The sequence below is a fragment of the Xenopus laevis genome, chromosome 2S (assembly GCF_017654675.1).
Source record: "Xenopus laevis strain J_2021 chromosome 2S, Xenopus_laevis_v10.1, whole genome shotgun sequence".
Lineage (NCBI taxonomy): Eukaryota > Metazoa > Chordata > Amphibia > Anura > Pipidae > Xenopus > Xenopus laevis.
The window spans coordinates 85,522,796-85,666,974 of NC_054374.1; the positions used below are offsets into that span (position 1 = coordinate 85,522,796).

General features: G+C 38.5%; 4 protein-coding genes and 1 long non-coding RNA gene across 10 annotated transcripts in view; 1 reads left to right on the forward strand and 4 right to left on the reverse strand.

Annotated features, from left to right (window-relative positions):
* Positions 1-34,318: 34,318 nt before the first annotated feature.
* Positions 34,319-76,666, forward strand: rasl10b.S (RAS like family 10 member B S homeolog). Of its 2 annotated transcripts, XM_018249629.2 has the most exons (6): positions 34,319-34,461; positions 62,668-63,026; positions 64,287-64,373; positions 67,601-67,947; positions 71,969-72,093; positions 74,856-76,666. In XM_018249629.2, the coding sequence occupies exons 4-6, from the start codon at positions 67,732-67,734 to the stop codon at positions 75,124-75,126; spliced, it is 612 nt and encodes a 203-aa protein (XP_018105118.1). In that variant the 5' UTR covers positions 34,319-34,461; positions 62,668-63,026; positions 64,287-64,373; positions 67,601-67,731; the 3' UTR covers positions 75,127-76,666. The 2 variants fall into 2 exon arrangements, with proteins under 2 accessions (XP_018105118.1, XP_018105117.1); XM_018249628.2 differs by lacking the exon at positions 64,287-64,373.
* LOC121400628 lies at positions 67,901-71,543 on the reverse strand. Its single transcript, XR_005965862.1, has 3 exons — positions 71,465-71,543; positions 68,792-68,955; positions 67,901-67,987 (listed from the first exon to the last, which is right to left on the reverse strand). It is a non-coding gene; the product is annotated as an uncharacterized LOC121400628 (long non-coding RNA).
* An 8,192-nt stretch (positions 76,667-84,858) lies between the features above and the next one.
* On the reverse strand, positions 84,859-100,706 carry gas2l2.S (growth arrest specific 2 like 2 S homeolog). The gene is made up of 7 exons (XM_018249630.2): positions 100,446-100,706; positions 98,503-99,003; positions 97,073-97,311; positions 94,437-94,544; positions 93,248-93,344; positions 90,141-90,423; positions 84,859-88,084 (listed from the first exon to the last, which is right to left on the reverse strand). Exons 2-7 carry the CDS (start codon positions 98,858-98,860, stop codon positions 86,299-86,301), a joined length of 2,871 nt encoding a protein of 956 aa, XP_018105119.1. The 5' UTR covers positions 98,861-99,003; positions 100,446-100,706; the 3' UTR covers positions 84,859-86,298.
* Positions 100,707-105,699: 4,993 nt separating this feature from the next.
* On the reverse strand, positions 105,700-134,426 carry mmp28.S (matrix metallopeptidase 28 S homeolog). 4 transcript variants are annotated; one of them, XM_041583036.1, is made up of 10 exons: positions 123,649-124,057; positions 122,784-122,860; positions 122,431-122,489; positions 117,611-117,677; positions 116,852-117,015; positions 110,325-110,546; positions 109,651-109,893; positions 108,397-108,537; positions 107,365-107,532; positions 105,700-106,190 (listed from the first exon to the last, which is right to left on the reverse strand). In XM_041583036.1, exons 5-10 carry the CDS (start codon positions 116,949-116,951, stop codon positions 105,811-105,813), a joined length of 1,254 nt encoding a protein of 417 aa, XP_041438970.1. In that variant the 5' UTR covers positions 116,952-117,015; positions 117,611-117,677; positions 122,431-122,489; positions 122,784-122,860; positions 123,649-124,057; the 3' UTR covers positions 105,700-105,810.
* Positions 134,427-139,423: 4,997 nt separating this feature from the next.
* taf15.S (TATA-box binding protein associated factor 15 S homeolog) overlaps positions 139,424-144,179 on the reverse strand; it is a 21,978-nt gene continuing 17,222 nt past the window's right edge. For both annotated transcript variants that reach the window (XM_018248346.2, NM_001093575.1), the window contains 8 exon segments: positions 143,994-144,026; positions 143,644-143,750; positions 142,667-142,796; positions 142,405-142,521; positions 141,029-141,116; positions 140,834-140,919; positions 140,012-140,099; positions 139,424-139,698 (listed from right to left, as the gene is read on the reverse strand). In XM_018248346.2, the coding sequence (XP_018103835.1) occupies positions 139,659-139,698; positions 140,012-140,099; positions 140,834-140,919; positions 141,029-141,116; positions 142,405-142,521; positions 142,667-142,796; positions 143,644-143,750; positions 143,994-144,026 (689 nt within the window). In that variant the 3' untranslated portion in view covers positions 139,424-139,658.

Below are 144,179 nucleotides of genomic sequence, written 5' to 3' on the forward strand. Positions count from 1 at the left end.
CTTGTAAATTATGCCTTTATTTATATTAATGTACAGGTTTCTACTTGACTCTTGCTTTAGAGTTAAAAAAAAAAAAAGGCCAGTGGCCCCTGCTTCCCCGACAGGCTGTATGGCAGCTCCCAACTCAGTGCAATCATGAATATAAATAGAGCTCTTTATGTAGACAGGTCTATGCCTGTATGAACCTAAACTGAAAAACGAACCTGCTTATTGAAAGGGTTATTATATTTCCCATAAAGATAACCAGTATTTTAACAAAATGGTAGATTTTAGTAAATGGGAGAAAGCCCTCTTTAACTTTTCCAGCCAATGTTTTGGTACTATAAATACTCTGGGTTCCAAGGCCCTGAGCTGTATTTAGAAGGCTTTAGCATTAAATATTAATTAGAATGCTGAAAGTTTGCGACAGTGCTGGAGCTCTACAGACATTGTTCAATTACAATCTCCACCACTTCCTCCCATAGCCTTTTTCTTTTTTACATTTCCTTAATTCCAAATGGATCATGAATTTATGCTACACTTATTCCCCCTGCATTTCTAGGAATCTCAAACACCTACTTTGTGTGACAAATGAATGAAACAGAGATAAGGAGAAATGCATTATATAGAGATTACCTTGAAGGGAATATCTGACTAAATATCTACTTTTTATCCTACAACTGCTCTGAGGCGAGGAAGCTGATATGTGATCTGCAGCCCATTCAGTAACTGCAGTAGAACACAATAAAATACTGATTATTATAACAAAAGAGATGCACTTTCAAACAATGGACCAAGATAGAAAAAGATTCTTTAATTAGCACACCATATTCTATATTTATTGTGGTTTGTGTAAAAGGTTGCAACTAAAATAATTTAAAATGTTGTTCTTCAATATTCTGATCTAGTTGTTGTCACAGTTACATGTTCTTTAAGTAATTTAGAACAGAAGTAAACAAAATATTAGTTTATTATCTCTCCAAAATTTCTATAGACCTGAGATGGCTATATTCAATAGGAGCTTATAAATAATCATACAAATATACAATCTGTGTCTTTCCTTCATTCCAAAGGCAGCTCTTTAGAGGGAAGTTTCTTAGATAATTGCAAAGCTGACAAAACCAATCATTGTGGCAGACGACAGCTTTGGTTAGTTGCACTCTGATAGCTGATCTGTCTTCCTCCATTGCCTCTCTTAAAGGAGAAGGGAAGGCTAAAATTAAGTAAGCTTTATCAGAAAGGTCTATATAAATACACCAGTAAACCCTCAAAGTAATGTTGCTCTGAGTCCTCTGTCAAAAGAAACACAGCATTTCTTTCCTTCTATTGTGTACTCATGGACTTCTGTATCAGACTTCCTGTTTTCAGCATAAACCTCCAGGGCTAGGGCTTGAGCATGCTCAGTTTGCTCCTCTCCCCCTCCCTCCTCCCATCCCCGCTGTAATCTGAGCTCAGAGCTGTAAGTGAGCAGGGAGAGACTCAGGCAGGAAGTGATGTCACATCAAGCATATATGGCAGCTTCTATCCTAAACAAACAGAGACAATGTCTAGAGCTGTTTACTCAGGTACGGTAAAGCATTCTACAGAATAAATATAGCGTTCTAGCTTGCACTATTGTGGCTAATCTGTTGTCAATAAACTGTTTTGGAGCTTTCCTTCTCCTTTAAAGTGGACCTGTCACCCAGTCACAAAAAGCTGTATAATAAAAGTCCTTTTCAAATAAAACATGAAATCCAATTTCTATATCTATAATTTCTATTTTTTATTTGAGCATTCATAGCTGTCGTAAGCGCGTTTAAAGAATCTCAGCTGTCAATGAAATATTGTCTGCCCGCCTCTATGTCTTAGGCATAGAGACGGGGCAGGCAATTACTTTCAATTTCCATTCAGCACTTACTAGATGTCACTGCTCTCCTCACATTCCCCCAGTTCTCTTAACCATTTAATTGTATAACCAGGGCATGGGAATGGACATCAGGTCCCCCCATTCTGGTGCACAAACAAGATTTTGAGATGATACAAGGCTTGCCTTAATAACAGTGTCCACAAAATGTGGCTCCTGCTTGCAATAATTATAAATTCCCAGACTTAAGGAAACAAGGTTCAAATAATTTACATAGTATAATCAAAGTTCATTTTGCTTGACTAATGTGAATAATTTTTTTTTGGGGTGACAGGTCCCCTTTAAATAAGACTTTGTCATGCTCCATATCGCTGTATCCAAATTGTAAGATATCGGTGCTATTTCCATCTTTTTTTATTCTCTATGTTGTCCCCTATTCCACAGGTATCCTTGTTATCTTTGTTACAGTATATCTATGTCATCACTATATATGTATATTGCAAAATGCCTGTACTTTTCCAGCATTCCATATAGTCTATCTAGACTATCTAGTCATCTAGCACATGTACCAGCCCAAGGCAACCACAGCCCTTTTACAGGGAAGATCTGTCTCAGTAGCTCCCCATCTTTGCTGCTGTCACATCACATGACTGTCACGTGACATTACAATGCTGCTCTGAAAAACTGTGTTCTGCATCCAGATTTAAATTAAGGGGCAGTGTCGGACTATGATTCAGATAGGTCTGTATAAGTATGTGTACAGTGTATATAGTTTATGAGCTCCTGAGTTCATTGGATTGGTTAACCTGATGGACTTTGCATATTTTTTTCAACCCAATGTAATTCTGTACCATCTCTCATTAATATACAGTCCATATTATTGCTCTTACAGATCCCTGCGTGGATTTGTTCTATGCCCCAACACAATGTGAATTATGGTGTATTCCTACTGTTCCATCTGTTGGTTCATCAGCTCTTAGGTCTTTACTGCATTTCTAATCATCATTTGTATTTGTGAATTGAGTTTTATTCTGCATATTTTATATGAGACATGGGTATCGCACATATAGCTTTAGGGTTATGTTTCTTAGTAAACTGTATTGAGATTAGGGATGTAGCGAACGTCGGAAAAAAAGTTCGCGAACATATTCGCGAACTTGCGCAAAAACGCGAGCGGTTCGCGAACGGTTCGCGAACCCCATAGACTTCAATGGGAAGGCGAACTTTAACATCTAGAAAAGACATTTCTGGCCAGAAAAATGATTTTAAAGTTGTTTAAAGGGTGCAACGACCTGGACAGTGGCATGCCAGAGGGGGATCAAGGGCAAAAATGTATCTGAAAAATCTGCCTGTGTGTGCTTGGAAGAGATAGTGTAGGGGGAGAGCTGTTAGTGATTTCAGGGACAGATGATAGTAAGTTTGCTGGCTAGTAATCTGCTTGATACTGCTCTGTATTGGAGGGACAGAAGTCTGCAGGGATTTGAGGGACATTTTAGCTTAGGTAGCTTTGCTGGCTAGTAATCTACTGTTCTCTTTAAACAACTGCCATACGTTGACCTTGTAGGCATTGTTTGCCCAGTTTTTTTGGTTGCAGCCACTGAAGCACAGTTGCCAGAAAAAATATGCCATATAAATGCTGAAAATAGTCATTTTTTGCCATACGTTGACCTTGTAGGCATTGTTTGCCCAGTTTTTTTGGTCGCAGCCACTGAAGCACAGTTGCCAGAAAAAATATGCCATATAAATGCTGAAAATAGTCATTTTTTGCCATATACGTTGAGTCAACGTATGGCAAAAAATTACTATTTTCAGCATTTATATGGCATATTTTTTCTGGCCTCTGTGCTTCAGTGGCTGCGGCCAAAAAAACTGGGCAAACAATGCCTACAAGGTCAACGTATACACTACTACAGCGGTGGATACGGATTACGTAAAATATATTATGGCTGCTTGAAAAAAGTCACTCCGGTGTTTTTTCTGGAGACGGTAATATTATGGATATTTAGACAGAATGTGAACAAGGTCACACAGCTAGATGGCGGGTTGAAGAAAACAGTGTGCAAATAATGCCTACAGGGCAAATAATGCCTAAAAGGTCAACTTATACACTACTACAGCGGTAGTAAAATAAAAAAAAGTAAAATAAAAAAAAAATGAATATTAAAAAAAAAAATTAAAGTTGGTGCTGCTGAACTACTAGGAGCAGCAGATTAGCACACCAGTCCCACTCCCCAACACTGCTAGACTAATAGCACTGGGCTCTTATAGTAGTAGTAGTAGTAGTAGTAGTAAAACAACAAAAAAATAAATAAAAGCAGTCCTTACAAGGACTACTGTTATTGCAGCAGTCAGCAGATGAGATCAGAAGCAGGACAGCTGCCCACTGCAGCTACATACAGAGCACTGCAGTAGAAGGTAGATTACTAGCCAGCAAAGCTACCTAAGCTTAAATGTCCCTCAAACCCCTGCAGACTTCTGTCCCTCCAATAACAGAGCAGTATCAAAACGATTACTAGCCAGCAAACTTTCAACTGTCCCTGAAATCACTAACAGGCAGCAGCTCTCTCCCTACACTATCTCTTCAGCACACACAGGCAGAGTGAAAAAACGCTGCAGGGCTTCGGTTTTTATAGGGAAGGGGAGTGGTCCAGGGGAGAGCTTCCTGATTGGCTGCCATGTACCTGCTGGTCTGGGGTGAGAGGGCAAAAAAAAGCGCCAACAATGGCGAACCCAAAATGGCGAACGTCGCGCGACGTTCGCGAACTTCCGGCGAGCGCGAACACCCGATGTTCGCGCGAACAAGTTCGCCGGCGAACAGTTCGCGACATCTCTAATTGAGATGCCTTGCTGAACATGATCTTATTGTACATTTGGCCGATACCTGTCAACAATTGTGTGTATCTGTCAATACTTGTCTGCATCATCTTGTCCGTACCTCCCATTTCGTGTCCAAATGTTCAACTAATAAATTCTAAGTGTTTTTTAATGCAACTGCTAAGTAAGCATGACACTACAGTCCATTGATTAGGTGACAATACAGGTATTATGAAGTAGGGATATAGTGATAACATGCTAATATGATGATTATGAAGAAGTGAAAAGTATGAGGAAGATAGCTTAGAGTATATATATCTGCAATGCCAGGCATTGAAGGAATTGTTCAGTAAAAAAATAAAAAACTGGGTAAATAGGCTGTGCAAAATAAAAAATGTTTCCAATATAGTTAATTAGCCGAAAATGTAATGTATAAAGGCTGGAGTGACTGGATGTCTAACATAATAGCCAGAACACTACTTCCTACTTTGCAGCTCTCTTGGTTTCGGTCGGTTACCAGACAGTAAAGAATCAGTGACTTGAGGAGGGAGCACATGGGTCATATCTGTTGCTTTTGAATCTGAGCTGAATGCTAAGGATCAATTGCAAACTCACTGAACAGTTATGTCCCATGTGGTCCCCCTTCAAGTCGCTGACTAACTCAGAGTTAGAGAGCTGAAAAGCAAGAAGTAGTGTTCTGGCTATTAGGATAGACTTCCAGTCACTCTAGCCTTTACAGATTACATTTTTGCCTACCTAACTATATTAGAAACATTTTTTATTTTGCACAACCTATCTATTTTTTATTTTTACACTGAGCTGCTCCTTTAAGAAATTCATTTTTGTGAGCTTACAAATTAAGCAAGACACTCCCATTTGAAGAGTTCTATGTGAAATGAAGGAAATGCATATATTAGCTTTTTGTATGATTATGCAATGAGGCCAATCTTAATTTCCCATTGGGATTTCAACAATCTTAATGTGGTTTGGCAAAGCAAACGCATAAGATGCATCAGTGTTTCTAATTGTATTCTTTTTCTCATTAGTTTGTAACCCTGCTGCTGTAATGAGCTACAGAGAATGGAGGATGGAAAGCCCAACAGGGACTATCCATGATAATTATTTAGCCCTATATCCTAAGGTTATAAGCATTCATTACATCAGAATCTCTGATTCCCCTAAAAATCACTACCAGAAAATATACGTGCATGTGATAAATAGGTTGGAGGTTGAGGCACAACATTTCAAAGCAATAGTAACTATTTATACATAGTACACACATTGGCACACATTAGGAATTATATTATAATGGGAATTACTGTAATACACAAATTGGCACACAATGGGAACATTTCTACTGTAGGAAAAGTTATTTTACCTGTAGACTTTTCCCCAGTGTTTGCCAATTAAAAGTTCTTCTCTGTAAAGTTAAGTTGATCATTGCAATGTTTTTTCCTTATGTATGTAACTATTCTTACACAGGAGCACCTTTAGCCCTAGTGGTAGGAGTTGTGCAGTTTTCCCTGCACAACAATTCATATTTCTAAACAAACCCTATTTATTTCTACTTGTGTTGAATACAAATACAGTATGTAGCCCCTGGTGATACTGCCATACACCTTGAATGAAGGCAATATAAGCTGTTAACGTTCATGTTTCCTTAATCTCTCCCAACTTTTTCTTACCAGTGAGAAGAACCAAGGAAAGAATTGCAGTTCTGCAAATAACATTTCTGTTTCCAAGAAACATTTGCAAAGTGTTTCTTTTATGACAAGTCCCTTCTCCTGTTTAATACTAGTTGGCTATCTGTGCCATTCAAAGATTAGAGAAAGTAGAGGTTGCACCCTCTCTGCCTGTTTCACAGGATGAGCAACGAGCGCACTCAACATTCATAAACACCTTCTATTTATATCTGTGCTGTGAACGGTTACATCCTAACAAGCTGTCTCTGACATGTGCCCTATACTATGGTTTCCCATGGGCACATCCGGCTTGGTAGAAGCTGCAGTGCTCTACTCTGATTTAAGCCACAGATCTCAGATCACAGATATCAGAAGGGAGGCTTAAAATAGATGTGGTCCAAGTGTTGAAAAATCTCTCAGTATTTGTCATTTTTTAAAGAATAAATATTTTTTTCTTTTCAATAGTTTTTTATTGATTTTCCAAGAAAAGAAAAAGGTTATACAATCAAGCAGTGTCGTCAGGTATTTTCAAACAGAGGAAAACAGAGAAGAGAGAAAGATAATGAAACGAGCTCATCCTCCCCCCCTCCAGACACTCTGTCAGAAGTGGGAAAGAGACGAGCTACAACAATGATAGTACTAACTTTAGATGACATGGTACAGTTGACGTATGCTTAACTGTATATGTGAAGCAGAGATGTTGGCGACTTCAGCGGGGTCCCTTGACTATGTAGAATATCTTGATGAGATGGATTCATTTTCGTTGGCTCACGGCTCAGGAAAAAACCAATGCTTATCCAAACAATAGTATCAAGTGCCCATTACCTCAGGTCACGTCAGGTACTGTCTAATGATTATAAACACTTTACATTCAGAGGGGATTACCAGAGAATAGAAGGGGTTTCTGCCAATGGAAAGGAATATCTGTACCATGGTTCCCAGATTTCCTTGAATTTTTGATATTTGTCCACAAGTATGCTAGTTAACCTTTCATTGACCATGATCCAATTTAGTTTCTCTTTAAAATGCAGTATTGGGATCTGAGACGATTTCCAATGTTTGGCTATTGTAATTTTCGCAGCAAGGAACATAAAAGTAATTAGGGACTTTGTATTACTATGAACATTGGAGATCTTCTGGTTCAATAAAGCCTGAATCGGATCTTTCTTAAGATTAACCCGTGTCACTGAATATATAATAGTATAGATCCGAATCCAGAATCTATGAACATGAGGGCAGGTCCACCAAATATGCATGACGGTCCCACTCTGACCACAGCCCCTAAAACAATCCTGGCTAAGTTGAGGATTAATTTTATGTAAACGAGTCGGGACCATGTACCATCGAGTAAGGACTTTATAGGCAGTTTCTAGTAACGAGACATTTCTGGAACAGTGGGCTGTAGTTTCCCAAATCTTGTCCCAGGTTTCCTTGTCAATGGTAACATTGAGATCTTTATCCCAAGCTGTCGTATATGACAAGGGGACCTGGGAGTCCATATCTAGCAGGAGACGATATAGATAGGAAATCAATCCTCGTGAGTATGGATATTTAATACAGGCATTTTCAAAGTAGGTAGTAGTCAAGGATATTTTTTCTTTGTTGTGCGAATGGAGAAAATGGCATATCTGCCGGTATCTGAACTGTTCAGACAATGGGAAATGGAAAGATTCCTGTATAGAGGACCAACTTTTGAGTCCCGAGATGGAATAGAAATGATATATATATCGGAAGCCGTTGGATGACCACCTGTGGAATGGTTTAGCCGATAAGCCAGGGGGGAAGGATGGATTCCCCAATATAGGGGCTGCTGGGAGTGTAGATGAAATAAGTTTAGCTGGATGTTTATATCTGTCCCAAACTTTGAGGGAGTGGGCCAAGGAAGGGTCAATGGCGTCAGGACGTAATACAGGGGGACACCATACCAACGCCTGTGGGGTGACCGGGTATAATTGATGTTTCAACATTGTAGCCCATTTGGGTGGTATGGTAGCATGCATATGGATAAGTGGCACCAGTTGAGCTGCTGCATAATAATAGCGCAGATTGGGGACATTTAGGCCTCCTTGAGTTTTGGGGCTGTACATGGTTCGTCGAGGAATCCTGGGGTGTTTGTCTGCCCAGATAAATTGGAAAACCTTCCTTTGTATAGTTCGAAGGACATTTTCTGGTACGGGAACGGGTAGTGCCCTAAAGTAGTAGAGAATTTTAGGTAAAAGTGTCATTTTAAATGCCTGGATCCGACCGAACCATGAGAGGTCCATTTTCGACCATCTTTGTAAGGTTTCCTCTGTCATTGTCCATAATCTAGGGTAGTTCTGGCGATACAACCTGCTGGTGTCTCGAGGGATATCTACTCCTAGGTAATGGATGGCTACGTCTTGCCATTTGAAATCGAAGTTAAGCTGTAGTAACTTAACTGTATGATGGGGTAATGAGATATTAAGGGCCTCTGATTTAGTATGGTTTATTGTGAGTCCGGAAATCTTCCCAAATGTGTCTAATAAATGGATTAAGTTGGGTAAGGAAGTAAGAGGTCTTGTTATGGTCATTAGAATGTCGTCGGCATATAGACCCAATTTATGAGTATGATCTTGTTGAGAGATCCCTGAGATATTTTTGTCTTGACGGATGAGTTCCGCCAAGGGCTCTATGGCCAAAATGAATAGTATAGGGGATAGAGGGCACCCCTGTCTCGTCCCTCGCTCGATGTGAATGGGTTCAGCTGTGTACGACCCCCATTTGGGGATTGCCTTGGGGGAATGGTACAGAGTCTGTATAATCTTAATGAAGTAGGGTCCGATGCCCCATTTATTTAGTATAAAATACAAATAGTCCCACGAAATAGAGTCGAAGGCCTTATGTATGTCTATAGATAGTAGCATCCCCTGTTGGTTAGTTTTATGTAATATATCTATGAGCTGTAGGGTTTTCCTAATGTTGTCTGTGGCTTGTCTGTTAGGGGTAAATCCCGTTTGATCTGGTTCGATCAGATCAGGGAGGAGCCTGTTAAGCCTGTCTGCTAGAATTTTTGTAAGGAGTTTGATGTCGATATTCATAACCGAAATGGGTCGGTAATTTGAGCAATCTAAATGATCTTTTCTTGGTTTGGGGATAAATGAAAGCTGAGCTTTCAGCGACTCTTCGTTACAGGATTCCCCTGATCTGATCGAATTGAACATTTCGGTGAGGTGTGGACTTAGTAAGGTTGTCAGTTTCTTATAGTATAGGCCAGTGAAGCCATCTGGTCCGGGGGATTTAGCTATCTTTAAATTTTTGATGGCTTTCGAAACCTCTTCATTCGTGATGGGTGAATCAATATGGTCAGATTGGGCTGTTGTTAATTTGGGAAGATTGAGAGAAGTAATGAGACTATTAGCTAATGCAGATGGGAAGGTTGCCGGTTTTGCATATATCTTAGAATAGCAGGCGGAGAATTCCTGCAATATTTTATGGGGATTACTAGTTAAAGTTCCAGTTTTAGTGCGTATCGTGGTGGGCGGCGATTTGTGGATAGTGGGTTGATTAAGTTTCCTGGCCAACATCGTCCCAATCTTATTACTATGGGCATAGAACCTTTGTCTGGTCCATTGTAGTTGTTTTTCTGTAATGTGGGATAAAAAAACATCTAGGTCAGTCCGAGCCTGACGTATAGAGGCTTTAAGGGTGAATGATGGAGAGGATTGGTCTTGTTGAACTAATTGATGTAATTTTAGTTCTAACTCCGTGATTTTCCGTTGGGTTTGCTTTTTCGTGACGGAAGCTAATTTAATTATCTCGCCCCTGATAACAGCCTTGTGGGCTTCCCATAAAGTGATAGGAGAGGAGACTGAGGTGAGGTTCTCCTTAAAATAATTTTCGACCGATAGCTTAATTGGCGTGAATGTTGTAGAATTTTTTAGTAGGGAGTCGTTAAGTCTCCAATTGAATTTGGATGGTCTCTGCCACAGACCCGTCAATGTAAGAGTGGTGGGTGAATGGTCAGACCAGGGGGTAGTCAGAATTCGAGCCTGACATGCGTTAGGAATTAATGTTTGAGAAACGAATATGTGGTCTATCCTAGAATATGTGCCGTGCGGGTTGGAATAGAAGGTGAAGTCCTTAGTGCGCGGGTGTAGTTCCCTCCAGGTATCAATTAAAGTCATACGGTTAAACAATGATTTTATCCGGGCTGGGGAATAGGATGGCGAGGGGTTGGTGTTAGGGTGCGATTTATCCCAGAGTGAGTCGAAGGGGACATTTGTGTCACCTGCCATGATGATGGGACCCGAGTAATGGTGCGAGATTTTACTGAGTAAGTGGTCTAGAAAGGCTTCCTGATGAGTGTTTGGGGTGTAGTAGGTGACCAGAGTTATTGGGCTGTCAAATATCTCCCCTGTTAAGATAATAAAACGGCCTTGGTCATCAAGTATTTGTTGGGTGATTGTCAGTGGTAAATTTTTCCGTACAGCTATTAGAACTCCCTTAGTCTTATCCGGGCCTGAGCTGCGGTAGAAGGTCGGGAAGTGACGTGAAAGATATTTAGGGGCGGAGGAGTTGGAAAAATGAGATTCCTGAATACAAACAATGTCAGCATGTGCAGATTTGTAAAATGTAAAGGCTTTAGATCGCTTGTGGGGCGAATTAAGGCCTTGTGCATTATGTGAGATGATTTTCAGATGAGTAGCCATGTGGAAACATTAAATAATCGATAGTATGTAATACTCACTGTCTGACCAACATTCCAAAAATCTCTGGTTTGCCTGAACCGTAGAGCCAACGAGGGAAAAGCTTCCCGCTGAAAGTCGCCTGAACATGTCATCATAAAAGAAAAGGCAGAACAATGGTAAACATCTAGAATACAAAGAAATAAACACAACATGGGTAATAATAACATTGTAAATAAAAGTGGGATCATAGTGGCCTCCTCCAGCAGGGCCGGAAACTCAAACAACCTGCCGGTCTGCTGTTACGGTGCTATCCCAAAAAGGGGTAGGAGGCCAAAGTGGGGGGTAGCTCAAGCGCAACCAGGCACCCGTGGTTGCTAAAGGTAAATATCAGTTAAGCTGAAAAAAACAAAAAACCAGGGAGTTCCATGTTCAGATCTCGACCGGTGAGGTACTGTCCAGGTATCAATCTGGTCTGGGTGGATAGTCCGGTCCGGACGGTGTATTTGGAGTCTTCTGTCTGTTCCACAGCGGAGTCAGAGTTGGTGAAGCCGACGCACTTTGTGAAGGAATAGGAGATGGCTGGTCCCTTGGTGCGAGTTGTAGCTTCCGAAGGATTTCTTGCGCCTCGTCGGTGGTGGATGGCGAATATTGTTTGCCTTTGTAGGTGAATAAGAGGCGGAAAGGGTAGCCCCATCTATATCGGATGTCTGCTTGTTGTAGTATGGTTAAAGCCGGTTTCATGGCTCGTCTTCTCTGGATTGTTTGAGGGGCTAGATCTGCAAAGATTTGTAATTTGTGACCCTGGTAGAGTAGTTGACCTGTCTCTCGGGAGGCTCTTAACAGAGCTTCCTTGGTTTGGTAGTAATGAAACTTTGCAATGATGTCCCTAGGGAAACCGGACTGCAGAGGCTTACCCAGGGAACGGTGTATTCGGTCCATCTCTAGTCTGGGGACCGGGACATCTGGTGCCAGTGAATGGAAAAAATCTGTAATCTCCTCTTCCAGATTTTTATAGGATTCCGGGAGGCCTCTAATCCTCAGGTTAGATCTCCTGGACCTATTCTCAAGGTCTTCCAGCTTGTCCTTAAGATCAAGTACTTGCCTGTTGAGGTTATTGATATCAGATTCGTGGCCATCCAGGACGGTGATAGTGTCGTCCATTTTATTTTCAAGGGCATCTGTGCGTTGACCAAGCTCCTTGATTTCTCTAGTGAGTGACTTCATTATTTTGTCTGTGGTAGCCTGTAGCTCCGAACGGAGCATAGTCTGAAATTTGTGTAGCAAGTCTTGATCTTTATGGACTCGTGTAGAGGGGGAGGACGGAGGGGAGGCCTCCCTTGGGTCCTGTACGGATTCGGCATCGGAGGCCATGTCCGGTGGGGCTGCCAGTTGTGAATTGTGTCTTGAAAGATATGAGTCCAACTGTGTTGGTTGTTTGGAGGGCTTTGTACGCTGGCTCCTTTGTGGTCTATTTTGCTTACCCATCTGGGTGATAGTCGAGTAGCCGGTGTCGCGGCTAGGAGGATCTGCCAGCAAGATCAGGGGCAGTATGTACTCTGGGTAAGGTATGAGCTCAGGGTACGGTGATATGGCGGTATGACGGTCCAAAAGAGAACCCCTCGTGATACAGGCCAAAGCTGTGGTTGCCCGCGTGATTTAGGCTAGAGTGGCAGAGTTTGGGAGTCCAGAACTTGTCTCAAACCGTTCCACCGGGACCCTGCAGTGCTGCCTGTATAGACATGTAGGTAGGCTGTATTGCCAATATGTGCAGGGTTGCGGCTAGTGGCGATAGAAAGGTTAAGTAGGGGGCCCAAAATCGAGGCAGCCTGGCACTGGGTCAATAGAATGTTGCCGGCTGGAGTGTCCGGCAACTATAGTGAGGCCCTGGTATCGGTCCCAAAGGGCCTGCTCCCCGGCTCTGGATGGACTTGGTGCAACAAAATACAACCAGGAAGTGTTACCTCAGCCCGGCGACCGGGCGGGTCTGTAGCCCCAGAGTCAGTCCTGATACTGTTGCCTATGGCTCTCCCCTGCTTATAGCAGGCGCTCCGGTACTTTAAATTAGCCCAGGGGTTCCAGACTGTCGGGTTGGAGTCTCCGTGTCCTATGCGCTCGTTGTCTGTGGTGCGCAAGATGGCCGCCGGGCCTGTGCTGACGCGTGGCGCACTTAACTGTTAGTGCCGAGAGAAAGCTGCCAGACCGCCAGGAAAGCGCGTCCTCTGATCCTGGGGTATTCGGGGAAAGGTTCTGCCTGGTGATGTGATTGTAGGCTGCGGAAAAAGAGAGTTTCCGTTAGTTCGGTGCCTGGCTGGTGCGGAGCTCGTCTATGGAGCGGCCATCTTAGATGCTGCGCACTAGCGCCCCCCGAATAAATATTTTTTTGACTGTGTATGCCAGTAGAATTGTCTCCCATAGACTCCATTTTAATTAACTAATTAAAATTCAGTTTTAATGATTTCCTTTTTCTCTGAAATGCTAAAACATTTCCTTGTTACCTTGATCCCAACTAAGATATAATCAACCTTTAAAGGAGTATGTTAGGCTTATTAAGGAGCTTATTTATGAAAGTCCAAATGGCAAATACTTGAAAAATTGGAGTATTATTTTACTATAAAATCTTAGTGGGAAAAAAAACCTTTCAATTGTTCTAGATTTATCATACACCAAGGCTGCAAAAAGTCTGAATTCAAAAAGCTGCCTTCTCAGACCTGCTGAGGTAACATATAAGTCAATCGGAGAGGTCCCTATCCTATTTGGAAGTTTCTGTGGTCTGTGCTGGAATTAGCCCGAAAATCTGACTATTTCAGACTTTTCAGGAAAAAACTCATACTAACCGGATTTTCGCTCGATTTTATCAAGTTTGTCCCCACTCCAATGAAATCATGCTTTTTTAATACTAAATAAGGTCCAATCATGGATTCTAGTTTGGTCTGCCTTTTTTTTTAAATGAAAATACTTAAGAAAAATTTGGATTTTGATAAATATGCCCCCAAATGTTGAACTGATTTTTTATTAGACTTAAGGTATGGAGATCCAAGTTACAGAAAGACTCCTTATCTAGAATAACCCAGGTAATGAAAATTCATAATAACAGGTCCCATACCTGTAATTTGTAATCCATACACTCATTTAATGTTTGTTTTTTTCACATAAGGAGTTTTACCAGATGCTCTATGGGGGTGATTTATCAACGGTTAAATTAGAATTTTCACAGTGATTGAATTTTTTTGTGCTAAAACTCGAATGTAAAACTTCTGCAAGTTGAAGTCAATGGGAGCGGTCTATTGCAAATTTAAAGTATTTTTTAATGTGACTTTTTTCAATTTGACAATGTGCCTTGTGCATTTATCACTGCAAAAAAGTGTCTGGTGCTTACTTACCTGCAAAAAATAAAAACATGGAGATTAAAACCGCATATTTAATATAACAACCTTATTTGAATATCCCCTGTCTTAGTGCTTACTGGGACAATCCTTATTATAATAACTATTAATGTATTGTAAATGGCAAACTGGCATATCTCTTTGATATCACCTATATACTCCAACCGGATAATGTGATCAAAGTTTGAACCAGGTCTGTTAACCCACAGCATCCAATCAGCAAGTAGCATTTATTCGTCACATGTATAAAAGCAATCATCAAATTACTTGCTATAAGTTACTTGAGTCTAGCTCTGAATGACAGGCAATCCCATTGAACACCACTATATAATATTATGGATGCAATTATAGTTCAAGTAAAATATATTTAGGGATTCTGTTAATTGACTATAGCTGTAGAGCCACTGTCCTGGGAGAAACATTTTATATATGAATTATAGCATCAGCATTCTAAAGCAATGACAAGTAGAAGACAAAATGTAGATAATAGATACAGTAGATAATATAAAATCTGGAATTAATCCTTTCCTAAGTGGTACTGGACATTTTATCCACAGATTTAGACCAAATTGCACATGTAACAAATATGTCTACTGTACTGCAGAGTTTATTATGGCGAAAGAAATTTGGTGTGTAGGGAAGTTTTATGTAAGTTATTCAGGAGAAAGCATTATCCTTACAAATACTAAGCAGGGAGTATGATAGGCGATCAGCTCTGAAAAAGCAGCAGACATACAAAGGAAAATCGAACAAAAAAATGGATCTTTGAAGTAGGTCGTTGCAGACATTTGTCTGTAACGTCTCAGTAGAATGACATGGATGAATGACAAAGTGGAACAGCAAGTAACATTTAAAGAAAATTCATTTCAACACAGGGAAGATGAGTTAAAAACAGACTAACAGTAAAGATTTCCAGCTGCTTTCTAAAAAGGAGCCTAAAATGGCATGTTATAAGGATTATCATTTTGGCTACCAGATCGATCTAAATAAAGTTCATATCTGTCAAATATTGTTACAGGGTCAACCATATTCAGGGTCCAGTTAAAAAATGACCGAGAATCAGGTTTTTGGTCAATGCCTGCAATTAACTATTTTATTTCCACGAGAATCATCCCAAAACAGGACAAAATCATGCAATTACTTATCTTGTTTAAATGAAAGAATAACACACACACACGTGATTTATTCCCCAGCAATTTTCTTAATAGTGATTTATTCCCCAGCAATTTCTGACATAATTGAAAAAATTCATAATTCCCCATATACATTGTTTCAGTTATACTCCTTATCCTTGCTACTTATCTCATCCCTAGCCAGAAATCAAATGTTATTAACACAGCAGGAATTATTGTACATGTATTCTTTTAAGCAGCATCATTATCATTATTATAACTTTTTAACCCAATTCCATAGCTGCCCTCATTTACGAGTAGAAGAAACAATGTTTTTTAAGTCAGTCAATCTGTACTTCAAAGATAAGGCCACAAAACCAAGTTTAAGGGGTTATTTATTAATGTCCGAATGCCAAAAAAAAAAACGAGTTTTTTTTTTTACTATAAAATCTGAATTTTTACTAATTTTTAAAGATTTATTATACCCGAGGAAGGAAAAAGTTAGAATCTGAAAATCTGGCATCTCAGACCTACCAAGATTATATATAAGTCAATGGGACAGGTCCCTATCCTATTTGGAAGTTTCTGTGGTCTGTGCTAGAATTAGCGTGAAAATCTGAAAACTTCTGGCTTTTCGGGAAAAAGCGCCAAAAAAATCGAGTAATTCTGGAAAAGACTCGGGAAAAAATCGTATGGTTCAGATTTTATCTCGATTTTTTTCATGTTTGTCCCTAATCCGATTAAATTATGTTTTTTTTTTTTTATTAATAAATAAGGTCCAATCGTGGATTCTAGTTTGTAATATACTTTTTTTTTGTTTTCTGCCAGGGTACTGTGTTAGTGTATTGTGACCAGTGTCGGACTGGCCCACTGGGATACCAGGAAAACTCCCGGTGGGCCCAAGTGTCAGTGGGCCCTCCTGCTTCTAACTATTTGGCCTGTTTCATGGTCAATACCTACTTCTGTATAGGAACAGAGAGGCTAAATAGATAAAGAATAATAAATAATAGAATAGAAAGAAAAGAGACTTGAAAAATAGAGGTTGAATAAGGTGAGGAAGAGGAGAAATAGGCCCCTGGACTAATGTTTTCTGGTGGGCCCCTGGCATCCCAGTCCGACACTGATTGAGGTGTATGTGATAGGTAATGTTCAGTAAAATCTGCAAGTAAGTGAATTAGCATAGTTACGTCCCTTCGCCAGATCGCAACTTCGCCTGCCGTTAGGGTGCGAAGTAGCGCTAGAGTATGTCTACTTTGCTAGTGAATTTACGCCAGCACCACGCCAGCGAAGTGGCAAAATTACGTCATGCTGGCGAATTTTTGCTAGCGTTAGCCACTTCGCCCTTTAGTTAATTTACCCCTATGTGTCAAACCACTTCCCTGCCTACGGCCCTATTTGGCCTTATTCTAGCTCTGCCAGTATAGAAGGTTCCAGTTTACAAACACAAACTAAAAGAAAAAAGAAACACTTGCAAAACCTGTTTCTCATGTTTTTTTTAATTTATGGCAATGTTGTTGCATTTAAGCTAAATTTTTTTGCATTAATGGTAGAACTACACGGGCCTTTTGACATCCAATACCTTCCGTTCTGACGAAGCGCAAGGAATCGCAGGCATCACGTCAGATGGGCCGAATTTAAAGTAAGTAATAGGAATGTCGAACATTGTCAAACTGTCCAATGAAGACGCAACATGCAGCGTTCGCATCCGACAGTCGTGTCGGATGCACGCTGCGAAAACGTACAACATTCCTATTTTTTATCTTAGATTCGACGCATCCGACGTGACGCCTGTGCTTCCTCACGTTGCGTCTGAACAGAAGGTATCGGATGTCAAAATGCCCGTGTAGTTCTACCCCAAGAAAACCATCTCATTCACATTCTGTGCTAATTGTTTTATTGGAAACTTAGTGATTTATTGCATTACTCCATACTATTTTTATACATTTTTTGCCTGTAAAATTGTGTTCAATATTTGATTTCTGAGGGCTCTGCATGCCACATAGTTTTGAAAATGAATCAGTGCTATGAGTCTAATCATCAGTGCTCTGGCATTCATATTTATGCACTGTAGCTTTTTACACAACATTTTCCATATTGTTGAGTCTGTCAAATATGCTTCCTGCAAGTGCTTTTGATCTCACAGGGCATTACAACACACTTTTTATGTGATGAGGTGGCCTGTTATTTAACGGGAAATAGAAAGAGTAATCTTTTGTCTAAACAGATTAGTGGATTGCAAAACAGAATTCCACAAGCAATAACAAAGATTGAAAAAAAGTTCATGTTTTTTAATTATAAGAAGCTTTTCATGTATACCAGACCAATGTTTATACCTAGACCATAATTATACTTGTTCAGTTTGAAGCCAATGTGATCATCATCTGCATGATCACAAATGATTAATGATTTTCTCTAGAGCACTAAAAACAGCTCCCGAATTTAACAGACATAAAACTACAAATTAAATATCCCTAGAATTGTATTATTTTATATGTGCCCATTAAAAGGACATTCATTTGTTTACAAATCCATAGGTATGAAGTCAATATTCTATTTGTATTACATAAAGCAAAGAAGGTCATATGCACTGCCTCATATTCATTCCCCTTGGCTTTTTACCTATTTTGTTACATTCCAACCTGTGATTTAAATGTTTCTTAATCTTGTTTAATGTGATGGATCTGCACAAAATAGTCTAAGTTGGTGAAGTGAAATGAGAAAAATCTATATAAAAAAGAATAAAGCCATGAAGCCCCTAAAAAATCCTGGTGCCACCAATTACCTTCAAAAGTCACATAATTAGTGAAATGAAGTCCACCTGTGTGCAATTTAAGTGTCACATGATCTGTCAGTATAAAGACACATTTTCTGACATGGTACCACAACAATGGTACCACAACAAACCTGCCAAGACAGGGCCGCCCAACAAAACTCACAGACCAGGCAAGGAGGGCATTAATCAGAGAGGCAGCACAGAGACCAAAGGTAACCCTGAAGGAGTTGCAGAGTTCCACAGCGAGACTGGACTATCTGTCCATAGGACCACAATAAGCCGTATACTCCATAGAGCTGGGCTTTATGCACGCTGAAGATTTCTGTTATTTTGTCCTATTTGTTGTTTGCTTCACAAAAAAGAAAAGAAAAAAGAAAATCTTCAAAGTTGTAGGCAGGTTCTGTAAATGAAATGGTGCAACAATCCAGTTTAATTCCAGGTTGTGAGGCAACAAAACATGAAAAATGCCAAGGGGGTTGAAGACTTTTGCCAGTCACAGTGCATATCCTTTATTATTATGAAGCGTCTTTTCTTTAACAGAGTAAAGTAGTAAAAGTGCAGCATAGAAGTTCCTCTGTCAATGAATTTTCACCACTTGCTTGAAACTGTGATATGAGTGGGGTTTTTTTAAGAAATGCCTGTAAAATGACATAATTGCAGCAGACTTATTGGTCAGGATTAAAGCATCTTTAGTTTATCACTGCACATAGAAACACTCAGCAGAACTGACCCTCATAAAAGTGCTTGTGCTCCACTGGAGCAGGTGGAAACTTATTTTCAGTGTCGGACTGGGACACCAGGGGCCCACCAAAAAACCTTAGACCAGGGGCCCACAGTACTATTTTTCTTCCTCTTTCACTCAACCTCTATTCTCCTTGTCTCTTTTCTTTACTTACTATAATCTATTATTCCATCTATATGATCTCTCTTTTTAATTTAGCCTAGAAATAGGGAAAGGCCATGAAAAAGGCCAAATGTTTAGAAATAGGGGGGCCCACTGACATCTGGGCCCACCGGGATACCAGGAAAACTCCCGGTCCAACACTGCTTATTTTGGAAAATGAAACAATCTTTGTTGGATGTGATTTGCAATGTGTGCATCAGGGAATTATCATACAAGGCATGGATGTTAGGCACCAAGTAAAGAAGAGAGATCACTCAGAAATAAAGGAAGCTCCAGAAAAAGTCCACCAAGCATAGGCACTTTGGCCCGCCACTCTTTATGTAATTTAGAGAAAGTATCATGTCAACAATTCTATACACAGAATAATATTGCTGTTTTTATATCTTGTCTTTTGGTAGATTTATCTACTGTAGAAAAGCAGTTTTTTTACTGGAGAGACTTTAAATTTAGGAGACATTTAAAAACCTAGGTTTGGTGCACCTCGCATCATTCATACGCTAGGCAGGGCTGGATTTACATAGAGGGCACCCCTAGGCCCACTGTCATTCATCTCCCCCATTACCTTCCTTTTATCCACTCAAATTTGCATCACCGGGACTGGAGCAATGGCGATTGGTGCACAGGATATTTAAAAAACAATCGTATCTCCTGCTCATCTCCAGTGTTTCTGAACCAATGTGGTGTGTGGTTGGGCAGAATGCCCTAAAATCCTGCCGCCCTAGGCCCGGGCCTTGGTGGCCTCTCCACAAATCCGGGCCTGATGCTAGGTGCAAAGTACAGACATGGCCTGGATGCAAGTGCTTTTTGTATGATTACCAAGGGGTGCGAGCACCACTACACCTTGGGTTTAAACAAGAAACAAATCACAAATATGGCCAAATCAAAAACCACAAGGGATGCAGGAATATAGGAAGGAGAGAGAAGCAAAGGTATCTGGTACAGACCAAGAATTAGGATTTCAGCAGGTATAGAAAACAGGATAAAAACATACTCAGGAACTTAATGAGACCTATCACACACAAAATATAAGACTAGGCGTTTTAAAAGCAGGCACAGTGTGAAGTGTCAGACAAATAACTGCATCTGCTGCTTGCCTGGGACAAAATCACAAGGCAATGGTGCTAAAACGTAAGCCTTATGTAGAGGTAAAGCCAATCTGCTGCATTACAATGCCCTAAGTATAAACCAGGCTGTATGTAACAATGTGACACGGCAGAACCACCAGACATGTTAGAATCCAAAGATGGGAAGTATATGGAGCATCCTCTATATACTTGCAGGGCTAGCAGTGTTGTAGCAGACGGCAGCTTCATTATACCCCAGCAACAGAGACTGACTTTCCTCAAGTGCAGTATGTGCTTGAGGAAATGGACTTCTGGAGAATGTAGTCTGCCTTCCATCTAGTTGCACCTTGCCTGGGGCAGAGCTCTGAGATCAATAATACAGCTGCTGAAATAAATTGCATCTGTTGTTCTTGTTTTCCCTTAGGCCAGCAATTGGTTTATACAGCAGGGCCTATGTATACCCATTGGACAAGGATTGCTTCAAGGAACTAATGCCGTTCTTACCCAAAGGGATATACATACCTACCCAATAGACATCTTGCGCTGGTATTGAGTAGCCAAGTCAGCAGTTTTTATACATGATGTCTGATAAAACACACCATTACTGAGGTTGGTGGAGCCTACGAATGAAAGGGCACCAAGAAACAAGAATTAGAGAAACTCTGCAATGTTATAAGTATTGTAGCTGAGAGTAAGCAATGTCTGTAATCCTTTAGTTTTTTTTAAACATTAAGACCTGGAGCCTATGCCCCTTGTTTGGTATTACACCATATATCAAACACTGTAAAGACATATAAAAGATCACAATTGCAGGTATTATTTACTTTTAAAAATTCATTGCAGTGAGATGAATATCTATTTTGGTTTTGGTTTTTGTGACTAGTTAAACCTCAAATGGCCTACTTTATTGATTCTGATGTGATTCTTATTTAAATTCTTTGTTAATATTCTTTTACCAAGAGATTTTTGTTCTTTTGTATTTAGATTTTTCCTTATGACAAACTATTCAGAACAGTGTTGGTACAGCACATGGCAAAGCCTATTCATCTTTTTCCAACAAATGCAGCAGAAGTAAGATAATTAACTAGAGGAGAAATGAATGGCTGCAGGGAGTTTGATCTAGGCATACATTTTATTAAGCCCTGTCCCCAGAAGAGGATATAAAATGTAATTCGTGCACTACAAGAGATACAATAAATTCATAGGAAAAAATACTCCCAGGTAAAGAATCTAAATTAATACATGGTAACAAAGCAATGGTGGGACTTCTCACCCCAAGAAATAATTTCAGATTCTTCTCTATCATGTTCATTGAGCAAAATAAATTTTACTTATACTATATTTATTATTTAAATTGTGTTTCCTTCAGTCTTGGAATTACGCAATCACAGCACACAGATAGGAGCCGTTTTTTGAACGCTGTTATTAAGACAAATTGTGTATCAGCAGAATGGGGTACCTAAGGCCCATGTGCAATGCCCTACACAAGTATAGAGCCTGAGGAGGGAAGGGGAAATGTGAGGATTGCAGTGACATGTAGGAATTGCTGAATGGAAAGGGAAAGTAATTGACTGCCCCACCTCTATGACTCAGGCATAGAGGCGAGGCAGGCAATATATGACTGACAGCTCAGATATTTGAACACCTTTATAACAGGTATGGATGCTTGCATGAAAAAATGAAAAATGTGGGTTCCATGTTTAATTTGCAAAGGACTTTCATTATGCAGCTTTTTATATGTCTGGTTTCATGAGAATTATGTTTCTACTTCAATACTGGGCTGAAGCTATGTGTAGCTAGCACTGCAGTAAATGTATGGAATCTCTTTTCTGGAAGCTCAATATCCAGAAAGCTCCCAATTATGTAAATCCCCCATAGAATCAATTTTAAGCAAATAATTACACTTGATTTTTGAATGATTGATTTTCTCTCTGTAATAAAATATGCTAGCAAAAAACACTGGTGGCAAACCAAAAAAAAAACTGGGTGGCGCACCTGGTTAGGGTCGGGTGTGTGTTAAGTTTTTGCCGACCCGCACATCAATTCTGCACAGATCTAAATTTTGAAACCCGGATAGAATTTGGACCAGCAGACTGCATATTTTCCATCATGGACCTGTTACCTGACCCGCAACTGCCTTATCTGCAACCCAATGACCACCATTAAACAGGAAGTTACATCACCTGAAGTGGGTGGGAGGGGCAGAAAAAAGACATTTCAAAAACTTTGTAAAGGATTAAAACTTGCCACAGATAAGAGATTACAACCCGCAGATCCACCAACCTACATCTGTACCTGCATCTGAAATTCCTACATGCAACCTGCAGGATTCTAGTTCCACAACATTGAAGTTCTTTACTACTAACTTTACTACTAACTTTACTACTAACTTTAACAGCAGAAAATGTAAAAGTGACATAAGCCATGAACCTTGTGTGGTGCTACTGATGCAACCCTGCAGCTCTCTGTACCCAACCCATTTTTCAGTAAGGAGTAATGGTAAAGTGCCAAAACTGTGCAGTCAAACTGGCACATGATTTTGTAAGCTTTAATAAATAGCCCCTCACATTGTAAGGCAACCTCTTCACTAACACTGGCTCAGTGGTCCCTTTAAGGCCCTGAAGGCTCCTATAAAGGCTTGTGAATAAAGTAATCCAATGTGTGTGTTCAGGCATATACTAATTTGTTGGAAAGCAGTAGCAGGTTTGCTATGAAGTATAACATAAGAACGATTGCTCAAATACACAGACATATAATTCATGAGAAATCTGCACTCACTGCAGTATACAGGCAACAGCAAAGATACCATGCCATGTAAGCTTGTGCCAGCCTGTCTGCTGAACCTCCCATAAGATTGATGCAAATCAAAGAAAACTCGTGTGAAGTAATCTATTAGCAGTTGTAGAGACACGCCACGAAAATAATGAAAAAGTGCAGTGTGGTGATACAAAATGTAATTTTAAGCAACTTTTCTATATATAGTACATTAATAAAACATTTTCAATGGTTTTAACATTAGTTGTAAATGCAATTACTATTGAAAGCAATATCTTTCTGTCTCCTATGTCGGCACTGCTGGCCTTGACTCTTGAAACAAGTATTCCTATAATCGCCATGCCAAAGCTGCCAAGAGAAAATCAATGGGCAAAGTTGAGAAATGTTTTAATAGGAGAAAACTCAAGTTAAGAAAGTTTCTAAACAGCAGCAACAATGCATTAAAAAGATGATTATTTAATTTTGAATGTGAAAACATCTTGGCCTGCACAAGGAAAGGAAAAAGCTCATGAATATTGGGACATTATAACACAAACGAGCTGCCCTTACACTAGTTCCTACAGCACTTTGTTTAGTGATTTACAGGTTTATTAATTAGCTGCCTTCGGCTACATTGTCATTTTACAAAAAATATTGCAGTAAAGAGTTTCTTTACATAATGTCAAATAATTTATATACAGTATCTTTCCCAATTTATTTGTTAAAATGTTTATAGATTCAATGATAAGATGTCTGCAGTTGAAGTTGCTTTATTGAAATGTATTTATTTAAAATACATAAATGTTGGGGGAGTGGGGTTGATTTTATTCGGTCAGTTGTCATTTTTCTTTTAAATAAGCTGTTTCTGACAAGTCTAAAGTCTAAATTAAAGATGTTTTTTTGTCGCTGGAACTTTTGCCACAGACTTGTCGTTTCACCTATGATACCTTGGTATTGCACTCATATTAATAACACATCCTAATGGGGTAATGTAATAAAAGATGCAGTTTTCCCATGCCTGGTAAACCAAAGAATCAGAGTGTGATTGCTGTAACTTTATGTGCTTTGACCACTTTACCTGTACTGTGTAATGTGAGTTCCATTTGTGACTATTATTAAATTGGTATTTTGGTTAAAGGGATGGTTCACCTTTAAGTTAACTTTAAAGGGGTTATTTATTAAAATCCAATTATTTCTGGTTGGACTTTGGGTTTTGTTCAATAATCTGAAGATTTAGTGGTTTTGGGCATCAAATCCAAAAAAGTCACAGGTTTCGGGCGTCATATCTGAAAAAAACATATGATACAGATTTTTTTATGATTTTCTCAAGTTTTTCCGGCACAAGAAATGTTCATGAAAATGTATTGATAAATAGGGGAGAAAGTCTGCGCGGATTCAGTTGGAGTGGCTTTCATAAAATACTGAGAAAAATTTCGGATTTTGATAAATAACCCGAAATGGTCAGTTCTAAGCAACTTCATTAGGTTTTCATTATTTATTATAGGTTTTTATTTATTTTTCTGACTAGCTTTCAAATGGGGGTCGCTGATCCTATCTATAAAAAACAGATGCTCTGTAAGGCTACAAATGTATTGTAATTGCTACTTTATATTACTCATCTTTCCATTTAGGCCCTCTCCTATTCATATTCCAGTCTCTAGAAGGGGTACAGGAAACCTGCTAAATAAAAAGCTAAATAACTCAATAAGCACAAATAATGCAAACCAATTGCAAACTATTTCAGAATATCACTTTCTACATTATACTAAAAGTTAGCTCAAAGGCAAACAACTCCTAACTTCCAGAAACTCTGTTTCGAGTAGCTAAGAGGTATAATTCTGCATCACCTCTCCCTTGCTCCACACTGTATTCCAAGAGCCCAGCAGAGACTCAGTGTCTGTATCCAGTGCTCAATACCAGTTAAGTGGAAGCTAGTCCTGAGGGTTAAAAATTAAGGACTACACAAGCTTAAATACAACCGCAACAGAAGAATAAATTTGAATTTACATTTTAAATTAAAGTTAAAATTTAGATATTGTGCAAAACATTAAATGACATTGATGTATAGACAATGCAAAAGATTGCTGTAGCTGTAGCATACTGTTCCTGAGATCATAGATGAGGCTGCAGATTAAAGGCTTAATCGAAAGAAGACAGAGAAAATATCAGTACATTATGAAGGGATTAAAGGAGCGAGACATTTGTGTAAATGTTCTTATCTGTCTTAGACAGGAGAATCGATCCCACCATATCCATCTCAACACTTACAGAGTTCTATATACGGACACATTTATTGTTAATCAATATATTGCCTGGGATGAAAGAATTAAAAACATAACATTTGCTTGCCTGTTAAATACTGTTACTACATTTTCCATAGTGATTGCCAGTTCTGTTCTGCCTGTGTACTCACCTTCTAATATTCAAAGGAACATAAGGCCTGTGATGGTATTGGCTGAAGGAATTATATGGGAATAATGCTACAATGAGTGAAAGTAAAGAGGAGACAGAGCTCAATGGCTCTTCATTATTTCCTGCTGTCCTGTTTGCACTGATGGTCAGACACAATGTACATGTATTGGTCTATGTATGGCCACCTTTATCTGTAACTTTAATCTCCTCAAAGTGCTAAAGTGTTAGCGACTTTCTCTTTTTCACCACCTGTTGGTTGTGTTCAGATTAGTCAGTTAATAGATTGCACCCCCCTGTGCCAAAGTTGACCCCGCTGACTCCAGAAGCCCTTTGTAAAACCAAGATTGGATGGAATGCAAGTGTCTCAAACACTGTTTATAAAAATCAATAAAAAATCTACAGATGGAGCAAACTTTATCTACAGATTCAGCTCAGATGGCTGACCACATCATCCTTTTAATACATAATTTAAAAAGAACAATATCACACCTTTTTTCTTTACAATGAATGCTTATCCTGTGGTGATGGAATCCTATCCTACCATTTTCTTATGTTTTTACCACTTTTCAGCTGGTCTTCATTTATTTATTTGGTATCAAATGTTTTATTTACTGCCTCTTTCCTGTTGTCAAATGGGGGTCACTGGCCCCAGTAACCAAAACACTATTGCTGTGAGGTTACAGTTATGTTGTGTTCATTTGTATTAATTCTCTTTCTATTCGGGCCCGTTCCTATTCATATTGTAGTCTCTAAATCAGACTACTGCACGTCTGCTAGGGTAAATTGTACCATTTATTATGGCCACACTCATTCCATTTAAATGAAATGCTATCAGTGCAGCCCAGTATTTATAACACATATCCCTGATTTCACAAATGATCTTGAAGCATGAAGAGAAGGACTGATCTGTGAACATTAACAAGGTGGATGGTAATAAAAACATTAATGTTATTTAAATGCCACTTTTGCTTTTATATGTATGTCATAATAATCTGGATTGTAGTTGTATTACTCCGGATTGTAGTCTGCTTGTAAATTTCAAAGTGGGTAATATAAACAAATGTAACTACTGTAGTTAGTGATTTGCATATCTGTTTGTTTTGTGGCAGAACATAGAAACCAATAACAAAATAGATAGTTACATAGTTACATAGTAGTTACATAGTTAAACCAGGGTTAAAAAAGTCCATCAAGTTCAACCCCTCCAAATGAAAACCCAGCATCCATACACACACCCCTCCCTACTTTCACATAAATTATATCTACCCATATCTATATTAACTATAGAGTTTAGTATCACAATAGCCTTTGATATTATTATGTCTGTCCAAGAAATCATCCAAGCCATTCTTAAAGGTATTAACTGAATCAGCCATCACAACATCACCCGGCAGTGCATTCCACAACCTCACTGTCCTGACTGTGAAGAACCACTTACGTTGCTTCAAATGAAAGTTCTTTTCTTCTAGTCTAAAGGGGTGGCCTCTGGTGCGGTGATCCACTTTATGGGTAAAAAGGTCCCCTGCTATTTGTCTATAATGTTCTCTAATGTACTTGTAAAGTGTAATCATGTCCCCTCGCAAGTGCCTTTTTTCCAGAGAAAACAACCCCAACCTTGTTAGTCTACCCTCATAATTTAAGTCTTCCATCCCTCTAACCAATTTAGTTGCACGTCTCTGCACTCTCTCCAGCTCATTTATATCCCTCTTAAGGACTGGAGTCCAAAACTGCACTGCATACTCCAGATGAGGCCTTACCAGGGACCTATAAAGAGGCATAATTATGTTTTCATCCCTTGAGTTAATGGCCTTTTTTATGCAAGACAGAACTTTATTTGCTTTAGTAGCCACAGAATGACACTGCCCAGAATTAGACAACTTGTTATCTACAAAGACCCCTAGATCCTTCTCATTTAAGGAAACTCCCAATACATTGCCATTTAGTGTATAACTTGCATTTATATTATTTTTGCCAAAGTACATAACCTTGCATTTATCAACATTGAACCTCATTTTCCAGTTTGCTGCCCAGTTTCCCAACTTAGACAAATCACTCTGCAAAGTGTCAGCATCCTGCATGGAACCTATAGTTCTGCACAATTTAGTATCATCTGCAAAGATAGAAACAGTACTTTCAATGCCCACCTCCGGGTCATTAATACAAAAATGGATGTGCTATTTACAAGTGAACAATATTCATTTAATACATGGTTGGTTACACAGGATTTTCATAGTGCCTAATGTTTCTCAGTGAGCGGTTGCTCTACTGAGCTGAGAATTACATTCTAGTGCCTCAGGCAGAGTGGGGTAGAATCCTCACACACATCACTATTCTGTCTAATATGCAGAATGCACATTAATATAGTTCTTTTTATTGTTTTGTTAACTTCTGCTTCTGTTCATTGTTGTTGTTCTCTAGAGCAGTTTGTAGAGAATGCTCTGTAGAGAGGAAAAAAGTATCACATAATTGTAGTCACCAATTAATGTGGCAGTCAGATTCCATTAAATAAAAAAATCTTCTCATTTAAAAAAGGGATTATCAGATGAAAATGTATTTTAAGGAAAGCATATGGAGTCGGATCTTCAAATGCAGTTTTACATGGCCTGGTAATGCTATGAGCTGTAGTAAAATATCATCCTACCATATGCATATCAGGAATCCCTTTTGTCATAAATAGATATTATAACCACAGCTGTGGTTTTCAATCTCAAATTGGGACAAAACATGAGAGGAAATAGAACCAACCAAGTCACATCTTATGAGGCCTACCAACATACAGAAAAGATTTTAAATACATGTACATTTGTTGAATATTGCAAGTATTGTTAATTCCATTCAGCATAGTAAAACAATTCCTTAGTCTTCATTTCCCCCAGTGAAAAAAAACATATTGGGGCTCATTTATCAACACTGGGCAAATTTGCCCATACCTAGAGCAACCAATCAGCGGTTAGATTTTTGAAACCAGCTGCAAGTAGAACAATGAATGCAGCAATCTGATTGGTTGCCATGGGTTACTGCCCATGGGCATATTTGCCCAGTGTTGATAAACAACCCATGTTTCCATGTAATTGACTGTATTTTGAACAAAAGTCCATTATAGGTAAGATTAAATCTTACCTATAATGGACTTTAATTATTAAAGTAGATGCACCAACCTTTTCTCTCATTTGCACTTTGGGATTGCAAGATTGCAGATGTATTCTCCTCTTCTGTTAAAGGGGTTGTTCACCTTCCAACACTTTTCAGTTCAATTGTCTTCAGATTGTTCTCTAGAAATAATGACTTTTTTGCTGTGTGTGTTTTATTTTTTACAGTTTTTCCCAAAATTAAAGTTCAAAGTTTACATTTTTTTTTTCATTTTATAGTATTTCAAGCCTATACAAAAAAGGTCTGCCATTTCTGGGGGATGCTTTGTTCATATATATCCACATATATCCACATAACAATTTTTCTGTGGTGCAAAATGTTTTCCTTGGTGCTACTACGCCCATTTCCACCTTTCCACCATATGGTGTAAGCCATTTAAAAACCCCAACTTCACTAATAACCTAAATAAACAAAGCCTGTATCATTGATACATTTTTCACTTATTAACTCTATCTAATCTGGCAGTAATCCTAATAGAGACAAATTTAAAAACGTCATCTACAAAATTTGCTACACTGTTATATGATTAAAATAAGTCACACTAACAAAAGCACTTCACTTGCTGAAAATGTATTTAATTGGTCCAGAAATAATTATAATATGCCAAAAATATTTAGCATACATTGTAAAAAAAAAAAGGCATCCAGTTACAAAACTAAAGACAAAATGCATTACAGTCTACAAGGAGTTTATTCATGTGGATTTTATACTTATTCACAATGGCAGAATATTGTATTAACATACAATAAACTACAAATTCAGTTTATCAACTATCGTTACCTTTTTATGAGCAGTCCCAATGTGTACTGCTTGTAAAAAAGATAACAATGGGTTTGGATTTACTTTTTGTCCCAGACCATATCATATAAAAGTATCCCAACTGTCTGGCTGCTAGACAAACCAGGTGCGATTATAATGATTAGGTCTTGGATTCAAGACCAACTAAGGCAACTTTTGTGTGAAGTGTGTATGTTTTCCCTCTGTTTGTATTGATTTGTGCCAGATGATATATATAAATATCTTCATATATAAAATATTAGATCATTTGTTTTGGTGATAATCCTTTATCTAGACAAAAAAAAGCAGAGTATCACACCAACACATCAAAATGTTAAGGTACCCTATGTATGTGTATATACAGTATGTAACAGTATTACCTGTATTTTAGTGAGAAGATATCCTTTGATCTTCTGCCATAAGATAGAAGTGACTTGACTACTGATTGAATGTACAGAGATTTCCATTCAGAGAACACAGGGGGAAAAAACATAAAAAGTTAGAAAGGTATTCCCCTGAGAGGAAGCAAGAAAAGCAAGATGTTCTGAAACCAAAACAATGCAGAGAGACAATACTCTAGGGCAATGATCCCCAACCAGTAGCTCGTGAGCAACATGTTGCTCTCCAACCCGTTGGATGTTGCTCTCAGGGTCCTCAAAGCAGGTGATTAATTTTGAATTCCAGGCTTGGAGGCAAGTTTTGGTTGTATAAAAAACAGGTGCACTGCCAAACAGAGCCTCAATGTAGGTTGACAATCCACATAAGGGCTACCAAATGGCCAATCACAGCCCTTATTTGGCACCCCAAGAACATTTTTCATGCTTGTGTTGCTCCCCAACTCCTTTTTCTTCTGAATGTTGCTCACGGGTTCAAAAGGTTGGGGATCCCTGCTCTAGGGGAAGGCTTATTCAGTTATGGGTTCCCCAGGGTGCAGGTAGGGCTTTTAAAACACATAAAGGTCTAGGTATATTTCCCAGCTGGGAATGTGCTGCTGTTAGCCAGAGTACAAATTATTAGCCCCAGTAAAGTGGAACTTTGGTGTCATATAAGAAGGAGCCATATCTTATTTTAACTTATTTTAAAGATTTAACAGAAGTATACGTTTTATATTTATTGCTTAAAATACTGTATTCGATCTCTGGGTAACTTGTATTTGAGATGGAATTTAAAAATATATATACACACACAAACTCACATATATATATATGAATCTCAGTGATCCGAAGTGAGACATATACCTCATATACAGTTCCAGATAAAGGTTTTGTAGCAGTTGAGTAGCAGGCTCAATATAGAGACAGACAAGTGGATTAGCAGGCCAAAAGATAGCAGCCTTGCTATGTCTGAGAGGGTCAAGGACATAGAGATCAGTGTTTTGTTTTCAGAATGGTATTTTTAATTCTTTCAGCTGCATTCCTTTATCCAGCCTTTGCAAAACTGTTCAGTCTTGTAGCAAATTGTCTAAAGGCAGGCTTGTTTTGTTGGCTGGAGTTGTGGACTTGACAAAAATGAATATCATTTATTTGAAATATTCTATATTGCCTTTGTGATGTTTTTAACTGGGCATACATGCTTTTTATAGGATGTAAGTATATTATCTTGCATTTCTTCTGTTGGTAAAACATTAGACAATCCTCAGCAAAATATCCTGCCTGGTACTGATTTACTAACATGAGTGCTAAACCACACATTTGGTTTCCTATGACAACCAGTCAGGTCTTTTCTAGCTTGCATTAGACAGCTCAAGAGCTGCTGATTGGTTGCTATGGACAAGCACCAATGCTGGTAAATTAGAATTCCCTTTCTAGTGTATTCATGTTATTCTGATCCAATGTCTGAAGTGCGTAAAAGGGGAAAATGTCATGGGCAACTTAGAAACACAACTTAATTTTAAACCTAATAGAAAATAATACAAACAAGTGCAGTTAACGTTTTAATGCTGAAACAAATATACAAAATAAATGAAAAGGACAGATACATGGTCCTGCTTTAGTTTTAAATACATCTTAATAAGCACATAAATGTTCACTACACTGAGTCTGACCCTAATAGAATGGGCATTTATCATGCTTTTGGGCCCCTGCTCCAGCCCACAACTAGAAAGTCTGTCATATATTGAAATGCACAGGATTTTCTTCTTTATTTAGTTGCTGTAGTTTTTTTTTAATAAAACAAAGATGCAAACTTACTGGATATAATTGCAATTTGGCCCATTAAATAGCATCAGCATATGCCAAGAACAAATGACAGCTCAAGCATGCCGGTTAAGACAATAGTAATATAATCTGGCAAGCTTGTGACAGCTCCTGCTTGCAGTGTTACCATAAGAGTGAAATTGTACCACCCCATAGCTGTGAAATGCTTGATTAAAATTATAGATTATATGTACACAGTGTCATAATTTTGGCATTTGGAAATTTGAGTTTAAAGCAGCTATAGACAGCAGTTGTGTGTTGATACAGATAATGTGTCTGCTACAGTGATGCTGTGCCCAAATGCGGCCTTATTAATTACATTTCTGCAAGATAATATACGCTTTTTCACTTCATTAGTCCATTTAGTTCTATTTAGCATTACTTAAAAAGACGTGCATATCAAGAACAATCATAGGAATATCCTAGTGAGAATATAATATAATACAGTGAGAATATATGCCCTGTACTGCCTTTAATGTAATGGTAGGGGGTTATTTATCAAAATCCAAATTTTTCTCATGTTTTAAATAAAAAAGTCCAACCGAACTAGAATCCATGATTTACTCTTATTTATCATTAAAAAAACCATGAAAAACAGCAACTTTCTCGGATTGTTGCATGAAAACGAATTTTTCAAATTTGATGCCAGAAATTTCAGAATTTTTAGAATTTTTCAACATTTTGAAGATGGAGTATTTTCAGATTCAGACTTTTTCAAGTTTTCTTTCCACTAAAAATTCTGATTTTATAGTTATAGCTAGGGTTGCCACCTAGCCGGTATTTTACCGGCCTGGCCGCTAAATATGATGGTTGATCCCAATGTTATTAATAGGGAAAAAAGATAAATATATAGGAAGGCCAGTATTTTTTTTCCAGGAAAAGGTGGCAACCCTAGTTATAGCATTCATATATATTTAACCCCGTTAGTGTCAGTGAAAGAGTGATGCAAGAAAAGTTCAAGCACTGGGGGTCGAAAGGGGTGGCATCAGCTTGGTCACCTCTGGGCAGCATAGGGGCCTGAAACGGCCCTGGGGCAATTAATAAAGACAAAATTCAAAAGAAGATGAAAAATGTGGAATCAGAAGAGCAGGTCTCTTGGCTCTGCTGCTCTCAGCCTGCATATTTTTGCAGGCTGAGAGAAAGCAGATCAGTTCCCTATCCAATCTCCATTGATCTGAATTAGATCCGCTTGCATGCAGTCATGTAGCAGAGAGGAGGTGGGCCCAAATACAAGAAAGCAGGCATTTTCAGGCCATATGGAAAAGTTCAATACAGACGCACTACCTAGTCCTCCAAATGCGAAGCCCCAGTGCACGGTGAGATAGGTCTCGGCCACCTGTACAATGTATACGGCAAAGGATTCACTGGCACACGGGTAATGCTGGCAGGGTGATACCCTTGCTTTAAATTTATTTAATGCAGCATGCTGCATTAAATAAATTTAAAGCAAGGGTATCACCCTGCCAGCATTACCCGTGTGCCAGTGAATGCTTTGCCGTAGGCATTTTCAGGCCAACCTCAGAGCAGATCTGCTTCTCTCAGCCTGAAAAAAATATGCAGGATGAGAGCAAAGGACCCCGAGCTCTTCTTGGTCTGCCCCTGGCCCAAAGCTTCTCTTGGTCAGTAAGTGTCCTGAGCATGTAAAACTGGTTGGCATATGCCTGTAATACCTGATTAGACCCACTCAGGTCTCTTTTCTGAATACCTCAAATTAAGATACTGTAAGAAGAATTCCAGGGTTGTTAATCCTATACAAACAAGAGAGTGCCATTCAAATATCTGCCCATCTTCATTTCCTATGTACGCTTTTCAAATTCTTATAAGAATATAGCATCTTTTTTCTCTTCCCCTTATGCATTACTTTTTTTCTCTGCACCGAACATTTCTTTTTTGGGAGGGAAAGGGCAGAAACTGTTTACACTGTGCCAAACACACAGGTGCCACTTTCTTCACAAAACAATGCGCCTACTATTAGAATATCCTGGTAGTGCAGTAAGAAACCCTTGTGCAAAATCAGATCTGGACTGGGAGTCAAAATAGGCAAGGCATTCAATACAGAGAGGCCCAATCAGCTCCTCACCAGCCCACTAAATAGTGACTTAGTATGGCATCTGCCAGAACCCAAAGATTGCCAGTCCGGGCCTGGTGGCAATAGAGGGAGAATGTACAAAGTTCACAGAACAATGCCCAGGGGCAAATGGAAGCCCAAGACCCCAGTGCCAGGAGACAAGAATGACAACACCATGCAATGGAGATAAACACAGCGATCTCCCACACAAGGACATTTCCACGCCAATGTATTCAACCTACTGCTCTGAAGCTTAATCCGCGGAGAGTCTGTGCATTGTGCCTGTGTGTTACTGTAGCAGACTCATTCCTATATATCGCTCCTCCGGTTTCATTGTACACGTCGTGCGCTCACCAGTATAAGGATCAAGCACAATCCTATGGAACGGGTTCAGTGCGGTTTTGCCCATTTGCTCCAACCTACCAGCGATACCAGTGTCGGACTGGCCCACCGGGAAACCGGGAAAACTCCCGGTGGGCCCAGGTTTCAGTGGGCCCTCATGTTGCTAAACATTTGGCCCGCCTATTTCTATGTCATTCCCTATTTCTATGAGAACAAAGAGGCTAAATAGATGGAATAATAGATTATAGTATGTAAAGAAAACAAACTAGGAGAATAGAGGTTGATTGAGGAGATGAAGAATATTGGTACTGAGAGTGGGCCCCTGGTCTAAGGTTTCTGGTGGGCCCCTGGTGTCCCAGTCCGACACTGAGCGATACACAGGGGCATTAGGATCCCGCAGAACTGCGGCGCAGATTTGGAGGCCCCGCCCCTTTGCCTCCACTCGTGCTCCGGAGGGGGGATGTGGATAGATGGCGCGGAGACAGTGAGTGGAGAAGATCGCGGTCAATGAGAGGCTGAAGACCAGTTAAAGGCAGAAGACAAGGCTGGCAGCAGTTAAGGTAGGGTTAGAGATCCCCCTGCGCTGGCTATATTGTCTTTTCGAGGCTGCAGCGTTCCTCCAGGGAAGTGTTATGCCGTGCGTCTGTGCATTTAGCCTGTAGCGCATTGCGTGCAATTTATTCTCCTGAAAGTCTGGCAGAGAGCGTGTGCCATTTGTTAGGGCTTAGCGCAGTACCTGTGCTGTGTGTGTACGTATTTCTGTGTGTGTGTGTGTGTATACGCGTGTAGGGATGTGTGTGTATTTGTGTGCCGGAGTGTAAGAGGTTTCTGGAGAGCGTTAACCCATACAATGCTGGGGAGAACAAGAGTGCGAGTGGCAGCACATGGCTGGATGGAGCTGTCCGGACTTAAGTGGTGCTGATTAGATTGCGCTGCTGTGGATCTGCCTCTCTCCCGTACAGCGCTAATCTGATCTGCCACTTGATGTGCTCAATGTCACTCTACTGACAGCTGGGACCAGGGCTGTGTGCGCCAGAGTTAGCGCTGCGTATGTTGCTTATTTACAACTAGTACAATGTGTAACAATGCTCTTGGAGGCTGTTCCAAAATTGTTTTTAACACAGCCTTGCCATGATTAATATTCTTAGCAATGAAATCGCTGTAGCCATAAAAATCAATCACACAGCCCTTCTGCTTTTAGAAAACATAAATTGCTTTGAGTGTTGGTAGCTTCTGGCATCTTTTTATTTGCGGCATATACAGAGCAGACCCGGTGCCGCACTCTTCTCTGGCTCCTTTAACAAAGTGTTCTACTTTATTGGGCTTTCATTTGATGCAAGTTCCATTTATTGGTTCCATTTTCTGACACAATTTTGCTGATCAGATCACACACACCATTATCTGTTGCTACCTAAGGGGTGCATCCATTATAGCAGTGATCCCCAACCAGTGGCTCTTGAGCAACATGTTGCTCCCCAGTCCCCAACCATTTATGGTAAGGCCACACTGGGCGTTTTTGGGAGATTTGGTCATCTTTGCAGCGACCAGTCTCCCCAAACGCCTTCCCTGGCGACTTCGGAAAACGAATCGCCGCGTGTGATTAGCATTTTCGCACGCGCAGAGTCAGGGAAGATGCTTGGGGAGATTGGTCGCCACAAAGACAAGACGATTAGTCGCCAGGCGACCAAATCTCCCCAAAACACCCAGTGTGACCTTACCCTATGTTGCTCCCAGTGGCCTCAAAGCAGGTCATTATTTTTGAATTGCTGCCTTGGAAGCAAGTTTTGGTTGTATAAAAAACAGGTATACGGCCAAACAGAGCCTCATTAAGACTGCCAGTTTACATAGAGGCTGCCAAATAGTCAATCACAGCTAGGGTTGCCACCTTTCCTGGAAAAAAATACCGGCCTTCATATATATTTATCTTTTTTCCCTATTAATAACATTGGGATCAACCATAATTTGTATAGTATAGGGTGGTAATGTAGAAGAAATGCACAAAACTTACATGCAGGTTATTATGCAGCATATAAAGTTCTACTTCAGAGAAAACCTGGGGATCTCTAGGTATTTGTCACATTTTCTTCTAATTCACATCTAAATGGGGGGAGGGGCACATTTTCTAACTATGGACACTATTGAAAGATTTGTAGTTTGGCCAAACAGGTGCTCCTGTATAAACTGTTTGTGGCCTTATAAGTTTTTACAGAGTGGGCACAACGTATTCCAGACTAACACTCTCTGTGTAATACTGTGTACAAAAATAACCCACAGATACAAATAATACATTGTTGCTAGCACTTTCCTGTGTAAATATTACAGCAGATTGCTACCTTTAAATCATGAATTCTGCTTTGGCTGTAAACACTCTAGTCCTACAAAATTATATGGCTACACATAGCACAGCCTCACATACTGAGTGCAGAAGTGGAAGATTAGACACACAGTATATATATATATATTTATATATATATATATATATATATATATATATATATATATATATATATATATATATATATATATATATATATATATATTATATATAAAAGAAAACACATATATAATATAAGAAAAACACAAAGCAACTTTAACCTGGTGTGTATTTGTGTGTTTTGGAGGTGAGTCCTAATGGAAAAAAATATACAAATGCAGAAAAAATATAATAATAACATAACGGAGTTGCTTCATGGGGATACAACCAAACATTACACCCTTTAGTGCTCAACTACAAAGCATTCACAGCTGGGGATTTGTGCACAGCTGTTTCCTTACATCTTTTGCTGAATTCAGAACACAGTGCAAGGTGCAATGCTGCAGGGATACAGTGCACCAAATGCCTGCTGGCTCTAATTTGCATGTCTGAATGAATCACAAGTTAGGGGGTGGGTTAGGGGGTGCCTATGTACCTCCCTCAGCCTGTTCCTCATGAATACAGTGCTTTCAAAAACAGACAGGTACATGTAGAAGACCTACACCTGTAGGCATTCACTATGGAACAGGGTGCAAAATGTGAAAACATGACAGTTTACCCCTGTTTTTGGCACTTTGCATCATTTCCTGTGTTTTTTAAATAACCCTTTTGCCGGTTTGCATTTGTTTTCTGTACTTTTCACCTTCCATATAGTTTGTACATGTCATCAGATCTCTAAGATATTTGTGCAATGTTGGCCATTAATGTATGTGATCATATTGCACCCAAACAGATTTCCCTAAAGCTGGCCATATACTATAAGATCCTCTTGTTTGTTTCGAACGCTCGGATTACAGCGAGGAGCAATGGGCTCTGACAGGTTGATCGCCTGAAAAAATTAAACCTTCCCGGTCGACATCGTGGCCAGCTATCGATCGGGAAGACCAGAATTGGTCTAAAAGACCAATATCGCAGCTTTAATCTGCCCATGTATGGCCACTATTACAACATGTGTGGACCAACTACTGACTAGATTTGTGGGATGCACCAGTGTATACCCATATGGCTCTAGGTGTACTGGGCAATGCGCTGTTCAATTTAAGAAAAAAAGGAAAACAAGTAATCCTATTAATATTTTAACTGGCTTCTCAACAACACTTGCTTTTACATAGAATTTAGTAAAATGTGGATTTTTAAGGTATGGTTTAAAATTCCTTCCCTTTTAAGGCTAGTGTCACACAGTGCATCTTCTTCACCAGCATATATACACTGGAGCCTTCATCTTCAAAAAATATGTATTTTGCACCAAAACCAATTGCCTGTGGGCTATATGCGACACTGGCCTAAGGAATTTGTAGGCACAGATTAAAGTTTTAGTACCTATTCCTTTCCATTAAAACAATGTGCAATTTATATATAACTAGAATCAAATGCCAGCTTTTTATATGATTAGCTATGGTGACCCGTTTGCCCTTTGGGAATTGCAGTTTTGACTGAAGGAGAGCTGATTGTTGCAACATTATTTTATAGGTGAAAACCAACAGTGGTGAGCAGTTACGTAATTCGTTCTTACTGTGCCCCACAGCAAATTCATTTTAGGCCCCTCAACATATTCAGAGGTTGTCCTTTTTTTCCAATATATGTTTAGGTTGCTCATTAATGAGGGTCTCATGGGGCCCCCTATACCTTCTTCGGGCCCCTCTGCAGCGGTAGGATCTGCTTATTTTGTAGTTACGCCCCTGATGGTGAGGATCATAAAGGACAGACAGATAATGTGTCTAATAGCAATTTTCTTTTTCCAACTAATATTTGAATATTTTGAATTTTCCAATATATTATTTATTTAATATTTCATTTTCCAAGAATGTAATTTAAAGTTCATATAAGATGTAATTTATAGCTCATATTAGTAGAATATATACTTATAGAATATTATCTCATCCTGAAATGCATCTTGAATGCTGGCAGAAGAAGGTCCTTTAGAATTATTTTTGATGCTGAGAATCAAATATTTGCTAGCTCTATGGATTGTTTGTCTGTTATGATTGCAGGTACTTATGTCACACATAATTAGGGCATGCAGCGCTTGTATAAGGTTGTGTATAAGGTTGTGTATAAGGTTGTGTATAAGGTTGTGTATAAGGTTGTGTATAAGGCAGAATGTGCCTGGCATGGTAGAAGTCTGCTCTGGGTTAAATGAGTTCTTTGCTGCTGCCATAGCTGCTATGCTACAAAGCGGGGGTTAAAATTAATATGCTTAAAATAGCTGCTTTTGGGGAAATAAAGTGTCCCCGTTTGAAATGTTTTGTCTGGCAGAGTGAGCCAGATTCTAAGTGACAGTATGGGCTTTCTCTTTGCTTTTTTTATAACATGACCTCATCTGCAGTGACAGACAAGAAATTTGGCTGTCCCATGCCTTTAGTCTTTGAAGGAAGAAGTGGAGGTCACTGTGATAAGTGGTATGCACAGAGTCTGCTTCCTTCATAAGCTCCTAATGCTCTCACACAGGCAAAGCAATTTGGCAGCTGTAGTGCACTGTTGTCTTTTGGGGGACATTACATGGCTCTAATTGCAGCTCCATGGTAATCGCTAGCTCACTTTGAAGCATTGCATTGATTTTGATTCAGTGGTTTTCTAAAGTTTCCAGGTCAATAAAGCACAGCATACAAAGTCTCTTTATAGTTACACATTCTTAAAAACATGGCTAGATTTGATTATGCAACCTATACACAGGGCTGGATTTTGGCCTTGGGCGCCCCAAGGCTTCATGCGCTGGAGCACTTGGGATTATGCTTCCAGGACTACGTGTCCCCAGTGCTCCTTAGAATGCCTCCCTAGGCCCAGGCCTTTGTGGCTTTGCATGACTTCCGGCCTGACTATACAGCATGTCAGCTAAAGCCATTTTCGTGCTTCAGTTTCTTAGCAGCTGAATTGGTAGAATACATGGAATTGAAAAAAGGTTTTTTTTCTTGAAGTAACTGCAAGTTGACTATACTAACAGGTGGCAAGCACAATACATGTTTCCAACAATATTCCCTGCACCTTAGTGAAACATGGACTGCTTTACCAAATCTCTTAGAAGAAAACATAACATTTCAAAACACACTTTTACAATAAAAATTATTGATTTAAAGGGATTCTGTTGTGATTTTTATTATGTAGTTTTTATTTCTAAATTACACTGTTTACACTGCAAATAATTCACTCTACAATATAAAATGTAATTCCTGAACCAGCAAGTGTATTTTTTTAGTTGTAATATTGGTGTGCAGGCGCCATCTCAGGTCATTTTGCCTGGTCACGTGCTTTCAGAAAGAGCCAGCACTTTAAGATGGAACTGCTTTCTGGCAGGCTGTTGTTTCTCCTACTCAATGTAACTGAATGTGTCGCAGTGGGACCTGGATTTTACTATTGAGTGCTGTTCTTAGATCTACCAGGCAGCTGTTATCTTGTGTTAGGGAGCTGCTATCTGGTTACCTTCCCATTGTTCTGCTGGGGGGAAGGGAGGAGGATGATATCACTCCAGTTTGCAGTACAGCAGTAAAGAGTGATTGAAGTTTATCAGAGCACAAGTTACATGACAGGGGCAGCTGGGAAACTGACAATATGTCTAGTCCCATGTCAGATTTCAAAATTAAATATAAAGAAATCTGTTTGCTCTTTTGAGAAATGGATGTCAGTGCAGAATTCTGCTGGATCAGCACTTTTAACTGATGTGTTTGGAACCTTTAACTAACCATAAAAATGCAAATGATTTATATGTTTAATATAATGTTTTGCTAGCTTGTGGTATCTTATCAATTTTTAACAACACCATTATGCAGAGGCCCCTTCTATGGGTGTGTAGACAGCTATGAATGAGATTAAACTTTTTCTTACACAAACGTCACAAAATAATTATAACCTGAATAACTTAGCAGTTATTTAGGTACTAAAACAAAACCCAGAAAACGTGTGAATGTATGCATACATACAGATTGTTTTTAATTTACTGTACCTGAGCAAGGCCCAATTAAGTTATGATTCTTGTGTGTGTGTGTGTGTGTATATATATATCAACTTCAGTTGCACATAAGTCATATGTGTAGTTAGTTGTGTTAGCTCAGTACTGGAAGACCCCATGTGTTGTCTTTTTCATTTCAGATTGAGCTCAGTTTTATGACTTTGGCTTGTATACTGAATCTGGTTATATGTATACTGGGAAGTTGTTTGCTCTTGAGAAATATGAAACTGCATTGTACTGGTCTAAGTTAGTTTAGCCTATTTATACAATTCCCAGAGTTCTGCATGCACATAGCAAAGGTAAAACCACAAATAAACAAACATATTCACTTAACAAAGTGGTCAGAGTGTCCTGCTCCTGAAGAAATCAATTGGGAGCCTCACATAGCCTCATATAGCCTCATATAACCTCATTCACCTAAGTAACATCCAAACACTCATTATTCATTTTCTCTGGTTTCATTTTTGTATAGGGTAGAAAACTGAAAAACATTGTGTATTCTTATTCTCGTTCACAGCATTGATTTCATGAATAAATTAGCAAATGGACTACTATAAAAGCAGCATGTGTAACAAGACCAACACTTCTAACATTTACAGTTGAAAAAAGAGATGTTTTTAAGCCTATTTACAATAAATTAGTCTTTCCACACAAATTTATATATTTTTTCATAACCTTGGCCGGATTTATGGAAAAGCCACCAAGGCCCGTCCCTAAGGAGGCAGGATTTTAGGGGCGGCATGAAACAAAACCACACCCCCATCGGTTCGGAAGCTCTTGGGCTGATAGTGAGATACAATAGTTTTTTTAAATTTCCCATGTGCCAATCCAATGTGCTCCCAACCTGATGATGAAAATGAAGGGGAGAGGACAGGGGTGACAAACAGCAGCAGGCCTAGGGGTGCCCGCTATGTAAATCTGGCCCTGATTATAACCACAGGGGGTAATCTAGTTAAAGACAGTAACATTTATACTGTTGCATCGGGTCTCTTAGCTCTGTATATGAATTTGTATATGTAAATCTAGATGACACACTTGTAAGTACATTTTTCAGAATATCAGATTATTGTTTTCACCTTTGATTTGTCATCCCAAAGGATGTTTTAGTGAATTGGGACTTGCATTCACCTTCAATATTATAATGTTAATGGGTACAATTCCACTCCCATTAGGCTAAAATTAGGTGCCCTCTCGGGAGATGTGCAACAATATTCCCCTTTTAGTTTACACCTGTAACTATAAAGCTGTTGGAACTTTTTTTTCTCATCCCACAACTAGAAGCCCCAAGCACAGCACAGTGTACTCCAATATATAACCATTGCAACTTCTTGCAAAAAAGATCCTTACTTTATTCTTTGTTCTATACATTACTACTAGCTTTTACATTCTGGTTTTCAGCAGACTGTCAAATCTAGATGAGCATATCACAGCTTTCCATGCACATCTGCCGATAGAACTAACAGTGCAGTCAAAACATTATTAAATCACTTCCTTCTCTCTGATTTATAAAAGGTATTTTTTACACCTGTTATCAAAATGACTTAAATTACAGGGTCTTCCACAAGATGAGCCTGTATCATGGTGATTGTGCTGAGTGGATAAATAAATCCATGTGTGCTGTGTCTGTTATTGTCCAATATGTGTATGTTGGTTATTGGATTCAGTTACCATCTCTAGATTTAACTCTTAACAAGCCCTTTTGGTTTATATCTTCAATTCACAAATTCACAGTGTACTGAGCTCCTGTAAGGGCATGTTTCACTGTGGCAAAAATTTGGCATACATTTAGTTTCTCGTGTCAAAAAAATCCCGTAAAAAAAGACGAGAATCTTTTATATGTGATTTTTTTTGATGTGCGACACTAAAGTAATGGCAATTTTTTTTTGCAGCAGCAGTTTCCCAAAAACAAGGAAATTTGACCATGGCAGGTTTTACCTGGGAAATTCTGCTATTGCGCTCAATGCTATCGTGATGCTGCCCCCCTTTGACCAGCTCCGATGCTGCTTTTTAAGCATGGAGCGTGAGGGGGGGGTGGCATTTGGGCTAATGCCCCAAAATCACCCCTGTGCCCCCATGGCTACACAGCAGCTTGTTTATACAAACTATAGTTGTGTCTCTGAAGCAAACACCAGTTTACCAGTGCAGGGCAACAAAACATTATATTATCATTACTTTACATTTTTTATATTTTTTGGTGTTACTGTTCCTTTAATAAGGATTGTCTCAGTAATGTAAAGTCTTTATTTAATTTTTTGCTTTGACTGACATACAGTCATTGTTGAAACTCGCATACTAATTACTACTTACTAGCTGGATGGCTGTGTGTCTGCTGTATGGTTCCTGTTCCCCCCACTACCAGCATTGCAAAAGTGAGTGAGGGGGAGTTGATGTTACTCTGCAACCGAGTGCAGGCTAATGCAACCAAGTGCAACTAATATCGGGGGCTGGAAATTTTTTTTGCTGGGGGCCTAGCCCCCTAATATTATGCCAGTTTGTCGCTAAGAACCTGTTAAATGATTAGCATATAAATCCCACCTAAAATGTATTCAGTCATAGGATGTCATGTATGGGCTCACTGCACACTTGAAGGGATGATTATAGAATTAATTGGTCACAGTCTTCATCAGTCACTGCACGTTTCCACTTTCTCTCCCAGGATCTCTGCCAGCATAATACAGATGATAGGTGTACACAATGAGAGAGCTCTAGACTTTACATACAGGTATGGGATCTGTTATCTGGAAACCCGTTCTTACAGAAAGGCCGTCTCCCATAGACTCCATTTTATCCAAATAATCCAAATTTTTAAAAATGATTTCCTTTTCCTCTGTACTAATAAAACAGTATCAACGACTTGATCCAGCTAAGATATAGTTAATCCTTATCGGAAGATAAAAACAGAATATTGGGTTCATTTAATGTTTACATGATTTTCAAGTGGACTTAAGGTATGAAGATCCAAATTACTGAAAGATCTGTTATCTGGAAAACCCCTGGCTCCATGCATTCTGCATAACAGGTCCCATACCTGTATAAATAACCTCTTCACAAATGGCATAGTGCAATTATGTTCCCATTTTAATGCCTAGAGGTTGTAAAGGAGCCTAGAGAAAAGCCAAAACCATTCAGATCAGTGGAAAAGGGAATGTGTACTTTTGACAAGAAGCAGCTGTGATGATGATAAACATAAATAAAAGGGGGGTTTCATAACCTTAATAATCAGTAAGTGCAGACTCAGCAAGAGAAGAACAGAGCAGTGCATCTGGTGAATTGGAGAGAGGGAATGCAATCAGCAACACAAAGGCCCATATGATCAAGAAAATAGCCAGCATCCTTTGTAAAAGAAATACAGTTCTGCAGGCTGCAATTGGATAACGCCATGGGAATAAAAGGAGCATTTACTGAGGCAAAAGCTCAGGGGAAAATATGGATGAATCCGCTTTTTGTGTACTACATGGAGGAAATGGTTGTTGAATATGAGATAAATGCAATGAAGACATTTCATAAACACATGGGTTGCATTCTCAGAATTCTCACTAAAGCACATGGGGGATAATTAATGAGGCATGAACACAGTATCTTGCCACGTTTTTTTATTTCAAAGCCTCAATTACGACTTTATAAAGAACTTGGCAGTCAACCATAATAATAAAGAAATAACTAGGGCAAACTAAAAATAAAACCTCTCAGATAATCCTGTTATATTTCTCACACTGTGTGGATTCAGGCTTGCACCCACAGAGAAATGATGAATTTAAATATCATTCTGTGTTATGAATCTGTTCAGACATTGTTGAGCCTATTTCTGTGTGCCTGCCAATGGCAAAGTATGGGATTTCTCAGAATTTTATTTTTAGGCCCAAGTGTTCTAAAAAGGTTTCGTGGTTTTGGACTATAATAGGGTTATGTGCTAAAAGACTCTACATTTGCTTAGCAGCAGTTACCCATAGCATCCAATCAGCTGGTAGAATTTACTGGTCACCTGTTTTAAAACAAGTATCTTATTTGTTGTAGGTTACTGCTCCTAAGCAGACATAGGGGCAGATTCACTAAAGGGTAAATTGTTGCCAGCACACCTCACACCACTTTGCCAGGTGCAAATTCTCTACCACTATGCTAATTTACTTATATGCGAAGTTGTGTCCTGGGCAACTAACGCTGGTAACTTTTCGCTAGCGTTACTTCGGCAGTGCGAGTATTTTATAGCAAAGATTCGCTACCGTTCATTTTTGCCTATCGAAAATTCGCTAGTGATCTTACGCTTAGGTCAATTTGAATATGGCGGGTACATTAAAGTTGTATGGACGTCTTTATTAGAGATGTTGATGCAAATGCTTGAAGTTACCACTTTTTATTAAAAATGTCCAAGGAATCTTATTAAAGACAAAAGAATTAATATTATGCTCTACACATGAGCCCACTGTAAAATGAATGTTCCATATGTTCTCAAATGTCTGGGGGAAAATGTTAAGCCAAAAAAAGTTCAAGACAGGACTTTTGCTGGCAATCCCGCTTAAAAAAAGGAAAAGTCGCCAGCGTTTTTTAAACTTTAATGCATTTTCGGCAGACAGGATATGATGTAATGGACATAAGACTGAGGAAGATCTACCTTCATTTTAGCAGTTCGCCTGGTCTGAGGTGGTGAAGTCAACTCTGGCGAAAGAGGTAACATTCAGTAAAATCTTAAAAACCACACTTACACTTACTGAATTTGCAGATCATAGATCATTCGCCTGAGCGAAAAGTCGCCTGCGGATAGAGTGGGAATGAATGCTAGCGATGGTCCCGTTCACTAGCGAACTGTCATCTGTGCCTGTTAGTGAATTGGCGATGTCCCTGCAGATTGGATTTCTGGCAAAAAGTCACTAGCGTTAGCAACTTTGCCCTTTAGTGAATCTGCCCCATAGTGTTTTTTTTATTACATATGAGGGTAAATTGAATTCTCAGTTAGCCACACACTGATTTATAAATTCCAAGTTTCATGGAAATGGCAAAGAACTCAACAGTTCATATATAATATGTTTCTAAAGGTTACTGTCAAACTTTTGTCAAAACTCTAGTCTTCATCAAAGAGAAGAATTATTTATGTGCACCAGTGGTATATTATAGACTATTGGATATGTGGACCAGCCAGTCTGAATAATAGAAATGAATAAATCTATTCACGCAGAACGAATGGTGGAACTACCGGTGGTGCGATCGCACCAAGGCCTGCACATGCTGGCAATTCACGTGAATGCAGTTACGGGCCCTGTAGTTACGTTCCTGCACAGAACTTATTATTATTTACAGCAGAAATATCATCCTACACAATGTCCATGTAAACAATTACTAATGTGGTGCATGCCAATAGCATCCTACAGCCTTAAAGGAATTGTTCAGTGTAAAAATAAAAACTGGGTAAATAGATAGGTTGTGCAAACTAAAACATGTTTCTAATATAGTTAGTTAGGCAAAAATGTAATGTATAAAGGCAGGAGTGACTGGATGTCTAAAATAATACCCCTTAAGAATTAAGGTCTCATCCAGAGCACAGTATTGGGGATGAAGCTCATAGTAGAAAGGTGTGCTCAATTTACTATAGTGCTACACTTGCATTTATAATTGGTAGTGTCTGCCCAATTGTTTTGCTTCAGATTCTATAAACTGCTATCAATGTAGCTACCTATGTACTGTGCCATAGAAAAGCAATGTCAGGGAACTGGGAGTTCCCTCTGGGGAGGTTGTCTGGATCTAGGAGGAAGCCCCTCAGGAGGGATCAGGAACGTGGTATCCAGGGATTAAGCAGAAGGGGTAGTCAAGTTCGGGCAACTGGTCAAAAGGCAGGCAGAATACAAACAGAGTCCAAAGTCCAGGCAGGTAGTCAACAACAAGAGATCAATCAAGAATATCCTCAGGGATAACAGGAATAGCAACAGGGAACCCAGGAATCAGATCCTATTTTCGGGCGCCATCTTGGCGCCTCAGGCGTCCTTTTAAAGGGGTTTTTTGGCACCCTTGCGTCGGCGTCAGCACGTCTGCGACCGACGCGCTGCGCCTGCGTCCGTCGCGCCGTTGTGACGTCTTCGCGCCTGCGCACTTGCGCGCAGGCGTCTCTGCGCCGGCGCCGCTACCCACGTGGCGGCCATGGGCGCCGCCATTTTGGGAGCGGCGTCGGAAGAGATAGTTGCGCCGCCCGGAGCTCCTGGTCCTGCTCCGGGCGGCGATCGTGACAAGCAAGCAATATAGCAACAATCTCTCCTATATAATAATTATTCTATGTGCACAGTAAGTTATGCCCTCATCTCTTACACTCTACACTCTAGGAAAAATAAATCAAAGTGATGCCCTACATTACAGGGGAATGTTGGAGGGCATGTTCTTTCAGTCGTACTCCACACTCAATCACTGCAGTTGCTGTCTCACAGATGCTGCTCTGAGTGATTAGTCTGAGTGCTATCCACTAATTATGGTGAAGAACAAAAATGGGAAGTCTTTAAAATGCTGCTTAATAAATATACTTGTCAGTATATTCCACTTGTAAGCAAGGAACGTCGTTGCAAAGCAAAACCTTTTTGGTTCAATAGAAGCGTTGGTGTTGAGGTGGGTAAGAAAAGACGTGCTTTTAAGGCTTTCAAGTTAGCTGGTACAGCCGAAACATTTATAAGGTACAAGGAGGCCAATAAATCATGCAAAGAAGCTATAAGGCAAGCTAAAATTGCTATAGAAAAGGATATTGCAGCAAGCAGTAAAAAAAATCCCAAATTATTTTTAAATATGTCAATAGTAAAAAAATGAAGCAGGAAGGGGTGGGACCCTTACTATCAGAGGGGGATCAGCTGGTTGATGAAAACAAAATAAAAGCGCAGATTCTGAACTCGTATTTTTCATCTGTTTACACAAATGAAGAACCAGTAAGCGAAGGTTTCCTTCTTAACACTCCCAATTCTAGTAATACAACTAATGATGCATGGTTCACACAAGAAGAAATTCAAAAGAGACTTGAACAGGTTAAGATTAACAAAGGTCCAGGGCCAGATGGTATTCATCCCAGGGTAATTAGCGAGCTTAGCTCTGTGATTGCCAAACCTCTTTACTTAATTTTTCAGGATTCATTGAGATCTGGTATTGTGCCAAGAGACTGGCGAATTGCTAATGTGGTGCCTCTATTCAAAAAAGGATCCCGTTCTCAGCCTCAAAACTATAGGCCAGTTAGTCTGACGTCAGTATTAGGAAAGCTTTTCGAAGGGTTAATAAAGGATAAGATACTGGACTTCATAGCAAATCATAATACTATGAGTTTGTGCCAGCATGGTTTTATGCGTAATAGATCTTGCCAGACTAACTTAATTTCTTTTTACGAGAATGTAAGTAGAGACCTCGATTCTGGGATGGCAGTGGATGTGATTTACTTAGACTTTGCTAAAGCATTTGATACAGTGCCACACAAAAGGTTACTGGTTAAATTAAGGAATGTTGGCCTGGAACATAGTATTTGTACCTGGATAGCGAACTGGCTAAAAGATAGACTACAAAGAGTGGTGGTAAATGGAACATTTTCTAATTGGACCAGTGTTGTTAGTGGAGTACCGCAGGGCTCTGTACTAGGTCCCTTGCTTTTCAACTTGTTTATTAATGACCTGGAGGTGGGCATTGAAAGTACTGTTTCTATTTTTGCAGATGATACTAAATTGTGCAGAACTATAGGTTCCATGCAGGATGCTGCCACTTTGCAAAGTGATCTGTCTAAACTGGAAAACTGGGCAGCAAACTGGAAAATGAGGTTCAATGTTGATAAATGCAAGGTTATGCACTTTGGCAAAAATAATATAAATGCAAGTTATACACTAAATGGCAATGTGTTGGGAGTTTCCTTAAATGAAAAGGATCTAGGGGTCTTTGTAGATAACACGTTGTCTAATTCTGGGCAGTGTCATTCTGTGGCTACTAAAGCAAATAAAGTTCTGTCTTGCATAAAAAAGGGCATTAACTCAAGGGATGAAAACATAATTATGCCTCTTTATAGGTCCCTGGTAAGGCCTCATCTGGAGTATGCAGTTCAGTTTTGGACTCCAGTCCTTAAGAGGGATATAAATGAGCTGGAGAGAGTGCAGAGACGTGCAACTAAATTGGTTAGAGGGACAGAAGACTTAAATTATGAGGGTAGACTGTCAAGGTTGGGGTTGTTTTCTCTGGAAAAAAGGCGCTTGCGAGGGGACATGATTACACTTTACAAGTACATTAGAGGACATTATAGACAAATGGCAGGGGACCTTTTTACCCATAAAGTGGATCACCGTACCAGAGGCCACCACTTTAGACTAGAAGAAAAGAACTTTCATTTGAAGCAACGTAGAGGGTTCTTCACAGTCAGGACAGTGAGGTTGTGGAATGCACTGCCGGGTGATGTTGTGATGGCTGATTCAGTTAATGCCTTTAAGAATGGCTTGGATGATTTTTTGGACAGACATAATATTAAAGGCTATTGTGATACTAAACTCTATAGTTAATATAGGTATGGGTATATAGAATTTTAATTAAAAGTAGGGAGGGGTGTGTGTATGGATGCTGGGTTTTCATTTGGAGGGGTTGAACTTGATGGACTTTGTCTTTTTTCAACCCAATTTAACTATGTAACTATGTAACTATGTAACTATGTAATACTGTAACTGACTGTTTTATAAATGCTCAGTGTCTGTATACTTAATATAGATCATGGCTTAATAATTAATGGCTACTGTCTTTACAATGTATTTGCTTTCTGCAAGCACAGTCCTCCTTAAAAGAAGAATTTGCAGAGATTTTTTGTAAAGACAGACTGGGCAGAGAGTAGAAGGAGTTGGCCCAAATTTAGACTTAAGGTAGAGTAAAATGTTCTTCTATGTCTACGCCATAACAAAAGCTAACACCAAATTCACATTGTCTTAACCCATAGTTTCATCCAATGTTATCAACAATTTAGCTCCATGTTTCTGACTCTGATGTTATTTATTTTAAAAAAAATTACACCAACTTGAGAACTGTTGTTTTTCTAACAGATTTGTATGAGTATTAAAGGATACTCTAAATTGAAAAATGTGGAGCCTAGCATGACAATTTCATTTCAAAGTATAATTTTTCGTACTAAAATTTGAATGACCCCGGTGAGTCCAAATTACCTCTGTATTTGATTTTATATATATATATATATATATATATATATATATATATATATATATAACAAACAGGGGAAAGTTGTGCTCACCACTATTTTTTAAAATCATTAGGCGGGGGTGCAATGAGGGTGTGACCACAAAAAACATAGATAAATACAAGATTCCTCTGCACTCAACCCATTATCAATATATTTAAGACAGCGACATTTTGTGCATACTGCTACTGAAAAATGCCTTACCCTTTAAACAAAACAGGGATTGTTTGTCCATATATTGCAATATATTTAAGCTGGCCAACTACGTCAAAGTCATCCCATATCTGGCCAGTCCTATGCTCAATTTTCATCTGATTCATTAAGAATTCTATGGTTTAATTATACATTTTATAAAAGGGACGAAAACGTTTTACCTGCAACTTACTAGCCGCTTTCAAAGTAAAACTCCCAAACTTGGCTGCCCTTTTATTAGACACCAGTGGGATCACCTGACTGTAGTTGGAGGGGGTGGGAGCTACAACATGGAGCTGGTCACTGCTCCTGTATAACTATAACAAACAGGGGAAAGTTGTGCTCACCACTATTTTTAAAATCATTAGGCGGGGGTGCAATGAGGGTGTGACCACAAAAAACATAGATAAATACAAGATTCCTCTGCACTCAACCCATTATCAATATATTTAAGACAGCGACATTTTGTGCATACTGCTACTGAAAAATGCCTTACCCTTTAAACAAAACAGGGATTGTTTGTCCATATATTGCAATATATTTAAGCTGGCCAACTACGTCAAAGTCATCCCATATCTGGCCAGTCCTATGCTCAATTTTCATCTGATTCATTAAGAATTCTATGGTTTAATTATACATTTTATAAAAGGGACGAAAACGTTTTACCTGCAACTTACTAGCCGCTTTCAAAGTAAAACTCCCAAACTTGGCTGCCCTTTTATTAGACACCAGTGGGATCACCTGACTGTAGTTGGAGGGGGTGGGAGCTACAACATGGAGCTGGTCACTGCTCCTGTATAACTATAACAAACAGGGGAAAGTTGTGCTCACCACTATTTTTTAAAATCATTAGGCGGGGGTGCAATGAGGGTGTGACCACAAAAAACATAGATAAATACAAGATTCCTCTGCACTCAACCCATTATCAATATATTTAAGACAGCGACATTTTGTGCATACTGCTACTGAAAAATGCCTTACCCTTTAAACAAAACAGGGATTGTTTGTCCATATATTGCAATATATTTAAGCTGGCCAACTACGTCAAAGTCATCCCATATCTGGCCAGTCCTATGCTCAATTTTCATCTGATTCATTAAGAATTCTATGGTTTAATTATACATTTTATAAAAGGGACGAAAACGTTTTACCTGCAACTTACTAGCCGCTTTCAAAGTAAAACTCCCAAACTTGGCTGCCCTTTTATTAGACACCAGTGGGATCACCTGACTGTAGTTGGAGGGGGTGGGAGCTACAACATGGAGCTGGTCACTGCTCCTGTATAACTATAACAAACAGGGGAAAGTTGTGCTCACCACTATTTTTTAAAATCATTAGGCGGGGGTGCAATGAGGGTGTGACCACAAAAAACATAGATAAATACAAGATTCCTCTGCACTCAACCCATTATCAATATATTTAAGACAGCGACTTTGACGTAGTTGGCCAGCTTAAATATATTGCAATATATGGACAAACAATCCCTGTATATATATATATATATATATATATATATATATATATATATATATATATATATATATATATATATATATATATATATATACAATATCAAAACAGGGGGGGTTGTGGGAGCACTCTAAAGGCTTTAAAGTATATATATAAGTATAATAAATGCTATTGCATATGTACCCAAAACAGGGGTTATTTTGTTACAAAGTTATGATCATAAAATTGATAAGCCACCATACCACGTCAAGGTAAACCCCGAATGGCGGTCCCTAACTTGTTTTATATTTTATGTGCATTTTAGCATTACCTGTAATCAATGTCCGTTGAACGCTGTTTTTTCACTGAGGGCTAAATCCTCCCCAGCCAGCAATCAGGCTTTTAAAGGAGAGATATTCCCAAAACAAACGCCCAATTTTAAAAGCATAGGATCACCACTAGTTTAAAGGGGGGGTATGGGGTGCTACAACCACTGAAGCTATGCCACAGCTCCTGGCTTTTTTATAAAATATAAAACAAGTTAGGGACCGCCATTCGGGGTTTACCTTGACGTGGTATGGTGGCTTATCAATTTTATGATCATAACTTTGTAACAAAATAACCCCTGTTTTGGGTACATATGCAATAGCATTTATTATACTTATATATATATACTTTAAAGCCTTTAGAGTGCTCCCACAACCCCCCTGTTTTGATATTATATATATATATATATATATATATATATATATATATATATATATATATATATAATATATATATATATATATATACATGTAGAACAGGACAGCTCCCACCTTCAGTTAAAGCTACTTTGTAGCTGCCCCCTGTGCCCGGAGTAGAATATTAATACAAAAAGAACAAAAAACCAGCACCAGGGGTCTTTGCAGTGAAGAAAACTTGTATTGTCACATTAGTTATGTACAACCGACGTTTCGGTCCCTCTTGGGACCTTGATAAAGGTCCCAAGAGGGACCGAAACGTCGGTTGTACATACTAATGTGACAATACAAGTTTTCTTCACTGCAAAGACCCCTGGTGCTGGTTTTTTGTTCTTTTATTTATATATATATATATATATATATAATATTATATATATATATATAGTATATATATATATATATATATATATATATATATATATATATATATATATATATATATATATATATATATATATATATATATATATATATATATATAAACTAGTACCTAGATTCAGTTTACAACTACTTAATCAATTTCGTTCATTTAGTTATTTTATTGCAGGAATTTGAAACCATTGATAACAGTATACTGTTAAGGGAAATTAAAGCCTTTTCACAGATGAATTGGCAGTTATGTTGAATGCCATGTAATTAGCAGAATCCGTGATCCATGCACTGTGCCTGAAAGAATAAAAAAAAACAACCTGCAAAGTATTGGTATTATATTATATGGGAGAATTCAAAGTTGAGTAGGAATAAATAAATATATATATATATATCAATAACAAGTTATGGGATGTTGTGCATAGCTTTTTTATTCAGTATCTTACAAAGGGTGTGTAAAATGTAAAATGTTTGAAAAGTGTGTGCTTCTCTTCCATTATCTAACAGTCTGCATAAAAATTCTTGTGTACAGCACACAAATAAAAAGGTTTTACAAACCCATAGGGGCATATTTATCAAAGAGTTACAGTCCACTAGAATGAAATTCTACCATTCTCCATTCATTTTTATGGGATTTCTAAAAGAGTATTTATCAATGGGTTAAAGTGAAAGTTCTCCCTTTTGATAAATAAACCTTTCAAAATCCCATAGAAATGAATAGATAGTGGCAGAATTTCACTCTAGAGGACTGTGGTTATCTCAGACGTCACTCTTTGACAAATATACCCCATAGTGTTTCATCACCAGCAGAATTTTAGATTTCGTATTTTACACATTACACACTTCAGAGTTAGTACATTGAAAAAAAAAGCTGGAAAAGGATTTTGTTTAATAACAAATAATACACAGCCTTCAGCTCTTAAAAATGTGCTATGCTCAATGAACTCTGAAATGTGGAACTGTCTAGTGAAGAACATTATTTATTACATTTATAACATTTATTACATATTTTGTCAAATGCAAATGCTTGTTCATATTTGTGCAAACAAAAATACTTCTGTTTATAAATTTTTCTAACTACCTTTCCTCCTTATATTTTTCATGTGCATATCAAAAAATCATTGGGACCTCTCCCATTGACTTATATGCAACCTCGACAGGTCTGAGATGCCAGATTTTCTGATTCGGAGTTCTCATTCAGAGTTTAGTAAATAACCCCCTAAGTTTGCCCAGGAGCAGTACCCTATAGCAACCAATCAGCAAGAAGCTTTTTAATAGCAAACATCTTATTGGTTGCTATGGATTAGTGCTTCTGGGCAAACTTAGTGCCTTTTATTCTTTACTAGAGAGAGTTGCCTCATGTATTACTGAATCCGTCTTACCACTTTTAAACATTACTATTTGCCATTACCATTCGCATATAAAAAATGTATTTACCTTCAGAAGCGGAACTGGTCACCCACAAGCACAGGGTCAAAATTTGCAGCTAAGCCACCCTGCCTTCTATCCACACCCCATTTCTCCCCCTGGGTCACCTGCATTGTTTTCCTGTGACTTATGATTATTATTATTACTATTATTTATCTCGTTCTGACATTCTGCCACCTACCTTGAATTTTAATAATGTATTTTCTATTAACATTTTTTACATAAAGATATTTATGGCAATTAACAAAGGAAATGTGGGTCATTGGCCACAGTTCTGCATTGAAGGCAAATCACAGCAGTTTAAATGCCCTACATTCTTTTGCTCTTATGCAGTGATGTTCTGGGCAGGGAAATGCTAAAGAAGCAGGTTAATCAGTTTTCAGTCTGAGCAGCTGAGCCCCATGTGATACTTTTACATTAAGCTAATATCACAATGTCACTTTCCCATGGTGACTAAGCCTACAGATAAGTAACTCATTTCCTGCCATATGGCATGAAGCCCAGTGTCTTACCAGTCAAAAATTCATACAAACTAATTAGTAACTTGCCTACCTTAGCGAGGAACCAATAGAGAGCCAACCTGAAATTCATTGGTGATGCTGAGGTTCCATGAATCCTCCTGTTTTGACTGAAGATAAAGCACATACTTTCCAATAGAAGGAAATAATATAGACTGAGTCACACCGGGTGACTAAATTCGTCCATGTGAATTTAGAAAGTTAATCTTTTTATTTATAAAAAATGTTTAAAATGTCTTTTTTTGGTTCTGTTCTTTTCAAAGGAAAGAAAAAAATCAGGCCCTGTAATGTTTAATTTTTATACTACAGTTTAGCAGTCCGGGTGCTAAGGAGGGCCATATGCCAATGGGCTTATTTGCGGAAGGGAATTGCTAGAGGATATTTTGCCATATATTTAGGCCCCATTTTAAAACCACATCTGTTTGTTTTACAATACCCACTAAATAAATTTGTGGCGCCTACAAACATCCACGTGTACAGCAGATCGTAATACCTTAGTAGATACAGTGGAAATCTTACATTTTAACTAGGCCTACTTCACTCGTTTTACATCCTTTTTATTTTTGTACTTTTCTTTTTGAAGTTTTCTGTAAGGCTCTGCTGGGGCTCATGCCCATAACTTCTTGCTTGTTGGTTGCTCTCTTTAACCATTGGGCCAGGAGAGTAGCCAGTTGCACATTTACCTTCTACCTGTTTCCCTGGCTGTGATGCTTTACTCCAGAGGCCTTATTGGATGGCTGAGTTTAGCCAATTAAGACTGACACTGCCCTATATAAGCCCTCCTTACAGTTGGTGCCTGAGCATTAGCTACTGTTGGAGTACTGTGACCTATACTTTTTAGCACTATGGCCTAGTCCCTAGCTCCTGCTTGTGGCAAGTACGTGGCCCTTAGTTTCTTTGTTCGGACTCCTGTCTCCACCATGTCTTGTTCCTGACCTGTTCCCTGCACCTAGTCCTGTACTCACTGCTGCTCCTGTCTTGCTCTTGTCCTTTACTTGTTCTCAACACTAGCTTCTACACTTTTGCCCATCCTGCTGCTAGATTCCAGCCCTGTCTGGTTCTGCTCCTAGTTTCCAGTCCTCTCTGGTTCTGCTCCCCAGTCCTGATCTAGTCACTGCCTCTTTGCCTGCACCATCCCACTCCAGCCTGTCATTTACTCTTTCAATCCTGTCCCCGATCTTCAGCTTCTCCCTTCTTAGGACCTGTTGGCCGTTTGCACCTTCTTGACTGAAAGACTCATTCTTTTCCCTTAAGAATCCTTAGAAATCCCTTACATTTTCTTCTCATTCTCCAGTATAGAAGAGACACTGTTTCAGGGAAAAATACCAGCATTTGCATGTTTTTTACCTTTTAATAACATTGTTGTCAAGCATACTTTAAGTCAGGTCCCCTTCCACCCTCTAACATTAAAACTGTATTCCATGTGTCTCAACTTTTTTTGTCGACTCCATTTATTTTATTCCTGTCCTTGTTCTTGTCAGTGTATCAGTGTAATATAAAATACAGAGAAATTAGCTGACTAAACAGGCACCTATGTCTTTTTTTTAGCAATACAGTAAATAACATCTTTTTTCTAGGGATATGTAGCATTTTTCTGTCTAAGTTATTTATGGTCTACTGTGCACACTGTTAAGGGAAGAGACACACGATAAGATTCTGAGAGATTAGAAGCCCAATGACAAATCTCCTCTTCTTCGGGGAGACTAATCTCCCCGATTGGCAGGGTGGCAGTCGGTGCTCTTCGTTTTCCGAAGTTGCCTCACAAGGAAACTTCGGGCAACTTCGGAAAACAAATCGCTCCATCCCACCAGCGATTCACTTTTCATTCACTTTGAATCAAGTGCCATGTTGTGCAAATAAAGCCATAGCAGCAAAGTCCAGTGGATTTAATCAATCAGGGGTGCTGGATTTGGCTTTTTCTTCAGAAAGAAGTGTGGAGCCTCCCATGATCTTATATCCTTTTTTGTTAGGTTCGAAATGCATATTAAGATGGTGAGTTTACTTATAATAATAAATAAAAAAACACATCACTATATAATTGTGTATCTTGTGACTGAAAATTAGCTTCAACTGCTAACACCATGTACGTGAACCCCCTAAGTTATTGTATGGATTTATTTAATCTGAGCTTACTGATGGGGACCATGCTCCAGTGGTGCCCCTTGCTTGATTATTTTGACTAAGAGTGATCTTTAAACTCTGGCATGCAAGTGGTCCTTGACATTTTAAGATGGACATTTTCACCTAGTAAATACTTTAGGGATTCTAGCTTTTCTTTGCCTGTTAGATTAGAGACAATCATCCTAAAGCCATTCAACAATAAATGACTTGTCATAGGCTACTTTTGTGCAACAGTTATATAGGACAGCTCCCAGACTCCTGTTTTGAACTGAACATTCTTCTTCAGGAATAGCTGCTCAAAGTAAATGGTTCACCAAGGAATCTGCTTTCAAGTAAGTTGGTTTATATTGAAAGATTTGTTATAATTATTATTTATACTTTTTCTACTAATTTCGCTACCTTCCTCTCAGTACTGGCTACCTAATTTGCTCATAAAAACAAGGATCCTGTTTGTAGCTTCTTGACCCACAGTAACGCCCTTTTCTTTGCAGATGACTGTTCTTGTATAATTAAGTTGTACTGTATAGCAGCAGTTTGGTAAAACAATATCAGCATTATCAGACATTTTTCTAAATTTCCAAACGAATGTGTATACTTCCAGGGAAATATATACAAAGGGATCAGCGCCTGTGGCAACAGAAATTAGGAACCAACGTGTAAAAGAAACGGATCCGCACACACACCGATTACAGGATTGGTGAACTACAGGTGTGCGGTAGGAGAATTACATTGTAACAGAAATTAGGAACCAACATAGCGTAATACGTTCACTCAAAATGAGGGGTATCACCAAGTCCTTAAAACTGACTTATTTTGGAAGTGCTCCCCTTTCTCTAATATGCATCTGGTTAGAGAGAACAAACACTATAGGGGTGCAAAAAAAGAATGAAGATTGGTCTCCAGTGCGGCCGTTGGTTACGTGTTTCAAATCTGGAACACCTCCACCGTTTAGAAAAAATGCCTACTTACAAACCACTCTCGTGGTCAAGTGTGTCTATTATATCCTCCTGTGCGATCCTAGTTTGACCTCGCAACCTCGATGGACTCCAGAGCAAGGATAAAAGCCAGAAATAGTATAATACCGTTTTATTTAAAATGACTTCTTAAAAACAACAATAAATACACTCACATTTCTTTCCCTTAGTGTGATCGCATTCAGTCCAATTTCTGTAGTTACAAAGTCCCAGAGCATAGTGGTTACCAGCCGGATTCAGACCTCCTTGTGGTGCTTGTACTGGACCGATGTGCGTTCTCCTTTAACTAACGCGTTTCGCTGTTGTTCACAGTTTCATCAGAGGCTCTGTTGCCACAGGCGCTGATCCCTTTGTATATATTTCCCTGGAAGTATACACATTCGTTTGGATTCTTTTTTCTACAGCTGAGAGACTGTGAGGTGATCGGCAAGTAATAACCTAAAGGACTGACATTTTTAACTAATTGCATTTTTCTAAATTTGTATGCTAATGTTAACATTTATCTATTAATATTCCAACAAGCACTTCGATCTTAAGTAGCTTGTATTTGAAGCACTTGACTTGTGCTTTGTGCAGCCTTCTAAATAAATTATTACAGTGCAGGTGCCACCTAGGGGCAGATTCATTAAGGGTCGAATTTTGAAGTTAAAAATACTTCGAAATTCGACCCTCGAATTGAAATCCTTCGACTTCGAATATCGAAGTCGAAGGATTTAGCGCTAATCCTGCGATCGAAGGTCCCCATAGGCTTGCCTGTGATTTTTTGATCGAAGGATTTTTCGTTCGATCGAACGATTAAATCCTTCGAATCGAACGATTCGAAGGATTTTAATCCAACGATCGAAGGAAAATCCTTCGATCAAAAAATCACAGGCAAGCCTATGGGGACCTTCCCCATAGGCTAACATTGACTTCGGTAGGTTTTACCTGCTGAAGTAGGGGGTCGAAGTTTTTTTTAAAGGGAAAGTACTTCGACTATCGAATGGTCGAATAGTCGAACGATTTTTCGTTCGGTTCGTTCGATTTCGTTCGAATTTGAACGAATTTAACCAATTCGATGGTCGAAGTACCAAAAAAATACTTCGAAATTCAAATTTTTTTCATTCGAATCCTTCACTCGAGCTTAGTGAATCGGCCCCCTAATGTCCATATTGCTTGCAGCGTTTAATTCAACTGAAATCAGAACCACTCCAAAATGGAAAGCTGACACTTCTTAGATTTTAAAAACTTTTCCTAAAGGAACTCGGACTACATCTGAGAAGGAGGTTCATAATCTAAGAATTGATTCAGATTTCTCCTCATTATACTTTCTACTGCCTGTTGTAGGAAGAACTTTTCTGCTATTAAAGGGCAATTATGGAAACATGGGAATTCATGGGAATTCATTTAGTGTCCCAATGCATAGGTTGTAAACTAAAATTAGATTTTTGCCTTGTGAAATAAAAAGGCTGTAAAATCAATCAATACTTATTGAGATTACTTATTCCAAATGTCCATCAGGATCTTCCATCCCCTTAGAATAAACTACGGGGGTTGATTTTCCTCAACTGTCCAGAAACATGTAGAAAAACTATAATACATAACACAATGATCTTCTAGAGATATATTGGGCTTAGGAATAATTATCATAGGAAGGAAAATTTGACTACATATATAGCAGGAAGTTTGCCATCCATGAATACATAAGTAACATGAAGTTGGCAGTTGTTCTTAGGAAGGAGAAGCATAACAACATATATAACAGGAAGTTGGTAGTCTTTTTTTGGAAGGAGAAGCATGACTACACGTGTAACAGAAAGTGAGCAGCTGTTTTTGGGAAGGAAAACATTGACTACATATGTAATAGGAAGTTGGCAGTTAGGAAGGAAAAGCATTAGCACATATGTAAGATGAAGTTTCAATTGAAGCATGACTACATATGTAACATGAAGTTACAGTCTTAGGAGGAAGAAGCATGACAACATATGTAACAGGAAGTTGGAAGTTGTTCTTTGGAAGGAGAAGCATAACTACATGTGTATAAGGAAGTGGGCAGCTGTTCTTATAAAGGAAAACATTGACTACATATGTAACAGGAAGTTGGCAGTTAGGAAGAAAAAGCATTAGCACATATGTAAGATGAAGTTACAATTGTTCTTGGAAAGGAGAAGCATGACTACATATGTAACAGGAAGTGGGCAGTTCTAAGGAATGGAAATATTGACTACATATGCAACAGCAAGTTAGCAGTGGTTCTTTGGAAGGAGAAACACAACTACCTATGTAACAGGAAGTGGACAGTTGTTCTTGTTAAGGAGAAGCATGAATTCATACGGAAAAGGAGTTGCCATTTGTTTTAAGAAGGGAAAGCACGGATACATATGTAACAAGAAGTTTGCAGTTGTCCTTAGGAAGGAAAAGCATGACTACATATGTAACAGGAAGTTGACAGTTGTTATTAGGAAGGAGAAGCATGGATTCCTTCTTCTTAGGAAGGAAATGTACAGCTACATATATAACAGAAAGTTGATAGTTGCCCTTAGAAAAGAGAAGCTTGGTTACACATGTAGCAGGAAATTAGTAGGTATTTGTAGTAACATGTTATTGAGGAGAACTGTAATAAAATTTTAATGTGAGGTATCCATAATAGGCTGTTGTGGCGGTGGCAGTTGAGGCTGTCTCTGTATAGACATATGTTACAATGCTATACACTTGCTGCTTAGATGTGATTTCACTTTATAAATGTTAAAAGGCTGCAAATATTTACTTTTTTAACTAAACAGTATTCGGGATTCGTTTTATTTTATGTAAATGAAACTTCAGTGAAAGCATACTTCAAATATAATTCTCAAACATACCCTGTTGGTAATACAATGTGCTGAACACCAGCAGTTCTTTTGTCTGATTGAAGGTTTATGTGATACCTATAAAGGGAAGGCCAGCTTTGAATGAGTTATTGTGAGTATTCTGATTAGAATCTGTAATAGAGGGCACAAGGCAGTCATGACATGGAATGAGCTGAACAGAGAAGATGCCTAAAATGAGGTTCGATTGTGCTATTTAATCTGCAGGCAGTAACGTCATCTTGCGTGTAAGCCATAAATTATTCTGCAGCTAACGTCACAAGCTGGTTTTGATACATTTGACTTATTTTCCTTGATGAACAGGATTTGCTCCAGCTCAGAGACCTTGTCTTATTCAGCAGCTCAGACATTGATAACACAACCTCAGTGTCAACCGATTGATGCAACTGTAATACTTGTACCATCAATTCTGTTTCCTGTTGGTCTCTAGTAGTGAATGAATAAGGCAAACATATCCAAGAAATTGCAGGGTTGCTTCAGACTTTATTTAAATTTAAGCTCAGTTCTTTTCAGATATCCAGTGCTTACTCTTCCACCTTAAAGGAGAATTCTATTCACACACTTATGAGCAGGATTTTCCTTTAATAAGGGTGCAGATGAAGAACATAGACTATAAAAACAATGTGGTAAATGCCTGGGTGCAGGTAAAAAAAAGCATACCATACTGCCTTCAAAATTAAACCACACTCACAGGACTTTTTGTTAAAGGGGACCCGTCACCAAAAAAAATTATTCAAAATCCTATTTTATCAGATTAGTCAAGGAAAATGAACTTTAATTACACTATATAAATTATTTGAATCTTGTTTCCTTCAGTCTGAGATTTCAAAATTATAGCAAGCAGGCAGCAGCCATTTTGTGGACAGTGTTATTAAGACAAGCCTTGCATCATCTCAGAATTTTTTTAGTGCACCAGAATGGGGGACCTGATGTCCATCCCCATGCCCTGGCTACACAATTATATGGTAAAGAGAAGTGGGGGAATGTGTGGGGAGCAGTGACATCTAAGAAGTGCTGAATTGAAAGTGAAAGTAATTGTCTGCCCCGCCTCTATGCCACGGGCATAGAGGAGGGGCAGACAATATTTGATTGATAGCTGAGATGTTTAAATGAGCTTACAACAGCTATGAATGCTTAAATAAAAAATAGAAATTGGATTTCATGTTTAATTTGAAAATAACTTTTATTATACAGATTTTTGTGTCTGGGTGACAGGTCCACTTTAAATATGAACTCATATAAATGAACTGTGGTTAAATCAGCCAGTGTTACCTTTCCCAAATACAGTACGTAGTTCATAGGGAAGGAATAGCAGACTTTGTCCACCAATTACCTTTGAATGCAAAAGGCTGTTCAAAACATTTAAAAAAAGGGAGGAATTTTAATATCACATCTACTGCATTAGTAGCAAAATGATAACATGCCGGGCTAACTGTGCCACCCAAATCCAATTAACAAAAGCAACTGTTGTGTATTTCCTGTTTGTGTTCTGAGTTGGCTGTTCCTCAGTATGTAATGAAATCATCATGTTCCTAAGTTTACGTGGGCTCAGAAATGTGACTGTTTAAAGCTGTTATGCCTCATTTTCTGTGACCTGGCATCAGCTCAGAGTGACCTTCTCAGTTCCTTGCCAGCAGCACAGGGCCCAGATTTTCATGTTTGCTGGAATAGGCCTATATTTAGCTATGGTTTAATCAGCAATATGGCCAGCATTTCTAAGAAATGATGCATTAGTAGGCAGTTGTCAAGCATAACTGATACTAAACCGAGAAAGGAAACATTCAAAAGGCATTCATGAATCGTTATAGGTAGTGAAAAGTTACAAAAATTGCTACTGGTTTGCATCTAATAATGCATAGAAGCCAATCAGATGATGTTTGCTTTCAGACAGGTTAGCACCGAATGCTATTGCTGATTGGTTGCCATGGGTTTCTAGACCTGGTAGAAACTTTGCAAATTGAGTTACTCTAAGGGGCATATTTATTATGCTGTGTAAAAAACAGCACGATAATACACCATACATCACCAGACTCCACCATGTAAAAAACACTTTTTTATGTATTATTTCTTAGAGTGACTTCTGCTGGATGTCAAATCTGACATTCGCATTGTGTAAAATTTCACACACCTTGATAAATTCACCATTTATATTACACAGCTTTTTACACCATAAACAGGAAGGTATAAATAGCATAGGTTTAAAATATATAACTTTACAAAATATGAATTCTATTTGAAGAAAGGATGGATTTTGTAATATACATTTTTATTTGTTGCACTCAACAGTGGATTTCAGTAAAATTTTATGGGGGTAGTTCATCTTTATGTTAAATTTTAGTATATTATAGAAAGCCCTGTTCTTTGCAACTTTTGATTTGGCTTTCCATTTTATTTTTTATGTTTTTCAAACTATTTGCCTTCCTTTTCTACCTCTTTCCAAGTTTCAGATGGGCGCCACTGAATTGAGTATTGCTTAAACAAATAAAAGTATTGACATTTTTGCTGTCAAATATTTTTTAAATTCTTGATTTGCTTTCTTTACAGGCTGATTAAATCTTTCCATAAAGGATGTATTAGAACACTGAATGACACAGATCAACAAGAGGGATTAATACCTGTATTGGATGTACACATGCATTCTGATGAACTTCTGTGGGCATGCATGAGGATCTTATTATTATGGTGTTTGCACAAGCATTGATGGTGTCACCTAAGTGTTTTCCAGCAGTTTTACCACTAACAACTTATGCATCCTTGTGTTGTTGACTCAGACAACGCTTTACATCAGTGGGACAATTGGCCTGTTTGATTGCAAAACACCAGAAACCATTTGGAAATATTGTTCTCAAGTGTGCAGGACGGTTGGGATTAGATTCTGTCTTCGATCTTCTGTTCTTGCTATGGTAAGGTATTTCTATAAATCACTTCTTCATTGTTGCTGTTTTTCAAAAAAATGTCACAGACTACTGTTTGCATGTGCGAATGGCTTAAAAAGAATTGCAAATGCACCTGTGTTACAGTATGTGATTTTTGCTGTTCTATATAGAGCTCACATATATTGACAATGCAAGTCATTTGACTGTAGACGATAAGGAAGAACAGATTTGCCACATATTGAATCCTCATCCTTCATGGGTAATAAGCAATTCATTTCAATGCCTCCTGCAGACAGAACTGATTTATGTGCAGCCATGCAGCATGCATCTAAATCAGTGTTGGACTGGGGCACCTGGGGCCCACCAGAGAACATGATCTGAAGGGCCCCCCAATTTACACACAAAAGCCCACAAGGGAAAATTTTCAATTTTTTCACAGGATTTAGATTGTAAGCTCACTGGCCAGGGTTTGATTGAAATGAGATAGGGACCTTAGATTGTAAGATCACTAGGGCAGGAACTGATGGTACTGTGCTAGGGACCTTAGATTGTAAGCTCACTGGGCAAGGACTGATGGGAATGTGATTGCAATCTTAGATTGTAAACTCACTCGGGGCAGGGACTGATGGGATTGTGATAAGGACCTTAGATTGTAAGCTCCACTGGGGCAGGGACTGATGGGAATGTGATAGGGACCTTAGATTGTAAGATCAGTATGGCAGCAACTGATGGAAATGTGAAAGGGACCTTAGACTGTAATATCACTGAGGCAGGGACTGATCAAAATGTGATAGCAACTGAAGCTTGAAAGGCAGTCCACAGTACCAAAGTACCAAGGTAAACAATATTATAGCTATATTTCTAAAAATGTGGGGCAGCAAACTTAAAGGGGCAAACAAATGGTTAAATGTAAAATGAAATTAAAGAAGTTGGTGGTGGCCACTCAGGGTCATACAGTCTATGTGGATTATAGGGGTAATTAAGCCCAACATTTACTGGCAACTTGCTTCCTCCTCCACACCCCAGACAGGAAAATTTCACCACTGACTGTCTGACTCTGCTGCACCAGAACCCCCCATACCCCCCCCCGAGCCTTTGCTTACCAGCAAAGTATTGTATCCATTCTGGTCTCTGGTGGAGAAGCCAAGAAAGTAGCAATAGGCTGCAGCTGAGAGGGAACGGTGCCAGCAGGGCGCAGGCTGCAGATCGATCAGTACCAGGAACCACACTAGTACTCCCTCCCTGATGCGCTCTCTCTCTGGTTCCCCCAACATGTGATGGCGCCAGTGAGAATGACATCATCAACGCACGCAGTTGAAAACAGGCGCACGCCAACGAAGAGCAGCCAGCAGGGACAGCCGCATTTCCAAACAGGTACCAGTTGGGGTAAAGGCAGCAGGGCCCACTAGGTTCAGGAGGCGGCCCATAGCTGCGGGATACAAGTGCTCAATCCGAGCACCAGCAATATACATGTAATGTACATGTAAGGTAACGATCGGTCTAGTGGCTGCAGGCAGGCCCGGACTGGCAATCTGAATCTGGGTTCTGGCAAATGCCAGATGGGCTGCTGTAAGGTCCCATAGACAGTCACTATTTAGTGGGCTGGTGGAGGACTATTTGGGCCTCTGTGTACATGGAATGCCAGTGCCTATTTTGACTCCCAGTCCGGACCTGGCCGCAGGGGCCCACAAGGACTGGGGCCCACCGGGATTTTTCCCGGTGTCCCGGTGGGCCAGTCCAACCCTAATCTACCGGTAAATTAGTTCCTAACTAATCATGCAGGATTTGGATTCAACATATGGCTGCCATTAAAGGGGTGAGGTGGCTACCCTATTTGGAAATAACACAGTCCAAGCAATAATTGCCTGACCCACAAGTGCTTTGGTAGGATGTAACCATAACAATTTAGGTGAATGGAGGGCCAATAGTGAGCGTTTAGCTGCCTGTCAAACTGGCAGTCACATGGGCAGCAAAATTTTAATCAACATTGCAATGGTATTATTTCAAGGCATTCTGTGCTATTGTGCTTCATGGTTCAAGGACATAAGTGAATGAAGAGGTACTCTGCTTTACATGTTTTCTTTTTTATGGGACAATTTATAAGTTGCTCACTCACTGCATTTTTAGGCTCATCAAGGCAGTTAATATGCAACTACAGACCCTTTTTACCCTTCTTTATCTTCTTTGCTTTGTTGGAGACCCATCAGTATGTTGCACAATTCTGCCCAGCATATCTGGAGCCAATGCATTTCACACAAGTTCATTTTAACATAAAACTCCATCCAGTTTAATGAATGCCCTTTAAGGTCCAACATTTAGTCAGGGACAACTTGTCTCATAACAAGAATACACAAAATCAGATATTCTTCTTTTAATTCTAAGAACACATAGGACAGCAAACAAATAGTCAACTAAAATCTAAAACTAATTGGGCTTCCAGAAGAGCAAATAGAAATTCTCCTTGAAACTCTCCCTATGGCTTTGTTATTACTGCTACAAGGCATTCCCTGAAAATGAATACGTTGTGTGAGTTCTTTCCCAGTGTAGATTGCTTCTTGTCCATACAAAGGATGTATTGATTAAGCCCTGTATGTGTTTGCTTGCTTATAAATTTGCTTTTATTGGAACTGTATTGGCTTTATAAATGCTAATTGCACTGATGGGCTTCAGCAATAATGAAATCAGATTACTATTGTGTTATGTTTTGGGTAGCGAAACTCAGTCCTGAAACTGGTCAGTTACTTAAAGGATCCCATCCTCGTCGCCATTTGTTATACTCTACTCCTCCTCGGCTACCCAAAACATAAACATAACATATTGCTTACCCTAAGTTTATTAGCAATTCCATGAGGATGGAAAGCTGTGAAGCAAAATGCGAACCTTTAGTCCAGCATGTCACTGAGCTTTTCCATCTTATCTTATAAGGCAGGTCTTTCTCCCAATTTTTGAGGCACTGGACATGTGCAGAACAGGATATTTTAGTGCAGGTGGTGCTCTTTTGCATATTTAATGAAAACATGATGTTTCCCAGGCCCAAATTAACCCAAATGGTTATATTTTATATTATTTTTACTACTCTAAAGATAGATTAACGGCTGTCAGGTTTACATTGCTTTATATTGGTATGTCTTTTTAGCCTTCTGCTGTACAAGGAGATGCTGCTTACCATTGCTAATTTCCCCCAGAAATTATGTGTACAGACAGCCAGCTTGTCACACAAAAATGAAAAAGTCATGGAGCAATAGGATAAGTGTTGTAAAATTTCAGCTTTAATAGTCCATTTTAAAATGTATCCGGTATATCAGCATATGGATATGGATATTTTGGATCATATGCTTTGAGTGTTTTTGTGGCATCTCGCCACTTCCTCAGAAGCAATCACATCGGCAGCTTGCCACAGTCTGCAGCACTCCACCTTGTCTGTTTTCTGGCTGCACGGTGGCAAACCCTCCCCAAGGGTGAACCACATACAAAACAAGAACCAGAACTCCATGTCAATTCAGTTAACTTGTACTAAGAGAGGATATGGAGATGAGCAGTCAACGAGAAGCTATTTGAACATGGAACAGGGTATCAGGTCAAGTACTTTTAGAGAAATCATGGAACTCTTTGGTCCTTCATCAGGTTAAGGTAATTGAACCATACCACCAAAATGGTTGGGTTTCATGCAGAAAGACACAGATTCCCGGAACATAAGTGTTCCATGGGTACCCTGTCTGTGTACTTGGGCTGATTGCAGGACCCCCACCTCACAAAGTTAAAAATAATTTCCCCCCATGACATGGATGATCTGCCTTCAGAGTAACATAAATTTTGCACACTGGTGAATACTCTTTCAGTTTGTGCAGATCCCTGGGTCAGGCTAAAGGTTCTAATAGTGTGGGTTGTGTCAGGTAGCTGGGCTAGAGCGTTTGACAGCAGGACAGCAGGTCTGGGTTGGGAGCTAGCGGGTCCAGGTTGGGCACAAGTCTGTCCATCAGCAGCACTCAACTCGATCATCATTTCCTTATATCTTAAATTAAGTACACAGGTCTGAATAAGTTGTAGGTAACTGATAACACTAAGTACCAATTATAACCAATTATACACCATTTCTAAGGGAATGAACTACACATACCCCCTATTGTAAAATATAAGAATATTATTGGTCACTGAGGAGTTTCATGAAGATATAAAGATACACTAAAGGCCTCTGAGAGGACTTCTAACATCCTTCTATTTTACAACAGGGGGTACATTGTTTTTTTTACTACTTTTTTACAGGATGAAATCACTAAGCACTATTTATGATATAAGTTACAGGATATTCTTGGGTATTATAAGGACATATTGAGCAGGTAATTTATTGATTGTGTGTATTGTTGTTGCTGACAGTTTACACCTGAAAGAATAAAACAGAAGTTTGATTTATGCAAGTTAAATATTTGAAGGTATTTATTTATTATAACATGATGCTCTTTTGCATGTTTAATGCACCATGATTTTCCCAGGCATAGTTGCAAACTAACCCAAATGGTTATATTTTATATTATTCTTACTACAATAAAGATAGTTTAATGGCTGTCAGGTGTACAATGCTTAATGTTGGTATGTCTTTTTAGCCTTCTGCTGTACGAGGAGATGCTTCCTGAATGTGGCTGAGCCTGCAGCTACCGGAATATGCCTCAGGGGGGCTGTCTTGCCAACGCCACGGACCGCGTGAGGGAGCCACCCACCACCGGCCCAGGGAGGCATGGTTACAACCTTCAAGATCGCTGTGCTCGGAGCCCAGGGGGTGGGAAAGACAGCCATTGTGCGGCAGTTCATGTACAACGAATTCAACGAGGCCTGTGTCCCTACCAAGGCTCGCCATATCTTCCTGCCCGCTGTTGTCATGAATGGCCATGTCCACGAATTGCAGATTATGGACTTTCCTCCTGTAACCACTTTCCCAGTCAACACCCTACAGGTGAGCATAGTGACTGACTATGCAGTGGAGACACTCTGATCTGTATTAATAAAAAATTTTTTTAACCCTTTATTAATTTAGTACAGGTGATATCTGTTAGAGGTTGCTAAGTATTACTATGCCTACGGTGCCCGGTACATTTTGAATCCAAAACTTTAGGATGATTTGTACATTTTTGCACATGACAAAGCCATGCACATATGGGCATATTTGTTTACCAGTGTACAAAGTGTGTGCAAAGATTTGTGTTCATTCACCATATTTTATGTGACTTTGACTTGTCAATGTTCTATTCACCTTTTGTCCTTTGAGCATACAAATCTAAATATATAGTTTAGATAAAACTTTTAGAAAGAGGGTTTATAAAGTGTGTTTATGCCGCCTCCTCTCCACTGAGTTCTAAAGTCACTCCAGGGGCTGCACAAAGACCTTTGAGGGAACTGTTTGACCATCTTTGCTGGATAGTGGATGGAGGTGAGGTAGAAAAGTGCTCTTTTTCCAGCGTGGGAGGGGTTAATTCTGTTTTTTTATTAATGTTTTGTAATAATTATGCATACTAGCATAGTCTGCCATTTTTTTTGACAACCTTCAATGATAGATTTCCCAGCAGATGATATTCAGTCCAGAGGCATACTGGAATAACCTGCTCAAGGTCCTCAAGATAAAGCGCTAGCAATGTGGCCTAAGGATGCTGGGAGTTATGTTTCCATTTATTCACTATTCAGATCTTCAGAACCTTTCTAGCAATATTTTTCCTTTATCTTGTTGTACTTTCTATGTCCCCACACCCCATACAATTTATTCTGTTGCTCACATAGCTCAGATTTGGTTACATAAGACTTACATATTCAGGCAAGGGGAATCCTGCCACAGGCATGTCACTCAGCAACCTTTGAAGATGCCTCCCCCGTTATTGTATCTCTCAGCATCTTCCCACTCTATGTTTCTTATGCAGCATCCCCTGGAGGGAGAAGGGATGACCCTCTTCTTTCCAGCCTTATTAAGGAGCTGTGCGTGGGATAGAATGACAGGAGAAGTGAGGGGGAAAAAAGAAGGAGGGGGGTCGATTTAAAAGCACTTTGTCATTCCTAGCACTGTTTAACACTGATCAGGCATGGAAAGATTTATTATCTTACTACTGAGCAGCACTGTACATATGGGTAAAATGTGTTAGCTGAATGCTCTAGCAGTGGAAGTAATAGCAAGCTCCTTAGATGGTAAATAAGCACCTGGGAGTATAATAAAGGCAAAAGGGTTTTGTTGAACTTTTGCCTCTATTATGCCCCATATCCATAAAGATGGCATTCTATGGAGTTATGTTAAAATCCTAACCATTTTTTAACCATTTTTGAACATTTAGCTTGCTTGATTCTAATTTGGTATCTTTTCCTTCCTCTCCTTCTAACAAATTCTGGGTGTATGTCTAAAGTTTCAAATTAATATATGAATCAGGATCCTCCTGCAGAATGATTTATCTAGAAATTATTATTGTGTATGGCTAAACATATGACCGACCTGAAAGTTCATTTTTAAAAATTTGAATTATTTGATTGCAATGGAGTCTATGGGAGACGGGCTACTGTATTGATGAGGGGCAGATGGGGGAAGCACATAGGCCTTTTTGATCCAGCACTCGCTGCAGACAGCAGCAGATCACAGGGTGCAAGTGCCTCTTAGATGAGCACTAAAGGACAAACTCTATTTCATAAGATGTGGACAAGCCCAGATTTGTGGCAAAGCCACAAAGGCTGGGCCTAGTGCGGCACATTTGTAGGGGGGGCATGCCGCCCAGCCACATCTATATTTCCGAATTCAAACAGGACACCCCTAGCAGAGTTACAGTGCTCCCACAGTGCTCACTATGGGACCAAGCGGGGTAGGGGGCACATGCATGTGCACTGGTGGTGTGCATCGGAGGTAGTGCATGTGCCTGCGCATCGGGGGTAGCGTGTGCGTCGGCGGTAGGGGGCACAAGAGGCACCTGGCCTAGGGGCGCCTTTTTTACAAATCCGGTGCTGGATGTGGAACAGAGGGAGTAACATACAAAAAATGGAGCACTTATTTGCATATTTCATCTACCTCTTACACATATTTTATACATAAAACAATTTTTTCTGTCCAGTGACACCAGCTAATATATTCCTTCTATTAAATAAAAACAATGACGTTGTCATGCCCAGCAGGTCCAAATATTAAAGCTGCAAGGATATTGGTAATTATCATCTTTACAGGAACAGACAACGCACTGTGAATAATATAAAAATTAGTGTTTCAGTGCAAAGAATATGCAAGTTCATGCTGCAAATAAAAAGTACTCAAACAATGTACACAGTGATGATACAGCAGCAGATGATTTGAATTCACTCTCTCAACCAATACTTGATTGGATTCATTTAACCTCATTAAACACACAAACCTAATTTAGTAGCACAATTGCAAAGGATCAAGTATTCAGAAAATCACTTCCAGATTATAGGGTGAATGGACACAAGAGAACCCAAACATTAAAACCTTTTTGGCACTTCCACGGTTTTCCAGAAGTGATGCCATTATCTAAAAAACTTGTGTTGCCACCTGTGTGCAGTTTTTCAAAGCAGGGGGTAATTATCTCCATCTTTGGTAAAATATGCAGAAGCTAGGGCTATCGCTATTCTTCAGCCACCTGTTCTTACAGTTGAATTCAGGGGGAGAAAGACTGCATTGTGAGCAAAAAAATGGTTATTTGCCTCATAAACCTAATACAACTTGTAGTTAGTCATAATATTGATAGGTAGTTGTTACATGTCAGGAACAGACCAAAGTTCAACAGGGATCTAACAGTGGAAAGCAATCAGGTGCAAAGTAACATAGGCCTACCATCAGGCAAGTACAGTGACTATGTAAATTAATTATTTCATTCTTGATTAACAGGTAAAGGGAGAGTACTCTCTAAAAACCCGCAAAATCCACACGTAAACATACATTTCCTCAAGAAAGAGTATTTTAATCCTTTAGGCGTCAATGCTATACAACAAGTAGACTACAATTGTTAATTAGGCACGTAAATAGGATATTTTATGTTTCCTGACCTATTATCTTATGTGACCCTGATGTTGAAGGGCCTTGATATTCGTTCTGGTCTTCTCTAGTGGGAGTCTCTTCTCTCCCACCCAATCTCCTTCTCTATTTAATCTAGGCTTGTTATCATACAGTTTTAGTATAGATCATATTCCACTTAAAAACATCCATTTGCCAGTTATACTGTAGGTATAATATTCTTAGGAATTCTTACTGCACACGTAGACTTCTTGAAGAACTATCACATATAACAACAACTGCCAACAAAAATACTGATATCTCCTTATTTATTTCTGTTATAGCAGGCAAATTGCTATGACAAGCAAATGTATAGAACTAAAAGACCCAATCCTAGGTTTTATTTAAAATCACATAAACAACTATATTTATCACAGACATACATATAAAATACATATAAAACAGAGTGCTACAATTAGACATATATATGTAACGTTTATACCTAAATCCATGAAAAGGTTTATTCCAGACTCAGTCCTGCAAAATCATCAGTCTTCCCCAAATGCCACCTGTCACTCCACATTCACCAAGTGTTCTATTTAAACCTTAACCTTGCTGTTAGTAGCTAGAGGTTAATCATGTTAATCTATTAACCTTGTTTAATTGTCATATATCTAACAGACTAGAACTGAGGTTTTTAAAGGCAAGTCACAGCAATTAACTACATTTGCTGGATAATGCATTCCAGTAGACCCCAAATTACTCGGAACACAGATTTCATTGAAAAATGGGAAAGCCCAGCACATACAAATGTCTTTGTAGTGCATTGGTTAGATCAGGGAAAGAGAGTATCAATCTCTGTTATTAGCTCACGCTGAATACAGCTATATATGTAGGATATACAGTATATCTTTATAAATATATGTTGCAGGAGTTGACAGATAACAAGCTTTGTGAAAGTGGGAAGCATAATCTCTTGTGGTTTGATGTGGTTGGTGTGTTGCAGGAGTGGGCAGATTCCTGTTGCCGGGGGCTCAGAAGTGCACATGCCTACATACTGGTTTATGACATCTGCTGCTTTGACAGCTTTGAATATATTAAGACCCTGAGGCAGCAGATCTTGGAAACAAGGTAAGTGGCTATCCCTAACTTCCCTGGCATTCCCTGACACAGTCTATATAAAAAATGCATGAGAAACCTTAAAATGACTGGTTGCTAGCCAATTTTATTCTCTACAAAAAAAATCAACGTGGGAAAACTTTACACGGTAATTTTTCTGTATTTAAAAAAAAATATGCCAGGAATTGTTTTTAATCTTTCACATTTAGTGCTACTAGATCAAAGCATATGAAGTTCTTGTGAAGTATGTCTTGTTAAATTTTGCCTTTTTTGTCTTAAATTACTTCATTTATAAACATTTTGATTTTTGTGGTGTCATTTTTTCAATAGTTTTTATTGAAATCTTTATATTTAACAACAATAATAAGGAAGGAGTAGAAGGAAAGAGTAAGAGAGAAGAAAAGGCTTTAGCGAGCCAGGCTAATTCACAAGAGTTGTGCACTCAACCATGTGTCCCATATAGCATCAAACTTAGCTGGACAACCTCTAGACATGCAAACCAACGTCTGTATGGGTAACACGTCATTGACTTGTTTTTGCCAATGTTGGGAAAGGACCACAATTGCGCACAAGCACACGAAGATATAGTTATAGTTACAGCTATAGTCGCTGCTTGCAGTGGGGGAGCACAAGCGCGTATGTGTGAAAGATCGCAGGCACACGTCGAAGAGGAGGAGCTGCCAGTGAAGGATGCACGGGTCTGAGCTAGTGGAAGGCGGCAGAAGAGGTATGTGCTTGTCGCCTCTCCACCTTTGTGCCCTAGGCATGCGGCTCTTCTGCCTACCCCTATTTCCGACCTTGTGGCCAGACTGTAGAGGGTCAAATAAGCATAGTTAAAGGGATACTGTCATGGGGAAAAAAAATGTTCAAAATTAATCAGTTAATAGTGCTGCTCCAGCAGAATTCTGCACTGAAATCCATTTCTCAAAAGAGCAAACAGATTTTTTTATATTCAATTTTGAAATCTGACATGGGGCTAGACATATTGTCAATTTCCCAGCTGCCCCAAGTCATGTGACATGACTGATAAACTTCAATCACTCTTTACTGCTGTACTGCAAGTTGGAGTGATATCACCCCCTCCCTTTTCCCCCCCCCAGCAGCCAAACAAAAGAACAACGGGAAGGTAACCAGATAGCAGCTCCCTAACACAAGATAACAGCTGCCTGGCAGATATAAGAACAACACTCAATAGTAAAAACCCATGTCCCACTGAGACACATTCAGTTACATTGAGAAAGAAAAACAGCAGCCTGCCAGAAAGCATTTCTCTCCTAAAGTGCAGGCACAAGTCACATGACCAGGGGCAGCTTGGAAATTGACAAAATGTCTAGCCCCATGTCAGATTTCAAAATTGAATATAAAAAAATCTGTTTGCTCTTTTGAGAAATGGATTTCAGTCTGCTGGAGTAGCACTATTAACTGAAGCGTTTTGAAAAAAACATGTTTTCCGATAACATGGTCCCTTTAATACATTTATTTTGCATAAGCCTCTCTGATTGACATTGTTATTTCATCATTTCATCATCCAGGTCTGGCATGTCTCTCTGACATTTTTCTTTAATCTTAGCTAATGGGTTAGGGGTAGATTCCCATAATAAAATATAGAATATAGAACCATGACAGGGTCTTTTAGAAGTCCGGTCTATGTAGGTATTTTTCTATGGAGGACTATTTCAGTTCTAAAGACCTATTGGGAAACTAGGTGTAAAAGGCATACCTAAGTTGCAAATAGCAAAAGTACATGGCAGGGAGTAGCTACAATTCTTATTTTAGAGTCGCAAAGAGTCCTCATCCATCACTATTTCCTGCAATGTTTTTATGCAACGGTCTGACTAATCTCTGCTACTGAGGAGAAGTGGATGAGTGAGGGGTTACCCCATAGAGGAGTTTGGGGCAACCATATTGTTGGGGATCCTTGCGTCAATCGTAGAAATTTTTTGAAAGACAGTAGCCATTGTGAGTATTGGGGTAGTAGTGCAGTAGTGGGGTCTTCATTATGGTAGTCTAGCTAACGCTTCCAAGGAACACAGGGCAGTGAGCATGACAGGTGGGTTGTCATCAGCCTGTGTAAATCACCAGTGAGCGTAGACCAGCTGACTGCCCAAAAATATAGTTTAAAATTTGGTAACGCCAGCCCTCTCTTGGTGCTGGGTGCCTGTAGGATTTTCATGTTAAGGCAAGGTTGTGCACCTGCCCAGAGGAAGACGAAAACTATTTTGCTGAGGTAATTTGGTGGTGTAATTTTTAATACTATATTACAGTCTTGCATTTACTTTACCATGTGCTATTGTTAAACTACTTGAATGTTTCCAGTAATGGTGTGTAGGTAGCCATGATCATGTTCATGCAGAAACAGGAAAGAATCAGAATAGTACTTTTAGGCAGCTACTGTCTCAGCCACTAAGGCACCTTTGGGCAGCATAATGCCTGGGCCACATGTATACTAGGAATTTGACAGCTGTTTGAACCTCCTGCCTGCCCAGGTCCCAGTACTGCCGTGCTGGTTGGAAAAGTTATTAGGTTGGAAGATTTATTAGTCATTTTACTAATTTTTAGTAAAGAATGGAGCCTGTCATCTTACCAGCACGTTCACCATAAAAATAGTTCTTTCTTTCTATTAAAACTTCCAAATATTTGTTGGTTGGTAATATTAAAACTGAGAAAGGAAGAACCTATTTAAAGATAAACAGGTGTTGGTGAGATGAAGTAAACGTTTTTAAATATTTTTTTATGATCATTTGTCATTATGACCAGTTAATATTATTTTTCAGAGTAATTGGTACCACCGACACCCCCATCATCATAGTGGGTAACAAACGTGATCTTCAGAGAGGCCGTGTCATCCCTCGTTGGAATGTGTCTCATCTGGTAAAGAAAACCTGGAAATGTGGCTACATTGAATGCTCAGCCAAGTATAACTGGCATATACTGATGCTCTTCAGTGAACTACTCAAGAGTGTCGGCTGTGCTCGATGCAAGCACGTGCATGCTGCGATACGCTTCCAAGGAGCACTGCGCCGCAACCGATGTTCGATTATGTGAAGATACATTCTCTACATAGGGCTGTCTTATTTGTGAAGCTATCAAACATTATCGGGTGGGTAAGCTTAGGAGCCTCTTCCAGCCCTAAAAGAAGGACTGTTGGATATCAGAGAATGTGCCTCAGAACTGTATTCTAGCTGGTGAATTTGAATAACAATAAAAAGAATTTAAGTGGGGTATAAGTTTGAACTGACAGTTACCTGTTGATGCGTGTTGTTTCTGTGCAGAACTGAAACTTTCTCCTTGCAGCACAGAACCAGCCTAAATATGGAACATCAGAGCTGCTGATCCAGAAATTGAAATTCTCTGACATTTTTTCCTGTGCTTGAGAACTCTTTTGATAAAGAAGTAGCATTGTGTTACACAGGATACAGCTATACACAATGAACTTTATGTAGGTCAAGATAAATGCAGTATAATACTAAACCTCTCAGGCAGATGGACCCGCATTGTCACTTCCCATAACAATGGGATGCCATCTTGTTATTAGCTTTGGCTACATTCAGTTTCACTCTCCCTGTATTTGTGTTTTTCCAACAAATGCTAAAGTGGCCACAGCAATTTTCTTTTTTCCACTATACTTCAGACACATATAGAGCTAGTTATGGGCATTGCACCCTTTAGCTGCTGATGTAGCCAGAAATAAATTTAATCATAGATACCAAGTAGACTCTAATATCATAGATACCATGTAGACACTAATATATCCACTTCAGCAACAGAGGCCCACTTGGAATTTTGATAAGAAACCCATTTTTGAGTGTCTGTCTATATTTTATTTGGGATCCAGAGATAAAATTGCAATTGAAAGCTCAAATGCCAAGCAGTGCAGAGCCTAATATATGTGTATTTAACTGTGAAGTTTCTTTTTTTGTTTTGTATCTAAAGTCTCCCATTCAATGTCTTTTTATAGATCTATTTGTAACAGCAAAAACTCAATTGCTGGATGAAAAGCTAAAGGTAATTTGTGACGGTTTCAGAAACCATTGTCTGTATAAGTTCTGTTTTTTCCCCTGTTGTGTGGATTGTTACAGCTCATATTTGCTATTTTCTTCTTTATTGTTTCTTCTGTTAATACCGGGCATGACAAGCCTTTGGCAGTGCAGCTGTTACAGAACTATTCTTCCCAGAGGAGTAGTTTTACAACAGTTGGAGCACCCAAGGTCTAGCCTATACTTAATAATGACCATGCCAGTGAAGAATTTTTCTATAAAGTCACTGTGAACAAATGATTGATCTGGCATCATCTGTACCTTGACAATTCAATAAGGAGTTGTTATTAATGTTAACTAGTTATGTTGTTAATACTAAAATCAAAATAGATGATCAGTTCTATACTATAATATAAGGAGGGATCAACCTGCAATTTCTTTGATGTGGCCACAAAGGTAACATTGCTTTAAAATAATATGTAATACATTTTCCGTATGTTTGCCATAGACAATGTTATGTCTTTTTATTTGTGGAAAATTGTTTTCTTTTCTCACTGCTCTTTCAGCACCAAAGGGAACTTTTCTGCTTAATAAAAATGTAAAACGTCTTTTTGAGTGTGTGTGTTATTGTAATGTGTGTAATGAGTAGCAAGGTTTTTCAGTGATGGCCACATTTGTCAGGGGTGAAGATTGATACAGAGTCATTGCATACATGTCAGTGTTCTTCTAAGGCAGTGCTAGTTGGCGGTCAGTTGTGTGTGTGTGTGTGTGTATATATATATATATATATATATATATATATATATATATATATATAATATATCAAAACAGGGGGGTTGTGGGAGCACTCTAAAGGCTTTAAAGTATATATATATATATATATCATAAAATTGATAAGCCACCATACCACGTCAAGGTAAACCCCGAATGGCGGTCCCTAACTTGTTTTGTTTTTTATGTGCATTCTAGCATTACCTGTAATCAATGTCCATTGAACGCTGTTTTTTCACTGAGGGCTAAATCCTCCCCAGCCAGCAATCAGGCTTTTAAAGGAGAGATATTCCCAAAACAAACGCCCAATTTTAAAAGCATAGGAACACCACTAGTTTAGCCCTCAGTGAAAAAACAGCGTTCAATGGACATTGATTACAGGTAATGCTAGAATGCACATAAAAAATAAAACAAGTTAGGGACCGCCATTCGGGGTTTACCTTGACGTGGTATGGTGGCTTATCAATTTTATGATCATAACTTTGTAACAAAATAACCCCTGTTTTGGGTACATATGCAATAGCATTTATTATACTTATATATATACTTTAAAGCCTTTAGAGTGCTCCCACAACCCCCTGTTTTGATATTGTATATTTAGCCGGAAGCTGTGGCATAGCTTCAGTGGTTGTAGCACCCCATACTCCCCCCTTTAAACTAGTGGTGTTCCTATGCTTTTAAAATTGGGCGTTTGTTTTGGGAATATCTCTCCTTTAAAAGCCTGATTGCTGGCTGGGGAGGATTTAGCCCTCAGTGAAAAAACAGCGTTCAATGGACATTGATTACAGGTAATGCTAGAATGCACATAAAAAATAAAACAAGTTAGGGACCGCCATTCGGGGTTTACCTTGACGTGGTATGGTGGCTTATCAATTTTATGATCATAACTTTGTAACAAAATAACCCCTATTTGGGTACATATGCAATAGCATTTATTATACTTATATATATATACTTTAAAGCCTTTAGAGTGCTCCCACAACCCCCCTGTTTTGATATTGTATATATATATATATATATATATATCTATATAGGGAAAGGTGGGTACAAGCTGCACACCTTCAAATACATCAAAAAACCTGGGTGCTCTGGTTAAATAATAGATAGAAATTGCACGTGGTACCGGCACTCACAGGGTTTGCATGAAAAATCAATCGTTCAATATGGTTAAATAGGAAAAAAAGGTTTATTGAATCCAAAGGATTCAATAAACCTTTTTTTCCTATTTAACCATATTGAACGATTGATTTTTCATGCAAACCCTGTGAGTGCCAGTACCACGTGCAATTTATATAAATATATATATATATATATATATATATATATATATATATATATATATATATATATATATATATATATATATATATATATGTTACAACACATTCTCTGGTTATAATGGCAATCAATCAGCAGTAATTCAGACATGGAACTAGTATAAAGCTAGTTTGTGGCACACGGGGTGTTTTGATCACCACTACTTGCATAGTCAATCATAATTGTCACTGATATATTAATCACTGTTTTTGACACATATAATCTTGGGCAGGCAATAATCACCAGAAGGCACTGCAGGCAGCATTTTCTAAAATAATTGCCATGCATGGAGACCCAGGGTGGTTACATATAGTAACAATTGCTTAATCAGAATCTGTAAACTGATTTTCTTTAAACGGCTTCATATTTTTATATTACACAGACTTTTACCTTGATTTTTTTTTGTATATCCAGTTTGTAGGCATTTGAAGTATTGTGGTCTTGTTTGTTTAGGCTTATTTGAAAGTACATCTTTTGTCAAGTCCTTATTAAAAGGAAATGTTACCAGTCACAGGTCAATAGATGTGCATAAAGTTTGCATTTATAGCTACAGTATGTGGGTTTGATACAAATTTCCCTCGGAAGTCACATAATATAAGAGCACTAAGGATAATGACCTACAGAGAACTTTGTTGCAATAGCCAGGTGGGAAACAGGGACATTCCTAAGACATATAACAGTCAGAGCTCTGAAATAACTGCTTGAAATTGTTTGACTACCATTGTTCGCTGCCTGACCAGCAGTAAAATAACTCCAGTTTGATCTAATGTGAATTAATGGAAATAGTAGGAAGATAATGTTGCCTTGAAAATAAGCTTGCCCTTATTCTTGATTTTTTATAAAGTAAAGATAGTGAACCCAATTTCTGAAGAGGCTTTTAAAGGAGAACTAAAGCATAACTAAAGAAGTAGTTAGAAATGTTGTACATTATGGTTTGGGTTTCTGTGCCAGCTCAAGGCAACCACAGCCCTTTAGCAGTAAAGATCCGTAGCTCTCCATCATTTCTGCTGCTTCTCTGCCTCCTTTCTGATATTTAATATATTTAAACCAAAATTACACAATAACAAACTAGACAACTGACAAAGAGTATTAAATCAAGATGCACCTAAAATAGTTAGGGAGGAATTTGGGGTGAATGCTTATTTGCTATCTACTATTCTACTAAAATTACAAAATGTTGGCTATTATAAAAGTTTTTCATTCCAGTGGAATAGGTTTGGTAATCTTGGTGAAGGTGCCAGATCAAATGTGGAGCCAAAGAGGGGAACTTAAATCCCAGAAGTCTAAAAACCACTGCATAAAATCGCTTTAAGAAATGTACAAATTTTAAGGAACAACTGTTCCGAGTTATGACTGCAATATTTATTACACTGTATGAACCCATGTTTAATTACTAAATACGAAAGAAAAGATTAAACTCTTAACAATCATTCACTGTACAAAAATGTAATCCCTACAGTACTTAATACTAATTTTAAATGGTGGATAGAAAAATTGATGTTCTGCATATCGTGATCCCTGCACAGTTACCATTGTACAATAGACCTAAAAATGGCGCCGGATGCAAGAGTAAAGCTGGACAGAAATAGGCATGTTTACATGAGCAGATTTAAGCTGCTGATTCAGGTCCTTTAGACCAATTCAGCAGTTTATCTGCCTGTGTATAGGGCCTTCTGATGGGCCTCCCCTACTGATATCTTGGCGAAAAATTGGCAGATATTGATAGGGCAGGTTTGATTTTAGTTGATGCAGTCCTTGTTCCATCGGCGCCAATTGCCATAGTTGTAATCCGATTGCTTGGCCTTAGGGCCTAATTTTCAAAGTTCGATATTGCCCTGCCTTTGGTAGGCATATTAGGAAAAAGATCCGCTCATTTGGCAACCTCGCCAAATGAGTAGATCTTATAGTGTATGGCCACCTTGAGATGGAAGCTTACCTGCCCAAATATGGACCCTCTCCAATGTCCTGTTTGATGTGGTCCTCTCTTGAGGGTCTGCATAGGAACCTTATATGATCTGAATGTTTGGCCTAAAAGCCAAACAATCAGATCAATCCAATATCAGCCAGCACAAGAGGGGCAAATTGGGCAAAGACCTGCTCTCGTTCAGGTGTATGGCCACCTTTAAAAATATAAAATTACGGTTTTTACAGAGCCTTACTAATATCATACACCTTTTTTGTTTCATTTGATATTATTAACTTGATTACTTAATAACTGAAATTCTTACAACAATATATCAGATTGCTTTTTTTAAATATGCAACTGCAGTTTGTAGTTACAGTTTAATATTGAATTGATGGAAAAATAAGAAGTGGCTAAGGTTTTAGGCTGATTCGAACGTTATCAGAAATTTAGGTCTGTTAAAGCAGAAGAGCTGTCAGTTTGTTGCACACAGCCTTGTCATAACATTATACTTTCATTTTAATGAAGATAAATACACCATAATACATGAAAATATGGTTTCTGTAAAGCCAGGAACCCAGCTGCTATGCACATATTTCTGTACAAGACTCCTAATTTATATTCAAATACCTCCCTCTAGTGATAAAATAAAATACTGCATTTATAGCCCAATACCCAGAAAGGCAAAAATACATCCACTGGCATTTTTTGATTACATTTTAGAAATTATGTTGTTGCTGGAAATGGTTTACATACTGCAGGGAACACTGACTTATTCTCCTTTAGTCTTTGATGAATTAGAACTGCCACCATCCCTTAAGAAGTAAAGACTGCAAGGTATTCTGGGAGTTATGAGTATGTGTGTAATACAGTGCTTTGATAATATCTTATAAATTATACTGGCAGCCCATTGTAACATAAATCAACCTTTTGGCACGTGTTCTAAAGATATGATCCATAGGACAGAAGTTTCTGGCTTACAGACAGGTCCAAGGCTATTGAAGTCTTGTTTCACAAAAATCACTGATATGAAAATTAAAATAATATAATATGACATTTTAATCAATAATGATTTTTTGGACCAAAGTCTGCCCAAGGTGTATATTGACTTCTATGTATTAAATAAGAACAATATTTTACCCTGGCTACAGAGTCCAGCCAAGAGTTACTGGTGTCCATGTACCCCCTTCCACTGCCCCAGCCTACTCTTGCTCACTCTTATGGCAATGTAGAGTTAGTAGAGTAGGGAGTGGAGTGTATCATGCAGTACATTTTTTGGGGGAGGGGGATTGCTCCCCAACACCTAGTTGAACTCTAGGAAGCTGCCTTTTTTGCCTACCACTACTTCCCTGCCTGCCTCCCAAATATGCTGTATGGTAAATAATTGTTCCAGTAGATAAGAAATGTTAAAATGTTGTGATTGAGTACAGTGTATGGTACCACAGAGTAGCTGGCCAGCACTACCAGCAGAAAGAATGAGTAGAACACTGGGATAAACCTGGTAACACTAGCCAACATGTATTGGTCACACAACTTTTAGCACTAACCCACGATCATTATAACTTCCCAGTATGTTTTAGATTTTGTATCTCAAAATTAATTGTTGATAAATCCTAGGCACTAACTTTATCATCTTTGCCAAAAAGGTTGCAAAGCAATGTCTCACTTTGCCATTCCACTGCAAAGGATAGAACATATTAATCACAGGGTTCTGTTATATTGACACTATGCAACGCCCACACTGATGTAAAATTGTAAATTCTTATTTTTTCAGTTTAGAATGAATTCTTTACTCCTTTCTTCCATGTTTAAAGAATGAAAAGGAGAGTAATAAATCACCCTCAAGAGATGTTTATTTCATTGATTATGCATTAACCTTTTATACTTCTTCCTGATGCCATTTTTACTGTGAAGCTTCCTGGGAGAAAGCTTTAGTATCAGTGACCACAGTAACCCAGTGAACATTACAAAATAAATATTATTTCTCCTTTTTGTATTGTCATATCATCTGAATCAATGGAATGCAAAAGGCCTGATATATATGACTGTCCACGTGTCTCCTCAGAAATCCGAAAATTGTTAAGTGAATACACATTATCTTACATAGCATTTCTTTTTAAATAAAGAACTCTTTAGGCTGTTTTCTGATTTCACATATTGTATAAACTCTTGGTAAAAAAAATATATATATTTTGTATAATGTTGATTTTATTTCTCAAAGTAAAAAAAGATATTTGCAAGACAAGCAAATCTGTTAAATGTGTGAAATACCAATTCATAAATATAGGTACAGTTTATGTACAATACAGAATTCGCACACAGTTACACACAAATCACATTACTTTGTATAGTGTTTCATTATTGGGTTTAGGCAGATCAACACATGCAAACACAACAATGCACACAATTTGTGAACCTTATTATGAGTGTATATTTAGATACTTTAAAATGAAAATAAAGACACGTGTGTTGTTTGAATTCTGAACCCATAACAAAGTAGCCATGAGCCGTGAAGAAAAATATGATTTGCTTTTGTTTTTGTCATTATGTTATAGTTTGGAATATTTTTTAATTCTATTTTCCTGGTTAAATGGAGGTGTGGACTGGAGTAGCAATTTTAGTCTCTGCAAGTTCCCATTTAATCTTAGAGGTGTCCCTACACTATGGTGTAACTGGAGACATACTAATGGGAACCTCCAGGGAATTGTGTAAGCCCCCCCCCATACTATATTCTCCCAAAATGTTGTATATTTCATATTTAGCTCTCTACAGGGCAGATATGTCAACTCAACCAAAGTCACACTAAAGTGACATTGAGGGTTTTCTCCCAAATGAACATTCAATGGATGAGTTGGACGTGTGACCAGGGCATTACAAGTCATAGCCAAGAAGGTCTAAAAATTGCATTCACAGAACTGAGTGCAGGTCCGTTATGTTTTGTTTAATGAAAATAATTAAAATAGGACCTTTTTTGATCCAAGGTTTATTCTAAAATCTCCTGCTAACTAGTGCTATAATTTTACTCAGCCACTGGTAGAGATAAGCGAAATTAACGACCATGTTGAGCGTCATAAAAAAATTGTCGCTCATATGGGCAAATTCACTAAAGGGGGAATTTTCGTCAGAGAACGCTCCGCCACACTTCGCTCCATTACGCTAATTCACTAAAATGCAAAGTTGCGTCTCACCAGCCGAATGCTGGCAACGTTTCGCGAGGGTTAATTTGTCAGCGCAAGTATTTCTTAAGCTGGCCATAGACTCAAAGATCCGCTCGTTTGGCGACATCGCCAAACGAGCGGATCTTTTCCCGATATGCCACTAACGGCATGGCTATATCGGGGGTAATTCGAACATTCGGCCGTATACGATACGCCAAGGGGCTCCGACGGGTCGGTCGGTTAAAAATCAAACCTTCCCGATCGATATCATGGCCAGATATCGATCGGGAAGACCCGTCTGAAGCCCCCATACACTGGCAGATAAGCTGTCAAATTGGTCTAAATGACCGATATCGGCAGCTTTATCTGCCACCTTTAGAGATCTTTCGCTAGCGTTCAATTCTGCCTAGCGAAATTTAGTTAGTACCCCTACACTTAGGTCAATTTAAATAGGGTGAGTACATAGATTTTGGTTAAAATGCTTGAAGAGGCTACTTATTGTTACACATGTCCAAGGAAGCGAAATAAAGAGATCTTCTAATGCCTTAGACATGAGCCCACCCTAAAACAAATGTGGCATGCCCCTCAAATTGGTTAAAAAAATTAACACAAAAATCTTTAAAAATTAGAACTTCTGAAGGCAATCCTGCTTTAAAAAATGTCAGAGTTTTTTTCAACTTTTATGTATTTGCAGCATATAGGATATGATGTCACTGACATAAGATTGAGGAGGATGAAGCTTCTTTTTATCAGTTTGCCTGGTCTAAGGTGGCAAAGGAAACTCTGTAGAAAGTGGTAACGTTCTGGAGAATTTGCGGATTAACGATTATTTGCCTGAACTAAAATTCGCCTGGCATTAGGGTGGGAAACTGTGCTAGCGTCGATCTCTTTTGCTAACAAATTGTCTATGCCTGTTAGTAAATTAGCGATTTATGAGATTTCTGGCGAATTGGTGCTAGCGATGGGCACTTTACCCTTTAGTAAATCTGCACCATAGACTGCAATGCCTTTGGTGAACTTGTCGCTGTTTTCCGAATTTTCCGCGAAATGGCTAGCAGGTCCACTAGCAGGTTAAAAATATAGGCCTATAAGCAGTAAATTAGTAAAATAGTCCACCACTTTACAGGTCTGCACCGATTCAGGCAGGGCCGGATTTACATAGTGGGTGCCCCTAGGCCTGCTGCACATGCACAAATTTTCATCATCAGGACGGGATCACTGGGGATTGGCACAAGGGAAATGTGGTTGTGGTTGGCCTTCATGCCGTCCCCTAAAATCCTGCCACCCTAGGCCCGGGCCTTGGTAGCCTTTCCACAAATCTGGGCCTGGTTTCAGGGCTATATTGTGACCAACCAAAACCTTCATGTCTGGATGCAGCAGAATAGGCAGGAAATATTGAATCACTTTATAAATGCTCTCAATCTGTCAGTTCAATCTTTCAGCCTCCAATATCTTTAGGTGCTTTATATTCAATAAAAATCGTGACATAGGTGGGGAGGCAGTTTTGCACTTTTCGAATTCCTTCACAGAAAGAATTTCCACAGGTCCATGATAAATACAGCGCTGTTTGTGTTAGGCAGCAATGATTTTGTAAGGGGAGGGCTAGAGAGGCATGTAGGCGTCCCCCCTCTTACCAGAGCAGGCAGTAAGAATTAAGCTGCTTCGCACTGTAGTCCTGGGTGAAAATCAATGTCCCCCATAGTCCCTTTGCTTTGCTTTCCATAGCCTCTTCTAATCACTGTACAATAATTGAGCAGGGAAGATGGCCTAGTAGCAGAGATGATCACAAAGGAATACTTCAGGAAAAGTTTCAGCAACTCCCTATGGTTGCTCAAAGCCTGTACAAAGATCTCATAGGAGCATTGCAAAAAGTTGAGCTTAAGTTTTCTGTCTCTGTATATAATATTCACTTATTTTAAGATCAATTTTAACAACATAACATCAGGTTGAAATATAGTTATGGATATTCTGTATTTCAGCATAATAGAATCATAAGCATCTTTGTTGGTTTTAAGGAAACACTTGATAGTATCACTCAATGATTTTCCATAAAACCTTGGAACGGAAGTGTCAAATATTGTATCAGTATTATTAATGAAAAGGACATTCTTTTCAACCATGAATATCTACTTCAGAATTTTTATTGGCAACTGTTACCCATGATGATGATAAAAGTACTGAACATGTAAGACTAATTCCAAGAGCTTACACTTAAAGTGCAGGAGTCCAAAACCAATTCGTAGAAGAAAATGCTATTTATTAGCAGGACATTTTGTACTTACATTCCGACAGGCTTTCACATCATCGGCACACATAGATTTTATACACATTCACTTTTCAGGCAGACTCATCACAGCCATGTAAAACATTCCACTAGCGAAAAGTACAACTCCAGTTGCCATAGACACATCCCTTTCCAGGACCATGCACCATCTTCCTGTCCTAGCAGCCCGGTGTACACTCTATGCCCCTTGCCCTACTCCGGATAGGAATTTCCTGTGTGCCACCTTCTGGCATATGCTCTATGCCCCTCTGTCCTATGCTGGATAGGATTTTTTCTGGTCCCTGCTTCAGGATGTTCCCACTGGCTCTAAACTGTCACTTCTGCCCTATCTTGGCTTAGCCATGGCCCCTAGGCCTCTACCTCCTTGTTCGGGTCTTAGCTACCCATGCTAGCTATCACCCTATCTAGCTGAAGTACCTAGTACTTCTTACTAGAGACCCTCACTGTACCTGATCCTGTCCAGCTGATGTCCATGAGAAAAAGAACAACGCCCTGGGTGTGTCCTCCCTCTACACTCTAGTTGCTAGTGCTTTAACACTATTGCCACATTATGGCCATTCTAAAACATTACAATTATTCCCATTACTTTTGTTCTAACCACAGACATATAACATTAACAAATCGACTTCGCATCACTCTCACACATTCCAGTACAGTAACCTTCACACCAATTATTCAGTGTACCCCCCTATCTTGTCTCCAAGTTTGAAAGTTAGTATAAAATAACTTTATGAGAGCCTTTGCTTAAAAAATTAGGTAAATCTGAATATTGACTGATACATTAAAAGATAAATGGATTACAGTAATCTAGACCCATGACTCTTCCTCCTCCTCAGTTCTACTTTGGTTATTTTCACCAGTGATTGGTGTTTCCACAGCCTGTAAAGGTGCAGAGTGCTCACAGATTTCATCACCAGAATCCAGGTCTTCTGAGTTCACTGCTGAGATCTGTGACTCATTCAAAGTCTGTGCCACTGATACCTTATTTGCTTGATAGCTTTGTGTCCTCTTTAATGCTTTAGCATTGTTTCTACTTGGCACTTGTCTGTAGGAAACTGGTGTTGGAATCCTGGATGGCTTTTTTTCTGGTCTGTTGTCCCTACGTGGGCGTATTTTTGGCCGAAGCTTGAGCTTATAAATGGAAGGCACCCTTTCAGGTTTCTTCAGGGATTTTTTAGGCTTTAACCCTTGTGACAACTTAATTTTCTCTGGTATAGCTTCTTTGCTGTCTCCACTAACTGTTGAAACCTGTTTTTCCAATACATTTTCCACTGTTTTCTTTTTATTCTCCAGTGCCAGTTGCCTTGCTATTTGAGAAGGCAACTGCTTCTGTTTGCTTCCTTTCATTTCGGTGGACAGTGTTTTTTTTCTAACAAGTGAAGCTGTATGGCCGTTTTCACGTACCTTATTTCTCTGAGACGTATGTGCTTCTTTTACCATACCTTTTAAAGGTATTTTGGAAATCCAGTTTTCTACATCAACATTGTTAAGTTTTACATGGCCCTTGGTGAGTTCTGTAATTACATCATCATAGCTAGCACCTGACTGCCACGCTGTGTTTATGTAAACCCCACTTCTGGGTACACCTTCTTGCCCCCTAGGAGTTTTTGAAGTGCTTGAACTCAAACGCAGAGTTGATTTTCCAAGCACATTAAAGTCATGTGCAGCAGTATCATTCTCTGGGTTATTTTCCTCTGAGTCTCCCTCTAGGATCTTAATATTTGTTCGGATTTCATCTTCTAAGCTCCGGTATATCTGCTTTTCTTGTTCTGGATCAATAGGTAAAGGAGTGTACATACAATCTCGTTCTATGCTATGTGAACTCTCTGTAACATTTGGTTTAGGTTGCATTTTCAGAGGTAAATTAGTATTTTCTCTGTTAAGATGAATTGTTGGTGTTGCTCTGCCTGTTCTTATGGTCCTTTCTTCACTAGAAACACTTGGTTTTGCCCTGACATGATCATGGAAAGTAATTATTTCAGTAGCTGCAGATTTGTCACCGTCCTTGTACTGTGAAGAGCTATAATTAATTCTGCTTGGTGTAGCTGGTCTTTTGTTAAATTCTTGCTTATATGTCAGACTTGTCTGCTTTACTGGAGAAGAAGATCTTGTGCAACTATTAGTTTGGGTCTTGATGTTCTGTTCTACTCCTTTGTTTTGTTGATTGTAGAAAAAATGGATCTGCTTAGAGGGACTGGGTGGCTGGATAAAACGTGAAGGTGTCTTTGGTCTTGAATCCTGCACAGTGACAGATTGATGGCCAATTATTAAACCCTGCTGAATATTGTTTTGCTGTGTTGCTGAAATTACTTTTCTATTGGCACTTTGTGTGTGGCTAAGAAAAGCATCCCTCTTTGGTGGTTCTTTTAAATTCATAACAGTGTGCTTTCCCATCTGTCTTCCGCTTTGAGATTCAGAGAAAACTTCTGAAATATAAGAGTATTCTTCTTCACTTCCAGTTAACTGGGATGCCAAAGAAGATGTAGAATGGTGGTGTCTATAATGACCAGACTGGGGGTTACCAAGCTGCTGGGGATCTTGAGTGTCTTCTGTGAATAGCTTCCTAGAGAGTGTTGCTGAACGTTCATGGGCCCTATAACATAGGAAAGACATTGTCACATATTTTACTTGTTTGTAATGCTAGTTTTTCATATATACATATATATTGCAAAATAATATACAACACTACAAACACCTGCCTATATGAAAGGTGCATGCTGTTAGAACTGCAAAGTCAGTTGAGTAAAATCAAGTTTCTCTCTAGGAGACCACAATGAAGGTTGTTATTGTTTAGTGAAAGAGCAATTTACCTTCAAAAAAATCCTATAGTGATAGCAGTATCTAGGATGCTTTGAAAATCCAGTATCTATCTTTGGGCTAGATTTAATTCATTAAGAATAATTTATCTCCTAATTCAATCCCTAATTTCCCCATAGGCTTCTATTGAGTTTTAAGGGGCTCGAGGAATTTAAGCTTGCCCAGTATATGATAATATACTGAACATTTATTTAAATTGTTGTTAAAACACTTTAAGCCCTGTAAGATCAGCACCATTTTCATAGGGTATTTTAAAGGGGACCTGTAACCCCCAAAAAAATATTCCAAATCCTACTTTATCACATTAGTCAAGCAAAATAAACTTTAATGACACTATAAAAATTATTTTGTTTCTTTCATTCTGGGAATTCATAATTATAGCAAGCAGACAGGAGCCATTGTGTGGACACTGTTATTAAGGCAAGCCTTGCATCATCTCAGAATCTTATTTGTGCACCAGAATAGGGGACATGAAGTCCATCCCCATGCTCTGACTACACAATCAAATGGTAAAGAGAGAGGGGGACTGTGGGGAGAGCAGTGATATCTAGTAAGTGCTGAATGGAAACGGAACATAATTGCCTGCCCCGCCTCTATGCCTAAGGCAGACAATATTTGATTGACAGCTGAGATTTTTAAATGAGTGTACAACAGTTATGAATGATTTAATAAAAATACTAATTTGATTTCATGTTTAATTTGAGAAGGCCTTTTATTATACAACTTTTTATGTCTGGGTGACAGGTCCACTTTAAGCATTTTAGTATTACTTTTAATTAAATTGCCATGAATATGACATGTTACTTTTACTGACTCTGTTATACAAAACTTTTTCAAAGTTTATTGGAATTGTGGTGTAAAAAGCAGCTAGACTCACATGTGCTAAAACAAATACTTATTTATCCTCCCCCTACAAATTATAAAAAATACAAAAGACTGAAAAATTAATCAACATGCACCCTTCTGCTGTCTGTTGAAATAAATGAAGAGGTTCTGTAGCTGCTGCTGCTAATTATGTTCTCAGCCTTTGCTTAGCATCTTTCAACCTGGCAGCTCATTAGAGTAGTTGCAGTTGCATAAGATGCCTTCAGTGTGGTCACAGGAACAAGGCATATTTTCCCTGTACCACCTAGGTGGATCCACACTAGGACTAGGTCCAAGAGATTGTTGTACTTAATATCTTATTGGAACTTTTGTTTATACCAGTGACTTTTAGCTGGATACCCAAACACTTTTCTTTGAGTTCTAAATCCCTAAATAGTACACTATATCTGCCTTTCTGAAGTAGCCCTTGAAAAAAATATTTATAATTGAAGCATAATTTTGCTTCTGTAATTAATGGATATTTTGGGGTTGATCTTAGCTTATGAAACAATCAGTTCCTCATTTTTAAGTTTTGCCTCCTTGAGTGATGCTTTCCCTGAATGACGTATCTGTCTTCTACATCTGTGTGCAAAGAATTGTTAAACATAATCTAGGTATCAGATAGTAACTACATTTTAATTTTTAAGGAAAATTGCCAAAGGCTTGGGCAACTCTTGAAATGGAGCCCATGAGTATTAGCTCTGGGACCTCTTGAAGATGTAACAGGTGTCACTGGAACTGAGAATTCTCCAGTAACCGGAGTTAGCTACTGGCAAGCATCTCAGCTAAAGCTCACTTATTAGACTAGATGATGCATACTAAGACATTGCAGGCTTTCTTATCAAAAGACAACTTTTTGGTACTGGTGGACCAAAGCTAAGTGCAACAGAACACAGACAGGTTAGTTGTTCCTCTCCTCTTCTTTCCAAACGTGGAGTTGTAAGCAAACAAGAACTTATATGTCCTACCCGATTGACATACTCCTTCTGTCATTTGGTGGTGTTTGTGAGTTCTTAAAACTTGGGCTATTTTCATTATCATCCAGTGAGTAAGACGATGATATAGTCCTGGTTCTTTCAGCTGAATATGTTCTCCACTCCACCGGGGGTAGAGGACTCTGGGACCTGCTCAAAATCAGGGTTGTTTCCAGTTTGCTAGGGTTGTCTAATCTTGGTGTTAATTGAGTCTTGACCTCGTGCACAGCACTTACTTGCTTCTGCAGACTTCCCAGTTTTATAGCTGGCTTGTGTGCTGAAATTGAAATGAAAGTTTTATATACATGAATGCAGTATTACTCCCAACATCCTTGTTAGCTCAGATCTGGGACTGCTGTTAAGTAAACAACAAGTATGGATTCATGCTTTGTAAATTGTACCAATTCAACATATTTACTATGGTGAATATTTGAACTCTATAATAAAATATTTTTGCTAATGTATGAAGCTTTATAGCCAATCATCTATTGAAATAATTCCATTTGAAAATAAATAGCCAGGAACATATTCAAATGTCTTGTATATGAGGAGCAGCTTAAAGGGGACCTGTCACCCCAAAAAAATATTTCAAATCCTATTATATTACATTAGTCAAGCAAAATTAACTTTAATTACACTGTATAAATTATTTGAATTTTGTTTCCTTCAGTCTGGGATGTCCTAATTATAGCAAGCAGGCAGGAGCCATTTTGTGGACACTGTTATTAAGGCAAGCCTTGCATCATCTCAGAATCTTGTTTGTGCACCAGAATGGGGGACCTGATGTCCATCCCCATGCCCTGGCTACACAATTAAATCGTTAAGACTCCTCAACTCCCTGCCTGTCCTCCCACTACAGTCCAGACACACCTGAACTGTAAACTTAACTTTGTGAACTGTTAATTTATTTGCACAATTCTAATGGTTTACACATGTATATATCCAATTTCTGCCTATATATTGCACATTTCATGTTTACATATTTATTGTGTATTTTTAAGTGCCTTTTTGTGATCTGTACCAGCTGGAGCCACGTCGTCTCGTCTCACTGTATATTTGTATACTGCTGAGATGACAATAAAGTTTACTTTGACTTTGACTTTTAAGAGAACTGGGGGAATGTGGGTAGAGCAGTGACATCTAGGAAGTGCTAAATGGAAAGTTAAAGTAACTGCCTGCACCGTATCTATGCCTAAGGCGGAGGGGCAGACAATATTTGATTGACAGTTGAGATTTTTAAATGAGTTTACAACAGCCATGAATGCTTTAATAAAAAATAGAATTTGGATTTTATGTTTAATTTGAAAATGACTTTTATGATACAGTTTTTATGTCTGGGTGACAGGTACATTTTAAGCTTTAAAAAGTAACTATGAAAAACTATGAAAAAAAGTGCAGTTGCGTTAAACCATTTTAACAACATTTACATTTTCCACCACAGGTGTGGTACCTGTTATCTAGAATGATCGAAACCTGGGGTTTTTCCACATAAGAGGTCCACATAAGGTATATAAAAAAAAATATGAACGTTAATAAATCGGCCAAATGTATAAAAATACTTGGATAGGACTCCTACAGTTTGAACAATGATACAGTACATCATATCATTATTATTCAGCCTTTCCCAAGTAATAACTGTGCCAGTATTATTTTTAATTTATGGTGAAAACGTTAGAATAGACTAAAACAAGGGTGAAGGAAGGAGAAACAGAAATGCTATTTCAAGATAACAGCATTTTGATTTGGTGTGGATAAGGATTTGCGTAGTGCACCATACAGCTTTACGCTCAAGTATACCTTTGCCTGCTTTCCTAATATTTTTGGTGGCAATAAGTCTGACCAGGTAAGATATACATGAAATAAAAGAATACATGTAAAAAACAACAACAAATAGTGAGCATCACTGAGAAGCAACATGAAATCAGTCACTAGATTGAATCTGTCACTGGTTGAGTAAGAAAAAAATACCTATAATTAAGCAAACTAACAGAATGTTTGTTATTTTTTTTAATTGTGATGGGGACAGATGATGTTACAGTTCTGTGCAAATTGACTGCATTTAACAATTAACTGAATCATTTGAGCACATGTTCTGCAGTCAGACATTTTACAAAAGTGTAGGCATTGCAAAATTGTAGGCAATGTCACCTTTAATAACACATTTTTATATGCCCCTGTAATTTTTATTCCTCCATTTGTTAGGTGCTTGGCATATTGGCAGTAAGATAGACTATACATGGATCACTCAGCACAAAAATAAATATCTTGGGTGAAGAGGCAGTTAATATTCCACAGCTCTTATGGAGACATAAATAGAATGTTGCAGAGACAATGTCTCAGGTAACTGGTACAAGGAATAAAACAATAAGGAACTAATGGACCGTGCCAAGACAGATTGTTTCTCATTCCTTACCCTGCGTATTGGCATGGGCAGCTTGCTGGCTATGCTCCAGGTAAAGGCAGAATAGCAGATTGATGAAGCAGTAGAAATAAAAGAAGGCAATTTTAGCTGATCTGTACCTAGTAGTTATTTTGGCTTGCACCCAATGCCACTTTTCAAACTCTCTACAACATTATAAATTACATCCCTCCCTTCAAGACTGTAGGGTAATTAAAGTTGACCCAATTAACAGATTAGAACTAGCTTAATGACAAGACCCTCTTACAAGAAAATGCTACCACTTTGTAACAGTCAATGCAAAGGCAAGGACAGTCTTGGACGTGATGCTGTGAGGATCCATCAGAAATAAATAATTACTACTGCAGGATATGTTCTGTGATGTGCCATAATTACTTTTTGAAGCCCGTTATGTAGCCTTGGGTCTTTGCAACAATAGTCTAGATCAATTTACAAAAAAAAAGTACTAAATTCAGACATTGGCATCCTGTAGTCAGAAAATTCAATGTACAGTGTACCTATGATAGACTGTGGATGAATCAAAAGAGGTTTCCTTACTAGATATAGAGTTACCACAGGCCTAGTTCACCCATAGCAGGCTGCTGAGTATTCTTTATTAAGCAGTACTTTACTCTATATGTGCCCTTGCTATTTTAGCCTAATATCAAATTGCATGTGCCACAGAGGCTTTTGTGTTACATACAAAGAGATGCGCAGTGACAAGGATCATGCTTGTCCAGGTAGTGTGCAAGTGTGTCCCATCCTCCGCCAACTCTTACCATCACATGCTTACGCAGAATCTGTAACATGCAAAATAAAGTATAGGAAAATTATTCCAGCTAATATTGTCTAGTAAAATACAATAAAATGATCTTAAAACCACAAGAAGGTTTGGGATTGATAGTTAGGGGGATCTGATTGTGAGAACATCTATGGCGCACAAGGGAATACAAGAAAACGAGGTGGAACAGTATCTAGGCATGTCTAGTTCTTTATACATTTTACTAATAAGTCCAGGCATGGATCATTTCAGGATCTAAATATGAATTTTAAAGGGGTGGTTTACCTTCAGGTTAACTTTTAGTATGTTATAGAATGGCTTATTCTAAGCAACTTTTCAATTGGTCTTCATTATTTTTTATAGTTTAAGGACGCTTTCAAAAGGGGGTCACTTACCCCGTCTAAAAACAAATGCTCTGTAAAGCTACAAATCTATTGTTATTGCTACTTTTTATAACTCGTCTTTCTGTTGTCTGACCCTCCCCTATTAATATTCCTTATTCTCATTCAAATCAATGCATGGTTGCCAGAGTCATTTGGACCCTAGCAACCATATTGCTGACATTGCAAACTGGAGAGCTGCTGAATAAAAAGCTAAATAACTCAAAAAAAAGGGAAATTGTGTCAGAATATCACTCTCTACATCATACTACAAGTTAATTTAAAGGCAAACAACCCCTTTAAATAAAAAAAATATTATATCAGTAAGCAGAGCACAGCTCTATAAATGTAACCATGTAATGCCCCGTGTATAAAAACATTTAATTCATAATGCAATATTAATTTATCTTTGTAAGGAACACAACACATCATTTTGTGGTAAAAATACCTGCTTACCATTCTGAGTAATGAATGTATGTGAAATAAATATAAAAAATGTAGTGAAATGTTGGTGAAATTACGGTGAAAATTATTCTATTCTAATTGTCATTTTCTATTCTCTGTAGAAATATCTGTAAAATGTCTTTCTGAAAGTAATTGAATTCATATAATATGGAAAGTCTGTAGAAATTCATGGTTTAACAGGTGCATGGGTTCTTTGACTGAAAAGGAATTTCACAATTTTAAGAATAGGCCACTCCCCCCATATGATGATTCAACTACATATTTACCCTAACGAATATGAGTGTGCTGGACTCTCCAACTCTGTATTTTCCTTCAGAGACTTTCACCATGGAAAACTGTACAGGACAAGTACATCTGCTCACCAAATTCTGAACCTGTGAAATACACGAATAAAGGTGTTGGTAGTAATGACTTATTGAACTGGGAGAAAATGATTAATGTCCATCTGTAATATTTAAGAATTAAATTGGGCGATAGCCATGAAATCTGCTTTTTTTCACTATTTTCCCTTGTGCCCCTTGATGCTATGAAGCTCACGTACCCTTTGTGCCATTTATTGTGCTGCTTGTATTTTTTGGAAAGTGATAGACATGGGCCATATTTTATTAATGCAGTTCTTGTGCTTGTCAGAGAATGATGAAGTTGGTTAAGGCAGCCATACACTGGCAGATTATGTATACCCTCCAATCTATTGGCCCGTGAGCATACAACAGACCATACATGCTATGTTTTTCCATTGTTAGTATTGTTCAGGCAAACAGTCAAAATGTTTAGAATAGCTTGGTGGATATTGAAATCTGTGGATAGTACATGGATATCAGAATCAGCAGGGTTTCGTATATTCACAGAAAATAATTCATAATCATGTATTATATAGCTGTGTAAAATAAATTATGCCAAAATAATGGTATTAAAAATGGTGCAAAATAAGCCAGTTGCATAGTAGTATGCATCGCAAAGGTTACATCTGCTTAAATGGATTTCAGTGCAGAATTCTGCTGGAGTAGCACTATTAACTAATGCGTTTTGAAAAAAACATGTTTTCCGATGACAGGATCCCTTTAAAAAAATACTGAAAACTCGTATATTGATTTACTTATTCAGCTAATGGTTGTATCATCATTTATATACAGTATGATAAAATGAATATGCCACTTTCAGTTGGCCAAGAGACTGGAACAGGGTCTATTTTTAACAGTGTCTGTAGCCAAAAATGCCTAGTGATCTGCTCAATAAAGAGGTTTACATTAATTTACATTCATTTTTAATTCGTTAAAGAGAGGTCTATTTTAAGCAAATCTTCAATTGGTCTTCATTATTTATTTATTTTTTTTATAGTTTTTAAGTTACAGTATTTGCCTTCTTCTTCGGACTCTATCCAGCTGTCAAAAGGGGGTCACTGACCCCATCTAAAAAGCAAATGCTCTGTAAGGCTACAAATGTATTGTTATTTTTACTTTTTATTACTGATCCTTCTATTCAGGCCTCTCCTATTCATATTCCAGTCTCTTATTCAAATCAATGCATGGTTGCTAGGGTAATTTGGACCCTAGTTACCAGATTGGTTAAGATGCAAACGGAAGAGCTGCTGAATAAAAAGCTAAATAACTTAAAAACCACAAATAATAAAAAATGAAAATCAATTGCATATTGTTTTATAATATCACTCTCTACATCGTACTAAAAGTAAAGGTGAACAAGCCCTTTAAGCATTAGCTTTCGGTCAAAAGGGCAAATCTGCACATATCTACCTAGATTTCTTATTTGTCTTTCTATTCAACTTGCTGGTTTCATTGTTGTGAAATGCCTTTATTTGTTTTTCTTACGGCTTAACACATTGATCTGCTAAGTTCCTTTTGTTACATCACTAAAGTAAACTATAGGATCTACTAAAACTATAGGATCTCTAAAAAAAATACAATATAATCCATGAGTTGAGCAATATTCAGAAATACTTATATCTCAAAGTATCACACCTTAGGCTTATGTTACATGGTACATATGTTACATGGTATATATGTTGCCAGGATACTCAAGATGGTGCAGCTTAGCTGCTGGTAACTAAAACTGGCCATACATTAAAAGATCCACTTGTTTGGCAAGGACATCAAACAAGTGGACATTCCTCCAATATGCCTACCTTGAGGTTGATGCAGTTTTTGCCCAACAACATTTTTAAACCAGTCCGATCAATTCTTTCCGCATACATGGGCAGACCGGCTGCCAACTACTACTGAAGGGGCCAAAAATATGCAATTGTAGTTCTGATGTAGCAACATGGCCTAGAAAACAGCCAACTATAGAACTGGCTTAAACCCCAAAGAATTTTGAGTTTTCATGTGTGACTCCCAGACACTTCTTAACTTCGACATTGACTCACAATGACCAATCCCACCCCCCAACTCTGCAACAAATCCACTATTTTGTAATTTGGTCATATCCTTAATCCTTTGCGATATATTTGACTCAATACCAAACTAAATCTGAACCCTCACTTGCATATGTAAATTAGGTCTAGGAAGGGTTGAAGAGAACCGGAAGCTGTGGTCAAAAAAATTTCACTTGTTTGTGTTACGAAAAGTCAAGTGATTTTAAGGATTCGGTTTCAGTTCAGGCATGGAAATGAGCCAAATTCAAAAACTGCTGAAAAAGCAGTGCATCCCTAATTTCAGGGTTAAAAGGTTAGAGATCTCAGCTATTAGAGAATAGTTTGCATTGCAATTTGCATCAGATCAAGTGAACAGTCTGACATATTAACATGTTAAATTTTGACTTTCACAGAAGATCAGCTTGCTAGAATTTAATACTCAGAAGAGTTAAATTTAAGTGTATACTAAGATCTGTGTCCAGGAATTTTGATCAATTGTGGTGATCACTGGTTTTGACATGTGAAAAAACTCACCATTTGGTCAAGGTTTTTGAAGTCACAGAGTTTTCTTTGGGGCTTAGGAACTGGGATCTCCTGTGGAGGAAGGTCCATTTCTTGCCTAATCTCTTCCTCTATCTGCTCTTCCATTTGTATTAGCATGGGAGCACTCATGCCAAAACGAGAAGCCCTTCTAGCCAGCTCCAGCAGACACAGAAGAAAGTTCTTCTCATTCTTCCGATGTACCAGATCCTCTGTCTCAAACATTATGACATCTAGCAGAGAAATAAAGATTTTATAATTACATATGTTATAATGACAGTGGAGTTGTTTCCTTTGCCTCACTATTCACTCTGCTAAGATTTGATCTCTTGGACCACTGTGGAGTGAATACTCTCTTATAAAGAGAGTATCTCCAGAAACTCAGGACAGACATGTTTTAATTATTTACCCCCTAAAACTTTTCTTCTTTGCTAAACATTACTCGTCATTTTTTCACACAAGCAATATTTATTTATTTACAAGGGATATGCAGAATAATGATGCACCCCAGTTTCCCATGAATAAGGCTCTGTGTCCACAAGTGTTTGCCATGGGGTGCATTATACTGGATATTCCACCATAGTGTATTCACTGGAGTGCACACCAATACAAAATGCAGAAAAAAACTGACCTTCAGGCAATTATTTTAGTGTTCTGCATTTGTAGTCTCTGCCCCAAGGATTAGACCCAATATGCACTGCACAACAAACACATGCAGTGTTATACAGCTATGTGAGAGCAACATCCAAAGTGCCCACCAACTACATTCACATTTTTAAATATCATAGAAACTGTAATTAAAGGAAATGTAAACCTTTTAAACAAATTAATGTAAAATTGCTCAGAGTCTTCTGAGTACTCTTGCAACTTACATGAATCACCTTTTTCAGGTTTTCAAGATACTAGCAATTTTTACAATGAATTTGAAACAACAGGTCACAATAAAAAAGAAATGGTTAGTTCTGAAACTGACCATAACCATAAAGTTGGTGAGCAGAGGAAAAAAAAAGCTGCTTCCAATAAGGATTAATTATATCTTGGTTTGGATCAAATACAAGGATCTGTTTTATTATTATAGAGAAAAAGGTCATTTTTTTTAACTTTACATTGTTTGATTATATTAGAGTCTATGGGAGATAGCGTTTCTGTAATTTGGAGCTTTCTGGATAATAGGTTCCATACCTGTATAATACATGATGGATGCAAGCCCTTTTCTGTGGAATGAGATCAGCATATAACTTGTTGATGGCATAAAATTATTGTTTTTTAGCAGCCTTAAGGTATGGTGCTCCACATTTAGATCCCAAATCCTGAAAACCCCATGTCCCAAGCATTCCACATAATAGATTCCATACCTGTATAGTGCTTGTTGTACATTTGGAAGTTCTCACTGTTTAAATCAAATGGCCATCATAATTTCTTACCCTTAATATCCATTTCCTTTCTACACCATTGGATAAAATTAGACACATTATCTCTTGCCAGGAAAGACCCTGGTTGGGCCATCATATTGAGCTTCACTCCTGATTTGGGCAGCTGCAGTTTCTCTGCCAGGTGAGGGTATTGGACAAAGAACTCCCGTGCCACCTCTGTTACATTGTTGGCATGCTGACAGAGCACTGATCCATTTTCAAGGATCTCAATAAAATTATCCACAATTATTTCTAGATGATACATATCCTTAAGCCATTCTGCCAAATCCTCCTTCATGGCATACAGGTATTCTTCACTGGATTTAAACGGTCTGATGCTATGGACACTGCCACCCTGATGAGTTGACATGATGCCAGAATTAAAGGGTAGCCAGAGAGAGAGAGAGACGGAGCTTATACATATACACCTTCCAGAATCTTCTGTCACCTACTACTTCCAAGCTGCCAACCCCAGCTCCTTAAGATTGAGTACAACCATTATCGTTGGCATATCTGCAACAAAAAAATATAGGTTGAAGATAAATATCTGACTAAACTCCACCATTACATCTGAGTGGTTATTAAGCATGTAGGTGGAATTTAAATAAATAGAGTTTAAATATTTCCTGCAAATGAATACTGGGGTGATAGGATAACTATACCCAAACTATAAGAGCTTAACTATATGAAACTTGCTAGTAAGTCTGATGTTCCTGATAACTCACAACAATAACAAGCAAGTTCAATAACACAAATTCAGGAGAAACAGCAAAGTTAGATCTGACAAAATCTAGGTAGATGGGTGCAGAAGTTCTTTTAGATAACTGAAACATGTACATTCATTTATACACAGGATAATGTGACTATAACAGATTGCTGCTTGAGGCACAATTACCAAGCCAACCCTGTACCAAACCTTTCTTTTTCTACAGGACGCATAAGGGGTTCAGTTACGAAGTGCAGTGTACAAAGTGTAATTTCTGGACACCATGGTTTTTTTTTTTACTCATCATGCACAATTTTCACAAAATTGTGTCACTATATGGATGCAAATGGATTGCACTTTGATGCAAATTGTGTCTAGCTTTTCCAGAGTGGGGGTTGAATGCATTCATAATTGTGCTTGCATCCAACTCACTGGGCAGAAGTCTGGCAAGCCTATTCATGCAACTGAGTGTAGAAAGCCTTGAACTGCCACCATGTCCAGGGTGGTGGTAGCTTCAAGTTTCTCCGGAGTCAATCGGCACTGTTCCTAAGAAAAGGCCTGATAGACGCATCAGAAACCATGTGGAAATGCAGCAGGGTGTTTGGACTTCAGTACTGCACACTAAATATTGTCCCAAATCCCATTTTCAATTCTGTTGGAATGTGCTACTGCATTTTAGCCCACATACCAATGGACATTGTTCTACTGAACTGCAGAGCACTTTCAAAGCAACAAGGTAATTACGGTTGCTTGGCAAACATAAGAAGCTGCTAATTACAATTTTAACATTTATTTCTCTCTCTCCCTAATGCCTCATTTAAGTAGCGGAGGGTTCCAACAGTAAATTTTGTCAAATGATGGACTCCACTGTCTGTGTCCCTCACAGTTATGCCACGAGGGATAAATTACACAGGAAGTGACATCACCCATTTCACACAAGATTCAGTAGAAAAACAAAACAGCTAAAAAAGAACCTGCTTAACAGTTAAAGTGCAATGTGGTATTAACATGTAATTACAAAGGGCAATAATATGTTGTTGCAGAATCTATATCATGTACAGTATGACCATATCAATTTGTGTTAATTTAAATACAGTAACATGGAGTTCTTCTGTGCAGCACCTGTATGCATTTATAATGCAGCATATTCTGCATATAAGGTAAAATGATAATAAAGACATATGTACACACAAAGATTCAATTCCATCAGAGATGTTACATTATTGTCTGTTTACAGAGCCAAACTTACATCCTTTCCCCTTGGAGTGCAACCTGTTGCCTACCGGACAGAAATTCTCATGCCTCTGAAGTTTGTGCCATATCATGGAATGTATTTTCCTTCAGTCAGCCTTAAAACTCTGACAGCTCATTGCTCTGTCTGCTCTATCTTATATGACACCAGATAGAAATGCCTTTTCACAAAGTTCTGCAATGTGATTTGTTTCCTTACCAATTGCTTACACGCTTCTCCTTGGTGACAAAAAGCTTGCTACAAACACTCCCTATTAACTCTGTGAGATCTCCCGGCCCTGCAGTCCAGTCGGCTGAGTGTCTTACCCAAACAAAAGGAAAGCTTGCAAAATGAAACCCTTTCCTTGGACCTACGAGTTGTCATTGTCATGCTTGGCTGAGTTGCAGTTATATGCCGACAGGGATGTTTTAGTTAAAATCCTAAAAGCTATATCAGAGGAAGATAAATCAAAGTCTGATAGGCAGATGATAACAAAGAATCCTGGGCATAGGAAGTTGCAGTTCTCTTTCTGTACAGGTGTGGTACCTGTTGTCCAGAATGTTTGAACAAGATATGAAGAGAGAAGGCACACACCCATTGAAGTAAAAAGAGGGGTGCTAATCCATAGGGGACTCCCCACAAGGGTCTCCATACAAGACTACAATGCACAAAGTAATGGATAGCACACCCAATTTCAAGAAAATAATAGAAAAATGTATTACAAAAAAAATAAAGAAAATAAAGGCAGCTGCCTTTTTGTTGTTTTGTCTATTTTGTGCCCCTGAGGAAGACCCTTAAGGTCGAAACTTGTTTCTTTATTATTTTTGTATAATTTTTTTGTATTTTCTTTATTTTTTTTGTTATAATGTTTTCTATTATTTTCTTGATATTGGATGTGCTTTCCATTACTTTGTGCATTTGTAGTCCAGAATGTTTGAGACCTGGGGTTTTCCAGATAACAGATCTTTTCATAATTTGGATCTTCATGCCTTAAGCCTACTAGAAAATCATATAAACATACTAATAAATCCAATAAACAGTTTTTTTTTCAATAAGGATTAATTATATCTTAGTTTGGATCAAGTACAAGGTACTGTTTTATTATTACAGAGAAAAAGGAAACCATTTTTAAAAAGTTTAATTATTTGATTAAATTGCAGTCCATGGGAGACATCCTTCTCTTAATTTGGATCTGTCTGGATAATGGGCCTCCGGATAACGGATTCCATACACATTTATGTGTATGTATGTAACTTTTTATTTATACAGCACTACTTATGTACACAGTGCTGCTCAGCAGATCAGCGAATTAAAAGAACAAACAGGTGTCAATACACATAAATACAAATAAATACAAATAATATAAACAAATACAAAGTACAATTTCATTAAAAATAAGAGCTCAGTGTCAAACTGAAAAGAGGAAGGAGATCCCTACATGTTTCATGTTCACTGTTGATACAAAGCAGAAAATATGTTGGACCTGTGGTTACGGTTATAAGTTTTCAAGTTAACAAGTTTTCTGAGTAAAAAAAATTAAATCAGAGGGTGTGCACAGGTGATCACAATAAATGGGGAATTCCCCTCTCTGCAGAATAAACTCCTCCAAGACCATGCAACATGTCTATTTTAACAGCAATTGTGGAACTACTGGGGGTGGGTGCAGGGGGTGCGATTGCAACAGGGCCTGCACCCGCTGGGCCCCGCTGGATGCTTGCACTGATGGAAACCCGGTGCCAAAATTTTGCTCAGGGGGGCCCGGCTACCCGGTCTGCACCTGGGTCCCCGGGTGCTCTAGTTATGTTACTGTTTTACAGCACGTGCCTGTCCAACCATCTTCCCGATGACAGTAATCTACCAGTCACAGATGGCCCCCGTTATAAGCTAGAGAGGAAAGGCATCAGCCCACAGTATGTAGAATTGTGGCCAGCAGTGCCAGCATAAATATTCATTTAAAATAAATGGATGCCTTTTGAAAATGCAAATATTTAGACAATGAATACTGAATGTTGATAATAAGGTATGCCCTATTAAAAAGAAAAGAGACCCTACTTAAAACTTGGATAAGTCTTTATTTTTACCTTTTCAGAGATAAGAACAGAATTCCGGGTATTTATACGTTGTGCATGCCAGATTGCCAGTAATATAAAAAGCAACCCAAAAGAAAGCAAACTCTAGATCTATTGTGCACTCTTCATGATTTATTTTGTAGTTCTGCCATTACGCCAGTAGAAGCCATGACAATGTAGAGTATATGGCAACAAAACCTGTACCACTGAAAGCACAGAAGAAACCTTGCGCAATATGTTATTTACTTTGTCTCAAGTTTTTTAAACAAAGCATGACAGGGGTGGTACAGGTATAGTTACACCATACCAACACAAATGAGGAAATTAAAATTGAGAAACAGGAACATTAAGAACTGGCCACATAGTTTCTAGATTTGATAATTGATGTAAGAAAGTTGGGTCTTAGGAGTGCCAAGTAAATATTTTTGAAATATAGGATTCCTCTGTATTTTTCTGCTATGTGAAGCATTAAGTATTGCATCACATCATCATTATATGTAGTGCCTATTATTTAATCTGTTATATATTCAATGCCCATCTGTCTTAGACCACAGATTTCCAACCCTTTTAACCCATCAGCCACATTCAATTGTAAAAAAAAAAGTTGGACAGCAACAAAAAAATGCAAAATGATCCTGAGTGTGCAAATTATGGGCTGTGATTGACCATTGGTAGCCTTTATTTAGATTGGCAGCCAACAGGAGGTTCTGTTTGTCAGTAAACCTAGTGTTTATACAACCAAAACTTGCCTCCAAACCTGGAATTCAAAAAGAAGCATCTGCTTTATGGCCACTGGGAGCAACATCCAAGGGGTTGGTGAGCAACATGTTGCTTGTGAGGCACTGGTTGTGGACTAGTGATGGGCAAATCTGACCCATTTTGCTGAAAATTTGCAAAAAGTCAAAAATTAGTTGAAACGCATTGAAGTCTATGGGCGACAAAAGTTTTTTATCAAGCAACAATGTTTTTCACCCATGGGCATAATTTTTGTGGCAAAACCTGGCGTAAAATTTTGTTCATCACTATTGGGGATCACTGGTCTAGATGATGAGTGTTATTGTACAACCCAGTACTTGTTTCTCTGATGTTATAATATCAGCTCTAGACTAGCACAATAGCTACATTACAGGAGGAGCACCATTTACTGGCAGATTTGTTTTCACAGTATCCAATTAACATAAATCAGGTAACAGACATTTCAGGAAGACAGCTGGTTTGTGACTAGCCGTTCCATTGTCTGGCATGTGCTGACATTTGTTTATATATATTGCGGTTGTTTGAGCTACTTTGAATGCAGCGAACAACAAGTGGTAAGGCTGCGGCATTCATCTTAAAGGAGAAGGAAAGGTTAAGACTAAGTAAGCCGTATCAGAAAGGTCCATCTAAATATACCAGTAACCCCCCAAAGTAGTGCTGCTCTGTGTCCCCTGTCAAAAGAAACACTGCATTTCTTTCCATCTATTGTGTACACATGGACTTCTGTATTAGACTACCTGCCTTCAGCTTAAACCTCATTGCCTGGGCAAAAGCATGCTCAGTTTGCTCCTCTCCGCCCCCCCCCCTTATCTACTGTAATCTGAGCCCAGAGCAGGGAGAGACTCAGGCAGGAAGTGATGTCACACCACGTTAATACTGCAGCTCCTATCCTAAACAAACAGAGAGCTTCTAGAGCTTTTTACTCAGGTATGGTAAAACATTCTACAGAATAAATATAGTGTTATAGCCAGGGCCGGATTTACATAGTGGCCGCCCCTAGGCCCACTGCCGTTCGTCGGCTCTGTCCCCTCCAGCGGGACAGGAGCAATGGGGATTGGCGCATGGGAAATTTAGAAAATTATTGTATCTCCAGTGTATCCCAGTGTTTTTGAACCAATGTGGGTTTGGTTGGGCAGCATGCCGCCCCCCTAAAGTGGCCTAGGTGGCCTTTCCACAAATCCGGGCCTGGTTATAGCTTGCAGTATTGCAGCTAATCTATTGGCAATAAAATGCCTCCATAGCTTTCCTTCTCCTTTAAGAAAAAAGCAGGCACATACAGTAGATACCTGGACCTAGAAAGAATGTATCAAGGCAGAAGGTAAGTTTTCTTTATATTTTAGTTAAACATTTACCAAGTTCAAGCTTTGATCTTTACCATAACAAAAACTTTGTCTCATAGACAGAAATGCCTGTACTTGCCCCCCAAAGAACATTCAAGTCTCCTGTCAAGTAACAATATACGCTTACCTGTCAAGTAACAATATACGCTTAGCTAAATAAATGATGTCACATTGGTCTTGATATCTGTTCATGAAAACCATGTCATGTGTAAAAGTATAATTGAATCCCCTATCCGAATATTTGATACAGACAAAGCTTCAAATTACTGGAAGGCCATCTCCAGTGCAGTCTATTTGTCTTTTTCTCTGAACATTAACCCTAAAACTTTACCCACTAAATACAATTCAGCAGGATTTTTATTGCATATTCTATAGTTCACAGTGGGGCTCATTTATAAACTTGGTTATAAACTTGGTTATAAACTTGGTTAAACATGGTTATATTTATAAAGCTGGATTGTGTGTGCAAACAGAATTGCAATTTTTTTTGTATAGTGAATGTCCATAAATATGGCAAAAATTGTGAATTGTGAGGGGTGAGTGGATACTATTGCATTCCAGCTGTTGCTCATTACAACTCTTGCTATTGAAGTAAAGTAATGTAAAGATGTATGAGGGTAAGGCATTTGGGATGTCAATGGGATGTTTAGTGAAGAAGTGAGAACTGTTGCTTTTGAAAATATTATTAGTCCATGTGAATCTGATTCCAGCAATACAATAATGGGCTGCATAACCTAAGCAGATGGGAAGGCTAGATTGTGTTTCTGTCTCAGGCAAATATCCAAGCTGAAGACAATTTTTACATAAAAAAAATGACAAAGCAACAGTGTTATGTATTGACTATTAATGTAAGGCCAGTAGATGGCGGCTGTTACATGCTAAACTGAGATGTGTCATTTGGCTGATAATTGTTTCCCAAGCATCTGCCTCTCTATCTGTTCTTTCTCCCAAATTGTTGGTAGTTCAGCCATGCTTTCCTCCCTTGTAAAGTTTGTTTTACTCCCAGTTGCTGTAAAGGTTTTCTGTACTATTACAGGGTCCCGAATATAATAAACGGATTTTAAGAAAACCAGAGATTATGTCAAAAAGAAATACAAAACAGTATCCTTTGAAGCTGTCCAAGGTTTTATTCTTTGGTATATCTTTATGGCAATACAGGATTGAGATTCTTAGGGCTATGCAGAAAAAAATTAAGCCATTTTAACATTGAAGGACAAATCAAGTTGCATCCTTTTTGCAACCAATCCAAGACAAGTCTTCAGCCCACTTCCCAGAAGTAGTTACTTTCAGCTTGTTTTGGTCAAATAACCAGTATTTGTCACCTTTGAAAAAATAGACCGCTCCATTGTGATGGGTCAGAACACTGTGACTGTTGGCTGGCACACCTTTCCAGTCCTGCAAGCTGCGTGGGTAGTAAGGTTCCACTGTTAGAGACTCTTCATTAACCACATAATATTTAGAGCCCTTGAAGATGACCAAGTGACCAAGAGGCTGAAAGTAAAGTGCAGTGTCAGGACGATGAGGCAAACCATTCATACTACATTTTTGAGGAAAGCCTTCTTCTAACATGGAATCGTTGTACCTCCAACACCTTCCACCTGTCAAGTATTATAAACAGATATTTTATAATAAATAGCCTGTACAAAATAGTCATTATGTATTTTTTTTAAAGCGTATTTTAACAACAGACATTGTAAGAAATCAAGCATTATATGCTTAAGATGCTTAATTACTGAAGATAAACTGAGCCCCTAAATAATCATACCACTTAGATCTATTAACCATTCTCTTCTTTTACTTTACAGCGATGCATATGTCTCTGCATAACCATGAATTTTATCATCCCAGACATGAGCTTAAAATGTATTGCCCAAGCTCTCACCAACCCTTCATGTGATACTTTTTATAGGGCACATAATACAGACTAACACAGACTTCTTAAATTGTTTCAATACCATTAAAATAAATTAATTACCATGGCAGATAATCTGCCTCTTGCTCAGCTACAGCAAATGATTTTGGAGCATGCCTCTGAACAGCTGCACTGATTTTATGCAGGAGGCAGAATTATTAATTCCTGGGGAGAACAACAAAGCTTTGATTTTCTGAGAGCAGCAAATGTTTCCAGTCAGGATTTGTTTCGATAGAATTTCTTGTTTTCCACATCAGTATAAGCAAATGGCATATAGTCACATTTGGAAACATTGTGTGTGTGTGGCCACTGTATGGCATTCTTAATCTTGAGCTTAATTTTTGGGTGTACGTATAATTATCTCATGTTTAGAATTCTCAACACAATGTAAAACAACCAATTAATTCTTCCCTGGTTTGTCAGTTTATATAAGGGCTCTCCAACTGGAGGCCTGTAGTCCAAATGTGGCCCTTTAAAGTATTTTACAGCATCTTATTTGTTTTTTTATCACTGTAAAGCACCTTTTACAGACATTGATTTCCTTTACAGAAAGACCATGAAGCCTTTCATTGCTTTGAGTTGAAGTTAAACATGGCAAGGGACTGAACAGTCAGCTGAGAATGATTTCAGTTCTACTTTTGTGGACCAGAATTTGATCAGGACCCCATTTATCTCATAACAAGGTGAACAGATGAAAAGAGAGGCGTATCAGCAAGTCAACCATAATTCCAAGACCAAAAGTGGATGGAGATACAGTTGCTTCTTCCAGGACAGAATCTAATGTATAGTGCAGTTCCAAAAGAAGTAAAAATACCTTTACTGCTCTCTAGTCAGGCCCAATGTATTAAACTAAGCCTTACCTTTGAAGAAGTAGAATTTTCCATCTAAACCCGATACCACTGCAGCTTCAACATAAGAAGGGAGTTTCTTCCAGCGCTTCTGAAGAGTTTGGGGAGGTGAGATTTTACAATCCAATGAGACTGTCCAAAAGTGACGGCCTTTAAAGATGTATAACGTCTGTTTCAAATCTACATGTGAGAAAAAATTTAAAGAGTTCACTGTAGACACATATGCAAAGAGATGCTGTACCTAATAAATATCACAGAACAGTATTACAAGCAACCTGGAAAAATATTGCTCTACCAATGATGGAATCAAATATATTGCTCAGCAATGTCAGCTGAACACAGAAATGAGACAGACAAATGAGGAGGGTAACAGCAGCACAAATGTGTTTCCTATGAAACATGAGCTAAGACCTGCTTTTATGGCAATGCAACAAATATTGTTTCTCTTGGAAATGTCACCTAAATGAACTAACTAACAAAGTTTTAGCATTGTAATTACTACTGTTTGTCTGTTTAGAGGCTTCGACCTTAAAATGCCTGCTATAGACTAATAGTTATCTTTATAAGATAAAACTTAAAGGGAAACTAGACCCCCTAAACATTGCAGGTCTTGATAAAAATACATCATATTAATCATCCCCTATGTAAAACACTGTCATTTTAATCAAGCCTTTTCATGAAAAATATACTTTTTGAATAGTATGTGCTACTGAACAATATTGAAACTATAATGAAAGTTTGCAAGTTATAGAATGTCTTATTCCTAGCAACTTTGCAATTGGTCTTCATTATTTATATTTTATTGTTTTTTGATTATTCTTCTATCTCTCAAGCTTTCTGCTATTCATGTCACTTATCATGTCACTCTATATAATTGTATGCTATGCATCCAGCTGTCTGCCTGTATTAGAGATGCCTAAATTTCAAGGCTATAAAACATGCATTTCAGGCTCACAAAGCCACAGCTGTTGTGCCTGGGAAGGTCAGTTTAAAAAAAACACAGGGCCCCACATACGTTTAATATTGCAAGGCTGGATCAATTACCCCATGTGATGGCATCAAAGATGGAGTGGCAGTAGGAAAACTGTTTTATTCCTGAATCTTCATGTGATTCAGGACTCCAGTCCTGAAAAAACACAAATTGTTTTCCAGGGAGTTGCACCAGATTTCCACTAGGGGGTGCTCCTAAAATACAAACGAAAATAAAGATACTGTAGGTACAGAATAAGCTTGTTTAGATATGCTATGAGCTTACATAATGTAACATTACATTGCAACTTGTGACAAAAAATCTATAAGCACATCATCAGTAGAAGGTTAAATTAATATAATTAGAAAAATTATGTTGTCTGTCAAAGAGGAGGACAATCCCTAGAACAAAAACAGGTCTAATTCTGTTGCATTTTGATGATATTTATACATACAGTAGCATACACACACCATACACAGTATGCCATGTATACATTTGAAGTGTAACAGTTAATTTAAATAATGAATATCCCTGCTTTATATATGCTAAAATATTTTTCTCTTTTTCCCTCTGCATGTATTTCCCATGATATGAGCTAAGTCGCTTTTGATAGATATTACCAACACCCTAGTACTTTTTGATATGTAGCCTTACAAATACAGCCGGTTACTACATACAACAGCACAGTACAGGGTCTGTCTAAACACAGCTCTGCAAATTACAGGTATGGGATCCCTAATCTGAAAACCTGTTATCCAGAAAGCTCTGAATTACTGGAAAGCCATTGCCAGAGTCCAGTTTAAGCAAATAATTACAGATTTTAAAAAAATATTTCCTTTTTCTCTGTAATGATGAAATAGAACCTTGCAACAAATCCTGGCCTGGAAATCATTTTCTTTAAATGCTTTAAGGATTCAGGCTAATTCACATACAAATAATCTATGCTAACACGTGCTAGAATATGTTCTTTGCTATTTTAGCCATCCACTACCTGTCTGTCAGTTCAATACATGGACAAAAGGGGCATTTGTTCATGGCACCCCAGGACCCACCACCTTTCATACATCTGAATTAAGCAGAAATTCCAGGCTTCTCATTTTAATCAGCTTAATGAGCTGTACCTTGTTCATAAAAAAATGTTTTATTAGTATTTTCTAAAGCAACATGCAGGGGCACATGCACTGAACAGCTGTCAGGTTCACACAAGGTCTTCAGGACTAGGAAGTTGGTGCTTTAGGTGTAAAATTTGTGCTAAACAAAACAAATGTGATTTATAAAAGCAGCAGTTATAACAAAAATGCAGTTATCACATTATTCAAATACCATACCGTACAAATTTTGGATGGCCAGGACGTCATCGAAGTTCAGTACATAGTCTTTATTCAGTTTCTTGTAGTAAGGGGACATCAGGGCATTTTTGAAGGAGGAGTGCTGCAGCCCCAAAGTATGTCCAATCTCATGTGCCAGTACAACAAATAGGTTTCTGCCCTTACCATCTAATGACCAGTGTTCGGCACTGTCAAAATGGGCCTCCCCCCTTCTGGGGAAAAAAGCATGTGCCAAGGCTCCACCTGCAAAATATACCATTACAGAATGTAATGTAATGTAATGTAATATGACTAGCATGAAGGGTCTTAAGATGATATAAAATATGGAAGAGCAACTGAAAAATCTACACTGTGAACTGTCTGAACTTGTGATTTATTTAGCAAAATATTTGCGTTATGAATACCAGGGAGAAAATGTGAACTATGCTTACAAAATTTTGGTTGATTCCAAGGCAGAACTGTTGAGCCAATTTGAGCTCTAACCTCCCTCCCTTAGAAACTCAACTCTTAGGTCTGTATAGCTCATAGAAAATTTGGACCAGCATTGAGGAATAAATCATTTGTTTATATTCTAGAATCAATACACAAAAGAAAGAGAATGAATGCTTTCCTAAATATTTTTTTTGCCCACAAGGAAATACCTGAAGAAAGGCTTAGAATTAATAGTTTGGTACCTGGTCCATCAAAAGCATTCCCTGCACCATCATTGTGATCCCCTTCATAGAACGCTAAACGGATGTCTGCAGGGTCTCGCAGAGCCTCAGAGAATGTCAGAGAGGAAACGTTGCTCCACAACTGGAACGCTGCTTTCACCGCCTGCCTGACCTGATGCTTGGATAGGTACCAGGGCCAGTTGACAATCTGATAAGTTAAATGTCGTTTATACCATTTCTTATCTGTAAAATAAAGAAGACTAGTTTCATATAGTTCTGTGACATATGTCCTCTTGATTTAATAAATCTGGTCTCCTGGGTCCCCTTGGTGGTTAGGCCTGCCAACAAGTAAAATGGGGCCCAGTGAAAAAACCCACTCCCTGAAATCCCCATCCATTCTCAGCATGACTGAAAGAAATACACCCACCATGTAAAGGATTCCAACTTCTACATATCTATCTTCGTGGGTTGTATTTCCATCAAAGGACTTTAGCCTTTTGTTTTTGATTTTTAGATTAATTAATTAAGAAAGCTATTCAGGTTGGCATACTTGCACTCGGTGCACATTAATGAAAGCAACATGTCAAGGCAGCTGAAGACAAAGCCAAGAATTGTTTCTTGTCTGCCCAGACTGACTATGCCAAAAGAAGCAGGGAGATTCAGAGTACTTATCACAAGCTGACTAATAATAAACTGAACAATATTGCATTAATCCAAAGTGTATATGTAAAAGCGTTAAGGTTACTAATAATAGATTACGAAGAATTTTTATTTATGTCGTAAATAACTTGTACATTTAAACTATACACCACTGCCCTGAATTATGAACCTTCAATGGTCTAGGTTTTGCATGCAAAAACTGCGAGCAAGTACTAGTGTTTTCTGCAACTGATTGCTTTGGGTTTCTGTCTACAGAAACCTGACAAACTCTATTTGTAAGTTGGTCTATTAGTATCTGGTGCTTGTTGCTTCAGATAGGGTGATGCCATTTTACAGGCACCAATTTGATGCCAGAAAAAGAAATATTCAGGCAAACGAGTAACAGATATATATGTTCCTATTCAAACAAAATATTCAAAATTATCTTTAAAGTTTAAAATTGCTGTGATTACTTTCTTCCAACACTTTTCTGTTTTACAAACCATAACACATTACTGCAACATGCATAGCTTTCATTATATAGATAGGATCACAGCCCACTGACTGGTGTAAGCCTGGTGAAGATTATTAGTGTAGGTGAAGGTTTTGCCAGCTTTATTTCATGCAGTCCCCAAGAGAGTTTTGGCCAACTTAAAGTTGGGCCTGAATTACTGGGTTAAAGTATTTCTCTAGCAGTTCAGTAACTGTCCTGGGGTGTCAGGGTTCCCTAGGTCATAAGAAGGGAAGCCACCACATGTTCTGTCTCTTTGGGGGAGGTGGTATGCTGATGAGCCTGGGACAAAGGTATGTCCCAGTAAGTGAAGTAAGTGTTAGAACAGTAGTCCACCAAACTTTGTTTTCATCTGTGAGCAACAGGTGAGCCCTAACACAGTTAGGTGGCAACACAAGCCTGAAATGTTCCAGTGGGGGTACCAAATATGGGCTGTGATTGGCTATTTGGTAGTCCCTGGACTGGCAGCCTACAGAAGGCTCTGTTTGGCAGTGCACCTGGTTTTTATTCAACCAAAACTTGCCTGCAAGCACTAAGCACCTGCTTTTAGGCCACTGAGATCAACATCCAAAAGGTTGGTGAGCAAAATGTTGGTCCCAAGCCACTGGTTGGGAACCACTGCTTTAGAACATTTTACAATAATTCACTCTAGGCAGTAACGTAACTTGATGAGGGTGGGCCCTGTTGCGGGCCGCGCAGACGGGCCCGCCCCCACCCTTGTCTGCGTGATTTTTCTCTGCCGCTGCAGCCGACTCCAGCCGGCTGCAGCGCGCACGATCTTCCGGGGGGCCCTGCGGGGGTGCGGGCCCTGGACCATTTGCACCCCCTGCTCCCCCGGTAGTTACGCCCCTGACTCTAGGAGTGAGAGGCAGGATCAGGGTAGTTAGTAGAGAAGCCAGCAAGTAGGCCAGTAAGGGTTACCTTGCAGTGTCAATGCCATCAGTATAGGGACCTGGTTAGGTTCAGGAATAGGAGATTTTTGGAGTAAGGGACCACTGCGAGCTTTGCCTAGCACTGGAGATTGCTTCACCAAATCAGTGAGTGCTAACTCTGGATGTTGTGAAAACTAAGCTGAAATAGTAAGAGGAACATCTGAAAGAATAAAGTGTTTGAAGTATCACTGGCACCCAAATTATATGAGAGATCAAATTCTTTGTGAGAATTTAGTGTGATTAACATGCAGGCCCACCTAGAGGAACGCGTTGCATGTAACCCTGGTAGTTACAGGGTGTAGCCACTGGCAGGAACAAGTTTGGGATACCCTGTTTTTTTAAAACGTGTTACATGAGGCAGAATAGCCAGGCTTTTCTTCGTCTTAATCATCAAACTTACAATATGATTTTGTTAGAAACCATGGGGATGGGAAGACATTTAAGCACCAGTTGAAACATGAGACACTTTCTATATAAGAAACTTCTGAGTTAGTGTGTGAAATATGACATATTTTGTACTGAGAGAATGATCTCATCACATCACACTCATGTCAAAGCAAGCTCAGATACATCGTTTTGACGCCCACCAACTGGGAATCAGCCAGATTTCCAGGGAAGAAGAGGCAGAACATTGTTTAGAGAAGCAGTTACCGAGTTGCAAAACTATTGCCTTTGTGAATGCCACTAGCTTGGCAGAGAAAATGTGTTGGAAATTGGCAACATTTATCAAAGTCAATCATTTAGCCTGGCCATGAATAAACAATTTCTAAAATCAGTATACCGGTACTTGACTTGTTTCCCTAACACATTATTTAGTAATGGTGGAAAGAGAAGAAGCTTCTATTTTTTCAACGTGTACATTCAGATAAACCACAAAGAAAACGGCGTAATGCATCAAAGGATGTACGGAGTGAGAAAAGCTGAGATATATTACACCTACTGTTTACACATGTAACATTACATGTTTCAATACATCTCCCTATGATTATTACATTACATTCAGTCTTTGATACTCATCTGTGGAATAAACATGAGCACTTGCAGCATCTTAGTTAATGATTATGGCCAGGGGTGATTTTGGGGCTCCTGTCCCCTGAGGCAATAGCCCAGATGCGCCCCCCCCTCCACTCTTAAAAATCAGCGTTGTAGCGGGTCAAAGGGGGGCCGCATTGCTAGTGCATTGAGTATAATATCGCTCTCAGCACTAGAAGAGCCAAATTTCTGGGTTAAGACACGGAAATTCGGCTCTTAATCAGCCCTGATTATGACACAATAACACCTGGAATCTGCTGAAAGGCCTTAAATAAGAATCTTTGCATTTTTTGTGTGTTTGTAAACCTTGGTCTGTGACTCTCCTAGTTTAAACAATGGCTATAAAGGATTTGACTAGGTAGATTTGCATGTTAAGTAAACAGTTGATAGAAAGCTAATATCCAGCGTGCTGACCTTTGACCTTAGAATATTTTAAAATATTTGCTATTCATCATGTTAAAATGTCAAAACTCAAAAGAAAAGAATAATACTGCTTATGGACATTAGCATAATCGTTTATGATTGATTCTTTAAATCGTCTGTACTTAAACAACAGTAAACTTTTGTCAAAAAGTAATTATTTGCTGTATCTTTTTGAGTGTCATTTATATTGCCTGCATGGCTAATTAGCAATTCATTTAGATTCATGCTGCAGACTGAACTAATTTATGTACAGACATGTATCGTGCAGCTAAATGAATTGCTAATTAGCCCTGCAGGCTGTGTATTCCATATTTGTTCGGTTTTAAAGGGGTGAGGTGGCAACCCTAAATATAGTAGCCTATCTAGGTATCTAGCCTAATTTGGGATGCATATTATATATATATATATATTCCTTGAAAAAGATCCCTATTGGGATCGAAACGTTGGAATAAGATACCATGTCACAATAAAAGATTGTTGATTTTTCACCAAAAGGGAGTGCTGGTCTGGAAAATTTTGCTATATATATATATATATATATATAAAAATATTTATAAAGCTAGTTGCACATGACACAGCACTGTACAGTACAAAAATACATTAATAGAAATAAAGGATAATTACAAAAATATAGTTACATTCATGTTCAAGTACTCAGTATTATAGACAAGAGGAAGGAGATCTCTGTCCTGTAGAGCTTACAATCTAAGTGGGAAGGTGAATCTAAGGGGGTAGGTGACTTACAGATGCACATAGGGGGGCAATAATTGCTGTTGTTTTCAGTGGTTACACTGTCCCTTAAGCAACAGGACTCAGTCAATGTTATGTGAGTGTTTCAAGAAGTAATCTTTGAGTTTATTTCTGAAGAGATTGAGGGAGGATTCTCTCCAGAGGAATTTACGGATTGCATTCCAAATGTAAGGAGTATCAAGTCAGAAAGGTTTAAGGCAGAAAACAGCAGTGCTAGTAGAGGGTGGTGTGACCAGGCAGTGAGTCTAAGAGGAATGCCAGGAATATATGGAGACACATGAGATATATTGAGGTAAAGAGAAATGAAGGGCCTTGATATCCATGTGAAGAAGCTTATAAGTTATTCTTTGTTTTATGCAAAGTCTCTTGGATGAGAGAAGGAGATTTCTGGCAGCAGTGTTTAATATAAATTGTATTGGGGAGAGATAGGAGTTAGGGAGGCCAGTTAGTGTCCAGTTGCTGTCAGGGACTTTGTGTCAATGAGGTAAGTTGACAATGGCAGATTGAAAGCTTGTTTTAAGGGGATCCGCAGGCTAACCAACCTTTAACAGCAAGGCTGGGGTTTCAGGTATTTTATGGCCAAAATAAATACAGTTTTAGAACATCAATGTGAATTATTGTGAAAAAAAGAACAAAAACGAATTTCCTTCTATATAACTAGAACATAATAATAAACATTATAAAGTATATGGTGGGGTGGAACTACAATTTGTACGTAGAAGTAAAAGTGGCAGAGGTCATCCCTCTAGCCACAAAAGGTCATTTATACATTCGCCTTTATGTTCATGAAACATTTTTTGGTGGTATTTCAAGTTGTCATATAACCTACAGCAGGAAACATGTTTCCTTAAGATGTCACTTTCTACCTTGGGCTCCTCGGGCCATCAGCTCAGGTCTTAGTTTATCCTCTCTTTCGGCATAAGGTTCATAACCTTAGTTAATCTTCATTTGCTTGTAAGGCTATGGGAAAACTGGGTCGCACAAAGATTTAATATTTCATACTACCCACTGATGTAGGTTACTTAGTAGGTCAGGGTTCTTTGACAGAACTTGATAAAGATAAAGAAAATTGGACAACAAGTTTGTTCTCTTATGTTAATCCTTTATACTTGCTTTGTGTACAATATGAAAATGTCAGAATGAGTTTATTACAGTGTCTGTAACAAAAATGACAACTCTAATAAAAATATATATATTAAAAAAAAAAAGTCAATTTCTATTTTCAGGATTTGGTAAACACTGCATTGCATACATTATATTAAGTAGAGTCTAAACTGATTATTTTTCTAGGAATAACCAGTAAAAAGTTTTGGAATCATTTATCAAGGTAAATTGGCACTAACACAGGTACAAAAAATTGCACAATCTACCATATCCCCCCCCCCTCTTCCAAGATTTTAGCATTACTGCACAATCTGCAAATTGCCACCAAAGAAGTTTCCATTGCTAGACACAGTTGATGCTAAAATACATTATAATGCATTATGGACATTATCGTTATCTGTACAGTGTTTCAACAAACAGATGTGTCTGTACCAGAATGCATATTTTCTGTATATTTATAAGGGCAGATGGCCTGTGTGCATCCTAAGCCAAAATAACTTATGTCTAAACTAGTGTAGAAACTTAAACCAGTGTACTATAGCTAACCCAAGACATCAATAAAGGTGAAATCTCAAGCACAGACCCTCATTGAATCTCAAAGATAGACCAAAGATATGCATTGCTGAGCAAAATGACACAAATGTGTTTGGACCCTTTAGGTTAATGCTACTAAACTAATATTAATGAATGAAAAAAACACTCATTACATGAAACAGAAGGTTCAAGAGGAAGCTCCTGAAACTCCAAAGAACAAAGTTTCCAAGCAAAAGGGTCAGGTCTGTGATACGCTTCTTTTACTGTATATGGTATTCCACAGTCCAGTAACGCACAGCAACCGACCATTATGAGACCAATACAAGATAAGGGATAATTGGTCACTTTTAGAACACTCCCTGTCTTGGTGCCTTTATATTGATAGTTAATTATTGCTATAAAACTTGATACTGAACAGCAATGCACATTACTTTTTAGCTGTGATTCCAATTAAACCGCACTTACTATCTTTGCACAATTTGCACTTGGGTGCACGTCATGGAGTCTGTACACCAAGACTTCACCAAAATACACAAATTTTCATCCACTCCAATTTAATAAAACTGTCTTTAATGTTTACAGGACAGCAACTCCACTCTTTGTCAAGCATACTTTTCACTTACTTTTGGATGTATAACGTTTCCTGCGTTGCTGACCATGATGGTGACTTTTGACCAGTTCTAGTGATTCAATATCCTTCATTCCACATCGAGGTTGTACCATCTGTTGTACTGTTATGGTGTCCAGCTGTCCACTGACTGGCAGGTGAGACAGCCATTGAAACTCTCTGTAATACAACATTGTGATGGTATTAATACAACCAGGCAACTTAACAAAACAATAAACAAATACCATAAAACAAACAGATACAGAATTTTCGAATGAAAAAAATTCAAATTGCGAGCTATTTTTTGATCGAATGCACTATTTCTTCGATTGGAACGATTCGAATTCTGCTGAATATGGACCTATTCGATTGAAAACGGACCTATTCGACCCAAAAAAAACTTCAACTTAATTACGGTTGGTCTTTTTGAGTTCGAATTTTGAAGTTTTCAAAATTGATGCCCCTAAGAGTTTGCAGTTTGTCTCACACAGTGCTTTGCATAAATTAGTGTGGCAACCATATATGTGATACGCAAATAGCTTTAACTGCTAGACTACCATAGTTTCAGATGCCATATATTCTATTCTATTCTGCATTCATTGTGAGGGAATGAGAAAAATTCCAAGTGCCACCTGAGTTTACCAAGGTAGCAAAAAGCTGACTCTCCTAAATTTAAAAGACAAATTTCCATGGTGCCAAGGTTATATTTTTCTTGTTGTTTCTCATGTATCTGATGGATGATTTCCCATCTTCTATTAATATGTTACTGACTCACATGATGGTTTATGCTTTAACAAGTACTCTTCTTTCTTCCCAGAATCATGTCTGGATTTTAATCCTTTCTGAAAGAAATTAACAAGTGAGTTGTCAGTGGGGCATGAACTGAGATCACTGAACAGCTTGCCAGACAACCAGAAAGAGTAGGTTTAGGTTCTGGAATACTTGCCTTACCGTGAATTATCATGTCCTATTTGCCTATAAATTATAATGGTGTTTTCTAACTCAAAGCAGTAATATACTTATTAAAAAGAAATACTAAGGGGCATATATATCACAGGTCGAAGTGAAAATTCAAATTTAAAAATTCGATTTTCAAGCTATTTTTAGTGTATGACGATTCGAATATCGAAATTTATCATGTACTGCCTCTTTAAAACTTTGACTTCGACTATTCACTATCTAAAACCTGCTGAATTTCTGTTTTAGCCTATGGGGGACCTCCTAGTTATTTGATGGACTTTGAAAAATAAAAGTTTTTTGTGGCAAATACTTTGTTTCGAATTCGTTTGAATGCGGTAAAAACTTAGTTTCAAATGATTTTAATAAATTTAAATTGGACTTTTTTTATTTGAATTTTGAGTTGATGGGAGTTTAAAAAAACTCCCATCACCTCAAAATCCGAACCTTGATAAATCTGCCCCTAAATCATGAAATCATTTTAATTCAGAAAGCATTTTTTCATGACCTAATGCATGGATTGGCAACTTAGCTCTGAGTCTGACCCCCCAGCTTGAACTAGGGATAGACACATGCCTCTACTGCCTTCTATGTGGCCCCTTACGTATCACTCATCCAGTGTCTCAGTGGTAAGAATGGTTTGGTGGGCAGTGGGTCTAGTACAAAGGCAGCAGAGAGTGTAGAGAGTTTAGAGACTTGTTGTTGGAGAGCAGGTCAGTCGGGGGGAATGGGGGTGTTGCTGAGTTGGGATGTACTTTGAGCAGGCATCTGTACTTTCTGGCCTGGATCTGTCTGACCCCCCTTAGGGCCCAAAGCAATTTATGGGGCTTTATGCTGCAGACAGAATAGTGAGATTGGGGTAAACGTTTATTCTCTGTTATGATATATGGTATATAACATGAAATCCAAAAGCTTAAAACATAAAGTCTAACAGTGAATGACACATTCTCCGCTTCCGTTTTATTGCCAGCATTGTATTTGTTTTGCTTAGACAGCGTATAAAACAGTATTCTGTTATGTGCCACACACATGTAAAATCACAGTGGTCTTGGGATGCAGGGCTTTAAAAGATTTCACTGGCAATACTGGACACATTTACACCAGCTTAGTGGTTATCTTTATTTAACAGGGCCACATACAAGGAAAACAAAACTGAACTGATCCAATTCAGATCACTACATGAGTGTCTGCATGGTGCGTGAGTTTCTGTGGAGATGTCCACATATTTACAGGGACCTAGAATTAAATTAAAATTTGGAAACACATTGAACATGAGAGCAAAAAAAAGCAAATAAAAAAATGACCCCACCCCCATTGGCATACTTTCCCCCCTTGTCTCATTTATTTTAAAACTTAAGATGCATTTCACCAGCTGTTTGTCTGTCAGACCATAATATTCATGTATTCAGAGCAAAATCACTTTTCATGTAAAATATGCTTACAAGGTGCATACTGAATTCTGGAGGCCATTCTGACCTTGTCGACACATTTTTTACATTACATTACGTCTGGAATCTGCTGAGATTACTTATGTATATGCTGTGGGTCACTGTGCCATTTAATAATTTGGGAAATACAGTATATGTTTTAAAGTACTGAAATTCATGTTTTTTTAAAGATTACCATCTAGCTATGAGTCTTTCAGTGTCTTCTTTTAATAAATGAGGAGTTTGGCCATGCACACCTATCTATTTATCATCTATCACTCATATGTATCTGTTTTATACAGTGGTGTGAAAAACTATTTGCCCCCTTCCTGATTTCTTATTCTTTTGCATGTTTGTCACACTTAAATGTTTCTGCTCATCAAAAACCGTTAACTATTAGTCAAACATAACATAATTGAACACAAAATGCAGTTTTTAAATGAAGGTTTACGTTATTAAGGGAGCAAAAAAACTCCAAATCTACATGGGCCTGTGTGAAAAAGTGATTGCCTTGTTAAAAAATAACTTAACTGTGGTTTATCACACCTGAGTTCAATTTCAAAGGTTATAAAGCCATTTCTAAAGCTTTGGGACTCCAGCGAACCACAGTGAGAGCCATTATCCACAAATGGCAAAAACATGGAACAGTGGTGAACCTTCCCAGGAGTGGCCGGCCGACCAAAATTACCCCAAGAGCGCAGAGACAACTCATCCGAGAGGCCACAAAAGACCCCAGGACAACATCTAAAGAACTGCAGGCCTCACTTGCCTCAATTAAGGTCAGTGTTCACGACTCCACCATAAGAAAGAGACTGGGCAAAAACGGCCTGCATAGCAGATTTCCAAGGCGCAAACCACTTTTAAGCAAAAAGAACATTAAGGCTCATCTTAATTTTGCTAAAAAACGTCTCAATGATTGCCAAGACTTTTGGGAAAATACCTTGTGGACCGACGAGACAAAAGTTGAACTTTTTGGAAGGTGCGCGTCCCGTTACATTTGGCGTAAAAGTAACACAGCATTTCAGAAAAAGAACATCATAGCAACAGTAAAATATGGTGGTGGTAGTGTGATGGTCTGGGGTTGTTTTGCTGCTTCAGGACCTGGAAGACTTGCTGTGATAGATGGAACCATGAATTCTACTGTCTACCAAAAAATCCTGAAGGAGAATGTCCGGCCATCTGTTCGTCAACTCAAGCTGAAGCGATCTTGGGTGCTGCAGCAGGACAATGACCCAAAACACACCAGCAAATCCACCTCTGAATGGCTGAAGAAAAACAAAATGAAGACTTTGGAGTGGCCTAGTCAAAGTCCTGACCTGAATCCTATTGAGATGTTGTGGCATGACCTTAAAAAGGCGGGTCATGCTAGAAAACCATCAAATAAAGCGGAATTACAACAATTCTGCAAAGATGAGTGGGCCAAAATTCCTCCAGAGCGCTGTAAAAGACTAGTTGCAAGTTATCGCAAACGCTTGATTGCAGTTATTGCTGCTTAGGGTGGCCCAACCAGTTATTAGGTTCAGGGGGCAATTACTTTTTCACACAGGTTTGGATTTCTTTTCTCCCTAAATAATAAAAACCCTCATTTAAAAACTGCATTTTGTGTTTACTTGTGTTATCTTTGACTAATAGTTAAATGTGTTTGATGATCAGAAACATTTTGTGTGACAAACGTGCAAAAGAATAAGAAATCAGGAAGGGGGCAAATAGTTTTTCACACCACTGTATATCTAATGTCATATTTTGTCCACAAAAGCTCTTCCTTTATTTTAAAGACAACAACTTTTAATTTTGTTCTTTCTATCTGTCTCACTCTCTATTTAGAGAAATTTTCACAAACATTTTCAAAACCCAGGGTTTAAAAAAAGATGTCAAATCCATTTAAGTTGCAGATGAAGAAAGAGGCTGTCTGCAAAGTTAAAGGAGACATTTAGCAAACATCAAACAAAGCAGGAATCTGGAAGAAGCATAGATTCTAAGTTATCTCCAGCTGCCAGCTGCAGCAAATGAAAAGAGGCAGAGAAGGTGAAACTGGGGACTAAAGCATGAAATTGATTTTAACATGCAGTGAATGAGAAGACTCATGGGAAAGTTTTTTAAGTTTAAGATCTCAGTTACTGAACTTGACCCTTTTTTATAAAACCAACCATCTACATTATCCTCTTAGTCTTTATGCTCTATGTGTAAAATATACTGTCTGAATCTGAAAATACTCCATCTTCAACCTGTCATGGTCCTGTAGAAGTCAATGAAAGAGGTCCTATTTGCAATTTGAAGATATTGTCTGTGCTTGGTTTCGTACAATAATCTGAACATTTCAGTCTTTTCCGGCGATTTCATGAAAAATTTGGACTTTTCGGGCATCAAATGTGAAAAGTTTGGATTTATGGCGTGACAATCCGAAAAAAAAATAATTCGGTCTTCATGCGACAATCCGAAAGAGGCTGCCGTTTTTATCGATCCGATTTTTTCAGGGATTTTTAATGATAAATAAGGGTAAATCGTGGATTCTAGTTTGGTCTGATGTTTTTTTATTAATTAATCAGAAACATTTGGATTTTAGTAAATAACCCCCATATTGTCAGCAGCAAAGCAGACCATAGCGAAGGCCTAGAAAACACATTCCCTTAAGTCAAAACCAGGCTTGATAACTACCCAGTGATGGAAAACTCACTTGTATAGCCAAGGGCGAATTAGATATCTTTAAAAAGATATGGGATCCCTAGATCCAATACAGGGGGTTGACAGTTAGCCAACCCGGGAATACTGTACTAGCTGTCAAACCAGATAATGCCTAGACTGCCCTGTCCTACAGTAATTATTATCTCTACCCAATATGCTGGTTCTGCAGGATCTGTCCTTTCTAAATGATAAAAGGTCATGAGAGCCAAACAATGGGAAAAGGCTTATGGGAACTTCCTAGGGTAAATGTGTGAATGACACATTTACCCTAGGAAGATCCTCATCTACACTGTAGTTAAAATTACTACCATTTTTTTTGCCAAAAAAATTGGCAAAATGAATTGGGAGGGTTCACACTACTGATAGTTAGAAAAAATGGCTCAGGGTTTATGAAAATAAACTGTGACCCAGAGAAGCCTGGTTTTAATTGCTATGTCAGCTGCATGTGGCCTTAAGAAATTATCTCCCTGCACCTTAGGCCCTCCATTAATTAAGGTCAGTGGGAAAGGGGCAAATTGTACAGATTTACCTGCTCCTAAATGTTGGACAAAATCCTACCCATGCATGTAACTGCCAGTATTTCAAGCCCTACAATATAAAATATAAAGGTGTTTTTGATTAAACATATTATATATCCTAAAAACTATGCAAACTATTGCAGATAATAAACAAAATATTTGATATGAGAAAAATATTAAAAAAAAAAAAAATATGTTGTCTACTTTGTTTAAAGCGATGCATTTGTTAAAAGGACCAGACAATACCAATCTCATATTGTTTCAACTGTCACTTTTTCCACCCTGCAGCAACATGGTGCGGGATTGCACAGGCTTTGTGTAGTAGTAGTTACTGGTAGTTATATTTTACAAAAGCATCACATACCTGACTGCTGATGCAAGTTGTTTTCCATTATGTTGTTTAGTCGTTTCTTCAAGGTAGCCATATTTTTCCAAAAACACCTATTTAGAAAAGGTGAATAAAAATGTACAATTTAAAAAAAAATATTAATATATAAGCCACATAAACTAGAAGGGGAAAATAAATATTAAAAATATTTCTTAAAGATATCCACAAAGGGAAAATAGAAATGATAAATTCAGTCAAGCGGATGACATAAGTAATACAAACTGTCAGATAAAACAAAGCTTCTGAAATAATTGGATATCAAGAGACAAAAAGTGTCATGCCATTATACCATTGTAGGTTGATATTATGAGAAATATTGCAATGAAAGTTAAATGACAGTATTTGTTCATATTTTCTATAGCTCCTTTTTTTTTATGTCTGTGTATGCGGTCAAACTAATGTCTGCATACACAATTACACTTTGCCAAAGATAACACATTTTCTTTATCAGATTGAGATAATAAACACAGGAACTTTGCAGTTGCTTTATTATTCTAGTGCCATATACAATACTAACATCAGGGTCTAGTCAGACATTTCCGTTATGTTGGTAAGGGGGAGAAACGGGAACTTTCCTGTTAGTCAACAAGGAAATGAGATTAGGTTGCCAAAAAGACAATATCATTTTGGAATAGTGTTAAAACAAGGCATACAACAAACAACAGCTTTCCTAAGTTCCACAAGCCTTTCACAATATTAGCTTTTCCTTAGGTTATTATGCATACATACCGTATGTGCTTGCACTACACGGGGACCTATTTTAATAAACCATTAATAATAACAATATGAAATAATAAATAAACCATTCTTTTTAATAAGTGACATAAATAAATATACTTACGTTCGTGCATACATATGTGGAAAACTCAAAATGTGGGAAATTTTAAATGCGCATCAGTGCACAATTTTATTATAAAAAGTTGTGTAGGTAACATAACTGCTGCTTTATCTGCGCAGAAAGCAAAAGACCTTCATTTAAAAACTGATCTTTTACTCTATTCTCAAGTTGCACTTCAGACAGTATAAAGAGACACAAGGCAGATCACTGGTAATTCATTTACAAGCAAATCTTTGACTAATCAGCTGGAAAATTAATTCTGAAAACAGTATTTTAAGGGTGATGGCACAAAAGGCAACTTAATTAACATGGTCCTAGTGCAGAGAACCAAATGAATAAAAAAGGGTCTCTGAAAGTTACTGTTTCTGATTCATTTAAATGGTAAATGTGCTATCAATGCCAGATGCTGACCTCTGTGTACCAGGCCACAAACACACACATCCAGGTCCGGACTGAGAATTAAAATAGGCCCTGGCATTTCAGGTACACAGAGGCCCAATCAGCCCACATAGAGGCCCAAACAGCCCCCCCCACCAGCCCACTAAATACTGACTGTCTATGGGACCTTATAGCAGCCCCTCTGGCATTTGCCAGAACCCACAGATTGCCAGTCTGGACACATCTACCTTTAACAGCTTATTGCAAGTGGTTCCAATGGAGAAGGTTTTTTTAATTTCTGCTGTGGTAGTGGTGCCACTATTCAAAATGGGATCTAGATCTCATCCTGAAAACTATAGAGCTGTTAGTGTGGTAGGAGATCAGTGGTAGGAAAAGTTTCTGGAAGGAGTAATAAGGCATAACATGCTTAACTTCATTGCAATAACCAGTGTTGTTAGTGGAGTACCACAGCGATCCGTCCTTGTCTCTTTGCTTTTTAATTTGTTTATTAATGACTTGGAGGTGGGCATTGTAAGTACTCATAAGTAAGCAAGTACAATTTCATGCTGCCATGCCCTGCTGAGTGATGTTGAGATGGTAGATACTATTAATGCCTTTGAGTGGCTTGGAGAGCAATATCCAAGGCTATTGTAATCTTCAATTAGTTAGTACAGATATTGGTATACAGTGCACTGGAGTACTTTTGGACAGGTTAAACTTATGGTGACTATGTTCTATTTTTAGCTATTCCCATGGGCAGTGCTAGAACAAGAGAATCCATCTTTTTAACCACTAATCTGAAGTGCTGTTACATATATATCTATTGAATTTTTCTTCATTTAAGGCAGATTACTTATGTTATTCGTCTTCTATTAAAGCAGTTTTTTTCTTTCTTTCCTTTATCTTAGCTATTGTCTGTCTCCCCAACCCCATATACAAATACAAAAATCAATGATTCAGCCTATAAAATATTGAATTCTTAGGCAGAACATGTGAGTTAATATCCTGATGACCTAAGTAGTAGCGCCTTATCAGTGAGGCAGTCTGACTTATGTTTACAGTGGTTCTGGGACTTGGGGCAGCATATTTCTCAAGAATGCTGATAACATAAGCATGTAAGTCTGAATTTTGCTTCTGGAGTTCTGTATCATTATTTCTCCAGTCCCTTTGAATTGGGTTCACATATACCAAATTATAAATTTAATCATAAATCAAGGATTAGTTAAAAAATATATGAAATGATAAGATACTCCCAGTTCTTTAGTTACTGGCCTTGTGTCTGTATGTAGCGAAATGTAAATTACTTTTATCATTTGGTTACTTGTTTGTGCATGCCTGCACGTTAGCAAGGAAAGACAGGGTTGCCATATATACTTAGCAAGAGGGTGGTAAGCTTATATTTGAACACTGTAGCCTTTAGGAATCAATTTATCAATTTTAGGTTAAAACATAACTGTCAATTCAAAACCTTGTAGGAGCCTGCAATAAATTTGCTGTTTCCTTGAATGGAGTGCCGTCTATCTGTTTGGTTTTGAATTGACATGGAGCGGTGGGGACGCTGCGGACTGAGCACCTAACAGGAAAAGAGAGGAGCAGCCAATGTGAGGGTGAGCTTGGATCGGTTTATTCAGTTTGAATAGAACATAACTGTGCCACGTACCTTATTGAATAAAATTTCAGCTTTTTTAGTTTTTGTAGCCAAAGACATAAAGCCCTGATTTAGACCCCAAATAAATTATTAACATCTAAACTAGGCATTTGGTCTTTTTTTCCTTCTGTTTGGCTTCTCAGTCTAGATATAGTGGTCTATGACCTTAGCAAGTACTTACAGTTACTTTTGTTTTTTATCCTTATATTCTGGACCTTTGTTAGTTATTTTGTCATACAAATAACTGTCACTGTTGGTTGTTTCTTTTTTTATCAAGAACCTTACATTATATAAGTCTTCTAGGCCTTAATCACCAGAAAGAACCTGTTGCTATTATGCTATCATATACAGTACATGTCTATAATGCTATTTAAATCCCTTGTATACAATAGGAAAACCTATTTGATGAATGGGTCACTGTTGTATTAATGAAAGCATACTATTACTTTGGTAAAAAAAACACAGCTGATGTACAGAAAAACCAGGCTGATTGAGTGGACATATAGTCTCAGCAATGTGGTGGCCCCCCAAAGCAGCCTCACATAATAACTTGAGATGTACTGATTCATTCCTCATTGGTTAAGGCCAATAATTGTCCTAGATATTACACTCATGCTCAGGAGCGCAGAGGTGCTGCCATCAAAAAAGACTTACTCTGCTGCTTTATTCTGATAACATACTGTAACTTTGACAGCTATACTGTAGTATAGATATGGGACCTTTTATCAGTGTCAGACTGGCACAGCAGGGGCCCATCCAAAAACCTTAGACCAGGGGCCCACCATAAAACCTTAGACCAGGGACCCACTCTCAGTATTAATATTCTTCATCTTCTCATTCAACCTTTATTCTCCATTCTGTTTTCTTTACATACTATAATTAATTATTCCATCTATTTAGCCTCTTTGTTCTCAAAGAAATAGGGAATGGCCTTGAAATAGGCCAAAAGTTTAGCTGCATGAGGGCCCACTGACACCTGGGCCCACCGGGAGTTTTCCTGGTATCCCGGTGGGCAAGTCCGACACTGCCTTTTATCCAGAATGCTGGGGGTTTCCGGATACTGGGCTTTCCATAATTTGGATTTCCATACCTTAAGTCTAGAAAATCATGTAAACATTAAATAAACCAAATTGGTGGGTTTTGTTTCCAATAAGGATTAATTATATTTTAGTTTGGATCAAGTACAAGGTACTATTATATTTATTTTTCCTGCTAAGCATTGCCAAAAAGGCTTACCACATAAATATAATCCAGGTCTCCCTAAACTGTGTTTATTACCGTTCTCTCAAATTACTTCTTCATGTTTGACAACCTCATACACATTATGCATTGTTAGTGCACAACAAATAATTCTTTTCATTTGATCCAGCAAACTAAGTTTGACTCAAAGAATAATAACCTGAAGAGGAGAGGGTCAATAGCTTTTGCCAGTACCGAAACAAGTCACTATGATGTTGAGCAGATTAAGGCCAATTTACTTACAAGGCTATATGTTTTGCAAAAACAGTGCTACTCATCCTGCCCTCTCTTCTACATTAGACAGACTTGCCTCAAAACAGAACTGATCACAGAGCATGCTCAGGGTGCACACAGCTTTGCTTTCTAGAAGTAAATATGAAGATCCCATCTGGCAGTCCATTAGCCTGAATTCATGCCCAGTTGCTGAGAACATGAAAGACTTCCTGCAGTATGTTGTACACAATGAAAGGATACAACAGCACTAAGAGAGGCACTGTATTAAGCACAGCGTGGTAGTCAGTGCTCATAGAAAGTTTTAGACAAAAGCAGAGAAGGCTAATTTCACAGTATTATACTCCTTGTACTGTTTGGAAGAAAATAACTCACAAATGGCTTTTTAATCTGTCTCTTTCTCCCACAGGAACACTGTCAAATGACTTGCTAATTGGCTGTTCAGACAATCATTTTTATGTTTCCTTAATAATGAAACAGGATTTATGTTTTTTTTATACTTCTGATTTGAACCTCGGTCATTCCAAAACAGAATGGGAAGAATTCAACATATGCACTGGGGAGTGTGAATTGGGGGTACTAACAGCAAATTCACACACGCATACACATAAATGCTTTTTTTAGCAAGATATTTCTTATAGATGCTAATAAGATACTTGTGGCCTCCTATTAAAAGGCTATGGCAAATCCCAGCAGAGTATAACTCTGTAACTGTCAGTGATAATACCAGTTAGCAGTGCAATAACTGTTCATGTCTGTCAAGTGATGACAAAAGTGATGAAAATGGTCAAATAATAACTGTTACACGTTATTCTTTCATACTAGGGCAAAGTCAGATGTGCCAAACAAGCAGATCTTTGCCCATTTTGGCCAGCCAGATAATCAGATCATATGAGGCCCATGAAGACCTGTCATGGGGATGGCATTAATTCAATGCAGTCTCAAACCAAGAGTATACATAAGTTTTATTGAGTCATGGGACACAAATTACATCACTATGACATCATTAAGCATGGTAAAATTTACAGGATATTCATGGCTCTTGTGTAATATATAATACACAAAAGCCATTAGTATCCTGTAAATGATATCCTTATAAATGGCATATAGGGATGTCATCAGCTATAATAGGTGCCATGACTGCTGAAACTTGTGTAATATAATAAATAACATACCCCCTTTGTAAAATATGAGCATATTACAAGTCACCTTGGAGTTCAGGTAACTGTGATGGATATATTACGGGGTTATGTGTTTTGTAAAATTTTATCAAATTTTGGTTTGGAAGCCAGAGTTCCCCTTTTAAATATCAAATTAATGAATTAATTAAAACATACACCTGATTTATCAGCATCATCCCTGGCATGTCCTGATCTAAGACAACACGCCATACTCCCAGGGACCTTGTCTAAATTGATGACTGTCAAAGCTGCATAGTATCTGACTGATCAGCCCACAGGCTGAATGGAGTTATAGGGGCAGATTTATCAAAGTGTGAGATTAGAACTCCCCACAGAAAAACACACAGAACAAAAATGGGAAGTCTTTAAAATGCTGCTTAATAAATATACTTGTCAGTATATTCCACTTGTAAGCAAGGAACGTCGTTGCAAAGCAAAACCTTTTTGGTTCAATAGAAGCGTTGGTGTTGAGGTGGGTAAGAAAAGACGTGCTTTTAAGGCTTTCAAGTTAGCTGGTACAGCCGAAACATTTATAAGGTACAAGGAGGCCAATAAATCATGCAAAGAAGCTATAAGGCAAGCTAAAATTGCTATAGAAAAGGATATTGCAGCAAGCAGTAAGAAAAAAAATCCAAAATTATTTTTTAAATATGTCAATAGTAAAAAAATGAAGCAGGAAGGGGTGGGACCCTTACTATCAGAGGGGGGTCAGCTGGTTGATGAAAACAAAATAAAAGCGCAGATTCTGAACTCGTATTTTTCATCTGTCTACACAAATGAAGAACCAGTAAGTGAAGGTTTCCTTCTTAACACTCCCAATTCTAGTAATACAACTAATGATGCATGGTTCACACATGAAGAAATTCAAAAGAGACTTGAACATGTTAAGATTAAAAAAGGTCCAGGGCCAGATGGTATTCATCCGAGGGTAATTAGCGAGCTTAGCTCTGTGATTGCCAAACCTCTTTACTTAATTTTTCAGGATTCATTGAGATCTGGCATAGTGCCGATAGACTGGCGAATTGCTAATGTGGTGCCTCTATTCAAAAAAGGATCCCGTTCTCAGCCTCAAAACTATAGGCCAGTTAGTCTGACGTCAGTATTAGGAAAGCTTTTCGAAGGGTTAATAAAGGATAAGATACTGGACTTCATAGCAAATCATAATACTATGAGTTTGTGCCAGCATGGTTTTATGCGTAATAGATCTTGCCAGACTAACTTAATTTCTTTTTACGAGAATGTAAGTAGAGACCTCGATTCTGGGATGGCAGTGGATGTGATTTACTTAGACTTTGCTAAAGCATTTGATACAGTGCCACACAAAAGGTTACTGGTTAAATTAAGGAATGTTGGCCTGGAACATAGTATTTGTACCTGGATAGAGAACTGGCTAAAAGATAGACTACAAAGAGTGGTGGTAAATGGAACATTTTCTAATTGGACCAGTGTTGTTAGTGGAGTACCGCAGGGCTCTGTACTAGGTCCCTTGCTTTTCAACTTGTTTATTAATGACCTGGAGGTGGGCATTGAAAGTACTGTTTCTATTTTTGCAGATGATACTAAATTGTGCAGAACTATAGGTTCCATGCAGGATGCTGCCACTTTGCAAAGTGATCTGTCTAAACTGGAAAACTGGGCAGCAAACTGGAAAATGAGGTTCAACGTTGATAAATGCAAGGTTATGCACTTTGGCAAAAATAATATAAATGCAAGTTATACACTAAATGGCAATGTGTTGGGAGTTTCCTTAAATGAAAAGGATCTAGGGGTCTTTGTAGATAACACGTTGTCTAATTCTGGGCAGTGTCATTCTGTGACTACTAAAGCAAATAAAGTTCTGTCTTGCATAAAAAAGGGCATTAACTCAAGAGATGAAAACATAATTATGCCTCTTTATAGGTCCCTGGTAAGGCCTCATCTGGAGTATGCAGTTCAGTTTTGGACTCCAGTCCTTAAGAGGGATATAAATGAGCTGGAGAGAGTGCAGAGACGTGCAACTAAATTGGTTAGAGGGACGGAAGACTTAAATTATGAGGGTAGACTGTCAAGGCTGGGGTTGTTTTCTCTGGAAAAAAGGCGCTTGCGAGGGGACATGATTACACATTACAAGTACATTAGAGGACATTATAGACAAATAGCAGGGGACCTTTTTACCCATAAGTGGATCACCGTACCAGAGGCCACCCCTTTAGACTAGAAGAAAAGAACTTTCATTTGAAGCAACGTAGAGGGTTCTTCACAGTCAGGACAGTGAGGTTGTGGAATGCACTGCCGGGTGATGTTGTGATGGCTGATTCAGTTAATGCCTTTAAGAATGGCTTGGATGATTTTTTGGACAGACATAATATCAAAGGCTATTGTGATACTAAACTCTATAGTTAGTATAGGTATGGGTATATAGAATTTTAATTAAAAGTAGGGAGAGGTGTGTGTATGGATGCTGGGTTTTCATTTGGAGGGGTTGAACTTGATGGACTTTGTCTTTTTTCAACCCAATTTAACTATGTAACACTCACTATTTATTTATTCCTATTGGATTTTTAAAAGCATATTTATCAGATGGTGAACTACAGAAAAGGAGTGAGTTATTTCACACATGTGTGATGTGATCGTGCAGGAGTATGGCCTATTGGCATTGTTCCAGTCCATTGGGTTCAGGCAATTGGGTATGACTGTAAGTCTTTGTTTGCTGGAACACCATGCACCCACCATTAGGACAGATTCGATTTCAAAATGAACAGACAATGTGATTTGGTACAATTCATGATAATACAAATAAAGGGCAACTTTGGGCCCTCACTTATCTTTTTTTTTTGTATTTCTTTATAGTGGCATAGCTACTATGTTGCCAGACCAGTTCAAAATAGTTTGATTTCCCCACATCCACATAACCTTTAAAGATGTTTTTACATACTAAGTGCCTCACCAGACCCTCTGTGCTCACAAGTCCCCTAGCTGCCTCTGCCTTTTCTGTCTCTATTGTTACACTCCTGTCTTCAGGAGCAGCATCAGTCTCCCATTACTTCCACCTCACTATTCCTTCATTCCTTATTTCCTATTCCTTACTTGTGGCAAAGCACTGACCATGACTGCAGAGCTTTGATGTGTACTAAGACAACTGAAGCAGGCAAGTGCAGACATCACTGGAAGAGGGGAACAGGCTTTTTGGCCCCAGGTAAGTATGAGGATAGAGTAGAGACATGTTGCATTGGGTTGCTCCACATGAAAACAAGAGCATAATGTGCTGAGAAGGCAGAAGTGGCAGAGAATACATAAATCATGCCCCAACATGAAGAAGACATCACAGTGGGAGACAGCTATAGAGAAAATCAGTGCTCTATAAACAGTTTCATTTAAACAATAAAAACTGCTATAATATCTATCCAGTAACATAAGTAGAAGTTACTTAATGGTCTGCTTTCTCTATTGTTATCACTTTTATTTTTTTTAGTTAAAAGTAATAAACAAAATATTGTCAGCACCTTAGACCAATAATGAAAGGAGCGTTTGCAGAACACAGGTTTTGCCATTTTTATTCTTAGTTATACTGACACTGTGCCCAAATCATGCTTCCCCATGCATATCCTCATTTGTCATTGTCCTAAAAGCATTTCTACATCAAAGGTGATTCTGTGTTCTGTGGATGAAATTAAGTTTATATCAACGTTACGTCACCTGGCTGGTGAATTCCTTTTTACGCAGAAATGCCCAATAAGTAGATCATAAGCCACCACTAAATTTCAAGAGTATTCCCCAGAAACAGCCTTCTGGGTGATACCAATCTTTTTTCTTTATGTAAAAAAGTTTTGGGAATTTCATTATAGTACAGGTATGGGACCTGTTATCCAAAATGCATGGAACCAGGGTATTTTCCCTGAATAAGAGATTATTATTTAATTTGGATCTCCATAATTAAAATCTAATGTAAAAAAATGTAAATATTAAATAAATCTAATAGGATGGTTTTGCTTCTAAGGATTGATGATATCTTAGCCGGCATAAAGTACACGGTACTGTTTTATTAATAGAGAGAAAATGGGAGACATCCTTCCTGTAATTTGGAGCTTTCAGGATGACCGGTTTCCGGATAACAGATTCCATACCTGTAATATGTTTTTTCCCCTGACAGTTTAAAGTACATGTTCAACTTTGAAGGCACTTTGAATCTTAAGTTGGTAGATACTGATGGAATAGCATCACTAAATGTAAAACCTGTACTGGTAACAAATGGCCACCCCTGCTAATCATAATTTAGACCTAAGCAACCAGATTGCTGAAATGGTACACTGGAGAGCTGCTGAATAAAAATCTAAATAACTCAAAAACCACAAATAAAAAAAAAACAGTTGCAAATTGTCTCACAATATAACACAAAAATTTAAAGGGATACTGTCATGGGAAAAAACATTTTTTCCAAAATGAATCAGTTAATAGTACTGCTCCAGCAGAATTCTGCACTGAAATCCATTTCTCAAAAGAGCAAACAGATTTTTTTATATTCAATTTTGAAATCTGACATGGGGCTAGACATTTTGTCACTTTCCCAGCTGCCCCATGTCATGTGACTTGTGCCTGCACTTCAGGAGAGAAATGCTTTCTGGCAGCCTGCTGTTTTTCCTTCTCAATGTAACTGAATGTGTCTCAGTGGGACATGGGTTTTTACTATTGAGTGTTGTTCTTAGATCTACCAGGCAGCCGTTATCTTGTGTTAGGGAGCTGCTATCTGGTTACCTTCCCATTGTTCGTTTGTTTGGCTGCTGGGGGGGAAAGGGAGGGGGTTGATATCGCTCTAACTTGCAGTACAGCAGTAAAGAGTGACTGAAGTTTATCAGAGCATAAGTCACATGACTTGGGGCAGCTGGGAAATTGACAATATGTCTAGCCCCATGTCAGATTTCAAAATTGAATATAAAAAAATCTGTTTGCTCTTTTGAGAAATGGATTTCAGTGCAGAATTCTGCTCGAGCAGCACTATTAACTGATTCATTTTGAAAAAAAATTTTTCCCCATGACAGTACCCCTTTAACTCAAAGGTAAACAACTCCTTTAACTAGCAATGCTCCAAAGTAGAACTTTTCATATATACTTTTAGATAGGGCTGCAACATACTGTAATTCTTTAGTAGTTAACAATTATCTGTTCGATAAATGACTATATGAGCTCTATATTCCCTTGTGTCTAAAATATACATTTTGCTTAAACTGTATCCTTTATGGATACAAGGCCAAAGGCCTTACATGAAAACATGGGTGAAGAGACATTTCTGTTGCAAGTGGGGGTCCTTGCAGGAGAAAAATAGGGTGAGTATGCAATACTCAAAAGGTCATGACATCTGATATTGACAACGCATTTCCCAAACTAGCAATGGTTGTGTATACGGGAATGTTCATACATTTGAGTATATGCGAATGGTTGTGTCTTATAATATGCCACATTTACTCGTTGCACAAAACTTGTCCTTGTGCAGTTTTGTCTGGGATAAGTAGAAATGTACAGTTACAAAGGAATTCTGCACACTAACTGAAACACAATTTTCATACCATTTGAACATGGATGATGGGGGTTGTAGTTCTTAAAATAGCCATAAAGGGAAGGTTGGAAAGCTGTAATATGGAAATAACTCAGCAGTGGGTTTTAATCAGCTTTTCAGAGTATTCTGACCTGCTATAAATAAGGTAGAAAAATAAAGTATGCCTCTGATATTTACCTGTGCAGTTTGTAGGGTCTCTTCAGATATGTAGTCATTGCACAAGCACAAACCAGCAATCACAAGCAGAAAGAACAGGGATGGAATAGCAGCTTCCATTTTCAAGTGAATTTTGCAAGCACCAGATAAGTTACTCATCCATTAAACAATACAGTAATGCACAGCCATCTGCAGTAAAGCATACATGCTGGTCAGCTACAGAGTATGAAGTAAAGTCATTTCCATACAGTCAGAACAAAGCTCTCTGATTTTGATGGGTTATGAAAATCATTGTGCCTTTTTAATACTTCCAGGCAGTAGCAACTTGGTGTCATTAGTCCATACAGACAGCAGTTCTGCATTACTAGTCAATCATACTAATCTCCAGTCCATCTTCTACAAGTAAATTAAAATCTTTAGTGCTTCTCTGTGCGATTCTGGGCAAACTGTTGTCATATTACTTCCCAAGTGAAGAGTTTAGCATGCCAGAGTTATCAGAGATTGCTGCTGTTCTTCTCAGCCAGGCACGGCTTACTCCTTGAATTTAGAGCTGTAGCTCAGCTCACCACTTGCATGTGTATTTATCAGCACTTCCCCAGCTTGGACTATCCCAATCTCTCATTCTGCAATGATTACTCTTTGATCTGGCACCTCCCTGGGCAGGAGGAGTCTAAAAGCGAGCAGCAGTCTGGAAACTGTCACAGGAAACTCATACATTGCTCATATGGTGAATCATGCATTGACTTATATTATGTTGTCATTTTGCCTTAACTACTTTCATGCCAAAGTACTATTACCCTAGTTCGGCAGTGGAGGGCTGGCAACAATAAGAACACCGCTGGTCTATAGGAATGCTGTGTAGAGCTGACAAAGTAGTGATAGTGGCACAGACACATGGTTGGACCAACCTACCAACAATGCCTTCTGCCACCCCCTCTCTTTGCACAGAGGTATATAGGACTATAATAAATACTGCAAATATTTTAAACCTGGTTAAAAGTCACAAATGTCCAAAAAAAGCTTTACACAATACAAATTTATAGGTTAACCTTGTTTTTAAGTCTATTCGTACCACAGTCCTAGTGCTTTTGAGCTTCATCAGTGGCTGTGGATTGTAACTGCTGTAGCATAGACATCTCCTTTAAAACCAAAATAAGAGTAGTTCACATTAAAATGGTGCAGACATCAGTATTTGAACTTGGGTCTTTATTTTACACTTTTATGGCTTTTGACATTTTATTTCTTTTCTTCTGACTTTTGAAAGGGGCTTAATTACTCTAGCAAACAAGCAGTGGCTCAAGAAGTCAGAATAGATAAGCAATAGTAAACAAGGTTAGTATTAATGCCAATAAAAATAGAACCTCACAATAGACCTGTATATGGTGTCAGATAGCATTTTCAGTTGCACAGTGGAAATCAGCAGAATAGGAATGCTAATATAATTAAAGAAAACAATAAGGCACATTTAAAATACCCAAAAAAGGTGGGCATCTTGTTTAATGCAGTGCTGTACCACTGGATTTACCAAAATTCACATGCTCTATGCTAGGTGGGTAACAGTATCCAGAATAATTGGCTAGAATGAATTATGTAGGTAGTATTTGACATTTTTTTTATGAAAGGAAATCACCTGCTGCACCATTGTGCGTAGGCAGAATCAAATGCGGAGTAAATGAGTTACTAATGCACATATTACCATTAGTACCAGATATGAAACTGGCCCTAACCTGCGGCCATAAAGAGCCAATATTGCATAATCTTTCTAAACGGTCAGTGTACAAGTCTGAATGATATTCTCCAGGTCTTATCCAAATGCTGAAAAGGGGCATCAGGGGATGACATTTTCCTATGATACAACTGAGCTACAACACAGTGTTAAGTTTGTCCCAAGAGGCACACGTGTAAATGTCAAAAAGATAGATATCAGAGACTGACTAAGCAATTATGTGCAGGTATGAGTGTAAGCAACACAATCTGGTCTTCATCTTTAACATTGATATGAAAAAAATTGGTAAAAATCACAAAGAATGATTATATTGTGGAGGTAATTCTTAGCATGTTCATGATATTTAAGGTTCATTTGCAGTTGAGGTATCCCAATGCATGATATTCTCTAAATAAATCTTACTGAACATTTTTTTTTATGGCATCTTTAGTTAAAATGATCACAATAGTCGTATATTCACCACTGAGATGGTCATAAAAAGTATTAGCAACAATCAAAAGTTATAAACCAGGATACGAGTCTGCCAAAGTAAATTCAATATGATCTCTATCAAATTATACACACCAAAATTGAAGCCACAAAGGACTCACCACACATGGACCATGCAGCGTCTGTGAACCTCAAGCTAGCCACTTCAGAACAGGACAGTGTATTATTAATTTAAGATTTAACTTTTAATAATTATGTTCCATAAAAGTGTAAATATATGCTGCCAACTACAAACAAAAAACCAACTCACTCCTAATCACAGGAAGCAGTGTGGGACCATGTTCCCTAAAATACACATATATTGTAACTAAACCACAGGCATACGGTGGATCAGTGGTAGTAAGTAATTGTTACTTTAGTATCAAGTAAGGATTGGAGACTTACTTGGAGCCGCTGAGGGTCAGACCCATTCGCCCTCCCTTCCATTCAATTCCCCCCAGAGATTCTGCCTGTCTAGGTGGGGAACGAGTGGGAGCTGGTCCTGTTCTGAACTGGTTAGCTTGAGGTTCACGGACACTGCATGGTCCATGTGTAGCGAGTCCTGAATGGCTTCAATTTTGGTGTGTACAAGTATCAAAAGCATAATCCTGGGAATTAAATACTACTTGTTGCCTATGTATTTCTAAAGCTGTACCCTCCACTGTATAGTTAATTTAAAATACAGTTTACAAGCAGTTTGCTCAAAGCCAGCCATAACTACAGTAAACCAACTGATGACAGGCATCACCAGAGACACAGACTAAATGATTCCCATAGCAATTTGTTTGGCTTTCTTCCAGAGATCCTAGTACTGCACTGGCTGTGCATGGTTACTTGGGTGGAATACTAGCATGTCATAAATGTTTCGACTCTCATCGGCTATTTAATAAACAGGTTACATCATATAGAGGTGTTCTAGTTTTTGGCATATTTTACACCGAATGTATAACATTTTTATTTATAGCTGTATTGCTTTGGTCACCTTTGAATTGCTCAAAACTACAATTCCTCCTATAGGATACTTCCTTATGATTTTTTTATGAAGAAAACAAATAAAATGCAAGGATATACTCAATTGTGCAAGGGTTTCAATCATGTCTAGACAGTAAATAAGTTATTTAACCTAAAAGAAATCGTAATGTAACACTGGGCTTCAAGGAACATCTAGTACAGGGCCTGTCCAACTGGTGCCCCTCCCCCCACAAAAGTCTGCTCGCTGTGATTCCTTAACATGCGTAAGATTTAAAATGTATCAGTATTGAGATTAACTGGCCCAGCATTTACCCCTCAACTGTTGTAAACTCCTGCATTATTCACACCTGTAATCCACCCTTCATTGTTCACACCTGTAACACTTCTATTGTGCACACCTCAGACCCAGACTGAAAGTGCCCACATTGTTCTCCTGTTTATTCCTCTGACAAACACCAGCATTGTCACTGTATGTAGCACAGTATGAACTGTCCATTTATGAGTCCTCATAGCTTTCCCAGTATCCTGCTCTATTCTGCCTTCCCTATGCTTCATGTGTGCCATACACTGCCTGCAATATGACCAGAGTGTGCCTTCCCTATGCTCCCTGGGTGTGCCTTAGACTCCCTGCGCTATGTTCCCTGTGTGTGCCATACGCTGCGTGCGCTATATTCAGTGTGTACGCCATACACGGCCTGCGCTATGCTACTTGGGTGTGCCATACTGTGGCTGCCCTATTTTGTACCCTGCGGGACATGAGCCTAAGTAGGATTTGTTCTGGGGGTTTGTTAGCATCTGGAAATGGTTATTAGGTGCCCCTAAGGTGTTTAATCATGTTTTGGGGGGTGCAGTCTTATTCACAGGGGAGGAAAGAGCATATGGATTTACGGGTATGTGTATGGGATATATAAGGGTATGACTAACATTTTTCACATACCGTATATACTCGTGTATAAGCCGACCCGTGTATAAGCCGAGGTACCTAATTTACCTAAGAAAACTGGAAAAATGTATTGACTCGTGTATAAGCCTAGGGGCCCCATGTCAGATTTCAAAATGTGAATGTGACCCAGCCGCAACAATTGGGGGACACTGGGCAGGTACCTGTTACTGTCTGTGACTGACTGTGTCGCCGACCGGATTTCATGTTTGCTTCCCTCTGCCACCCCTATTTCATGTTTGCTTCCCTCTGCCACTTCCCCCCCCCATCTGTCGCTCTCCCCACCCTGGCTGCTCTTCCCTCTGTCACCTCTGCTCTTCCCTCTGTCCTTCCCTCTGTCACCTCTGCTCTTCCCTCTGTCCTTCCCTCTGTCACCTCTGCCCCAGCCGGACTGCCTGTGACTGCCTGTGTCGCCGCCCGGAGCAGGTCCAGGAGCTCCGGGCGGCGCGTCCTTCCCTGCCGGCGTTCGCTTTCAAAATGGCGGCGCCCATGGCCGCCACGTGGGTAGCGGCCGGCGCCGCTACCCACGTGGCGGCCATGGGCGCCGCCATTTTGAAAGCGAACGCCGGCAGGGAAGGACGCGCCGCCCGGAGCTCCTGGACCTGCTCCGGGCGGCGACACAGGCAGTCACAGGCAGTCCGGCTGGGGCAGAGGTGACAGAGGGAAGGACAGAGGGAAGAGCAGAGGTATGACCCGCGTATAAGCCGAGTTTGAGTTTTTCAGCACATTTTGGGTGCTGAAAAACTCGGCTTATACGCGAGTATATACGGTATATGTGATGATATCCCTGCAGTGAGCACCAACCATTTGGTTTTTTTTGGTGTGCTACCAACGTTAATCATCTTAAAAGTTAGAGATAAAATGGGTGTAGTTTAAATGGGTCTGGTTTAAAAGGGGGAGTGGTAAACACCGGCTTCCATTATCAGCCCTTCTCCATGTAGGCCAGAAAAATGCTGCCTTCGGTACTACAGAAGTTGAGACAGCACTGATTTAGTAGAACTAATAATGAGCCGAATTCATGGTCCACTTGTTGCCGATATGGAAAATGCTCTGGGGAGTCAATGTAGCTTTTTAGAAGGCCAACAGATCCATACCTGTTTAGTGGGGTGGATCAGCATTATAAATTATCAGTGTGGCATAAAAGTTTGTTTACCATTATGCAGAACGGTTTGCCATGTGCCATCTTAACAGTGAGCTATGGGTCTCAGCATATGTGTTGAAATTGTGCACACACTCACAGAATGGTAAATTTTCATAGCAGAAATTTAAATCTCATACTTCCTGATATATTACGAGAAACATCCATAAATAAAAACAATTTGTATTTATTGTATTACAAAACATCTTTTGGCAAGTTTCACATTGGTCAAATTGATGAAATTAGGGGCAGAGCTCTGTAAATCTGTTACAATATAGGACACAGAAGAAAAAAAAAAAAACTGTTCTCACATTTAAGGGGGAAGTCAAACCAAAACAAATCAAATACACAAGACATAATTCTAAAGATATGGAGGTCACTTGTAAAGCAAGAGACGAGATGCGCTTCAATAAGGTCTGTTACGCTGATCACTTCTGAAGTCATTTCTGAAAATATAATTTAGGAAGAAAATGTTAATAGCAGGTGTGACTGTATACAATACAGTAAGTCTTTATTTATAATGGCAAGCATTAGTTCTAAGCAGAAACCCCAATTAAAAGGCTAAACCGGACTATTTCATAAATTCCATCAAGTCAAAAAAACCCAACAAATAGATGCCAGATGCCATTTTAATTTTAAACAATTAGCAATTTCTGTCCAGAAACAGGCTGAGACAGTTACAAATGGCAAGCCTTTTTGATAAGTTTCAACCTAATAAATAGCATTCTAGGGATTAACATTTTAAGAGAGAATACCTACCGGCCTCCCATTTTACCCCCATATCCACCACCTCTGTCACCTCCCCTTCCACGTCCTCTAAACCCTCCATAGCCACCTCGACCTCGATCTATATAAACGGGGGGGAAGAGGGAAAATTTACTTATATTTGCTACTTTTAAACAGTTCTTAAACAGATATGCCCACATTTTCACAAAGACATGAAAAAAAAAAAATACAAAAAAGCTTGGTTTGTATTAAAGAAACAAACACCTTTATACATCATACGTAAATAAACTATAGGAAAAGACAGAATGCTATTCTATACATGGACAAAGTTTAGAATGTACTTAGGTTATGACCTAAGTAAGGTATGTCCTTAATAAAAAAAAAAAAAAACACACATCCTCTGAAACGGTGTCATTAGCATTAAACATATTAGATGGGAAATTAAGATGGACACAATGTTTCTTGTGTTTATGTGTACTTCCCCAGGTCAACCCAAAAATTTTTATGAAAGTTACTCTTGATAAATAATTAGTAAGCCGTGAATACATTCAGTAGCAGGAAAACTCTATAGCATTACAGCTATAGTAATGGATAATTCAGTTGAGGAGTAATCCTTTATCTTGTCCTGTGTGGTCTGAAACAATGTTTAACAGCTATTGCATAATATAAATGGATTTCTCAGACATTATGCTACAATGTGTGTAAATGTAGCAGTTTTCTGTGAGGACCACTGTAATCAAATGCCCATCAACTACACAAAAGGCTTGTATTAGCTCTGGTCTCCCTTTAAAATGCTTTCAGACACTATGCAGAATAACTGTGACTGACCAGGATTCTCCAATAAAAGTTACTAACCTCCACCATGTCTTGAATCTTCTGGTCTGGGCTCACTGCACTGGTTACAAGAGTCTCTCCTTGCAAAGTTGACATTACCACAGGAACTAGAATTATAGAAAGCATATATTCCATATTTTACAAATTATTATATATAAAAATATAAAGGGGAGGGAGATACTTAAAAAGCCAAATATTTTAGGCATGAGCACTCACGGATTTGGGCAAACCCAGTCACCGTTCTGAGGACCACTGCTGCCACCTCTAAAAGAGCCACGGCCTCCAAAGCCACCACCTCTGTGACCTGTAAAAACAGAAGAGGCTTTGTAAAAATGCATGGGGAACATCATTGTATTAAATCCTTCAGGTTAAAGCGGTTGTTCACTTTAAAATAAACTTTCACAATCACAACAGCAACATAACACCATCATATTTTGTGTGATATATATTGTAGAATGGGTGGCACTTCTCTGCTTCTAAGCTTTCACCCAGTTGCATGGTTAAGGTTTAGTATAGTTTCAAAAAGAACAAGCAACACCGGGTTATTTTTAGTAGTGAAAAAGTTTTTTTAGTAAAGCATATAGGCAACATAACGTTTCCGGCCCTCTTGGGACCTTTCCTAGCAGGGGGACGAAACGTTTTGTTGACAATACATGCTTTACTAAATATACAATTTCACTACTAAAAATAATCTGGTGTTGCTTCAGAAACTCAGTCTTTGAATTATAAAATCAAGTTATCTGTATACTTTTGTCGAGATGAAGGGAACATGTGATTTTTGGTTCCCGATTTTCCCCACCAACCATGGAGGCAGCAAACCTCTTCACATAGGAGATACAGTTTAGACTGCATCACTACTAATTAGATAATGTTTAATGTATATATTATGTATGATATAGATTCTGCATACATGAATATTCTGGTCATGTATATTTGTTACTCTGTCCTGAGAGACTATGGGGTAAATTTATCAAAGAGTGAAATTCCGCAGCTCAATTCATTTCTATGGGATTTTGAAAGGCGTATTTATCAATGAGTGAAAGTGAAAGTTCACCCTTTGATAAATACGCCTATAAAAATCCCATAGAAATGAATGGAGAGTGGCGGAATTTCACTAGTGGCGGAACTTCACTCTTTGATAAATATACCCCTATATGTATTTATTTGCAATGTATGTCAGATATCTCAGTACGGTTTTCTGCTAAAATTCCTGGATAATCTTGTACAAAAATATATACTGCAGCACTTCTACATGAAAATTAAAATGTTTTTACTGCCTCATACAAAAGTGATATGGATAGGGCTGAAACAAACACTTTGTGAATGCAAAATATGTTCTGTCCCCCAATAAAGATAATAAATGGCATAATACATTTGTAAAGAGACAGACAAGTGGTATTTGCACAGCAGCTAGGAACTATGGGCATTACTTTACAGAAATTGAATCCCTTATGGTTGTCACATCCAGCTAATCTTTGAAAAGTCTCACTGGGGCAACATTTTTACAAAAAAATACCTCCATATTGAACTACCACCTTTTCTAACAACCAATGAGATAGGCACACTTTCCATTTAAATGAGAAATTACTCACCCCCTCCACGTCTTCCACCTCCTCCTCCTCCTGCTGCTGCTCCAACACCTCCTCTCATGAACTCTGGTCTCCGAGTCGCAAAGGAAACTTTAATAACATTGCTAAGAAACATCTTACCTGGTATTAAGAGGTACAGATTAATTAAAACTATATATATTTCTTTATGATGTATGCACATTCTGATTATTTTACAGTTCTAAATATAAAAAATAGAAACTATAGCTGTAAAACATACAGTATATTTAAATGCCAATAGTCTTACCATCAAACCATTCAATTGCTGCTTTGGCTGATGGGGGATCATCAAAGGACACTGTGGCTTCACCTTTCGATTTGCCTGTCTCTTTGTCCGTGTAGAGATTTATCATTGGTTGGCCTGTCTTTTTGTTGGTCTGAAATAGTTTAATTACAAAAAAGTTATTTGGTTTATTCTGGCAGGGTATGCCAATGTGTAAGCTTTGGTGACATATTTGCAGAAGTTCTGTGTAATACCAGATGAAAGTCCACAGCTAGTCTTGATCACAAGAGATCAGGCAAAGTTATATGAGCTCCACCTATAGTACAAACCCTTTAGAAAAGCAGATATGGGCTTTGCTAACCGTACATCTAGAAAGAGCCCCTGGGAACAGGTGTGGCTGGAGTAAATATATCTACAAAAATCACACTACACTTTTTTTTTTATGTATTTTCTGAGAGTGACAGGAAATGCTTGCCAATTCTTCATTGCACTTCACCTCCAACTATTGGCTGGGGACAATGCACCTGGGCCACTCTACTATCTTAGTGCATTCGCGCCCTTTAAAATGTTTAGCATGCTGTGGAGTCCCACTTATGCATGAGTGTGGGACCTTAAGTTTTATACAACCTGGTTAGAGATTTTACAGGGTGAGTTGTCTGAAGTATAAAAGAGGCTATCACTATTTGTATTGAGCTCAGCATTTAACATACCTGCACTATGGATTGAACATTAGTGTCTCACGTTAATAGAATTGGGATGGAGCCATAACATTTTTTTATTGTATTTATGCAAGTATTAACATTTTTAATGCAACGTAAAGACACCCTTGCCCTAAAGGTGTCCAACCTTTTGGCTTTCCTGGGCCACATTGCGACACCTCTGCCCTAAACAGAACAGCTAACTGGGTCTCAGCATGGGCCAATACAATGTTACAATGACTAATGTAAAATAAGTTACTGTAAAATTCAGATAATTTCATAGTCATGAAATGTTTTCCATACCTTAATAATGCCAATCTGCTTGAAGAATTCAGAAATCTGTTCTTGTGAAACATCTTCACCCATGCCTTGGACAAATATGGTGTTATTATCAGAGTTATCCTGATCATCTATAAAACGCAAAACAGGAGAAAGCCAAATGTAATGTGTGTAACAATGTGACATCAGCGTTACAACTGGGCTCTTCTGGTGCAGAGTGTGATCTACCCCTTCCACCCGTCGAGTAGACAAGTGTAGGTGGGGGCTCTCTGTGAGTGATGGAAGGTGAAGGCCACCTCAGGCTGGATGTAGCATAGAAATGCTCCTGACAAATTTCCAAGCTTGATTGCAAAGTGGTGCAAAGGACTACTTACCATTATCTGGTTTGCTTCCAAAATCTCTGGGACCTGTTAAATGACAAGAAAAAGGCAGATAAAGGAAGGGATAATTGAACATGCTCCATCTTAATACAACAAGAACAAAACCCCAAACCTTTCCTGCCTGATGAAGCCCTGATTAAAACTGTATGGGGGAACAGTTTATTTTTTGCCAATTTAGCA

Bases quoted from the DNA above. Each gene is read 5' to 3' on its own strand.
- mmp28.S (XM_041583035.1), bottom strand. From the start codon at position 116,951: ATGGTACAACCTCGATGTGGAATGAAGGATATTGAATCACTAGAACTG. The intron at 109,894-110,324 runs GTACCAAACTAT...TATATTTTGCAG, and splicing joins GAATGCTTTTGATGGACCAG to GTGGAGCCTTGGCACATGCT. The intron at 106,191-107,364 runs GTAAGGCTTAGT...AATACTTGACAG, and splicing joins AAAATTCTACTTCTTCAAAG to GTGGAAGGTGTTGGAGGTAC.
- gas2l2.S (XM_018249630.2), bottom strand. From the start codon at position 98,860: ATGTCAACTCATCAGGGTGGCAGTGTCCATAGCATCAGACCGTTTAAA. The intron at 94,545-97,072 runs GTGAGTTTTTTC...TGTATTTCACAG, and splicing joins TCAAAAACCTTGACCAAATG to GTTCAGAATTTGGTGAGCAG. The intron at 93,345-94,436 runs GTAAATATGTAG...TGCATGTTACAG, and splicing joins GCACACTCATATTCGTTAGG to ATTCTGCGTAAGCATGTGAT.
- rasl10b.S (XM_018249629.2), top strand. From the start codon at position 67,732: ATGGTTACAACCTTCAAGATCGCTGTGCTCGGAGCCCAGGGGGTGGGA. The intron at 67,948-71,968 runs GTGAGCATAGTG...GGTGTGTTGCAG, and splicing joins TCCCAGTCAACACCCTACAG to GAGTGGGCAGATTCCTGTTG. The intron at 72,094-74,855 runs GTAAGTGGCTAT...ATTATTTTTCAG, and splicing joins CAGCAGATCTTGGAAACAAG to AGTAATTGGTACCACCGACA.